Source organism: Rattus norvegicus, chromosome 19 (genome assembly GCF_036323735.1).
Source record: "Rattus norvegicus strain BN/NHsdMcwi chromosome 19, GRCr8, whole genome shotgun sequence".
NCBI classification, from domain to species: Eukaryota; Metazoa; Chordata; class Mammalia; order Rodentia; family Muridae; genus Rattus; species Rattus norvegicus.
In genome coordinates, this window is record NC_086037.1 from 56623491 (window position 1) to 56767669 (window position 144179).

Here is a 144179-nt window from a genome sequence, read left to right on the forward strand (position 1 = left end):
ATCCTAGTTTGGGAGCAGATTAGTCTGGCTGAAGGCGATCTTAGATCAGCCTAGGAAGCAGCCTGACTTAACATTGGATACCCCTGAAAGTAAAATCTACAGTGGCTTTTTTTTTTTAAAGGGTTTTTTTTTTTAATTTTCTAGAAGATTTATTCATTTATATACAAGTACACTGTAGCTGTCTTCAGACACACCAGAAGAGGGCATCAGATCCCACCACAGACGGCCGTGAGCCACCACGTGGCTGCCGGGACCTGAACTCAGGACCTCTGGAAGAGCGGTCAGTGCTCCCAACCAGTGAGCCATCCCTCCAGCCCTCTACAGTGGCTTTTAGGGAGGGTCCCACAATGGGCCCCCCTGCCCAAGGCTGGAAGACAGACAGGCCTTCGGGGACCTGAACCTTCCTTTCCTCCTTGTTAATCACCCCTAATTTCTTCAGCTGTTTCACACTTGGTACAATGCCCAAACATGCACCTGCAAGCACAAGGCACACGGGCTTCCGACTGCCACACCTTGCTGCTTTCACCTTCCCTCTCAGTACACTGAGGCTCGGAGCTCCACTGGCTACCAAAGGCATAAGGCCCCGCGGTCTGCTCTGCTTGCTGCCCAACACATTCAGCCTGTCACTGCTCCATGGGACCTCTTCCTGAGCAAGGCCAGACCCAGATAGTTAATGGCTGCCATGCCCTGAGTAGGAGAGTGCATTCTTACATCAAGTGGGAACTGGACTCTATGGCTTTGTCTACTGCTTCCTAAGGGAGCCCCATGAGAGGATCACAAGAGGACCACGAGAGGGCAAGAGCTTCAGCTAGCTAGCATATAGTACCTGGGGACAAAGCTGCTTCGGCGGCCGCTGCTGCTGCTTCCACCTCTTCCTCTTCCTCCTTTCTCCTTTCTTCCTCATCCTCTTCCTCCTTCCCATTCCCCTCCTCCTCCTCCCCTTCCTTTCCTCCTCCTCCCCCTCGTCTGGTTTATTTCATTTTTGGTGTGTGAGTATTTGTAAATCCGTGTATGCACAGCGTGTGCCTACCTGCTGCATTCAGAGGTCAGAAGACAGCATGGGATCCCCTGGAACTGGAATTATGGAAATTAGTCGCAGCCATGTGGGTGCTGGGAACCAAACCTGGGTCCCTTGCAAGAGCAGATCATGTTCTTAACCACTGAGACATCTCTCTGGTTCCAGGGACAAGCTTTTTTGTTTTCCAGATGTACAGTGGTTAGAGGGCCAAGTGATTGGAGAAGAGGCAAGGGTGGGTATCTGACTTCCTCAGAGGCTCAGGGGTGGCCTCAGATCCCCAGCTTTTCCCTCCTGCGGTCTTGGGGGCAACCTTAGTCCCTCAACTCCCTGATAGATTCTGAGAAGGAACTCAACAATGAGGGGAGATATTCGAGAAAGAGGGACATCAGGACAACCCAGAACTAGGTCCTAGTTCTAGGACTGATGAGGGGGGTCTTCTATGCCTTGAATAGGGTCACCCCTCTACCTCTTGATGTTCCCAGTGCTGTGTGCAAGGTATTGCTAGAAGAGGGCAGACAAGGCCACAGCAACCAGAGGGGTGCCTGGGCCGACAGCTGCCATCTCCTCAAAGGGCATTCTGTGTGTGTCTGGCACATGGCCCTACCCGTGCCCACCCGCCCGCGCCCAGCTGGCACCCGGGCTTCTGAGCTGAGAACAGCAGTTCAGCCTGGCGCCTGGGCTCCAGGCCACACGCGCCGGAGGTCCCGGAGCCCCGCCCCTCTAACCCAGGCTCCGCCTCCCTTCCTTTTCCTTTGGCTGGGAAATGTGCAAGCTTTTATCCTCTCTTCCCTTCTGTTTATTCTAGGTGTACAGGCTAGAAGTCTGTGAGCAGTAGGTAAAATACCCCTTCCACACTCTAGGTACAGAGAAATAGGGTCTCAGGGGACAGCGCATGTGGGGTCGGGCTTTGGAAGCCAGCTAGTCCTTGCCTCCAGCGTGGCGCATAGCAAACTCTGAGAAAAGGCTTCCTGGCAGATCATTTGCTTCTAGCAGAGATCAGGGATTTGGGTATAGGGTGTGAAGCAACTAGAGGAGGTTCCCTCGGGGATCTGACTATCCTGTATCCCTAGAGGCCATGGCTGTTCTTCCCTCACTAAACCTTGCAGACAAATTATTCCAGAATGACTCACCAAGTTCTTCACAGAATAGCCTGTGGGGATGTCCAGACCAGAAGCAGCTGGGCTGCCTGACTAAGGCGCCACACTAGAGAGGGTCCTTGAGGGCTGCCCAGGACCCTCAGTGGAGGGCACTCCCTCAGGACCACAGGGAGGAGGTAACATACCCAGCTGTCAGACACTTCTGTTCCCTGGGCCTTGCCACATCACTAGGGACTAAGGGCTCGGAGGTAGCTTCTTCCCTACTATCCTTAGTCAGGGACCACCGTGGTCCAGAGAAGCCCCTTGCCCAAGAGAATGCACTGAGTCTTTAACAGCCTTTCCCAGACACTGTGTGACAATTTTACCTTAGCATGGTACCTTTGTCACCTGTATTGCATATTATTATTAACCAGCATCCACACTTTGATCCGATCTTTGTCCCACTGTCCTTTTCTGTTCTAGAACCCTATCCAGGACCCCACTTGCCATGTAAGTCCTCCAGGATGAGACAGGTTTTTGTTTGTTTGTTTGACACTTCTTGTTTTGATGACCTTGACATTTTTGAGGTGTATTGGGTCAGGGAGTTTGTAGAATGCCCCCTCCCCCATTCTTACTCACTTGACATTTTTCTCATGGTTACTTTGGGGTCATAGTTTTGATGAGGAAGCCACAGAGGTAAAATGCCATTCTTTTTACATCATACTAGGGCACATACCGTCAGCGTGGCTCACTGCCGTTGATAATGGACTCTGGTCTCCTGACAGGCTGTGCTCTACCGCTGTGAAACTCCTCCTTCCCCACCAGTTTGCTCTTTGGAAGGAAGCCAGTGGACACTGGCCCCCATTGAGAAGTGTCTGTCCGGTTGTGCTGCTCCTCCTTTAGGAGCTCCCATCTAAATTACTTGGCATTTACTTTCCAGATGAGAGAATTTGCCTCTTCACTTACATATCTCAGTCACTTCTGTGGGCCCATGAATGGTGCTTGAACAAAGTCTCTTGTGTCCTGGACTGGCCCTGATGTTGCTAGGTAGCCAAGGATGACCTTGAACTCCTGATCTTCCTGCTGCTACCTCCCAAATGCTGGGATTACAGATTGCTGGGAGCTCGGGGTCTCTGGAAGAACAGCCAGTGCTCTTAACCACTACATCTTTGCTGCTCCTATTTTCTAAGTTTTCTTGGGTTCATTTGTTAGTTATGCTGGACTTTTTTTTTTTTTTGCACTAAACACTTTTTAAATTACGGCGAAAATATAAATAACCCCAAACCAGTCATATTTATCAGTGTTTTGTGGTTCTATTGAACTCATCCCAATAATTCAAGAAATTCCTCCCATCTCAAAATCCTTAGTCACATACACACACAAAATGCCTTTTCCCTTCTTAGGTAATAGATTCTAGAGGTTAGATTGAGGATGAATTTGAGGGTCATATTCATTGCACACAGAGAGGCTTAGGTTTTGCCCTGGCTGTTCTTGGAGACAAAGACCAGTCTTCACTCAGTATGTCACCCATGCAACTCTCAGAAAACCTGTCCCAGACACCGGTCATTCCCTCAGAGGCAGATGATTCACTCCTCAGCAGCCTGGGCGGCAGGCACAGTGCAGCCTTTTCTCCCTCACAGGGCGGCATGCCTGAACTCCACCCTGGTTTGGCCTTTCTGGGCTAGCATGGTACCAATTTCCCATCCCCACCTTTAGAAATCCCTTTGCTTAATTTAAGGATCATCTTTCTCTGCCCATGGAAATAGCTACAAAAGAAAGGACCAGAGATCCAAGTTCCCGAATGAACAGTCTTCTGACACCCAGATTCCAGGAATTATTACACTAAGAAATTCTCGCAAGTAGTCAAGAAGCCACAGGCTATGGACAATGAAACTTGAGCACCTGCATGTTCAGTAGTGGGTATCAGTTAAACAGGTCATGGCTGGTCACTGCTCTAGTTGGCACCGGGAACCTGGGAGAGAGGGGCCTAAAAATGAGGTGGAGTAAAGTCTCAAGCAATAGCCAACTTTATTGTGAGCATAGGACCATTCATACTCTGAGGGTCAAGAGAAGTCACCCACGAGAGGAAAGCGTAAAATCCAGAACAAGCCGTATGTGGCAAAAGCATGTTTTTCCATAGGGGGATATGAATAACGACAGTTGCAGTGAATTCCTAACCGCCATACGGGAAGCGCTGGAGAACACATTCCAAGAAAACCCCATGTTGTGAAGGAACAGAGATCACGGGACTCTTGTCTTGTTCACTTGGAATTTTCTCACAGGGTCTCAGAGAACTCCTCACGCAGCTTCACGGACTGTGCATTCCAACAACGAGAACACCAGACCTCGGGATCTGAGCATGGAACAGCCTGGCAGGGAAACACACAGTTTCTTTAACAGGAGAAAAAGCAAGTAAGCTCTCACACTTGCACAAAGTTGACATTCACATCATGCATTTGTGCTGGGAAAAGTGACCGAGGAGTAACAAGAAAGGACCACCTGTGGTTATGTCGAAGGCGGGCATGGGAAGTTGGTACCACACTACCTCAGAAAGGGAGTCTCTTCTGTCTTTTCTCAGTCTTCACTGACACGTTCACTCTATTTTCCAGACAAGGTTTCCTCTGTGTAGCCCTGGCTGTCCTGGAACTTGCTCTGTAGACCAGGCTGGCCTCGAACTCTGATATCCACTTGCTTCTGCCTCCAGAGTGCTGGGATCAAATGCACGTGCATGCAAACCACCATTGTCTGGCTTTTTGTTTATTCTATTGAAGTGGAAAATAGTTTGGGCAACTATAACTATTTTTAAAGTTTCTTAGATTAATTTTACTTTATGTCTATGAGTGTTTTGTCTGAATGTGTATGTGCACCACAGAATTCAGAGGAAGGTGTTCGATCCCCTGGAACTAGAGTTAGGGGTGATTGTGAACGTTATGTGGGTACTGGAAATCGAACCTGGTCCTCTACAAGAGCACCAAATGCTCTTAACTGTTGAGCCATTTCTCTTAAGAATAATTATTTTATTTTGCGACTTTATTTTTTAACTTTTACTTATGAGAGTGAGAATGCTTGGAGCTGATGTTGAGAGAAGTCTGATGTGGGTACTGGGAACTCAGGTTCTCTGGAAGAGCGGCAAATGCTCTTAACCACTGTGTCTGTCCCGCTCCTGTTTTCTAATCTCTCTTGAGTTCATTTACTATTTATGTTGGTTTTTTTTTCAGTAAGCACTTTTTAAATTATGGCATAATATAAATAATCCATTTTCATCAGTGCTAAACATACATTTCAGTGGCATTAAACACATTCATAAGCTCTGTGGGATCGATCCTGGAGAGGTGACTCAGTCAGTGTGTGTTGTGCAAGCATGAGGATCTGAGTTCAAATCCCCACACCTGCTCCAGGCAGTTCATAACACATGGGCACCCACACGTACATACCTGAAAATAATAATTAAAAATAAATCTTTTAAAATTTACACTTGAAAACATGATGCTAAGTGAAACAAGCAAAGCACAACAGAAGACAGTGTATGATGTCACCTAGTGTATGATGTCACCTACACAGTGTATGATGTCACCTAGATAGTGTATGATGTCACCTAGATAGTGTATGATGTCACCTACATGGTATATGATGTCACCTAGATAGTGTATGATGTCACCTAGATAGTGTATGATGTCACCTAGATAGTGTATGATGTCACCTAGATAGTGTATGATGTCACCTAGATAGTGTATGATGTCACCTAGTGTATGATGTCACCTACACGGTATATGTCACCTAGATAGTGTATGATGTCACCTAGTGTATGATGTCACCTACACAGTATATGATGTCACCTAGACAAACTGTATGTCACCTAGACAAACTGTATGATGTCACCTAGACAAACTGTATGATGTCACCTAGACAGTGTATGCTGTCACCTAAACAACGTATGATGTCACTTACACTGGGAGCCAAATAGACAAAGCCAAAGGGACAGAAAGTGCAGAGGTCATTGCCAGGAGCTAAAGAGATGGAGTAGCTCTTGCTTAATGAGCTCAGAGCTTCTGTTCAGGATGATGGAAATATCTGGAAATGGAGAGTGGTGGTGGTGGTGGTGGTGGTGGTGATGGTGTGTGTGTGTGTGTGTGTGTGTGTGTGTGTGTGTGTGTGTGTGTGTGTGATTCAAGTTGGAACACATATTCGACTCAAGTCCTCTGCAAGGGCAGTACATGCTCTTAACTGCTGAGCTACCTCCCCAGCCTCTCCAAGTGTAATGTGTATATTTTGCCTGCATGGATCTCTGTGCATATCATGTGTGCCTAGTGCCCATGCTTCAGACCCCACGGAACTGGTGGTGCAGATGACTGTGAGTCACTGTGTGGGTGCTGTGACTCAAACACAGGTCCACTGGAAGAGCAGCCAGTGCTCTTGACCACCGAGGCATCTCTCCAGCCCCACACCTGAGAAAGCAGAGGATTGGACCCCAAGTGTAACTTTTTTGTTTGTTTTTTGAGAAAGGGTTTCTCTGTGTAGCCCTGGCTGTCCTGGAACTCTCTTTATAGACTAGGCTGGCCTCCAACTCACAGAGATCTGCCTGCCTCTGCCACCCCAGTGCTGGGGTGAAAGGTGTGTGCCATCTCACCTGGCTTCCAAGTGTAACTTTCTAAGGACAATTTCTTTTTGCTCTTGTTTCCTTTCCCTCTTCCTTCCTTCCTTCCTTCTTTCTCTGTTTTGTTTTTGAGACAGGGTCAAGTCTTACTATATAACCCTGGCTGGCTTGGAATTTGGAATTTGATATGTATATCAGGCCGGCCTCTTACTCTCAGAGATCCAACTGCCCATCTGCTGGTGCAGGATGTCTGATCACACAGTGAACCCCGAGACTGTGTTATTACTGAAAAGCCTGTTTCTACTTGTGCTGTGGCTCACTCTTAGCACACACCGGTAATCCCTCTGCCTGAAATACTCACATACCTTTAGTACTCAACTTTAATTCCAAATAATGAAGGTAAAGCTAGTTTGTAGAAGGAAGCATCCCATCTGACAGTAATGTCTAATTGAGAGGCAGAGTTTTGAGGTTTGGTCGATTGCTATGTATTGTGAGGTAGCCAGGCCTGCAGTTAGAAGAGTTGATGGGGTGACCCCTGGTAATGGTCAAAGCCAGATAAAATAACCATAGTCTGAGTCTCATTTATTTGTAAGTTAGTCAGGCATAAGCTTAAATTGTTTCTACTGGGGGCTGGAGAGATGGCTCAGCAGTTAAGAGCACTGACTGCTCTTCCAGAGGTCCTGAGTGCAAATCCCAGCAACCACATGGTGGCTCACAACCATCTGTAATGAGATCTGATGCCCTCTTCTGGTGTGTCTGAAGACAGCTACAGTGTATATAATAAATAAATAAATGTCTTAAAAAATTGTTACTAATACATACAAAGTGACGAATCAGAGAAAGATTTCTTTGAAAGAAAGTCTCTCAGGAGAAGAGAGACTGAAGGGAAGCTACTTAACAGAGAGAGGGAAAGAAGGAGGCAGTTTTACCAGGGGAGTTTTATAGAGACAGGTTGAAGAGAGAAGCCAGAGAATGAGAAGGAGCCAGAAGGTAGTTTGAAGTCAAGCTGAAGTGGAAGTTTTTGGGTTTGTTAGGTGATACAGACTCACGTGGTGTTTTGCTGAGGTAAGACCCGTGGGAGGACATGTGACGTTTGGAGAGTATTGACAGTTACAGTGGGCTTCACAGCTTACTTTGCAATGCTTTGTTGGGCTTGTGTCTTCCTCTGCGCTGATCTTCACTTTGTTGAGAGAGGCAGCAGAGAACTTTTTCCATCGCCTCTCTGGTCCTGGTCACTGCCTCGGGACTCATGCCATTTTGCAGTGGAGGCCTGGCAGTTTCTGCTGGATTGTGCCACTGCTGCTGATTCGTGTTTGCTATCTGACACTACTGAACTGTACTGTTGGTATCCTGACAAATAGAGATTGAAATTGCCCCAAGAAACTACTTCTTTTTTTTTTTTAAGACTTATTTATTTTGTGCACGTGAGTACAGTGTAGCTGTCTTCAGACACACCAGAAGAGGATATTAGATCCTATTACATATGGTTGTGAGCCACCATGTGGTTGCTGGGAATTGAACTCAGAACTTTTGGAAGAGCAGTCAGTGCTCTTAACCACTGAGCCATCTCTCCAGCCCAAGAAACTACTTCTAAACAAGTCCGCATCCCCTTGTCCTGTTTAGGGGTGTCAAAGCATTTAAAAACCCTCATTAAAAATAGGTTTTAAAGGGTTGGGGAATTTAGCTCAGTGGTAGAGCGCTTGCCTAGCAAGCGCAAGGCCCTGGGTTTGGTCCCCAGCTCCAAAAAAAAAAAAAAAAAAATAGGTTTTAAAGAAAATCCAAGCCTACCTCAAGCAGAACAATTCAGGAGAGGCAGAGAGAGAGAGAGAGAGAGAGAGAGAGAGAGAGAGAGAGAGAGGGGGGGGGAAGCTAAATTAACCAGTTAGCAGGGAGAGGAGTTTTTTTTTTTTGGTTCTTTTTTTCGGAGCTGGGGATCGAACCCAGGGCCTTGCGCTTCCTAGGTAAGCGCTCTACCACTGAGCTAAATCCCCAGCCCTGGGAGAGGAGTTTTGAGCCAGAACAGCTGAGTTGAACCAGCCAGCCAGAGTTCAGAAAGGGTGAGCTTCTTCAGTAGCAAGTCTCAGAGGCTGAAAACATTCTAGACCTAGATTTGATTGTACAGAGGCTAGAAGCTTCCAGGACTAGACCTAGGCTAGCAGACAGAGGCAGTAAGCTTCGGAGACAACAATTACTACAGAATAAAAGTTACATTTATAATCAGTCTCTGCTTTAAAATAGTTTGTTTTTTTTGGCCTCAGATTTTCTATGTAGCTGAGGATGACCGTAAATTCCTAATACTCCCATTTTCTGAATGCTGGGATAACAGAAGTGTAACATCACAGTCAGATAATTTTGAGCAAGTTTTGAGAGAATTGAAATGACTGATTTCTAAAAGCTGCAGGCTGCCCTGGGAAGAACCCACCAATCTGCTGGGACCCAGTCTAAGGGTCTTCCCCTCAGGGCAGACACTGAGGAAGACTAGGAATGTAATGAGCAGTGAGCCACAGAACATGGATTCCACAAGCCAACCCTCCTCACTCCTAACCAGGCAAGGGAAGAAAGAAGCAGTTTCTCTGGGCAGACCCCCAGAGCACTGACCGCTGGCCTCCTACCCTTCTACAACAAACCCTGGGGGGCCACAGCCACCTCCAGGAATGTCTCCCACCTTCAGTGACCCTGACAGTGGAATTTCGTTCTTCACTGGAAATAATCCCCAGGGCATTGAAACTCTGAACTCAGAAATGGAGCCAATGAACTGAATTGTATACATTCTCTGAATAATTAAAGGGCCTAAAACAGCAGCTGCAGCATGGGGGTCACTGGTCCTCAAAGCCACAGTGTCATGTTCTCAGTGAGGGCAGATCACCAGGCACCTCCTTCAGAGGCTCTGTGATGTTGCCCAAGGCCAAGGGTCTTCCCCAGGAAGGGGATAGGGTGCTGGGAAAGTCTTGATCCTCCCAAGGAATGAGACTGCTTTGTGAAAACAGGAAGGAACTCAACGTAGGGAGGAAGGTCTGTATTTTGGCCAGAACCCATGGTGCTTGTCAGCCTTGACCTCCAGTATCAGGGCAGGATGGGGTGGGGCTGGCCTGGGTTTTGGTCTCTGTGTGAACTTCTGCCTGGTATCTTATTTTCAGAGGGTATTTTCTTCCCCTTCTGTCAGCTGAGTTTTTCATAAATCACCCAGGTCTCTCAGCAGTGCAGGGGGCTCCATCCCTGATGTACTCTGATAACACAGGACAGGATGGCCCAGGTCGGAATCAATGCAGCGTCTGCTTCACCAGGAACCATTAGGACACAGTGAGCATGGGCTGGCATGGCGACAGGAAACACTCTCAGAATCGTATTTGATTCAGGTTCTGTTTATACTGCCCTGTGGCGCCCTGTACTTTCCACTTCTTGTGCCCTGTGTTTAATGATGGCCTAATTGAGGGGAGACTAATGAGGACCAGAGGCATCCCTGGGTGACCTCTAGCAAGTTCTTCAAATAACCCTCAAGGTTTAACCAAGGGAACGACCTGTGGAAGATTCTAGAAAGCTGCACATTTCCCAGAGTGCTGGTTACGCAGGGCATCCTGCATCTCTGGAGTGGCAACTTTGTGAATGTGAGGGAGATAGATCCTCATGGAGGACACAGACATGCCCGGTGCTTTCCGCTTGGCCTGCTGGGAGTGGAGGAGGAGTGGCAGCGGTTTCCTGAGGAGGCAGCTTTGCAATAGGAGCTCCGAGAGTGTATGAGATCAGGGGTCTCCCTGGGCAGAAAGCCAGTCTAGGGAGTGGCTTTCCTCTCAGAGTCCAGTGGCCTGAGCCCTACCATGTGTGCGTAGAAAAGCTAAGCCTTATGGGAAAGCTAAGCCTTATGGGAAAGGCTGGGTCAAGTCTGGCTCTGCCTGCTCCAGGTGTGATCTGGGCAATGGTCACACAACTAAGCTGGTGAGGATCCCCCACCCTGGTCTTTTTCAAAGCCACAGACAGTAGCTGGTGCAGCAGAAGTTTCTGGAACTCAAAACTGGACAGTCTAGTCTGCTCCTGGGATGGTCTTTATCTTCCCAAATCATTGTAGAGCTTATCCAAGTCACTCAGACGATGTTCGCTCAGAGGCAGGCAGACAGGTTTTTTGCTTTTGCTTTTTTGTATTAGAGGGTTGACATACGCAGTGAGGGCCATGTATGCTGAGAAAGAGGAGTGGGGGTAGGGGGTGGAGTGGAGCCTTTCTCAGGACCAGGCATTCTATTTCAAAGCCTTGAAAATACATCCCTTCCCTGACAAAACACCACCCTGTAAAAGCCATCTAGAAATAACTAGGTAAGCAGAGAAAGAGCTAACACGATAGTTCCACACGGCATTATTCAAAATAAAACACGTTTCCTAAATGGCCAAGACCAGAAGGTCAATAAAATAAATTATGTATGTATTGCTTAAAAACTGAGTTTTGATCAGAGGTTTGAGGCCACTCTCGGCTCTGATACATAGTGAGACCTTGTCTTAAAAAACTGAGAGTTAGAGATCTAGCTCGAGGACAACGCTTGCTTGCTCAGCATACCTGAGAAGCTGGGATGGATGCCCACCTCCACAAAAAGAACAAGACTGCCGAGTGGGTATGGGAGCACAGGCCTTTAGTCCCAGCACTTGGAAGGCAGAGGCAGGTGGATCTCTTTGAGAGTTCAAGACCAGTCTGGTCTACATAGTGAGTTCTAAGACAGTCAGGGCTACACAGAGAAACCCTGTCTTGAAAAACCAAAAATAAAATAAAAAATAAAAAACACCAAGACTGTCAAAATGGCATATGGTGGTGTAGTCTGACAGAATCCCTCAGTGGCCCCCACACAAACACTGAGTACCTGTGACCACTGGGCATTTTCTGTCTCTGGCTTCAAAAGTGGTTTTGAGGAACTGCAAACTTTCATTTGTGTGTGTGTGTGTGTGTGTGTATGTGGTGTGTGGTATGTGTGTGATGTGTGTAGTGTGGTGTGATGTGTATGTGTGTGGTGTAATGTGTATGCGTGTGATGTGTATGTGTGTGGTGTGATGTGTATGTGTGTTGTGTGTGTTTTGTGTATGTGTATGTGGTGTGTGGTATGTGTGTGGTGTGATGTGTATGTGTGTGGTGTGATGTGTATGTGTGTGGTGTGTATGTGGTCTGTGGTGTGTGAGTTGGCAACTGAACCCAGAGCCTTCCTTACAAATAAAAGCCAGGCCAGCGCTGTGCTATTGAGATATACTATACTACCAATGATGCATTTTTTTAACCTCAGTTTTTTTAGAAGAATTATTTATGTATGTGAGTACACTGTAGCTGTCTTCATGCACACCAGAAGAGGGCATCAGATCCCATTACAGATGGTTGTGAGGCACCATGTGGTTGCTGGGAATTGAACTCAGGACCTCTGGAAGAGCAGTCAGTGCTCTTAACCACTGAGCCATCTCTCCAGCCCCGCCTCTCAGCAATTTAATTTTAATGTATTGTTTTAAAAACCATCACTGGAGATGGTTCTCTTCTACCAGATGGGTTCCAGGGATCTAACTCAGTTCTTCAGTCTTAAGAAGAGCTTTTACCTGCTGAGCCATCTCACCAGCCTATAATTTTAATGCATTAAATGTTTAATATCGTGCTTGCCGAGATGCATACACAGAGAGGTTAGAGGGCAACTTTCAGGCTCTTTCCAATGTAAGCTCTGTGAATTGAACTCAAGTTGTCAGGATTGGACAGCAAGCCCTTCACCTCCTGAGCCATCTCACTGGCCCTGATGTATTAAAGTCTAAATAGAGGGCAGGAGAGATGGCTCAAGAGGTTAAGAGCACTTGATGCTTTCCCAGAAGACCTGGGCTCAGTTCACAACACCCAAATGGCATCTCAAAACTATCTGTAACTCCAGTTCCAGGGTTTCTAACACCCTTATGGTGACATGACAGACAAAACAGCAATGCACATGAAGTAAAAATAAATAACTAAAAATATAAATAACCACCACGTGTGATTGGTGTGGCCTGTATTATGTCACATAAGGACAGCAGACCCCAATTGTATTAAAAGGAAAAAAATGTCCTAAAGTTTATAGACTTTTTGTTGCTGCAAGATAATGTGATTTATATTCTTTAATTTTTTTTTTCAGTTTTTCTTGGGCAGGGGACGGGTTGCTGGGGACTGAATCTAGATCCTCAAGAATGCTACTGACCAGAGCTACACCCCCAGGCCCTTGTCTTCAAAGTTTCAATGAACAGATTCCTCTTATAATCAGAATAGCACAGCAGTAGGACAGGCAGCAGGAGAAAAGGCAGGAAGCTCAGGCTGGCCCCGCACCAGCCAAGAGCATTAGAACCCACGCACTGCTCATGTGACAAGGGGGCTGGCATCTGGTGGTTGGGTCACTCTCCAAATGGCAGGGCAACCTAGCAGACTCACTACACACTCAGCTTAGCTGGTGCACACACACAGGTCAGGCCTGGGAAGCAGGCAAGAGATACAAGCAGCAAAACTAAAATTCCCCGCCAGTGCAGCTGATGACAAAATGCTTTGCCGCCGGATTGGCAACAGAAGGTTAAGACCAACCCCCGGAGCTGAGGACTGAACCCAGGGCCTTGAGCTTGCTAGGCAAGCGCTCTACCACTGAGCTAAATCCCCAACCCCATAGCAGCTTCTTTAAGTTCCTGAGAACTAAGGAGGCTTCAGCTTAGCTCTTTGCTGTGACTCCAAGGATTTAGGAAAGGACCAATTCTTCTTGTGGGTGAGTCTCAGTGGATGTAGGAGGGACCAGGGATGGCTGGTTCGACTCACTGTGGTTTTGCTAATGTGGCAGGAGTTTAAGATGGTGGACTATCAGGGGTTGGGGATTTAGCTCAGTGGTAGAGCGCTTGCCTAGCAAGCGCAAGGCCCTGGGTTCAGTCCCCAGCCCCTGAAAAAAAAAAAAAAGAAAAAAAAAAAAAGATGGTGGACTATCAAGATGGTGAGATGTAATTTTCTCAAATATATAGCTGAAGACTTTGAAATATTTTATACAGGTAGGAAGGGCGTAAGGCCACAGGTAGTGTTTCTCAAACACTGGTGTACCTAAAAATCCCCTGGTTGCACACACAATCATTTCCAAGATGGGTTGGATGGTAGTAATACACACATGGGGGAAGGAAGACTGAAGCCCAGTAACCCAGGGTTAGCACGAGTAGCCTACTTAGTATCCTGTCTCTTAAGCAAAAACCCAGAAACCCAAACCACAAAACCAATCTCTACCCAGAGACTCTTCAATGCACCCCTTCATTTCACAGACGCAGAAATGGGGTCAAAAGAGGCAGAGGGCTTGACAGTCGAGCTAAGTTTAAATCTAGGTGTGTTTGCATATCAGAGTCCCCCTGGATGTAAAGTTTAAGGGGTGAGTTATACAAAAGTGAGGTGTATGTGGGTTTTCTCCAAGCTAACCAATTCTCCCAACATCAACTGGATATCCATTGATCTGATTCCATTCTGACCCTAACTATCCAGTAAGGCCTTGGTCCCACAAGACTGTCCCCAATGCCAATCAGAAGTGTGATGTCCAGTCTATGCACTTTCTGCCCAGCTGACTGCAAATCTGGGGGCTCCCATGACCCCTTTCCCTATTGTTTGGTAATTTTCTAGAACTTATAAGCTCAGGAAACTTACAACAGAGTTTATTACATAGAATGCAAATAAAGAACCAAACAAAAAAGTAGGTAAGGGCTTGGTAAGGTCATCAGCACCAGAGTCTCTCCTGGAACACCTAGGAGTGCAACACTCTCAGCGTGTGGATGGGCACCAATCTCTAGCACCTTGTTTATGGTTTTTAATGTTGATCTCATTACTTTGTTAGGACTGCACTGATCACTAGTCACTGGTGACTGCCCTTGATCCAAGGGGAGGTACTTTCTCTTGTCTGGAGATAAAGAAGGGTTCAAAGTTCCAACTCTCCAATCACATGGGCCTTCCATTAGCATGCAGAAGGGGGCAAATTCCAAGGTTTTCAGGAACTCTTGTTACAGGAATGTAATAACCAAATACTGTTTTGTTTTGCTTGTTATGCCACTAGGGCCATTCTTTGCTGGCTGTGTGTGTTCATAAACACCTCTTGCTTTGAACAGACTAACTAAGCCCCTCCTGTGGCCAGTTGTTTGCAGCTGGCTCTGTCACACAGTAGACCATGTTGGTTTAAGAAGGACGAGAGTGGTGTATCTAGACTATGGGACATTCCCTTGCTTGAATCTCACATTCAGAAATCCCATGATGATGTTACATGGCAGGGCCATAAGAGACCTTTTAACTGCAGTAAGAGGGGTAGTCTGGGGGGCTGGGGATTTAGCTCAGTGGTAGAGCGCTTACCTAGGAAGCGCAAGGCCCTGGGTTCGGTCCCCAGCTCCGAAAAAAAAAAAAAAGAACCAAAAAAAAAAAAAAAAAAAAAGAGGGGTAGTCTGAGATGACACCTTCCGACACCCAGAATTTTAAAATGCCTTCAAATGAGGCATGGTGATATACACCTGTAATCCTGGTATTTGATGGGTGGATGCCAATGGATCCAGAGTCCAAAGTCAGAGAGTTCCAGGCCTGCTGGGAGTTATAGGAAATTGTACCTCAATAAACAAAGGCAGGAGCTGTAGCTAAGCCAGTAGAGTGCTAGCCTGGCATGCATGCAATCCTAGGTTTGATGAGTATGCCCCATATAAACTGGATATAGTGGCACATAACTATAATTCTAGCACATGGGAGGTGGAGATGAGGTATCAGAAGTTCAAAGTCACCCTCAGCTACATAGCAAGTTCAAGGCTGGCCTAGGCTACAGGAGACCCTGTCTTAAACAATACACAATAAACCCAAACACAAGTAGAAAAGAACAAAAAACATCTTCCATTGGTTGGTCAGTTTCACAGGGCAATTGTGTTCAGTGGGGAAGGGGGCACAGCTTCTTGCCCTCCTATATAGGACTGGGACAAAGGACAGCAACATTCCTGTCCCCTCAGTCAGTTAAGCTATTCCTCCTACTGAGAGAGGGCACCCACTCAAGCCTCAGGTCATACTGGTGGCCTAGGGGCCTGGGGACAGCTTGGGACACCCGGTAGGGTTTGAATATAGACCATTCCATACATAACTTCTGCTAGAAAAACTGGACAGACTGTGATTCATGCTGGCATCTGCAAATCTGAAATTCATTTTTCCAGGTCAGGGACCATTTATTTTGCATCTAACAAGCCAGGGCCTGCTACAGCATCTTTCTAACATATGGGCTGTTGATGACCTATCTCTGTACATCTGTCAGGGCTGTCAGCAAGGGGAGGCCAACTTGGCAGGATTCACACCACCGACTAGCACAAGTTCTAACACAGCTGTTCTGGGAAGGGGCTCTCGGCCTGGCCCGGTCTCCTCAGCACCCCCAGTCAGCCCTAAACTTTCTCTCTCTCTCTCTCTCTCTCTCTCTCTCTCTCTCTCTCTCTCTCTCTGTGTGTGTGTGTGTGTAAGCGCATGTGCACGCACACTCACGTGTACAATCATGCTGTGGAGAGGCTAAAGGTTGACATTTGACATCTTCCTCAGCTTCTTCCCACCTTATTTTTTGAGACAGCCTCACTGAACTTGCCAACTTAAGACTGCATAGCCACTGGGCTCCAGAGAGTGTTTGACCTTCACTGTCTGTCATGCTTGGAAGCCAGATATGAGCTGTCTTACCTGACTTTCATGTTAGTGCTGGGGTCCAAATTCAGGCCCTTATGGTTATCCACTGAGCTGTCTCCCCAAGCCCGCAGATCTGCTTTTTACATTTTTACAATTTAGTTTTATCTTATGTGTATGGGTGTCTTATCTGCATACTCTGCCTGTGCATCACATACATGGCTGGTGTCTGCAGAAGCCAGGAGTGGGCGTGGATCCTCTGGAACTAGTTATAGATGGTGGTTAGCCTCTATGTGGATGCTGGGAATTGGATCTGGGTCTTTCTGAACAGCAGCAAGTGCTGATAAGCCATCTCTCTAGCCCCTCAAATCTGCTTTTTAACGTGTGTGTGTGTGTGTGTGTGTGTGTGTGTGTGTGTGTGTGTTCTTGATAGGTCACTTTTCTTCTAGGTTTTAAAGACCTGGTTTCTCTTTATGGCCTCTGGCTGTCCTAGAACTTGCCATGTAGACCAGACTGGCCTCAAACTCAGAGAGTCACCTGCCTTTGCCTTCTTAGTGCTGAGATGAGCCACTACACCTAGCTACCCTTTTTTGTGTGGTGTTGTTGTTTCTTCAAGACAGGGTTTCTCTATGTAACCCTGGCTGTCCTGGAACTGTCAACCACACTGGCCCAGAACTCAGAGATCTGTGAGCCTCTTCCTGACTCCTGGGAATTAAAGGCATGCATTGCCATCGACTGACTCCTAGCGATCTTTATCAATTTAAAAACTTTTATAAATTGAGGTGAAATTCACAGGACAGAAAACTGTTTGATCCCAGGGACCAAAGTTCCTTGTCATGTAGCATCCTGACGACAATGAGCACGAATACATGTGTTCTCAACCGTCCTAACTGGGGTCTCCTCAGTCTTCTCTTATGCCGCCTTCCCTACAGTCCCTTCAGTCCCGGTACCTGAACTCTCTCCCCATGTCGCCATCTCCCATTTTAGCTTCCTGAGTGCTAAGATCACAGGCAAAAGCCACCACACCCAATTCTGTCCTTTTTCCTAAAAACAGGAGATGAGAGTCTCTGTGAAATACATCATTCCTGTATCAGGAGGAAGGAGCCATTCTTAACATCAGTATAGACTAAGTCTGGGCAAACCCTTAGCCTTCCATCACTCCCCACCCAGGCCCAGGCCCCTCTGCCTTGACACATGGTCGTAATTTAATCTTGTTCCAATTCAGTACTTAAGCACTCAACTCTGAGCACGTTCTTGGGTATTCCCATTTTAAGGCATTTTCTCATTTATTTGTGTTTGTGCATGATGCATGTGTCATACCTCATGTGTGGCTGTATCTCGTCAGAGGACAATTTGTGGAAGTCAGTTCTCTCCGTCTATCATGTGGATTCCTGGGGATCGAACTCTGGTCGTCAGGCTTGTTGGCAAATGCCTTTACACACTGGGGCATCTTGCCAGCTTTTTCACATTACTTGTGAGGACTTGCACATTCATGTAAATTCAACACCTGAAACCTCAACGTACTTCCCTTCCCCACCTTTAAATCTATTGTGCTTTAGTTTCATAGACCCTGAAGGTAGAGGAGAAAGTTCATGGATTCTGGGCTTTTATGACTGTCAATAATCCTGACTTCTTCTGCCAGTGCTGGTGCTTGTCTGGGATTAGAAACCAAGAGTCAAAGGCAGTTCAGCTCTAGGTTTAGGCATTGCTGAAGTGTTCTTCACAGCAGTGTTAGCTGATATCTCCTTAATCTTGGCCTTCTTAGGAGAGGCCAGGTGTAAACTACCGGAACTTAGTGCCTGGAGGGAGCATCTCGCCCAGTATGACAGCATAAGGTGGGCAGGGCACAGTTAATACTCATTCCTAGCAACCTTTTCAATCTGAGGACTCTAAGGCAAGCTGGAAGATGCTCTCCTTAGCTTCTCAGTCTTATTCTCCCGACTCCCTGGGGCCAAGCAGCATCCAGAAGTGAAGGAGCACTTCTACCCTTAGCATAGCAGAGCTTGGATGGGAGCAAACCTGGTGACCAGTTAGCCCAGGCAAAAGACTGAGGAATTCTCAGGTCTCGGATGCTGGCCTGGCTGGGGAGGCCCCAGGGCAGTGACTCGTACATTCTTGACTTTGTTGTGCCAGCTGCCAGTTCCCTTCACTCCAGACATTTCTATATTCAGGGCTTCCTTGGTCTCCTGACACTCTTCCTTTCCCAGTAGGAATTCCCCAGCACCCAACAACATGGCTGCAGGAGCCAAACAGTACCAAGAGGCTGTTCAGTGTGCTGTGAAGTCATACGACGCTCTGGTTGGTTCCCTGATGACTTCAGGCAAATTTCCTCCTGTGGAAAATGGGGCAGTGCTAAGAGATCATGTGCAAATATATGTGTGTGCATGTGTGTTGGAGCGGTGACTGAGAGATGATATAGTAAGGCAACATCAATGATTTGTTGATGACACTGGGTCCTTCTGGTCTGCTGGCTCGTCATATTCAAATCACTTCTGTCTGTCTAGATCTGTGTGCTGCAAACTATGTTATGTCTTACCAGCACACCTAAGCACTTCTAGCTGTCATGAGGAACTTGTACCAAGAGGCAGAAGACTCTATTTTCTGGAGTGTTCTAGAGCCTTCTACTGTGTCCTACCTTGCCAGACACCAGAGCAATCAAATACCCACATCCAGTTTGCCACCCAAACACGAGGCAGCAGTGTCCGGAGCCTGTCAGGTCGTTGTCCTCGTCCCGACTGTGCAGGAGCACCCTGGCTCCACTCTCTCCAAAGATGTCCTGGTCTTCCTGTGGTGCTGGCCAGGGCCTCAGTGCCGTTCTTCCTCCTTGGCTGTTTATACCACTCTCAAGGTTACTTCTTAATGTGTCCCTGTAAGGCTCAAGAGGCCTTATGCAGAATTCGTAATTAGAGCACTGAGTCCCTCAAGAAATAGGCACGCAGAGTACAGAGAGAGGCTTGTTTAACTCCTTGACCTCACACTGCTTTATGGCGCTCTGCCCCCAGCTCCCATTAGAGGGTAGCAGATACTTTGGAATTCTGACACACCATGGGGACATAGAGAAGACAAAGGACTAATGGGAACTTAGCGCCTAAGAGTCTGATCCACAGGAGTGCTCTTAGGCCTCCATAGTCAGTAAGGCCATGGACATTCCCTAACAATTCCTAATTCCTGAATAGAGGACACCACCTCCTATGGGAACCAAGTTCTGCCATTGTTTGACCAACTGTCAGAAAAGAGGGTGCTTTTGGCGGGGAGAGGGGTTGTGTGGTCTGAACCCAGGGTCCACTGAGGAAGGCCAGGTATTGTTAAGGTGGTTTAGTCCTTTGACAATGAGGCAGGGCAGCTAACAATGTGGCTGAGAGAGCAACTCCCACTAAGAACTCTGATGTGCTCACGTGCGAGTACCGACCACTGAGAAAAAGCTCAGTGACCCATGTCTGCCTCAGGTGTCCTCGTGGGTGCCCACTTATGTAGTTCTCTGCCTCCATTTTGCAGTCATCACACACAGCCCAGTGTGTGGCCAGGCAGGGCTGCAAAGACTCCTCAGGTTACACCTATGAGAAACAGCCACTTTTAGACAATAGCCACGCCTACTTTAGGCAGTCTGTCTTGCTGGTAGTTTCTCTGTCCCCCAACTCTGTCATTCCCATCAGAAGTGACAGAGTGTGCTCTGAAGCAGAGAGGACCTTCTTTCTCCTCAACAGGCCTGTACTCCTGTAGGCCTGAGAGACTGCTGACCCTCTTCTGGCTCGGCTTGAAGTGCTTCGAAATCTTCCTTATACAGAACACAATTCTGTGTCACTTGGACAACTTTAGAAAATATTTTATTATGAAAAGTTGAAATCCATATCGAAGCTGAGAATAACACGAGGATTGTGTACACCCCTCTTCCAGGCTCAGTAACTGCCAACACATGGCTTTCATCTTGACCTCCCTATTCTCCGGGACACCTTCAGAAAAAGACGGTCAGCTTTTGAGAGGGGCTGGGAAAACTGCATGCACACATCTGCAGCCTCCCCTGCAGCCAGACTGCCATGATGACCCAGGTCTGCTGTGAGTCTCACTGATGCCAACACACGTTGCTACATACACACACTTCATTTAGTGTATGTACCTAAGTCGGTCAAAGCAGTATCACCTGGGTCACAAGTGCCCACACCCAGGAGAAAGAGACAGCCTTTTCTACTCTTTTTTTTTTTTTTTGGGGGGGGGGGGGACGACTGAGGACCGAACCCAGGGCCTTGCGCTTGTTAGGCAAGTGCTCTACCACTGAGCTAAATCCCCAACCCCAGCCCCAGCCTTTTCTAGAGAGGTAATGAACACTTAATGCAGGCCATGGATGGAAAAAGACTATTGTGAGGGCTAGCAGGGCTGACACCCATAGACGAGTCTCACTGATCCACACTGACTTTGCTAAGAGGAAAACCCAAGTTACCGCTGTGTACATGGCCCTTTAGCCTAAGGATTGCAGAGTATCTGCATATATGGCCAGAGTTGGCTCATGCACTGATGATACTATGGCTGCTGAGATGGGATGCTGGGGTACACAGAACTGCAAGAGAAATACCAAGCCAGTGCAGTGGGTGACATGCCAGGCAGACTATAGGAGGGCCCCGTCTTACAGGTATGGAGGTCCTATCCTACTGGGGTGCTGGCTGGTTCTGGTTACATGACTTCATCATCTAAATCTCAGTAGAGGCCATCTGTCATGATGCCAGTTTGGTATACCCTGTGTCACCTGTACAGTCCTTTGCAGATGGATGTGAACAGACCACGAGTTCAAATGTAGCTTGTAAACTTCCTTTTTGGTTAATGAGATGCCAGCCATCTGGTGCCACCAACTCAGTTTTGGCTGTTACAAATACAATGGGGAAGCCCATTGTGACCCAGTGTTCTTTGGTCTTAGGCTGGCATCAGCTCACTGATGATTTGACCCTCTGAGAGACTGATGTGATTCACACCATCCACAGCCCAGAAAACAAAGCTATGGTAAGGCCACAGAGCTGTGTCTGAGCAGGAAACAGAATGCAGTCTTTGCAGCCCATTTTCTCTCCATTCCCATGCCCTTGGAACAGGGGATGGAATTTAGTGCTGTAATGGGTGGCTTGTCACTTAGTCTTCTCTTCAATGCTTCCTGGGCAGGAAGTTTGAGTTGGGAAGTCTCCTAAGGAGTATAAAGAACACGAGGTCTTTGGAAAGACCTACTCCCTACCCCATTACTCACTCTCCATCCTAGGCTGGTCTGGAACTATGTAGCCCAGGCTGCCCTCAGATTTGCAGAAGTTCTGGTCAGTTCCAAGCGCTGGGACTGTAGGTGTGTGCCAGCATTACTGGCCAGGATCTCTCTCGACAATACACAAAGCTGAAGAACCACTGAGGTGGAAATACACAGCCACTCAGTGTTCGCTTATCCAGTGTCCCCACCTCACACAAGAGGCTCTCACACAAGAGAAAAGCTGAATGAACTGAGAACAAATGCTCAGAGACTGTGCCCACCCCAGAAAACGCCCTTAGGGGTCTCTGGGAAAGGCTGATTTTAGAGACTTGTGAACGGACAGTCTGAGATGTGGCAGCTGGGCCTGGCTGGCCAGGGAAGGGGCACAGCAGCTTTCCTTTCACCAACCTCACAGAGGGCTTCTATTTGTTTATTTAAAAACAAATTTTAAAAAGTAAAATGAAACCAGGTGAGATTAAGATACATTAACCAAACTGCAACGTAGAAAAAGGGACTTGCTGGAAACATGACGGAGACCACTGGAGATTTCACAGACACAGAGAAGAGCTCACATTGTCAACAGAATTAAGCTGCTACGAATTCTCCCCAGAACATCAAGGTTTCATTTTGCTCAGCCTGAGATCTCGCTCAATTTCAAACTGCCTGTGGTCCACGCGCTCCAGAAAAGCTTTCCGTTCGATGTACCTGGGTGAAGACAAAATCAGTGTCAGCACAACCTGGCTGAAGAGGCCTGCGCAGCTCCAACCCCAGGGATAAGTCAGGTTTCGGCAAAGCAGCCCACTGGTGAGCCAGGCTGCTGTCTGGAGACTACTCTGGAATCTGACTCCATCCAAACCGCTTCCCGCTTGTCCACAGAAGGATGATTCTGTTCAGACACGAATGAAACTAAACTGGATGAGGATGGGTTTTTTGTTTGTTTTGAGGTGCCTCCCAGCACCTAGGAGGCAGAGGCAGGGGGATCTCTGGGAGTCTGAGACCAGCCTGGTCTACAGAGTGAGTTCAGGACCACCGAGGGCTGCTGTGGGAGTGGAAGCAACTGAGGTTTGCAGAGCTATTCTGTTTCCTCTGCTCTTTCCCTAGATATCGACTCAGTCTGGGGCCAGGCTGCTTCTGCGGCATAAAAAGAAGAGGTCCTTCCCTGAATTCCTCTAAGCAACAAGGTGGAACACCCCTGTACCCACGTCACACATACGGTTTGCTTGGAAGTGGGAGTTCTGGTTCTGCTCTGGCTCTCAGGCCAAGGTCAGAGATCTCTCCCGAGGCCTCCTTCAGTCTTCCCAGACAGGGTGGGAGGGAGGCCAGCCTACGCTAGCAGGCACGCTGGTCAGAAGGCTGCAGAGCCTGGCTGCTTAATGGGACACAGCTGCATTTTAATGTACCTTTTCTTGCTATAAAGTGTGCTACGATTTGCTTTCGGGGAGGAATTCTCTGCTGCTAATTAATCTACTGAGGGAGCAAAATTGTCATTAAAAATGGGAGACATAATTGAATCCCTGCACTAATTTTTCTTCGTTGCGCCATGGAAAATGCATCTGTCACTACAAGGTCATTACATTCCCGGTGAGGATGTGACCAGATCCAGGCCCGGGCTGCCTGCCCTTCAGTTTCCATCCCATGTGCTTGCCGGTGGAGCCTGTAGCTACTGATCCTCCACACAAGGACTGGTCAGAAGACACTTCTCAGGCCAGAGGAACTGGACTCCAATCTTGTCCCTCTTATCTGTGCAGTATAAACTTAGCAGTTCTTGGTTTCCTAGCAATATAAAAAAGGGGGTGGACAACAACGAAGACATATACGTATAGTGTTTGCCCCTCTCTCGCCTGTATTTTTATTTTTTTGGAGACAGGGTTGCATGTGCTTCAGGCTGCAAGCTTCTGCCTTTGCCTTCCTGTTGGTAGGAGTGTGTGTCTGAACCCTGTGCCTATCTTTTTTTTTTTCTTTTCTTTTTTTTCGGAGCTGGGGACCGAACCCAGGGCCTTGTGCTTGCTAGGCAAGTGCTCTACCGCTAAGCTAAATCCCCAACCCCACCCTGTGCCTATCTTATGTGATGCCAGGGTCTTTGTACATACTAGGCAAACACTATACCAAGTGAACCATATCCCCAGGTCCTGAAAAACTGTCTAAACAAAACAGCACAAAACACCCAAACCCAAAAAGCTGGAGACAGCTCAATCCTCCGTAGTCAGATGGGCTGCTATGAGGAGTGAGTGAAATAGTGTATTAACGATGCTTAGCATGGAACAGGAGTTCAAGGAAGTGGTAGCTGATACTGTCGCTGTGATTTTAGGCAGCCAGCTTCCATCAGGGTCCTGAGGACAGCAGATGGCCCAACTGGGATGTGTGCTGTCGGAAACTAGTAACTGCCATCTGGTCTGGATCAGAAATTAGGCTGTGGTGTTGAAACTGCCAATGAGGCCAGAATAGCTAGAACACACAATAATGCTGTGCCTGGGTTTGACACAAGTCTCTTGGGTCAGAGTTGTCATATTTAGTAAGTGAAAAGAAAGGAGACCCAGTTAAATCTGAAATTCAGATTCCCTGGCAGAGAGAACAGTGGCAGATACTGTATGATCCTTCAGATAGGCATAGAATGGGGACCTGGGTGAGGAAGTATGGATACACAAACAACGCAACGTGGCAGCCTGAGGCCCTCAAGCATGGCTGCTTAGGAAATTAACTGAGGGCCCCACCGACTGTAATCAGTTGTCCCTTACCCTGCCTGACCTGGATTGGATACATGGGAATCGGGAACTTGGTGGCAGGAGTGCCGACTGCCCCTTGAAGAGCCAGGAGAGAGGCCAACACAGGGAGAGATGGTGCTGGTAGGCATCGAGCGTGGGTGTTTCAGAGCTCTCAGGACGGAGAAGGAGAGATCCTAACATCGGGATGTTTACCAAATAGGATAAGGGCTTGTAGTGTCTTTGACGTCTATGGAGAGCAAAGTCCAGAATATATGTTAAAGGGGCAGCAGCAACAAGTTACAATCACAGATGCAACTCAGCTCTCCAAGGAAGTCCACTGAAGATCAAAACAGCCACTGGAGCTGCTAAGAGGATCTGGGACAGCGTGGTCTACATGCACGAGGTGACTGTAGACAAACCTTGCATTGGACATGGACTTGCTGAAGTACAGAAGCTGACCAGGTGCTGTGGAGGAGAGCAACTCTGATACTTACTATTGGTGTTTTTGGGTGAGGTAGGTAATCGCTGAACTTCTGTGGATGCAATGAAACTGAGAAGTGCTTTATAGAAGACAGCCACGAGAGCGGCTTTGGGTAGATGCTCTTTCTCATTAATGTAATCACATCCATTACCTTCGAGGCCTCAGACCAAGACTGGAAATGCTCCCAAGGAAAGGCTGCCTTGAAAGCCACCTGAGGGTTCACCTACTTCAACTGGGCCACGGGGTTTCCAGGAACTTTAATTGGGTCACAGTTCCAGAACAGATCCGCTGGCTGACAAGTGCAATGGGAATTATGGTTCTTGCTGTTTTTCTGGCCCGTGCCCAACCCTCAATCAGACTGACCCACAAGGAAACTTAGGGCTGAAAGGGTGTGTCATCGTCTTCTGCTACTATGCCTTTATGGCCCAGTTAAGTAGCAGATTTTTTATTTTATTTATTTAATAAATTTTAAGATTTACTTGTTTATAATACGAGTGCTCTGTTTGCAGGTGTGCCTGCATGACAGAAGAGGGCATCAGATCCCATTGGTTGTGAGCCACCATGTGGTTGCTGGGACTTGAACTAGGGACCTTTGCAAGAGCAGCCAGTATTCTTAACTGCTGAACCATCTCTCTAGCCCTTGTCTGTCTGTCTGTCTGTCTGTCTGTCTGCCCGCCCACCTGCCTGTTAAGAAAGACTTTCTTTGTATAACTCTGGCTGTCCAGGAACTCCCTATGTAGCCCAGGTTAACCCCAAACTCATTAAGATTAGCCTATCTCTGCCTCCCCAGTGCTTGGATTAAAGGTGTGGGCTACATTATTTGTTTATTATCATTAACAAAATATGCTAATAGCATCAAAACCCTAGGTGATATTCTAGTTTTCCCTTTCAGAGTCAGGTTATACACAATAGGCTCTGACATCTTTTTGATCTTCCTGGAGATTCAGGACACTGGGTAGGGAAGAGCAGAGAGCACTATCAGAGAAGAGGTTAGCACCTCTTGTCAGAGAACCGCACCTGGTCCGTGTCAGGGCTGGCACTCTGTTACTCATTCTGTGGTGCTGGCTCCCTGTGTATATCTGGTGCCACACAAAAGGCTCATATCGATCAACTTTAGCTCTTGGCAGGCAACAGAAGGGCTAAGACTCAGCACATCCTGGGGTAGCCAACAGGGCAGGATTTCTCCACTCTGGGAATGCAACTGAAAGATGCAAACTGTCAGGGCCAGGCTTGGCACCAAAGCCAACATATCTCATATCACCTCAAGGCTGTGATGGTCCTGGGAGACATCCTGATAGATTCTTCAGAGAATGAAAAGTATTTTAGCAGTCCCTCCTTCGCATCGTCCCAATCAACAAATACTTGGCTTCCAAATCAATGAGCTCTGTGACCTTCAGCTTACTGGACAGAGAGCAGCGGCCAGGACCGAGCTTGGTTTCTTGTCACTGTACATTTTATACACTGATTCCGTCCACTCAGGGCCTCTGCCTCAACATCACTATTTGGAAAGCTGTGTTGATGGCGCCCACCATCAGGCAGTCTGTGTGATTAGTTGACAGAGCTGGAGGAAGCCATGCTCAACACCTGAACAAAGTCGGCTAACAGCCTGAGTGTTTCTGGGACAGCACCTCACTCTGCTGACTGGAAATGCTGGACAGAAACCTATTCTCATCTGTCATGCTGGTCTTTCCTGATACTATCAGGCTGCTGAACAGAGCCAGGGGCATCCATTAGCTAGTGCACCGGGCACTTAGATACTGCAGTTGTGTGGTTCCTACTCTGGAGGCTTACTGCACACTAATAAAACCTAACAGTGGTGATGTGATGAGTGGTGGAGCTATTCCAGAGTGGCCCGAGCCGAGCCCTTAGCCTTCTCAGGGGAGGTACACTACAGAGGGAGGGGCTCTAAGGCTGGATTGCAGCAAGTAGCTGGAGAAACAGATAGAGATGGGCAGGAAAGGCCCTTTTCTTCTGAGTCACTGGCAGCAAATGGTGGGTAAGTCTTAGAACTAGTGTTTGCTTGGGGAGGAAGAAGAAAACAGCTGCCCAGGGCCCACACACAGGGGTGAGGGGCTGGGGAAAGTGAAAGGCCAGCCTGGGAGACCTAAGGAGATGCCTCCAAGCTCTCCTTCATATCACTGTGGAAACTATTCCTCAACAGCTGGCGAAGAATGAAATGAATGAAGCATCCAGCTTTCCAGTAAGGCCTGAGTCTGAGGATGGTCAGTTAATGGCAAGTGGGAGAAGAGAGTTCTAAGCAGAGGCCTGGGGGGAGGAGGAGGCATTTTGCCTATTTGCTCCATTCCCTAACACTCTGAGAGGCACAGGGGAAGGTCTCCACTGTTAGATGACTGAACGGGGGCCAGTCTTGTCCTCATTAGCTCTTTGTTGCTGTGAGGTACACTGACCACAACTAACAGAAAAACCGTAACAGCAGGTTTATGTGTTTGACAAGTACTAGTGCATTATGGAGTAAGCCAAGGAAGGAACCCAGGCAGGAGTGAAGGAGAGAGCTAGGATTAAAGGTATGGATTACGCTGGAGTAGGGGAGTGGGGGTGGTAGGTGTGCTGGTTTGAATAGGTCTGATCCCCACAGACTCAGATGTTTGAATGGTTGGCCACAGGGAGTGGCACTATTAAGGGGTGTGGACTTGTTGGAATAGGTGTGGTCTTGTTGGAGAAAGTGTGTCACTGTGGAGGTGGGCTGTGAGATTATATATGCTCAAACTAAGCCTACTGTGAGAGACAGTCTCCTTCTGCTACCTGTGGATCAAGATGTGGACCTCTCAGCTCCTCCAGCACCATGTCTGCCCGGATGCCTCCATGCTTCCTGTCATGATGAAAATGGACTAAACTTCTGGAACCGTAAGTCAGCCCCAATTAAATGCCTTCTTTTATAAGAGTTGCCGTGGTCATGGTGTCTCTTCATAACAATAAAATCCTAACAGAGATAGTAGGTTAGTGGTGTGGTGGCACAGGCCTTTTTTTTTTTTGGTTCTTTTTTTCGGAGCTGGGGACCGAACCCAGGGCCTTGCGCTTCCTAGGCAAGCGCTCTACCACTGAGCTAAATCCCCAGCCCCGGCACAGGCTTTTAATACTAGCACATAGGATGCAGAGAAAGGTGGATCTCTGAGTTCGAAGTCAGCCAGGTTTACAGATATAATTCAAGGACAGCCAGGGTCACATAGAAAAACCCTGTCTGGAAAACAATAATTCAAAAAAAGAGAAAAGGATGTGTTTCCTTAGCCTGGATCATGATTTACCTTATTTTTAATTGTGTGTGTGTGTGTGTGTGTGTGTGCGCGCGCGCGTGCGCGCGTGTGTGCGTACGCACACACTCATGGAAGTCAAAGGAAGGTATCAGATTCCCAGGAGCTAAGCTACAGTTGCAGGCTCTGGTCCTACTTATATGATCCCATTACAGATGGCTGTGAGCCATCACATGGTTGCTGGGAATTGAACTCAGGACCTCTGGAAGAGCAGTCGGTGTTCTTAACCACTGAGCCATCTCTCCAGCCCCACCCCCACCCTTTTTTTTTTTTTGTATTTCCATTAACCTCTGTTTGTTGCTATTGCTATTTTTGATTCTGACAGAAACTGATCTACTGGTTTTGCCTGCTTTGATCTCATTTAAGTAGAGTCACAGCCTGCCTCCCACACTGTGTGCTCTTCTGATTTATCTATGTCCACTCTCATTGCTAGACAGTAGTAGCCGCAGTGTAGACAGATGATATCTGACTTCACTCTAACACTGCTGACAGACCTTGGAGCCCTCAGTTTCTTGTCTTGGATGGTGTTCCTATTGTTCGTATGCATCTGCAGTTCTCCGGGAATAAAGTTAAAAGGAACTGAATCATGAACATTACTGTGATTATAGACATGACTAACTCTAAGAATCCTAGCTGGTTACAGTAAGTGGTGCCTTCCAGGTTAACTATCCACACCTCTCAGGCTCTCACACGAAGAGCCTGCCTTTTTAATAACTGGTTATGTTCGTCTTAAAATCTACTTTGTCTAACATGAATGTCAGTGTTATCCATTTTCTTTTGGTTACTACTTGCATAATTCATCTTTTTCTAACCTTTGTATTTTCAACATTCCTTCATTCTACATCAATGTTTTAAAACAAAGTTTCATCTGTCAACTTCTGACCTTTAATCGGAACATTCAGCTTATTCACGTTTAATAAAAATGTGAATAATCCGATAAATGTAGTCTTAAATCTACCATCCTGAATGTTGGTGTGATGGCTAAGCCAGTATTGCTACTGTTAAGGACCCAAATTCTGCTCCTACCCACACTGGGTGGCTCACGACTGCCTGTACTTCCAGTTCCAGAGGATCTGAAAAATGTGCACATACCCACAGGCACACATACACATAATTAAAAAGAAAACAAGCCTTGAAACAAAACCCCAAACCTATCCATCCTATTTTTCTTACTGTTCCCAGGTTAGCCTAGAACTCCCTAAGGATGGTCTTGAACTTCTGATCCTTCTGTTTCCACCTCCAAGTGTTGGCATTACAGGTACGCCCTACCGAGTCCAGTTTATATGGTGCTGGGATTGAACCCGGTGCTTCATGCCCAATAGGCAAGTGCTCGACCAAAAGAGCTACACCCACTACACCCATCTCAGCTTTCTCCGAAGTAGACAACTTTAATTGTTTTATTATTATGTTATGTGTTTTGCTTAAATGTATATTGAAAGAGGAAATTGATGGTTGTCACTGCCCTCCAGTTCCCCACCCTACTGGGTACAGGGAAGTCCCAGTTCAAAGAACAATGAAAGAGGAAACTGGCAGTAGTCATAGCCCTCCAGTCCTTCACACACACACACACACACACACACACACACACACACACACACACACACACCCACCCAGGTACAGGGATGTATGTCCCAGTTCAAAGAACAACCACAAGATGTACATTCCCAACCAAATCAACTGCACCTGCACTTGTAGCTGATCAATTAGCCCGAAAATCAATACCCAATTCTGTTGTTCCTTTTTTTAAATTTAGAAAGACCCCTTGGTGGTTTGGCCAATCCTACCCCTACAACTCTTTCCCAAATGCCTAAGGCCAAGGCACGGACATCCCCACTTGTGGTTTTTTTCTTTATAAACCCTGATACCCTGGAGCCTGAGCCTCACCACAGCCATTCTCCTGTCCTGTTGCTCTAGTGTTTGCATTGGATGCTGAGTCCTTGGTGGTCTTGGGGTCTAGCAGATTGGGCTTAACATTACCTGGGCACCACGTGTGCTGGGTGCCAGTGGAGGCCTGAAAAGCCATCAGATCCCGAGATTGGAGTTACAGATTGTTGAAAGCTGCCATGTGGGAGCTGAGAATTGAACCAGGTGTTCTGGAAGACCAGCCAGTGCTATTAACAACTTACTGAGCTGAGCCATCAGCTTTCCAGCCCGTGTGTAGGTCTTTTAAATATTTTTTTTTAATGTTCTCACTTTAAATCTTTTCTTTTCCACTGTATTTTATTAACACTCCCTCATCTCTAACAGCACCCCCTTACTTTTGTAAGACCTCGATTTGCTTGAACACAGTGAATGCTTTCAACCCACATGATCAATACTCAAGAGAGGCAATCCAGGGTAGTACACTCTGGCCCTTCTGCTATTTCAGATCCCTGTGTAAAATTGGATACCTTAAACAGTCTGACCTGGATCCAAGTGGTTAAGCAGCCTCATGATCTTGTTTTTAAAAAGTAAAACGTATTAGATAGCATCCAGGTTGATTTAAATAACATTAAGACATATTTAGAAATATATACTCCCAGGGCCAGTGAAATGGCTCAATGTGTAAAGATGCTTGCTGCCAAGCCTGGTGACCTAAGTTCAATCTCTGGGACCCACTATGTGAGGAATGGCCTGAAACCCGTCATGTGCCACCCTCTTCATAAATAAATGTAAAAGAACCAAACCAACCAAACAAACAACAAAAAAGGGAAACCAAATGCTCCCAGGTTGGCTCAATACAGTTACAGACTAGTAAGAGCTGGGTGTGATATGCTTGCCTATAATCTCACTCAGCACTCAGGAGGCTGAGGCAAGGGCTAGCTTGGGGCTGCACAGCAAAACTTTACCTCAAGAGAAAGAAATATAACCCCTAAATTAGCCCCTCCACTTGTTCTTATTATAACTCAGGATGTGCATTTATTTGTTTATTTATTTATTTACCTACCCGCCTGTTTGTTTTGATTTTTTTTTTTTTTTTTTTTTGAAACAGGGTCTCATCTGGCTAGTCTGGACCAGGCTGGCCTCAAACTCAGAGATCGATCTACTCCTGCCTCCCAAATGCTGAGATTAAAGGCTAATTTAGGCTAATGAACAACTTGAATGGCACGTACTTATTGTGTAGGCCTTCTTGTGGGTGTTTCTCAAAGTGCTCTGTGCACATCACATCCCTGTAAGTAGTACATACACTCTGCATTATCTCATAAGACCTGCATGTCTGGAGGGAAGGTGTAAGATTATCCCAATGTTCTGAGATAACTGCTACAGTGAGGGCAGGGTTGATGAGAGGCCGGACCATATAAAAGCCCAAGCACTACCTCAGGGGTGAGAAATGCTGACCTGTAGCCATGGGCCTTATGTTTCTTTATGTTCTTTTGCATTCCCTAAACACTTAATGAGCCCCATTTTTGTCTACTCACCCAAAACAAAACAAACAAATTCCCCATGCTCGAGAGCTGGATGTGGTGGCTCTTACCAGTGATCCTAGAACTTGGAGGACTGAGACAGGAGGATTACCTTGACTGTGAGGCTGGAGTAGGTTATAGAGTGAGATCCTTTCTCAACAACCCCACAGGGAAATCAAAAGAAAATAAACATTAACAAGGAAAAGATCACTTTTGACTTGTGGAATATCCTTGTGTTCCTGAGTGGTAGGAAATGGTACAGCAATGGCCTCTTACGGATCATACAGGCTACAGCGAACGGTGCCATGTTTAGGACTACAGGAACACAGTGGAACAAACTAGCACCAAACCCTTCATGATAATGTGACAGTGTCCTGGCACTTGAACTAGGCCAGATTAGCTGAAGGCCAAGTAATCCAGATTAGGACAAGCCAGTCACGGTGAGCCAGACCCTGTCTTGTGAATAAACCAAGCGACTTACGTTCACTGACGCTGTAACTCACTAACAAACAGTCCTGGGAACACTGCTGCTGACGGGTGGGATCGCCGCATCTTGGAACAGAGCTTCGCCAGGAACTGAAGCATGGAAGGCCCTATTTGCTTAAACAGACTGCTGCAGAGCCCTCAGGCTACAGAGGACCTCTTACCCCTCTTTCCCTCGGTTATGGATGGCCAGCTCTTCACCAATCCCTTCTTCCTCCTTGAAGCTCTCCCAGTCCAATTTGGATTTCTCAAGGGTGCTCATTTTCTGTTTCTTGGCTCCAATTTTCCCTAAAAGGCTGCTCATCCCACTTGTTCTTTTTATCCTATGGAAGAAAAATGAATATGAGAACTCTGATTTTTACATTAACAGTGTTTTTTTTTTTTTTTTTTTTTTTACAATTTTTGATGGACAGGAAGATACCAGATTGAAGCTTGTGTCTCAATAGAAACCATGCTTTACCTAGGATATTTTCTTTGCTGTGTGGCAACCATAGGTAGCTATTGTCCTAATATGCCTCCTACCTAACATACATGACTGCTCAGCTGTACAGCTGACAGGAAGCCCTCACCCTGGACCTCCTTGTGCTGTGTGGCAGGTCTCTGCTTGCAGGGAGGGCGGAGAATGGTGAGGTTCAGGCAAGGCCTTGCAATCACACACACGCACGCAGAGGCTCGAATTCCAGCTCTGCCCCAGTGACTCAGGGCTAGCTGTTCAAGGGCATGGCCTGGTTTCTCAATCTGTACTGAATGCTCACTCTTGGGCAGTGAGGAACTGTCCATGCAAAAGGCCAAAACAGCATCCGGCACAGGGTCAAGGGTGCAGTTAACTGTTGGCCACTGTGAATCACTGTCCTCGTTTGTGCTTTGAAGCCCCAGGGGACTCTTCCACAGACTAAGACAGTTCCCAGTACATATGAGCAAGGAGTCACAGCACTGGAAAAGGGCCTTTTAAAGGCAACTGCCTTTCAACTCCCGTAATCTGGGTCCGATTTTCCCAGGAGGTGGAGAACATCCCGAAAGCAGAGACTGTACAGCCTGTGCCCTGCTTGCTGGTGATGCTATCTATCACGGGCTCTGGGAGAACCCCAAATGCCAAATTCAAGTCTTGGCAGGTCAAATGCTTCCAGTCAATGCTACATGAATGAGATAAGAGAAGAGAGGCAGCTAGAGTTTGTAAGAAGATGACAGCAGGGGAAGAAAGCATAGAAAGAACATGGACTAAACAAACAAACACCCTATCTTTTATGGGTTGGGGGCAGGAATGTGCGGCCCAGAGGACAACTTTGTGGCCTTGTTTCTCTCCCTCTATCTGATAATCATTACCAGACTTACAGGCTTGTGTTGTTGGGTGCCAAGGGCCTTTGCCCACCAAGCCATCTTGCCAGCCTGCTTTTGGCTTTAGGAAAGTAAATGAGCTGTCTGCTGGAAGAAATCAGAGGTTCCTTTCTGCTTCACAGAGACAGGCGAGAGCTGAGACACTGAAGCAGTGCCTGCTAACAATGCCATGCTTACTCTTGTGGTACTTTCTCTGCCTCTGCCCATCTGACTTGAGTGTGGCCTGTTGTAGTTAATGCAAGTTACTGTGAGTATAGTTAGTAGTGGTCTTCCCAGGTTAGTGCCGAGGGCAGTGTCTCTGAGCTGACCTGGTATCATTCTAACTCATCATGAAGCCATGGGCCACCGGCTACCTGTGTCCTTGGCCAACAGGTCAGTGCCCACACCAGACATAAGACTTGGGAGTGGTATATTCTCACTCTAGTGACACTGGTCCAGAGGATGTTAGCATCCCTGTCTAGGTCACACCCCTTAATACAATGGACTCGCTAAGATCAATTCTGAATGGCTAGGCAGGCATCACTGTCCTTGTGATGAGCTGGATAAATAAGCGAAGTTCAGAGAGGTTAAGCAAAATACAACGAAGGTCAAAACAGCAGAAAATACAGACCAGGACAAAATAGGACCTCAGGACTGGAGTAATCTCCAAGGTGAGAAGCTGTTTGAGCGTTTTTTTGTGAGCAATTTTGTTGTGCTTAAGATAATTCTAGGGGCTGGGGATTTAGCTCAGTGGTAGAGCGCTTACCTAGGAAGCGCAAGGCCCTGGGTTCGGTCCCCAGCTCCGAAAAAAAGAAAAAAAAAAAAAAGATAATTCTAAATTAGACCAAACGCATTGCATGTACCTATGTAAGGGACCCTGGTCCTTTGTGTGCGATAGTATTGACCTTCTGTAACCAGGACAGAGTTCATTGCAACTAGGTGGTAAATGTCCCATTAAGGACATATGTGTTCCATGTTCTGCTTTGCTCTGTGCCCTGTGAAGCCCTGGGCCTCCTGTCTGCTTCTAAGAGACCTGGAAAGAACTGAAGAGGGGCCCTAATGAAGAGGCAGGCAGACCTGCTAGTGGGATTGTCAGAAGGCACCAGACCGTCAAGCAGCTCCACACTGCTGAGGACTAGGAACACAGAAAAGCCATAAGGCCTGATCGTTGGCGACGGTGAGAAAGAAATGAGCAAAAGGGGAAACAAATAGACAAACGGTGACCATTTAGTAAAGCCCCCAAAGGAGGAATCGCTGGGGCTGTTTAATGTTATTCAGACCCGAGATAACCAGACTCCATTTTAGGAGAAAGTAACCCGCCACAGTCCACAGTGGTGGACTCTTCACCAGTGGCTGTGCTTGACCTCACAGTAAGGGACACAAACCCCGTAGCTGCATGCACACTCCAATTTCTACGACTGCTCAGTTGGGAGAAGCGTCTACTTTCCCTGTTATTCGGAATTCACTGTGTGCGGCGGGATCCATGCCTTCCCTTTTTCTTTCTTTTTTTTTTTTTTTTTTGGTTCTTTTTTTCGGAGCTGGGGACCGAACCCAGGGCCTTGCGCTGCCTTCCCTTTTTCTATTGAGATGGTCTCACTGTGCAGCCTCGGCCAGTCTGGAGCTGACTGGAACCAAAGAGATCTACCTGCCTGTGCTAGGATTAAAGGCGTGAGCCACCACACCCTGCTGCTTTACTCAGTCTGTCTCACCCACAGGGAAGAAAAAAGCTTACTCACAGTGAAAGAGTGTTGGATTTTCAATTGACCAAGTCCCAGATTTGATAGCACAGTTACTCAAACAAAATTTCCCCCTCACAACAGAAAGACTGAATAGCATGCTTGAAATGACAGATTAGGAAAATTAATCCCAAACCTGAACCATCAAGCACGGGGCCGTGTTTGGGAACACCAGTGACATTTCCTCATACAGCAATATACAGAGTTGGGCTCAAGTCTACACCTCTCATATCAAAACTGGCAGAACCACTAACACGCAAGTCATCTGCAACAAGACTCCTGGCAGAGATTTACGTTTTCCTTAGTGTCTGTCGTCTGTTTACAAGGGAGGGGCACACACATGAACTACTGCCCAGGGCCATGCACAGGTCTGACACCTTGTACGAATGTGAGGCAACTCAGGCTGAGAATTCCCTGTTGCGGGCTTGGGGCTGCTGGTTTCCTAGATTTAGCTGAAGTCTGTAAGAATGAAAAGTACAATCCAGTCCCCGGCTGATTTCACCACCCACCCGTTAACCCACGTCCTCAAAGCCCAGCTTCAGGGCAGAGCACTCAAGGAAAGGACTGACCGAAGCCCGTCACACATCTCCAGACCCTCGCACCTCACCACTGAGTTGGAAAGCAGAAATTCAGGAGGAAGTCCTAAAGAACCTGGTGGGTTCAGGCCCCCCAGAGCCCTCCCTCCACATTACTGGGCTGACAGAACACAGGGAAAGAGTAGCCCCTGCCAGCGAACAGTGAGGACACCTTTTCACTAGCACAGCGCTCCTCACATAGCCTGTCCTGTGATAATCCAAGGGCATTTGCTGCTGTGGTTTGACTTCAGATGGGTTTTCTCCCTGAGAAAGGGTCTCACAATGCAGTCCAGGCTAGCTTCAGATTTTTAAAATATGTGATTATTTTGATGGCAAAAGTCCTGAACTTCTCTTCCAAAAACAATGCTCCGAGCTCCTTTCCATGTGCTAAGTGTAGAGGTCTGATCTGTCCTGCTGTGGACTCTCAATACAAAAGAGACCATGTTGTCAAGTGACACCAGTGTGACTGGCCTGCTGGGCTCTCACCACACCCCAGGAGACAGTTACTGCCCTCTCCTCTGTGCAGAGGAGTCCTCAGCTGATCTCTGAGACCAACCAACTCAGTGGGTTTGCGTCTACAGCGTGGTCTATTACTTGTGCTTACTAACTTGCCTAGTGTAGAGCTTTTGGAGGGAATCTCAGTTTGACCAAGTGTTAGGAGACTGGGCGCGCCCTTTTTGCTTCTTTCTTGGCACACACAGCGCTTGTCATACCTGGTTCACATATTTAATACAGAAGGATAATCCAGGGGATGGAATGCTCTGTGTTCAGCACTGAGTAGCCAAGGCAGAACCTGCCAGCCTGGGCTACACAGTGAGACTCTTTTCTAAAAAAAAAAAAAAAAGAAGAAGAAGAAGAAGAAGAAGAAGCAAAGACAAAAAGCCAATGGGTACGCTTTCCCAGCAAGAGTGTGAGCTGTAAGGAATGGTATATCACCTTCCTGCTGTCCCTACCTCTGAGCAAGCTTATGACAGAGCACGCCCTGATTCTTTAGAAATCAGGATTCCACTAAGCTAGTGTTTCTGTTTGCATGCAAATGCTTGAAATATATAAAATAGACGTCGATTTTAGCTTCAAAGCTGAGTTGCTGAATCTGCCTCTAACCAAACCCTAACTGATTTGACACATTCAAGTCAAGTAACCAGAGACTGGGAACTGTGGCCCACACCTATGATCCTAGCAGGGCTCAGATGGTTAAGGTCACCTTCTCCTACAGATACATTAGATGTGGGACAAGAGGGAGAAAAGGAGGCAAAACAGGAGGGAGGGAATCCCTAAGTACATGCTTCAACATGGACGATCCATGGAAACACTACATTAAAAGAAAGAAAAAGTCATGAGACTGCAGATGACATGATGCCATGTACATGAAATGTCCAGAGCAGGCAAATCCGTGCAGACTAGAAATACTACGAGGTTAAGAATTTCCACGACAGAGGGAAATGGAAGGAGCTGGAGAGCTGGAGTCAGTCAATGGCAGCTGCTATGGCTGGGATAGGAACTCTCCACACCCTGTTCCCCCAAGGCTCAAGTACTAAAAAGACTTGGATTCCAGACTGGTGCTGTTGGCAGGTAAGTGGATCACTAGCCTAGGAACGGATCAATCTGCTCAAAGCTGTAAGAGCTACCAGGAAACAGTGCCTGGTGAGAGGAAGAGGGTCACTGGAGGCGTACTCCTCCTTTACTTTTAAAACCTGATACAGACTTGCTATGTTACGTAGTCTGGACTCAAATTTATGTTCCTCCTGCTCAGCCTCTGTGTGCTGGAATTACAGACGTGTGCTACCACATCTAGCTTCAGGCATGTCTTCTCAGGGTGTATTTTTGTCCCTGGACCTTTCCTTTTCTCTCTACTTTCTGGCTACTGAGGTGAAGAGCTTGTCCCACCATGCCTTTCTGCCAGTGTGCTGGCTAAGATGTCAACCTGACGCAAGTCAGAGTCCTTTTGGAAGAGGGAACTTTCACTAGGAAATAACTGTCCCCACCAGACTGCTGTGTGGGCAAGCCTGTTGTATGGCTAGATTGATGGTTGATGTGGGAGGGCCCTGCTCATTGTGGGAAGTGCCATCCCTAGGCTGGTGATCCTGGATGGTATAAGAAAGCAGGAGCAAGCCAGTGAGTAGTACACCACGGCTTCTGCCCCAGTTCCCACCTCCAGGTCTCCAGGTCACTGCCTAACTTCCTCCCTTGACTCCCTTGGATGATAACTGAGTTATAGAAGTATATAGGAAATAAGCCCTTTCCCCCCAGCAATAGATAACTAAAAGTGTTGGTGTCACATATCTCAAAGCTGACCACTGACTGAACTTTTAAAACCACTATGGAAGGGCTGGAGAGATGGCTCAGTGGTTAAGAGTACTGACTGCTCTTCCAAAGGTCCTGAGTTCAAATCCCAGCAACCATATGGTGGCTCACAACCATCTGTAATGAGATCTGATGCCCTCTTCTGGTGTGTCTGAAGACAGCTACAGTGTACTGATATATAATAAATGAATAAATCTTTAAAAAAAAAACCACTATGGAAAATACATAACTTCAAAATTAAATAGATAAAGGGCCAGCAAGGTGGTTCAGAAGATAAGGAGTTTGCTATTTGATCCCTGAACCTAGACAGTGGAAAGAAGGAACAGATCTACCACCCCTGAGCACACACACAAAATACATAAATGTAAAACAATTTTTTAGCTAATAAACTTTTCCTTTCTGAGGCTATTTTTCTCAGGTATGCCACAGCAATGAAAGCTGACTAATAGCAGAAAAGGGGTGCAGGATTCCTTTCTGGGATAATGGAATTTCCCCTGGAGTGTTCCACGGGAGCTGTTGGAAGACACGGCTCACTTTCCAGATTCTGGTTCTAAAACTGTGCTTCCAGATGCAAAGTCAGCAACACTACTCTCAATGGGGACAGTCTCCCTCAGGAAAGCTATTCCAGATAATATAACCATTTCTCTACACGCTGAACTTATGTGCCTAATTAATTTCTCATCATTCGGGGAAAATAAAAGGAAATAAAAGCTATTTTTAAAGTAAAAATGTTACTCAGATTCCCAAAAGTACCTTAAAATTGAATTATGTGGTCAATCAGGCTTTCAGGCCAGACATGGTGGCACATGTCTTTGATTCCAGCACTTATAAGGTAGAGGCAGGCAGGTCTCCATGAGTTCAAGGCTAGCCTGGTCTACTAGTGAGTTCTGGTCCAGCTAAGACTACATAGCGAGATCCTGTTCAAGAAGTAAGCCAGCCAGCTCGTCAGACAGCCAGACGGCCAACCAAAGACACAAGCGGCTTCTGGCACCTGGTTTATAATGACACTAGTGAGGGAAATGGTCTTCAGTCTCTAGTCACACTTCCCTGACCGCGCTCGGAGATGCTAAGGAGGGCTGGGCTGGGCTTGGCTCGCTCTTAGAAGGAAGAAACAGGAACAGGGTTAGTCAGCGGTTTGTGGTGGTTGCCCTTCACCCCGACACCACCACTTGTTTTTATAGCAATATGAAGATAATTTAGAAAGGTCATGAGAAATAGTAGAAAACGTTCCAATTTGAAAGTGTCAAAGCGAGAGATACTGTGGTTATCTGAATAAGCCTCACTGAGACTCACCAGTTCACATTTACCACACATACCTTTGGAAGCACACTTTGCTCTAGGGGAGAGTATGGTGCTATTTTAAAGGAACAATCGTTATACCACAGCACCTCTCAATACTTGAGTTTGCACCTAAGACTCCTACAAACTCAACGCCTCATTTATACTGAAGAAACAATGCTGACAAAAGCTTTAACAGGGCAACCTCTGAATTTTCATCAGCGACAGTCCCTGGTCATACACATCCCAGCACAGCACATTTGGAGGAGTCTTAATCTCCTTTTAAACGTTCATCTCCAACAGTCTTCTGCCTCCTGGCCTTGGTGTCATTACTAATTTTTAAGAGTCTACTCTGGCTGTCTCATAGACTGTAGCTCACTGGGTTTATCTGTCTCTCGGGGACAGATTGAGGTTACACATTTTTGCTGAGCTTGCTACTGTGAGGCTGATCTGCTGCTGCACCCTCTCAGTGGTGTATGACCTGAGGTCAGAACAGTGAAGACACAGTGTGGGTCCCATGGTCAGGGATGACTATAGCTACACGGCCTCCCTCTGTTGAGAATTAATGTTCTCAGCAGCCCAGCTAGTCCTGGTTGCTTATTTCTTCTAGAACCTCATTTTGTAAGCCCAGCCATGTCTAAATACAGACGTGGTACAATGAACAGTGCAGGATCCTATTAGAAGGATTAGCGGACACAAGACCTCCAGGATGATGAGCTCCTGCAGGAGAAATTCTGAAACTCAGGAGAGCAACACTAAAGACATGGCAAAGGATTCTGAGGTTACTACAGAGTCCTGGTCTCAACAGTACAGCAGTAAGGACAGGGCCTCCCAGGCCAACACACGAGAAATGCACTTAGATGTGTAAACCATGAGGGGTCAATGATGAGAAGCTGGTGGGAAGGCAGAGTCTCTGACTCTCAGACATCTAGGACATCCGACTCCTAAGTTTCCCTTGTCCAGTTCCATTCCAGTGCAGTTAGTTTACTTATTCCCAGGGAAAGGTAATTCCACAGCCCTTCCAGCAGCTTCCTTCCGGGAGTCATCCCAAGGTGAGGTAGGGGAGCCTCATGGTAAACAGGGAAAGGCACGCCACTGCTTCCTGGCAGGAAGGAAGGAAGGGAGAGGTGAGGACGTTGAGAGGGAATATCCAGTTTAATGGAAGAGGATCATGCACAGAGAGGGGAGGATGTTTTGTCCCTGAGCTGCAAACAGCTGTTGCTTTCCTTTGTATTATCACATTAGGTTGAATGACTTATTGACCAACACAACAGACCATTTACACTTCTGAGATGGAATTTTAAACAAATTATTAAACACAGCTTCTAAGAAAAACCGTGCTGACATTTTGCTTTATGTACAGCCCTGAGAACTCAGTGGAGGAAGACGAAGCTCATTTTCCAGATACTGATTCCATATGGGCTGCCAACCACTCCAAACAACAAAGCTAAGGGGAGCCCAGGCAGACTCGGAATCTGCCATTTAAAAGGTAAGGATCTCTCTGAAGGAGAACAGTGCCTAGCTTTCTGCTCTGACCCTGCCAAGCCCATGAAGGTCAGGCACGTGCTGGTCTGAGGGACAGAGCTATATGCTCACACAATTATACTCCTGTTAGGACAATATGGCTGAAGACATCTTTCTGAACTAGCCAGGGTGAGAAGCAAAGCAGGAGACTTACGTGTCTCAATGATGGGCTGTTTGTCTATCTGCTGAGTGAAGACTTGGCATATTTCCTAAGCCCTGGTGTTCTGCTTTTTCCAGAACTTTCAGCATCCCTTCCTCCCCCAACCCTGTCTCCTTACAACAAACGAACCCTGCGGAGGCTGAGACACAGCCCACTGATGCGGCATTGGCCTAGCATTTCCTAGGATGCAGAGAGCCCGCCCGAGGTTTCAGTTGCAGTGTCAAGGAAACTAAGCATGCCAGCTCAGCACTCAGGAAGGGGATGCAGGAGGAGCAGAAATTCAAGGTCATTTTCAGCTACATTGAGTCTGAGCTCAGCATGGGACACATGAAACCCTGTCTCAAAACAAAGAGAATACCGAACAACCAACCACTGGTCAACATTTTAAAAGACAGGTTTAGTGGTGCATGCCCATAATTCAGGGTTTGGGGTACTGAGGCAAGAGAGGAGTAGGAGTTCAACTTCAAATCCATCTATAAAGGCAGCTTGAGGCAGCATGAACTACATGTGATCCTCAGTAAAAACAAGGAAAAACCCAGATGTCAACTTAAGATAAATTTAGAATTCACAGGCATCTCCAAGGTTGAGGTCATGTTTAAACGTCAGGACATGTGGTAGTCTCCATCAGTGCAGAAACAATTCCCTCAGTCCCATACCATAGGCACCCCAGTTAAACCGGCTGGTCTGCCCCTTATCAGGACCAGGAGGCACACTAAGCACACGGTACTAAATGGACTTACACGACCTGGCTCACATACACTTTGCAGACATTTCACCAAGCCTTTGCTAAACTTTTTTGTTTTTTTGGAGCTGGGGACCGAACCCAGGGCCTTGCGCTTGCTAGGCAAGCGCTCTACCACTGAGCTAAATCCCCAACCCCTTTGCTAAACTTTTGACTGCCACTAAATATTATGTGAAATTCCAAGTGAGGAGATGGGGCTCTCCTACAGCAGCATTCAGTCTGGGGAGGAATGTGAGATACGGTTTGTGTTTGTGAGACAGCGTTGCTCTGTGTCGCCCCGACCACCCTGGCACTCCCTCTGTAGACCAGGTTACTCTTAAACTCACGGAAATCAGTTGGTTCTACCTCCGGAGTGCTGGGACTTAAGGTGTGAACTACTACCACGGAGAGATGTCCTTTTATTAGATGAGGAAGCCCCTAGCCCTCCTCCTATGGGGCCCAACTCCGAAACTCCTTTTTGGTCAGCATCTCCAACATGGCCGCTTACTCAGCTGCCAGAACAGTCAGTGTCTCTAGTCTCAGAGAAGCCACATCCTGCTAAAACCTCACTGGAAAATGCAATGTTTACCTCGACCTATCCTTCTACCTCTCAGGGCAGTTCCGTCTCTCCTCAGAATGTTCCACAACAGTTTTTGCCTTGTCATGCCACCCCTGCTAATCCAGAATCTAAGGGATCCCTGAGAAGCAAAGATCTATTATGCAAGTGATTCCTGGAAGGTAGCTGGAATCCCGCTTCACTCTGCTAAGAAAATGCAAAGGATTTTTAACAAAGAAATAATCTCATGTTGCTTGGGATCAGCGGGAGAAAATTCTTTCTCCCCTTCACTCCCCTTTCCCTCTCTGTTGAACTCAGAAGTGGTTTTCATAGATGGTACCCATAGCCAGGCTATCTGTAAACCACAATATTGCTTCTTTAACAGGTGGGAGATTTTTACTCATTGCCATCAGTGACCCCCCCAGCCCCAAATTCCCATCTTTAAGGCAAGAGAAAATGGTTAAACACAGCCTCTGACTGATCATTAGATGTTAAAGCAGCTTTCTCATATACAAATTAGAAGGTTCTCCAATGCACAAATCCTACGCTAAATGATGCTGCCTCCCATTTGCATCCAGGCCCCTCAGTGCACCTGCTTTTGTGTTCATGGTCAAAACATCTCCAAAGGGGATGACAATCGCAGGCTGTCACTGGCTGACAGGCCATGAAACAAAGCTAGCAGACCCACCAGACAACTAAGCCAACTAAGAGGCTGCTGTAAGATTCGAGTGTGACTGACCCTGCAGTAGCAGCACATGCCTTGTGGATCTCCAACATGGCCGCTTACTCAGGTCAGCCTGGTTGACAGAGAAAATTCTAGGATGGCCAAGGCCACACAGAGAAACCCTGTCTTGAAAACAAACAAACAAACAAACAAACAACAAACAAACAGATGAGAAAGAAAAAGAGAAGAGTTTGCTGTTTGTCCCCATGAACTGGCCACATGCTCTGGGGAACGTGGTGCCAAACTCCCTTGATGAGTGTGGCTCTCATGGTTTCTCAGTACAAAGCTTCCGCACACCTTAAAGGAGTGTATGGCTGCTCCTCTTTCCTGGGGGACCAGTGGCTTTGTGCTATCTGCCCCCCTGTCACCCTGAGGCTGGGCTAGTAATTCTGCCATGAATGTTCTCACAGTCCAGACAGGAAGGAGACTGAGCATGACCACTGACTGTCACAGCTCAACGTGGGCCCTCAAGAAAACCAGAACCCAACCCAAGCTTAGCCGCAACCACTCAACAAAGTTCTCCTGGGAATGAAAATGACGGACATCATCCAAGTATACGCTACTATCCTTATGCTCTGAAACAATTCATATTCTCAGAGAATACAGAGTCCACCCACATAAGGCATATAATTCAATGTGGGTTTTTTTTTTTGTTTTTTTTTTTTTTTGAAGGGGGTGACGTGGGGGAAGGTTCAAGATGTGGTGTCCCTGGCTGTTCTTGAACTCAGAGATCTGCCTGTCCCTGTCTTCAAAGTACTGCGATTAAAGGAGTGTACCACCATGGTCAGCACAATGGTTTTCAATATATTACCATAATCTAATTTTAGAATACTTTGCCATTACCACAAAAATTCTCATAGTGAGTATGGGTAGGATAGCACAATGCCTGAGAAGTATTTGTGTAGCAAAGTTCTAGGTGTTACCAATACTACCTTGGATCTTTGAAAAACACTGGTTACTAAGGTTTTGCAACCAATGAAGAGAATTATTTACCCTACCCTGTAATTACTAAACATTTATTTGTAATCTGGACAAGTTAAGTTCTCTGAATCTCAAGTAATCAATTAGTAAAATGAGAGTAATGATAACCACATTGAAGGATGATAATTAATAACTAAGCCAGAAATACGACACTGATAAACTCTTATCTATGGAATGCCTTCAGTGAGCCAAACCCCCTGGTGGCCACTGGAGACAGAGTTCTTCTCCTTTAACTCAGTCACAGGAGACAAATATGCAAACAGGCAGTTCCTTTCTTTAAAAACTGCACACGGGAAGTGCAGCTGAGCAGGACCGGGATTGAAGAGGTGAGGAAAGAAGAGAGGAAAGCAGTGTCTCATTAGAAGGGCAGAAGAAATGTGACAGAAGCAGTGGAACAGAGGTCAAAGGTCAGAGCATCTGCACAGTGGAGAATGCCACAGTGCTCGGCACACTACAGAAAATACGGTTTTCCAGATGTCTCCATGTGTCCCAAACAAGTGCACTCTAAAATCCATACACATACAAATTTAAAACTTTTAAATATTTATTTTTATGTATGTGTATTTGTCCACATTTTGAGTAGGTTTTGAGGGCTCTAAAAGGAGTTTTGGATCCCACGGAATTGGGGTTAAGGTAGTTGTGAACCTGGTATGAACGCTAGGTACCAAACTTTGGCCCTGGAAGAGCAGAAAGCACAGTTGAGTGATGAGGGTCCCTGTGGTCCCCAGGTTTAAACTGTTACTGCTAGGGACAGTAGTGGACTTGGGGTCTAAGAGCTGCCTGTTCTGCTGTTGGGAAGGTAAGTCATGTCTGGCAGCAAGGTACATTTCACCCACCACACCCCCAGAAAAAACCTTGAATTTCAAACCAAGAAAAGTCTATCTATTGCGTCAAAACTCCCCAATTCCCAGAACAGCTTTCTATGTAGCCTTGATCTGATTGGTAATTTCAGTTTCTCTGAAGATCTTTGGGAGCTTCTAAGAGTCACCTTTTGGACATTTTTCCTAACATTCACTTACTGGATGTGTTACTTCTAAGGCACTGGTACTATAATGCTCTCATGACACACAAGTGTTCTGACTTCAGTCTGGACTATTTTCTCTAACTTAGTCTTACACACCCAACTGCCCACTGCAGTCTCCAAGGGGATACACGAGATATGCTCTACCTGAAACCCTCCACATCTTAGCTAACCCATCTTGTTGCCTTGACCTCTACTTCAGGAAACAGCCCACATGGGCCAAGTCTCTAGCCACTTCTTCAACCTAGGCTCCTCTCTCTCATATCCTTTTGGTCAGCTTCTTCGCCTCCCGAAGTCTCTGCTGGAGAGAACACTGGCCGGCCAGTTAACACTCAGCTGTCACACTCACGCTCCTGCTCCACCACCCCTCCTCATCTTCTGTATTCCCCACACACTACCTCTTTCCTGCAGTGCCTACGATTCACGTATACTTATGCAGTACATACTTGCTTACGCAGTATGTATTTACTGCATACTTTCTTTGTATCTCCCTCTAGAAATGGAAATTCCACGAGAGCTGAACCAACTTCTCTTTGCCCAGCCCACTGCCGAGGATCAAAGCTATACTGTTAGGCTCCAGAGACAAACACTACACGAATGTGCTAGTCCCCAGTGAGCTTTGTTCAGATGTGACCTAAATACTTGGCACACTTCCTGGTCCTGCTATACACTCCATAAATATTTGTTAAAAGAATGTATGAATCTTGGGAAATATCAATTTTGTATATCATGCATAAACTCTCCTAAGTGAAATGCATTTAAGAAAACTGCACGGGTTAGGGTCTTCGTGACTGCCCTTCCCTAGCCACTCCCAGTGCAGCTGTGGGCTTTGAATATGCAGAGGAAAACTGTTTACTGTCACATATGACAGACATTCTTACACAGTTGTCAGCAGCTTGGAACTTACTGTAGCTGGCCTGTACCTTCCTGAGGTCTGCAGAATGTTGTATTACTTGTCATAAACTCTAATCCTAGATACTTAGTCACAATCCCATATATGACAAGAACCACAGAGGAAGAGTAGAAAGGAAGGCTGATGAATCTTCTTCCTTCTTCTAGGACAGAATTTACAGAAAGTGAAAGAAATTTTATGTGAAAATGGAACTCTGTAAAAACAATCATAAAACCAACTGAAGACTTCCTATTGTGCAGGCTTTCTTCACTTTGATGACACAGCTGAGCTACTTTTTCTGGTGTGTGTTTTTGGAGGGGCAGTAGGGCTTGTGTATGCGTTTTGGGGGTTAGTGTTGTATGTGGGCATATGTACAAGGATGTGTTGCTAGCAACAGGACACTAGGTAAGCATTCTGTCCCCAACACTGTATACTCCGGTCTTTGGGAAGCAGGGCTATTTTCAAAGTTATATCTAACTTGATGAACATAATAAAGTTCTATCTAACTTGGTGAACATAATAAAGTTCTATCTAACTTGATGAACATGAACATCATCGGAGCAGTTAGCTAACTCAACACTCACACAACTGCAGATTCGCTACAGGCAAAAGATAGCTGCAGGCAATGGAGCCCTCCCTCCAGCTATGCCCAGCCACACCAAAGTGAGACTCATGCAGACACTAGCTTCCTATTTCCTGGGGACTTGAGCTGTGTGCACAGCAGAACATGAAAGGCAGTGAGTGACACTAGCTAGAAGAGGTGCAAAAGGAAACTGGTGTTTCTCACTGGTGGGGTTCCTAGTGCCCACTACGGGCCTCAGAGACAAAAAGAAGACTAGAAAACTTCCTAAGATCCAGGTACGATGGCTCAGATCTGTGATTTAGTCCTTGGCAGATCGATCATGGAGAATTACCATGACCTAAAGGCTAGGCAAGCTACACAGAAAAACCCTGTCTCAAAAACAAACAAGAGGACCATAGAAACTTTCAGAGGAGGAGGGGTGAAGTGAGGTCAGACACAAAGACCCCCAAACTCTAAATAGTTCTGCACTCTCAAGAGCAGTCCTGGACACTGGAAGCCTAACGGCTGGCAGAGCAGTCCTCCCGCCATCCTGAAGGCACTTCTCACCTGCAGGGATGGATGAGCAGTGAAGTGAAGGCAGACCAGTCATTCCACACACTTAACCTCTCCCAAGTCTGTTCCTCAGGAAGGCACTAAAAGATGAGGCCTATCACAACCCAGAAAATAAACCTAAAAGGAGGGAGTTACAGGCAGGGGAATAGGAAAGGTCCACAAAAGGGTAAAAGGCAGCCCTAGAAAAAGCTGCACAGAAGACTGACAGACCAAAGAGCAAAGAACTGAGGAGGAAAGACTTGAGACGGGACTAGGAAGGACTGGAGAAAGATGGGTAGATTATAGAACGCAGGCTAGGATTATGGCTTGATCAGAATAGGTGCCTAGCATTTGTGAGGACTTGACTTTGTTACTCCATCATAAAAAAAAAAAATCCAACTTAGGAGAATATAAGACAATAAGTATATAATATAGTAGATTCTTCAGGCAGATTTTAAGCTTTGATGGAGCATGGAAGAAACTGAAACACAGACAATCAACCAAATAATAAAACATACATTATTTGTGAAAAACATAGAGTCCACACCCTTTAGGTACTGAGCAACACACACACAATGACTGCTATGAAGAAAAGGTGCTGAGGGTGAAAGCTGGTGCAAGAATTCCTAACCTCCTTGCCTCACATGGGAGGGCAGGCAGCTGCTTAGGTTTTCTACCTTGAAAACAGAATCCAGGGCCTTCTGCATGCTAAACATGAGTTCTACCCAATGAGCTACGTCCAGCCAAGTTGGAGCTTCTTAAAAACTAGAGGAAAATAACAGAATGTGTAAAACTTCTAACAAGCAGAACTACAGAAGCATATTATTTTAAAATATGGTAGAAAACACACACACACACACGCACACACACCACACGCGCGCGCGCGCGCGCACACACACACGTACACACTCACTCACACTCTCACTGGGATATGATAGAGTTCATGGCACAGACTTTCAATTCTAGCACCCAAAATGCAGAGACAGGTAACAGTTCTCTCTAAGGCTAGCCCAGACTATTCATAGAGTTCCAGGCTAGCCAGGACTACATAGTAAGACCCTAACCTATATTAAACAACAACAAAAAACTTAAAAAAAAAAATTTGATAGCAAATTTTGATTAACCTTAAAGCCTCCTTTTGGGGGAAAAGTTGCAGTGTGACTCAATTGTGTAGCATATGCCAGGCCTATGTGAATTCAATTTAACATCCACCTAAAGCGGAAAATCCAGGGAGTCTGCCCCATGTGTCTTCCTCATCTTCCCACCGTGAGGCTGTCCTTTCCTCCTCTCCTGCTGCAGTCCTCTGCACCCTGCTTGCTCTTACTGAACACCATGCTTACGGATCTGCAAGTCCCTCCATGGCATCAAAGGTCCCAGATGGGGCTGTTTTCCCGGCATCTGTGTGTGTCACCTCTCAATTAGTCCATGTGCTCATTCACAATGCCCAGCACTCCTTCCTCCGTGCCAGCAGCCATGCTGAAGCCAGGGACACAGTGTACCCAGGTTCCTGTTCTTGGGAGCTCTGGCTCCTAACACTGCATGATAAATAGAATACCAAGAACTTCTGCTGCCTGCTTCTCCCTCCAACGCTGCTAAATATTGTTTAGTGTTCCTTAGAATTCTGTCTAAGAACCACCCCACAAGATGGCTGTGTGGGTGAAGGCTGCCAAGCCTGATCACCTGTGTTTCATTCCTAGACTCCACGTAGTAGGAGAAAACTGACCCCACAAGTTGTCCTTTTACCTTCATATGTGTGCATACAAATAGAAACACTGTCAAAAGGGACCCCACTAGGAACCTAAAGCATCCTTTAGGAGGAAGGCAACAGCCTCTACACATTACTAGGAATACACTGGGGGTGAGGACCAGCATTTGAGCATACTTTTGCTTTCTTTGCTGAAGCACAAGTAGTTACCCAAACATTAAAGCCTAGACAGAAGCTGATTTGGCCGTAACTGGGTGTGGTTACTAAAAAGAGGCAGGTTTAGAAAACAATGAATGTATAGACTTAAGATTCAGGAGTGGGGCTGGAGAGATGGCTCAGTGGTTAAGAGCACTGACTGCTCTTCCAGAGGTCCTGAGTTCAATTCCCAGCAACCACATGGTGACTCACAACCATCTGGAATGGGATCCGATGCCCTCTTCTGGTGTGTCTGAAGATAGCTACAGTGTACTCATATAAATAAAATAAGATTCAGGAGTGGCCAGAATGGATAGCTCATCTTCTGTATCTGGCTTTGAATCCCCTCTTTAGGCAAAATTCACTTAACTTATTGCTCTTTCTCCATTAAAACTCTCATTGAGTACAGTGCTGGAATGAAGACCGGTGAGAAGCTAGAATATTCTTTTAGTACCTGACAGAAAAGGTTTCTCAGAATCCCACTTCTTAGTAGATGACTGGATGCTGGATAACTGATAACCAGAGCACGAAGAGTTAATTGTCTGTGACAATGACCCTCCCTCTACAACTAATCAGCTCTTCTCCAAGTACACTGCATCCAAGTAGCACACTTTTGCTCTTATTTTGAAGGCTCTAGGCGGGCTATCTAATCTCCAGGAAAAAAAATGAAACAAATTCCAGCTCTTAAAACACAAAGCTGGTCTTGTTGACCAGGGCTACTTCTGTGGGCGATGCTGTAGCACCACTCTGCAGCTGTGAGGGTTGCTCCAGGAGACAGGAGCTTGGGAAAAAAACAAAACAAAACAAAGCAAACTCACCACTGATGTGATGGTTCACTCCTGTAGTGCCAGCATTTAGGAGGCTGAGGCAGGATGATGATCAATCCAAAGCCAGCCTTAGCTCCATAGTGAAACTCCACCTCAGAAATGTCAAAGGTGGGGCTGGGGATTTAGCTCAGTGGTAGAGCGCTTACCTAGGAAGCGCAAGGCCCTGGGTTCGGTCCCCAGCTCCGAAAAAAAAGAACCAAAAAAAAAAAAAAAAAAAAAAAGAGCACTGGCTGTGGGGCTGGGGATTTAGCTCAGTGGTAGAGTGCTTACCCAGGAAGTGCAAGGCCCTGGGTTCGGTCCCCAGCTCCGAAAAAAAGAACCAAAAAAAAAAAAAAAAGAAATGTCAAAGGAGCAGTACTGTGTAGTCTTTGTGCCTGTCTTGTTCCAATGGAGGCCAAGCGGACTGTACCTTAGAGTCAGGCACTCATGGCATGGCAGAAGGGCGATGGATCTTGAATCTTTTCCCACACTCTATTCCTCCCACCCCCATACTGAGATGTATTATGCATAGTAAAACACTGGCCCTCAGTCTACCAGAGAACACTTCCATTCTGGAAAGTTCTCTGATACTTTCCTATGTCCAGTAATCACTGTTCTGACTCCTCTCATACGTGCCACCTCATCTTGAACTACAAAGAGATAGGGCAGTGTGGTATCTACCCTTGTGCGATTGCTGTCCTTACCAGCACAGTGCTCCTCAGACTCGGGTTTGACGTGTACTAGTGAACAGTCCTCGGTATCACCTCTGCTAATCCATCCTCCCATCCCGGGACACCTGGGCTGTTTGCACTTTTACACTATTAGGGATAAAACAGTGTAAATAAAACAAAATGGTTGCATGAAGTCTCTAAACTCCACACATTCTCACTTCTTTTGAATAAAAACAGAAGCAGACTTGCTAGTGTGCAGTGGGTGCACATTAAACCAACGACAATGCCCAGTAGTTCTCCAAACTCTCCTAAGCACTTCCGGTAAGTTCTGTGTCCATGCCAACATTCAGTGTTCCTCATCTCATCAAGTAACATGGAGGGTGACTCTCACTTCCTTGAAATCTCTTTATGAGGAACATAGTTTTGTGTACTTAGTTATCTATCTTCTTTTATAAAGTCTATCAATTTTTATTTAAAACACTGGGTTGTCTTATGCAGTCAAATTATATATACAGATATGTATGCATATACCAAAATACCTCCAGTAAACATTTCCTATCTTTCCCTGCCTACTTATTTTCTTAATAATATTTCTTGATTAGCAAGAGAGGTACCCACATGGCTACTGGGTCAACACGAGAGAGAGAGAGAGAGAGAGATCAATGCCTCAGATTTAAAGATCAAATAGGGGCTGGTGAGATGGCTCACTTGCTATGCAAAGTAGCACCCTGAATTTGATCCCTAGAACCCACACAAAGTTGGACAGAGAGAACTGATTCTACCATCCCTGACCTCCGTGCATGCTGTGGCATGTATGCTCACACATATGTATGTACATACCAATAATTTAAAAAAAAGAAAAGGAATATTTCAACTTGCTTATATTTAGAAGTCTGAATCATAGATGGTGTCTATCTGTATGTACATACTCAGCACTGGGGAAAGGTTGGGAGATCCAGGTTAGCCTGCACTGCAGTGAAGACAGTCTCAATGCCCCACCCCACAAAAGGAAAACTGCCTCTAAGGAAAGTTACAACATTATACTCATCCCACTGCCTAAGCACAAGCTAATTCTAAAAAGTTAAATCTTTGACGGCTGCCTCTTTCAGATACATGCTGTGTTTGCTCCAGGAATAAAAAAACCCACAGGAGGGGTTGGGGATTTAGCACAGTGGTAGAGCGCTTGCCTGGCAAGCACAAGGCCCTGGGTTCGGTCCCCAGCTCCGAAAAAAAGAAAAAAAAAAAAAAAACCCACAGGAGATGGCTACAAGGGACATGCCTCTGTCAAACAGGAATCAAGAAGGGAAGCCCTGAAAGGCTATTGAGATTGCTACAAACCACAGTGGTGGGGCTTTAAAACCAAAAGAAGACAAGAAAGGAAGCACTTCAAAGCCTTTGCTCCACACTGATTATAACCTCGAACACTGTTCTTCTCACACACAAGCTGACTATGCTTAAGGAAGGAAGTTGTGGTGGTTAGAGAAAGGTGTGACCATGACAAGGCTTCTGGGCTGCACTTCTAACTCCTCTGCTATGTGGACTGCCCCAGCCCTGGAGAAAGCACTTGGGCACATGTTTCCCTTCAGTGGCCGACACTGAAGCTTTATTGAAGTCAGGAGACACTGAGAGCTTTACTAATTATTAAGGCTTTTCAAGAACCTATGTAGAACAGAAGTACTGGGTTATCAGTTCCCTCATGGTCCTCTAGAAAAGCCCAGAACTGGGCTCCCCGCAGTGTGTGTAGCACCTGCCAGCCCTTTATAGCACTGTATCCATCCAAGACCCTCCTCCCCTCTTAAATCCCAACAAACTCCTTTAAAACAACAAGATGAATACAAGGGCCAGAAGAGTATGACGCTGAGAACAGAACTGTCACAGTGACCTCAACTGTACAGAGAATCTTGCAGTTCCACTGGCTTTTCTAACAACCTGAGGCACAAGCCAGAGACAGTCTACAAGGTTGACTGCGGTAAGCAGAAGCCGAAGCAAAGGCACAATAAATCTCCTGCCTTTTTCTACTACTTATGCTCACCGTGGGCTAGAGAGGCGGCCCAGAGGTTGAGTCCTTGCTGCTCAATCATGAGAACCAGAGTTCAATTCCTAACAAACATCTGTAACTCCAGGTCCAAAGGATCTAATGACCCCTTCTGGCCTTGGCAGGCACCCAGTGTCTTCACACACATACAGATGTGCGTGCACGCGCGCAAACACACACACACACACATACACACACACACACACACACACACACACACAATAAATCGAGAGAGAGAGAGAGAGAGAAACATATGGAGACATATTTTAAAATGAGCGAGAAGATAACAGTCAAATATTACCTACCTGTTCCTCATAGACCCTTTCACCCAAGCTTTAAAAAGGTTAAATTTTTTTATTCCATTTACTTATCTAACTTATTGTGTGAAGTGTGTGCATACACTTGCACACACCATAGTGTTTTATGTGGAACCCAGAGGACAACTTTCAGGAGGACACTCTCATCTGCCATATGGTCCTAAGCCTCCCTGGCGATCATTTACAGTCCACTTCCCACCAATACACAAAGGACATCCTCCCTCCTTTGAAGGTGAATGACACTCGATGGCACAGAAGGACCATAATTTATCCTGGTTACTACAGATGAGGAGAAGAGGATGGTGTGGGAGAGCCGAGTCACTGATGTTTCAATGTACAGGCGGCCTATAAGAAACACAGGCCTTGAAAAAGCAGGTTCTGAACTTATGGTTTCTGCAAACCTGGTGAAAAAAGACATCTTCTTATGACCTGAATCTGAGGGTTTGGGGATGGAGAGAGGGTTCAGTGATAAGAGCACCAGCTGCCCTACCAGGGGGCCTGGGTTCGAGTCCACGCACCCATCTGGTAGCTCAGCACTGTCAGTAACTCTCGTTCCAGAGGATCGGACGCCCACTTCTGGGCCCCACAGGCACTGCATGCATGTGGTGATTGGACATGATACAAAGTCCCCATACACATAAAGCAAAACAAAATCTGTAGAATGTATGTTTTGTTTTATTTTATTATTGTTTTTTTTTTTTTTTTTTTTTTTTTTTTTTTTTTTTGTGTAGCCCTAGCTGTCCTGGAACTCACTCTAGACCAGGCTGGCCTCAAACTCACAGAGATCCACTTGCCTCTGCCTCCCAAGTGCTGGGATTAAAGGCATCTGCCACCATACCCGGCTTTACTTTTTATTTTATTTTACTTTGCAAAGATGTCAAAATTACGTTAGAGGGAAAAAAAACAATCTTCAACAAATAATAAGAGGAACCTAGGCATCTACACATAGTAGAACTCAGTTCTTATCTCTCACCCTGTACAAAAAGCAATTCCACAGAGACCAAAGACCTTTCTGTAGGATCTGAAACTGTTAAGAGGAAAATTAGAAAAAGGATTTTCTGAGTAGGATTTCAGCCACTCAGGAAAGAATGCCAATAACTGACAAGACCCATGAAATTTAAACATTTCTCCACTGCAAGGGGCACGATCAAATGAAGAGGAGATGGTCTACGGAATGGGAAGAAACATATACATATGGCTAGCTATACATCAGACAGAGTAGTAATACAACTCAAAAAACTAAATAGCAAGGAATCAAAAGATCCAATCAGTTAAACAGGATAATGGAATGAACAGTTCTCAGAAGATGATTTGAGTGGCAAAAAACCATGAAACAAGCAAGCACTATTAAGTCATCTCCCTGGCCCACCGTTTACCACCTTAAACTGTATGATTCCGTGGCTTGTTAGTGTAGTCTCAGTGTTCCATTAACTCTTACCAACACTTAATTCAGAATGTATTCTCTCCCCAAAAGAAAGCCCCCAATCCCTCCCACGTCCTTCCTGGATCCCTCCTCCAGCTAGAATTTCCTGCACTCCGAGGATAATCTTCCACTCCTGATGCCACCCTTCCAAGTGTCGGGATGGTAAGCGACCACACCACACCTGGCTCTTCCCATGCTGGGAACATTTCTTCTTGTGTAATTCTTGCTCCTCTCTACTTTCCCACTCTCCCACAGCTCACACTGCCTGGATACTGGGACTTAGGAAATGGTACTCCTCCTCCTCCTCATTCTATTTCTTTTTTGTCATTCTTACCACTTCTTTATGTATTATTATTTTTTATACAAGGTCCCATGTATTCCAGGTTGACTTGAACCTGATCCTTTTACCTCCACATCCTCAGAGCTGAGATTACAGCCATGTGACATCCTGCTGGCCTATTTAGTGCTTGTGATGGAAGCCAGGACTGTGTACACACTAGGCAAATATTCTAGAAAGTGAAGCAAATCTACAACCCCAAACATCTGGGTTTTTCTTTTTGTGTTGATTTTATTTATGTGTGTGTACATGACACACTGACACACACACACACACACACACACACACACACACACACACACACACACACACACACACACGTCAGAGAACAACCTGTGGAAGCTGGCTTCTCTCTACCACGTGGGTTATGGGACCTGAACTCAGGTTATCGGACTTGGAGGCAACTCTTCTTGGGTTTCTAAATAAATGTAACACCAGCCTTACAAGTACCACAATCAGTTTATCAGAATTTAAATGATTTTTCTGTTGTTTCTCTAGATCTGCAGGACTAGGAAATGACCCTAGAGGAGAGACAGCGTTGACAGCTCCCGTGGCCTCTTTTAAATCACAGGACACCAACAACAATCAATCATAAGAGAAAAAAAATGATCTGGGAGAAGAAATAATTTCTGGTTCCTCTAATACAGCCTGATTTAAAGGAGACTTCTGTTGTACAGCAGGCTACGGATGAGATCTGCTTCCTTTAATGAGATACTTATTTAATAATGCTTTCTTTTCCTCATCTACCACACTGAAATAGTTACATAAAACCCAAGCCACTTAAATTGCTCTACTGGAAAGTTTTTTGTTTGAATTATAGGAGGGGGAAATACTTTATTGCTCTCTGCTTTTTTTTTTTTTTTTTTTCAGAGCTGGGAACCGAACCCAGGGCCTTTCGTTTGCTAGGCAAGCGCTCTACCACTGAGCTAAATCCCCAACCCCGGAGGAAATACTTTAAAGCATCAGTCCTCACAGATCAGTGCACTTCTTAACCCTCACTGAGAAGCTTCTAGCTACAGTGGGTGGTGACTGGCCAAAGGGCAGAGAACAGGAGACTGACTATAATGTTCGTCCATCCCTCAGTGGAACAGAGCCCACTCTCCCCTCCCCAACGGCCCAGTGACCATCGAGGAAGAGGGGGAGAAAGAGTCTGAGTCAGAGGCAGTAGATGAGTAGATGATCATCAAGAACAGGTCTCTTCTATACCCAGTGGGCAGCAGCACGCTAAGGTCCTGTGTAAGCTCAGACCAGACCAAACCCCAGCATGGGGGGGGGGGGGGGGGGCTGGCCTGGGCACAGAATCGCGCACGCTGGCATGTGTTAGATGCTGGGAGAGAAGGGATCTTCTCCAGCGGATGACCACACAGCCAAGAGTATTTGGGCAGCACAAATTAGTTTTGTTGTTTTTTGTTTCTGAAGTGGGATGGATCTGAAAGGACGGGTAGATCTGGGAGAGGGATGAATATAATAAAAACTCACTGTATGAAACTCTTAAAGAATATGGGATAAAAGCACCATATAAGTAGAGGGCGGTTTGGACTGGGGCAAAGGCTGAGTGGTAGGTGCCGGCCTTGCTATTCTCAAACATGTAGGTCTGATCACTATACACATACCACACAGTAAAAAGAACAGTTTTACTATGGTCCTGCAGTAAGAGAAGAAAATGGAATAAAAAATTTCTCTGCAAATGGAGTCAAAATTCAAATAAAAACTCCAAGTCATAGAAGCCCCTCTGCAGACTCTACTTCTCTGCCTCGGCTTCTTTTCTCGCTTCTGGTTCTCATTTGCTCAGTAAGAGTTAACTGTGAGTTAGAGGAATGTTGTTTCAGCTTTACAGAATGCTTCTAAGGACAGGGTCAGTGCAAGGACCAGATTCTTCATGAACTCGTTAACAGGACGGCTCACTGTGGCCTCAGGGTTCATCAGCAGCAGGAAAAGCTCCACTGGTAATGGCTAGTTGTTTCCTGTACATCTCAGAACGCACAGCAGAGCCATGGTCTCTATTGTGAGTCTGCTTCCTGACTGGGAAGGAAAGAAAATACTTTCATGATGACTATTCTTTTCTTAGGCTGGTGTTACATTTGGCCAAAAGACATCATGAGCAAGGACAGGGCTTCTGCCCCAGGCACTGTCTAATGCCCCCCTTTCCATTTAACTGTGCTCTGATGATGCTTGCTTACTTCACTGGTTTTTAATGATTTTTGTGTCCATACTGACAGTTATCATTAGGACAGTTTTGCAGTAATTGCCTCCTTTTGACCTGTAGAGCCTGGCATCGGCTACTCTTCTCGCTTGCCATCCTTGACCTCCCGTTCCTACTCCCAAGTGAGATTCAAAGCTTTCCTGTGACATTCAGAAAGCTTTGTTGTACAATGTCGAACCTCAGCACCTAATCTGAGAAAACCATTCAAGATTACCATGCTGTCAAGATTACCATGCTGTCAAGATTACCATGCTGTCAAGAGAAAGCCAGGCGGTTCTCTCTGAAGCAAGAGACTGGTGGATTGACAGAGGGATCCAAAACACAACTCTTAGACAAGCCTCTCAGTGATGGACATGAGACAGAGTGTACTCAGCATGGTGCTGACACAACCACAGGCAGGAAGGTTTCTCTCAACTTTATATCCATAGCAGTTGGGCAGGAAATGGGGACAGGGTGGTTGTGGGAAAACTGACCCACAATACCCATACTTTTCATAGCTTTGAACTCAGCACCTCTGAAGAAGGCAGAGCTCTGTTCCTCTTCCTGCTTTCATTTACTCTCACTGCTAAGATCCTCTTTGCATGCTGGGTTCATGTTTTTCTCCAATAAAAAGGCACCATGCATGGATCCATGCCAACAGCTCTGGTTGGAAGAATCAACTGTTCCAATCTCGTATCTCTGTTTGGTTCTTGACCTTGCTGAGGTCCATTTCCCTACGAAAAAGTCAGCTCCCACAGTCTGTTTCACACCTAAAGCCCCAAGGCTTTTACCCGATAGACATTTTAGCTTAGAGCTTTAAGATGTCTGTCATTGGTCTGCACAGAAGGAAACACCACCCCTGCCACACCCCAAGCATAACAGTACAGTAATAGGAGAGGAAGATCAGGTTCCTACTGTGGATGACTTGAGGTGGAGCAACATGGATTACAAGGACTGAGGTTCAATAACCTTAAAACAATGGCTCCGGTGTGGACCTTTGGCCTTCATGATAATCGCCTGTGAGGACCTGGCCTAGTCAAAGTGTGCTGCATATTCAGGGTTTGCTATTACAGGCCTGAGATCAATGCTGAAGGTCAGGAGACTACGTCCTGGCTCTGACAGGAAAGAAACAGGTGAACAGAGACAGAAAGGCAAACTGCTTAGCCTCAGGCTCGGTCAACTTGACAAACCTCTCAGGGAACCATCCACTGCACGTCATACAGACTGAAAGAGAGGATGCGGAAAGCCACAACTACACAATCTACAATAGTCAGATTTTGACTTTCCAAAGTAGCTCTAAAAACTTCACCAAAAAAGAGTCAACACTCCTGCAAGAGAGTCTATGCCACCCACTCCCACTCTGGAAGCAAACCTTTACTCCTCTCTGCTCCACTGCTTAAAAAGGCGCTGTGAGTTCTGTCAGTCAGCGGCCTCCCTACCCTGAGAGATGACTTGGTTTGTCTTGGGAAAGTGCATACGGCCTCCTCTCCTTTCATCTGACAGTGGTCAGAACCAAGTACTGACTTGAGTTACGGTCTCACTGCATAGCTCAGGATGACTTCACTCTTACAGAAATTCCCTGCCTCAGCCTCCCAAATGCTGTGCTCACAGACATGGACCACTACACAAAGCATTATATCTTTATTACAAATAGAAAACTGAATAATAAAAAAAGGAAGCTAGTGAACAGAGACCCTGTTACAACTGGTGAAGACCCAGAAGATCTGGCAACTTACTACAAGACAAAACTCATGGACCCTAGAAGAGTGGACGGCTTTCGAATGAGGTAGACGAGCGAGGAGTGGCAGGAATGGACATCCTGTCGTGCTCTCATCTCACTGGAGGTACCGCATTTCTCACAGTACGTATGCTGGAGATGCGACTTTCCTACACAGGCCTTATCAGGGTGTTCCGAGGTTGTTGAAAGTTTATCTGCTTACTGGTTGTAATGACCATTAATGGTAATAATTACAAACTACTTTTCGGCACCTTTGTGCACCTCTGTGGTTGTTTTAATTTCTCACAGGAATAGTGAGTGGAATTATGGGGAACATGGTATCTGTGCTGGCTAGTTTAACGTTAATTTGACACAGGCTAGAGTCATCTGAGAGAAGAGAGCCCCAATTAAGAAAAGGCCTCCATAGACTGGTCCACAGGCAAGCCGCTGGAGGATTTTCTTAAGGAGTGACTGTTAGAGGAGGACTTAGTCCATTGCGTGTGGTGCCACTTCTAGGCAGGCAGTTCTTGGTTCTAAAAGAAAGCAGGCTGAGCAAGCCATGAGGAGCAAGACTCAAAGCAACTCCGGCCTTCAAGTTCAAACCCTGCATGAGTCCCTGTCGTGACTTCCCTCAGTGATGGAAAGTTGCCTGGAATCGTAAGCTGAAATAAACCCTTTCCTCTCCAAATTACATTGGTCACAGTGTTTCATCACATCAATAGTGACCCTAACTGTATAGTAACTATTTTTTTGAGAAACTGTCAACTTCCTTCCTAAAAGGCTGCAAAGCACATCATATACAATAAGGGTCTCAGTATCTCCACTCTAAGGCTAACTCTTATTATGCTCAGCGTTTTGTTATTGTTGTTCTGGTTTTTTGTTTTGTTTTATTTTGTTTTTGAGAAACAGCCTCTCTGCAGTGCACACTGACCTGAAACACAATCCTCCTGCCTCAGGCTACGGAACATTGGGATAACAAGTGATGAACCCAACCACCACTACTGGCTCATCTTTAAAAAAAATTATTTACTTTTTATTTTATTTTACATGGGTGCTTTGCCACATACACATCTATGCACCACAAAAGTACCTGGTGCCTGGTGGGGCCAGAAAAAGGTACAGATGTTGAGAATTGCTATACGGGTTCTGGGAATCCAACCCAGGTCCTCTGGAAGAGGACCTTTTAACCTGTAAGCCCCCCAATTATTATATGAGCTATCCTGGTGGGAGTGACGTGGAATATCATTGTGGTTTGATCTGCATTTCCCTAATTAATTATATATAGCAAGCTCTTTAAGTAAATATTATCTTAACTGGCCAGATTTTAAGTACCAGATAACCTTGAATCCCACTGAAATTCTTGCCAGAAACCACAAGAACACACAGTGTAAGTCTGTTCACTGCAGGACTTTATGCTGTCACAGAGATGAGAAATGGATCCAAGTTTAACAAGGAAAGTTACCCAAATACCACAACTACCTTGGTTGCCAAACAACCGGTAAGAAAACTTGTAAGTGGATGATCACTGACTCCAGGGTATGTGAATGGAAACCAAATGGGGGGAGCTCTCTGGTACAAGAAGTTTCATCTGTGGAAGCAAATATAGCCGTGCTTATGTAGAAACAAAGCCATCTTTCTCTATAGCCAATGAGCCTAATTTGTATCCAATAGTGAATTACAAAGATAAAGAAGGGAAAAGCCCTTCCACAGTCACCAGCACATCTCTAGTAAAATACACTTCAAGGACAAACAGAACCAAAAATAATAGATAGCCAACACTGACTTATCATACAGGCAATGATGGTGACGCTGTCTGTCACTCTGAGGGTGAGTGTCCTGAGATAACGTAGATGTGTATCTAGATCTTGCACCCCTCCTGCTGTTCTTCCTGGGTTAAGGAGGAAGAAGACTCCTTCTTCCAAACTTGGTTTAGAAAAGCCAGACTGGGGGGCGGGGGGGGGGGATGAGAAAAATAGTTCAGCGGTTAGGAGCACTGACTACTCTTCCAGAGGTCCTGAGTTCAAATCCCAGCAATCACATGGTGGCTCACAACCATCTGTAATGGGATCCGATGCCCTCTTCTGGTGTGTCTGAAGACAGCTACAGTGTACTCATATAAATAAAAATAAATTAAAAAAAAAAAAAAAAAAAGGTGCCAGACTGCCTTCACAGTCACAAAATAAAAAACAAAGCCAGGGGTGGTATTTTTTCAGTCAATTGAAAAGCCCTAGAAGTAAAACCAACTAGGAAACAGCTTCTTATCCCTATTGTCTCGAGATTTTCCTACTAAAAGGAGCCGGGGTGTTCAGTGACTCTCTAGAGAAAGAGGATTTATCAGAATGGCTCACAGGCAGTGGTCTACCCGGCTCAGCAATGGCTGCCCACCAATGGAAGGTCAAAGAGAACAGTAGCTGCTTGGTCCACAAAGCTGGAAGTCTCCACTGGTCTTCAGTCTATCACAGAATCCCAAAGACATAGGCTCTAAGGTCAGGAAAGGAACAGACTTGCCAGTGACAGCAAGCAGGCAGACAGAGCTAGTGTCCTTCTTCCATGTCCTTCAGATAAGCTGCCAGCAGCCCGTGGGGCCCACATTAAAGGTGGATCTTTCCACCTCAAAAGGTCTACATTAAAAGTGGGTCTTCTACCCTCAAATGATTTAATTAAGGGGGAAAAATCCCTCACAGGTGTACTCAGCCACCTGAGTCTTAGCTAATTTTAGATATAGTCAAGCTGACAACCACCACAAGCAGAAAATGCACAAAATGGGTCTTGATTACTTGGCCACGCCAGAAAAAATGGCAGCTGTCAAAGGGCATGTGAACTTATATGAAGTAATGATAGACAAAGATGAAAAATGTGCAAATCGGTAAAGATGGGAACTACAATAAACTGAAATAACACCAAGTATTCATTACATTCACAGTTTCAAAAAATGACAATCAGAATCTGAAAAATAATGTAATGGCTTCATGATACAAATACTTAACCAGTCACTATTGAAAAATGTTAATAACTGAGTCAGTCTGCAAACACGTAAATAAATAAAAACATTTACTTTTCATATATGAACTAAAGAGAAATTTTGTTAGTCTTTGATTATTACTTACAATACTTATAAAGACATCAATTTCTCCTCCTCCCTCAGCATTTTCCAATCATGACCAGATTTAGAACCATCAGCAGCTACTAATATCACAAAACACTTTTTTTTTTCCCTTTTCTTTTTTTCCGGAGCTGGGGACCACAAAACACTTTTAAAATTGAAACAAAAATTTAAATTTTGTGGGTTTCCTAGTACCAAAATTTTATTCAACATTTTTAATACCGAGCATGATACAGTCTTGGTAATAAAAAAGTAATTCAGCGAGGGGTGGTAGCACTTTTGTTCCTGGCACTGGGGGAGCAGAGATAGAGCTGTGTAAGCTGGTCTACACAGTGAGTTCTAGGCTAGCCAAGGCTACACAGTGAGACTCAGTCCCCAAAACAAGTAACAAACATTTATATATGTATATATGCTCAGATATATATATGAGATTTAATCAAGTCTCTAGATCCAATTCCCAATCTGTAAGAAACACAAAGGTCAGAGAAACATTAAATGTCACCATGAAGTCAGGTGGGTGCACATGCCTGTAACACTAGCACTTGGAGGTTGAAGACTGGAGGTCCAGATATTCAAGGCCAGCCTGGGCTACCCAAGATTCTGTCGGGAAAAAAAAAAAGCCTTTCTCTGAGAATGTATCCAACAAAATCTAGGATATGGGAGATGCCATGGGATAAGCACAATCTAGTTTCTTCAACATATACAGTCCAGGTGTAAATAAATAAATATTCACTAAGGCTCAAAGGCACGGAGACTACCAACACTACCTTTAATGGGCAGAATTGGATCCAAGTAACTGCAGAGCCAGTGAACACCAGACAACAACGGGCTCTCTGACCATGATGGGATGCCTGCAGCAGAACAAAGTCCCCTGGTCCAGGCTGGTCTCACACCTGCTCTCTAGCTGAGGATGACCTGAATGACCTCCTGACCCGACTCTATTTGCCAAGTGCTAGAATTATAGGATGTGGCATAAAACTAACTTAATTTTTACATACTGAAGCTGAGTAAAAATAAATAAATAAGTGAATAAGAAAGGCCTGTGAAATAATGATTTTAAAAGTCGTTAGGAGGGTTTTGGCTTCTTTCCCGAGAGCTTTGTATCATTTACTGAACTCTCTGCTCTGTGCCTTTCAGAGAACAGAAAAGACTATCTGTAACTGAAATAGAACGCTTATCCGCTCTGCTTCCAGTATTATTATGTTTAAAAGGATTTCTGCAGAAATTATCATAAGGAATCTTAATGATACCACCCATGTCTCCCCTGAAACAGGTGCAGTCCCCTCATACCAACATCACAACAGGAAATAAGCTGGACTGCTGGGGCGAACACAGTATTTCCCGCTGAGGGAGTATTTTAGGATTTACAACCTTTATGTATTTTCTAGTTCTCAAAATGAATGACATCCACACAGGGGAAAGCCCTTCACTTAGAAAATGGACAAAAGCATCCTCACTCCAGGAATGCCCAATACCCCCCACGCTGATGGTTGTTCTTCTTCCAACATGGCAGCCATGATCAGTTATAGGGTACCAGGATACTTATCCGTCACCCTTGTCTCTCTGCCTTTGCCTCCTGCTCCCACCTCCTTGGAAAAATGTCACGATACAGTGGGAAGAAGAACCCCAGTTGTAAAGTCAGATAATCTGTCTCTTAAGACACTGAGCAAACTAATACAACTGTATGAACTTGTTTTTTTAGATGTGTAGAAGTGGATAAAACGGTTCCCTAGTCTTAGAGATGATGCAGATTAGAAAGTCATGATAGGGTTATGGGGACTGGAAAGACAGCCAGGGCTGAAGACTGTTTGCTGCTCTTGGAGAAGACTCAATCCAGTTCCCAGCACCCATGTACAGTGGCTCACAATTGCTTGTAGCTCAACCTTCAGAGGATCCAATACCCTCTTCTGGACTAATGGGGTACATACATCACGTGTATATACAGCCTCTCCCACCCCCCCCACACCTCATTAAAAAATAAAAATATTTTTAAAAAAAGCTAGGAGTTCACTAAGTAACTGTTACTTCTGTTCTCTTTGTGTCTGTCCTACTAAAAGAACAGAGAGCCAAGCTCTATAGCCATCACTACCTGAGGGGCGGCAAAGTGTCTCTGAGGAAAGGAAGAATTGGTACCATTTCATTTTAAAAGAGTGACTGGCAGATAAAACTATACTCATTCACAGTTGGAAACTTCACAGACACAGTCTCATTTCTCAAAAATGAACTAAGTCTGTCACTTCAAGGAGAATGGCTAACAGCTCTGGTTGCCAATGTCAAATTGTGAGCTTTAGCATTTTGAAAAACTTATACATACGACCATGGGTTGGACAACCTCCCAGTGCTTTCTGTTTCTCAGGAAATTGGCAGTATAATAATCAATGTTATTTACTGAAGCTACTGAGTGATGTCAGCCAACATTAGAAGAGCAGCATAGTCCAGCAACTAGGTATCTTCCAAATGAATGATGTCGTGCTACAGGTCATGCTGGTGAGAAGCTCCTCAGGCTGCGATGAAACTGTATCAAGCGCACAGACAGGGCTCAGACTGTACTCATAACTAAAGCTGAGGACACCAGCACTCTCCACACTGTAGCACAACAGCACAGGACAGCCAACATTAGCCAACCTGCTAAACCGCTCCTTTCTCAACTACCTGTCTGCAGAAAGCAATCTGTCAGGGCAGACCACATGCTCACACAGATGTGAGGCTAGCTATGCTGTATTAAGCCAGACATTAAAGGGATGTACAACAATGCTATTTTTTCTAATTAAAAAAAACATATTAACATGCAACAGGCTTATCCTTATTGTTATTAAAAAATGAATTGCAAGTTGAGCACAGACACACATCCTTATAATCCCAGCACTTGAAAGGTAGAGGCAGGAAGATTGTTGTAAAGCCAAGTGCTACCTGGTTTACAAGTGCACAGGGCTGCACAGTGAGATCTTGTCACACAAAAATGAACAAACAGAAAAGGATATCAAATATTTTTATTTTCTCTCAACTCTAATTTTACTTACAATAAATAACAAATTAAAACTCAGCCAAGGGCTGGAGAGATGGTTCAGTGGTCAAGAGAGCATTCAGCTTTGCCAGATGACCTGACTTTAGTTCCTATTACCAAGACAGCTCACTCCTCCACGCACACCGCACACACCCAGAAACATATACATAATTAAAAATAATAAAAACAAAATGTATAAACCTGCTCAATAATTCTGAAGAGTGGAAAGAGCCTGAAGATCAGAACGCGGATTTAGAGCGTTGTGCACATTAGCTTCTCACACATTAGCAGGGGAAGCCAGAGGTTCTATTAACAGGGAATAATTCACACCCACGGCTCTAAAATAGCAAAGCTCTGTGGAAGCAACTATGCTGTTGATTAAGTGTTAGATTCTAGTCAGTGCATTAGCACCAACCCCTGCAAAAAGACCCAGGGGAGGAGAGGGAGGGCGAGGCACGGCCATTTTGAAAACCATTCAACCAGTCTTCCCTGAAATAACAGCGTAGTTATGACCTGTAAGCTGTCATCACTATACCAAGACTAACCACTTCTGCTCACCTTCTGCCAGATTCTCTCTCCTACAAGGGTTAACAGCCAGCAAATCTAGACATTCAGGACCATTAAATATTATGCTTTGTTTACTGTGTTACCTCAAATCCCCTGACTGAGCTACTTTTCAAGGAAATAGTTGTCCCCAGTGTATGACTACAGTCCTAACTACTTAGAAGGCTGAAGCAGAAAGATTACTTGAGCCTTTGAACTGAAGATCAGTTCAGGCAATACAGCGAGACTATCTCAAAAAACTCCCCAAACACAAAAGACCACCACAGCAAGTTTGAGGCTAATCTGGGCTACACTGAGACCCTGTCTCAAAAACAGCGATCAAAAACCATCCAGAGTATTAAAAACTTATTTTGTGATTAACCTGCCTCGCCCTTCTACTACACCCCTCCCACCCCTACCTGACTTTGGTGTGCTGGGGATTGAACTCAGGGTTTTGTGAGTTAGGCAAGTAAGTACTCCATCAGCATGACTCATCTTTAGCCCACACTGTGTCTGTATGCACACAATGTTCTAGATGGTGATAGACCCATCATGGCCACTGACTCAAAACTGTCACCAAATGTAAGGCTGTAGGTCACATCTTATTTCCACCGGTTATTGGCCTGGGAGGAGGGGCAAGTGGAAAAGAAGGGTCTCACCCAACACAGTAATGTCTCAGAGCAGAAGGGAGAAATAGCATTTTGCTATCCCTTCCCCTTATGGGTTCCTGAGGGCCAAAGAGTCAAGTTGTATGCCAAGTTTACACACCTGCATATGTGTATGCCTTTTCTAGGAAGCAGGTCCATCATCTTTGTCAAATATCAAAGGCTTCATTTAAGATATAAAAAAGGTTAAGATTTACCTGAAATGTAAATAAATATTAAAGTGTAGTGAGAGTAAATAAGAAGTCATCTAAGAAGTCAGATCAGAAATGACTTCTGGGGCCGGGGGTGCACACCTTTAATCCTAGCACTCAGGATCTCTGAGGCAGGTGGATCTCTGAGTTTGAGGCTAACCTGGTTGTAGGAGAGCAAGTTGTAGGATAGCCAGGGCTACACAGAGAAACCCCTTGGAAAAGAGAGAGAGAGAGAGAGAGAGAGAGAGAGAGAGAGAGAGGGGCACAGACACAGACACAGACACAGACACAGACACAGACAGAGGGGAGAGGGAAGAAGGAGGGAGGAAAAAAGAAAGAGATGCCTTCTGAAATTCGAACCTTCCTGGCTGACTGTAGTGCTCTTTCTGAACACTGCAGACCAGCCGGGCGCTTTCATGTCTAGCTTTCCCCACACCATACGCACAGTCCCAGGACTGCCTTGTAGTAAGCAGTCTGCAGTAACTCCTCCTCACTAGATGATGTAATTAGTGATGAGGAAATGCAAACCAAACCTCTAGGAACAGCACTGCACACTTGAATGGCTGACAACTTTCCAACCTTCTTACAGTAAGCACTGGAGTGACAGCTCTGCCTTCTCTGAAAACTACATATACCATCTCCTTACTTTAACAGTCACCATATCTAGACAAGCCAGAGTATAGTTACAATTCTTTCAAACTTCTAGCTGTAACTCAATGGGTCATGAATCAACTAAGAGGCTGTCTTAGTTAGGGTCCTATTGCTGTGAAGAAGAAACAATGACCAAGACAAGTCCTATAAAGGGGAACATTTCACTGGGGCTGGCTTACAGTTTCAGAGGTTCAGTCCAGTATCATGGTGGGCAGCATGGCAGCCAGGAGGAGGCTCTCTTTCACAGTGGAGGCAGCATCAACATAGACGGCCTCAAAACCCACCTCAGCTTCCCACACTTCCCACAAGAAGGTAATAGCACCGCTCCTTATGGCCAAGCACGTTCAGACCGCCGCAGACTCAGAGCCAGTGTTAGCTTTTTGTCATGGTATGGAAAGAGAGAACACTTGACCCAAACCTTCATCTTCCTAATAAAGTTGTTTTGGGGCTCCAGAAACCCTGTGTCTCAGTAAGGAAGGAGGGAGGTAAGTGGACAATGAACAAACAACTCCCCTGAGGGCTACAGAAGGCAACCACATGAAGAAGGCTGCCTGAAAATGTGCTGTACCGCTTACCCACTCACTTAGGTATGTTCTGTACGCAAGAAATGTAATAGAAAGAAAGAAAGCAAAGCTCTACTACCAGAAGTACCTTCACCTGGGTGTGGGGTGTGATGGTTTGTATATGTTTGACCAGGGAGTGGCACTACTGGGATGTGTGGCCTTCTTGGAATAGGTGTGTCACTGTGGGCATGGGCTTAAAACCTTCACCCTAGCTTCCTGGAGTCTCCCACCTGCAGCCTTCCAATGAAGATGTAGAACCCTCAGCTCCTCTCGAGCCATGCCTGCCTAGACGCTGCCATGCTCCTGCCTTGATGATTATGGACTGAACCTCTGAACCTCTAAGCCAGCCCAAATATATGTTGTCCTTTGTAAGACTTGCCTTGGTCCTGGTGTCTGCTCATAGCAGTGATCCCCAACTCAGACAGGGAGTGCACACCTTTGATCCCAACACTCAGGAGGCAGAGGCGGGCATGGCTCTGAGCTGAAGGCTACTTAGTGAACAGCCATAACAGCCAGGACTACAAAAACAGACCCTGGGGGTTGGGGATTTAGCTCAGTGATAGAGCGCTTGCCTAGCAAATGCAAGGCCCTGGGTTCGGTCCCCAGCTCCGAAAAAAAAAGAAAAAGAAAAACAGACCCTGTCTAAAATAAAGAAAAGATAGATACTGCTGATACAGAAGGAAGCAAGCCAGAGCAAGCAGACTGGGTTCCCACTGCCTAGAGTTTACAGCCTCCTTCTGTCAACATGGCCCTATGTATGCATGCAGGTGACCCTGCCCAGTAAACTGTTAGAGCTAAAATGTTGGGTGTAAGCCACAACTCACATCTCTATAAGCAGCCACCAATATTAATGGTAGAATGATCCTTCTTTAAATATCACAGAACTTGCTTCTTTCAGACAAGAACTAAAAATCTCATTTAAAAACCAAATGTTAGGGGGTTGAGGATTTAGCTCAGTGGTAGAGTGCTTGCCTAGCAAGCGCGAGGCCCTGGGTTCGGTCCCCAGCCCCCCTCCCAAAAAAACCCAAAAAACAAAAAACTAAATGTTAGGTCAGATATTATAATAATTTAGAAAGGATAACCTTTCCTACTCCTTTGTTGAGACAAGGAATCTCTACATATCCCTGGCTGTCCTGGAACTCACAGAGATCTGTTAGCCTCTATATCTTGAGTGCTGGGATCAAAGGTACGGACCACTGAGTCTGGCTAGGGATAATCTTTTAAAAGGCTCCAATGATGAAACACACTTTGTTTCAACAGAGCTCTCAGGCCCCTACAGAACCACTCTGAGCACATGGGCGTGCTCTCTCTGTTGTCTGCTTTCTCTGAATCTCTTGATGCTGTTTCTTTTTCAGTTCCTGTTTTCTTATATTCATTTTCAGCACTTTTGTTAATTCTTTGTCTTCCTCTTCTATCCCACATTGTGTAGCCATGGCATGGGCTGAAGCATGGTTTAAGAAAACCAACAAAAAAGTCTCTCTTGACCTCAATTTCCATCCATACAAGAAGACAAAAAAGTTCAAGAATTTAATGAAGTTACTGGATCCTGAGGTGCTTCTGTTTAGATCAAACATATTCAATTTCTTATCTCATGTGAACTTTAGTGGTTGTCAGTAGTCAGACGGACAATCCTGGGTGGGGAATGCTGGCCCCTTTCTACTTCTATCCTATAGGCTTCAAGGCAAAGGAAGCTTTGGGAATGGGTGTGGTATTTCCTGTGTGTAATCCAGCACTAGGGAGGCTGAGGCAGGAGGACTACCAACGTAGGTTATAGCTCAGACTATACAGCAAGACTCAGTCTCAAAAACAAACAACCCAGTAAAAACAAAGAATCCAAAAGAGAGAAAGAAAGAACACTTCATACTGAATAGCAAGTCTCCACGCAGGCCAAGGCTCAACGCACTCTGTGGCACATTGCTTTGGACAGAGACAGGAACAGGATACAGCTTCAGAAGTGTTGATAGCAGTAATGTGTTAACATACCTTAAAGCTGAACTTTGACCAACATAGTTTCAATTCGGAAAAGTCAGCGTCCTGTCCTTGAGGCACAGCTAGCATCTAATACTGAGCTACATAACCTACCTCAGAGGACAGTTTTTGAAGCCAGGCTGATAGCAGCGCATGCCTTTAATCCTAGCACTCAAGAGCAGAGGCGGGGGCCTCTGAGTTTGAGGCCAGCCTGGTCTACAGAGTGAGTTCGAGGATACCCAGGGTTATACTAAAAACTCTTGTCTTGGAAAACAAAACAAAACAAAACAAAAAACAAGAAAACAAACAAAAAGAGTTTTAGAGACAGAATCTCATGGAATTTAGCCTAAGCTGGCCTAAAATTTATGATCCTCTTGCCTCGCACTACTGAATGTTATGAATACAAGTGTACAACATCCCAACCACCACCTAGCTGACTTGTTTTTAAAATTATGAAATAATACTATTTTGATATTAATATATATTAGGAAGTAAGTCAACAAGTTAACAAGTAAAGATATGGTTGGGCCAGGTATAGCACTGCATGCCTCCCCTAATCTTCCGGGGTGTTAAGGCAGGTAATCTTGAGTGTGAGCTCAGTCTGGGCTCAGTGTTGTGAAACTGTACTCTAAAATAAAAAGGAAGAAAAATGGGTAGAGCTGAGAAGTAGCATGCTTGCCCAGTGTAAGTAAGGTCTGGATTCAATCCCAGGATGGGGAAAGGCACTTTTAGAGCAGGTATGACTTTGCTTAAGAAAATATGCTCACTATAGTTCAAGAAAATATGCAGCACATACACACACACACACACACACGCCAGACTTCGCCCATAACACAAGCCGTAAGCCTGTGGGCTGACTACTGTACCTTCCACGAGACTACCTGCTGCTCTTCATTTTGTCCCTCACAAGCAAGCCTGGATCGCTGCTACGTTGGATGTGGTTCTGATGCTTCGAGCAGGAGTCTGGGTGTGAACAATGAATGTCCTGCTCCTCAATTGGTTCTTGATCGATAAATAAAGATGCTAGCACCAATGGCTGGGCAGAAGAGGGGGGATTTTCAGGTTCCTACAGGCAGGCTAGAAGAATAGAAGATGCCGGAGGAAAAAGGATTTGCCATGCTTTGGAGGCAGAGAGAGCCACCAGACATGAGAGATCTCGGGTGGAGTGGCCTGGGGTAGTAGACAGGAAATTAGAAAGGCATCTAAGCTGAGGGCAGATTCAGAGGTGCTGAGCTGGGAGTGAAGGTAAGGGCAGCAGGCTTAGATGTGTCCAGCCATTGAGCTAAAAAACGTATAAAAATAAATGCATGTGTTTTTTTCCCCAGAGCTGAGGACCGAACCCAGGGCCTTGCCCTTGCTAGGCAAGCACTCTACCACTGAGCTAAATCCCCAACCCGACCTTTATACTTTTTTGAGTGTATTTTTGTTGTTGTTGTTGTTGTTGTTTGTTTTTAAGCAAGGTCTTATTGCATCCTAGACTGCCCTCAAACTCAGGTCAATTCTCCACTGAGTGGCCTCCAGAGTGCTGAGATTGTGGGCCTGAGTCACTAGGCACAAATCCCATTTACTTCTGACAGCAAAATCTCTATCCTGCAGGGCTGTTTTATATATAACTGCTAAGTCTCCCTTTAAACAAAGAGACTGCATGAAAGCAGAGGCCAGGGCAGGAGGCTTCTCGTGGAACTCAAGCTGCAGCACAAGGTCCAGCTGAGAGTCTACTACTGTGGCAGCTGTAGGTCTTGAGCAATGGACAGCCTTACAGTTTATGAGCCTAACTGTTGAGTCTGGCCACTCACTTTCTGCAATGCAGTGGCATGTCCGCTCAAATACTCAAGAATCACAAGAAGACAGAGCATTAGGCCACCTATACTCAGGTATACAGTGCTTGGCATAATGTTCTGCATTAGAGCCCTGACAAAGCTAAAGTCTGAGGAAGGAAGGAAGGAAAGAAGGGAGGGAGGGAGGGAGGGAAGGGGGGAGGGAGGGAAGGAGTGCTCATCTAGGAAAAACACTTAAACACACCCCACCCCCCAACAAAGTGACCACACAATCTTTACAACAGAGGAAAGACTTCACAGCTGAAGTCTGACCTGAGAAGCCACTTTCCACGGTTAACCCTGAATGCTCATCTGGGACCTACACACAAACAAGAAGGCTGGAAGCACTGTGACCCATACGAAGGGCTGGAGCCCAGCTTGATGATGCGGTGTTGTAATTTCAGCATTTGTCAGGCTGGGGCAGGAGGACTTGCTCACATTTGAGGCTAGCCTGAACTACAGCGTGAGTTATAGGTCGCCTCAGGCTAAAGAGCGAGATGCTGTCTCACAAACAAAACCACGCCCACAAGCATCAATCTATTAATTAAAGCATCTTTTTGGCCAGAAGATAAAGGTTTTATTTAATAATTAAACTTAAAATGGCTATTAATACACAAAGCAAAATATACTCAAAAAGTATCTGAGAGTCTGCCTTTTACTCTCTGCTGCCTCTGAACCAGCGAAGGACCCTTTGCCTCCAAGAACTATCACCAAACCTACAGTTCTCAGTGTCGCAGGACCTACAGAGGCCTCACATGTTTCCAGGGAGCTGAAAAGGTTAAAATCACTTTTGTGACAACAATGAGACAGTATTTCCCTTTTTCTCATATAAGCTACGTTGGCATTTTCCACAGACCATGTATTATAACTCTGACATCTAGTGGAAACACTAGGTAGCTGTTAACGAGCCATCCTCTATGCAAACAGATACTAAGGAGATTTTAAAAAATATAAAAATGTCACATTTCATACTAGAGCCATTTTTGCTTTACAAAATACACACAAAATTATGCTAGCCACATCAACAGTTTGCCATTCTATTACAAAATCATCTCACTGTGTGTGGAGGGTGTGAGTGCAAGCGCCTGTGTTTACAGGTCAGAGGACAATGCCAGGTCCTTCAGCCTTGTTTGGAGGCAGATCTCTTCACTGCTGAATAAATCAGGCTAGCTGGATGCCAGCTTCTGGGGATTTTCTTGTCTTTGTCTCCCAGTCACAGAGGAGCTGGGATTATAAAAGCATGCTACTGTACCAGGCCTTTCTTTCTACGAACCCCCAACTCCAGTCCTTATACTTGCAAAACAAATGCTTTCCTTGCCAAGCCCCTAAGCACTTACCATATGTATGCTACGCCAGGAGGCCTCATACACCCCTGTAATCACAGCACTTCAGGGTAGAGGCAGGAAGATCAGCAGCTCTAGGCCAACTTGAACTATTACAAGAGACCTTGTGTCAAAAAACAAAGGTGAGCATAGTGGAGCAGTATTCTAATGCCAGCACGTGGGAGGCAGACACAGGTGGATCTCTGGGAGTTTAAGGACTGCCTGGTCTATGTGGTGAGACTGCCTCAAACAAAAACAAGCCATCAAAGATAGGCTGGCCGATGGTTCAGTGGGTCTACAGCCCATGCCACATGAGCCTAGCAACCCGGGCATGATCCCCATGTGAAGGTGGAAGGGGACAGTGACTCCTCAGTTGTTCTCAGTTCCATAGGTGCATGTGCACACACTGTACATGCACTTATAAAGACAGGACTTAGAACGGCCAGTGGGTTTTGGTTTTCTGTTGTTTAAATCAGACCACAGGCTTAATTCCCTGACCTGGAACAGACATAGTTCTGGCTTGGAGGTGAAGCAGTGAGAGTTTGCTGGGTGCCCCTCTCTGCAGCAACTGCTCTCAGCTGTCCATGTCCACTGCTTGCTCTAGAAGCCCCTTCAGACCTGGGTTTACTCAGCTACATTTGCCGAGAGAAAAAGCAAGCACATTTCCTAGGCCACATTCATACAAAATACCCCGTTTGACACCTAAGCAATCTCATTTCATTCATTCTTTGATTATATACTTACGTGTGTGTGTGTGTGTGTGTGTGTGTGTGTGTGTGTGTGTGTGTGTGTGTGTGTGTGTGTGTATGCATGCGCTCAAGCTATGGTGCAAATGTGAAAGTCAGATGACAACCTGCAGGACTCTGGTTTCCCTTCCACTGTGCAGACCCTGGGCAGAGAGCTTGGGTTGTCAGGTCAACAGCGTTACCTGCTGTGCCTTCGTGCCTGCCCCACCTCGTCTATTCTCGCTTATCCTTACATTTCACACTCTGTGGATCCTTCACTGAAGAAAGTGGCTGGGTGATTTCTTTAATATACAGTTGAATTAAAAATAATTCACACAGTTATATATTCTTTACTAAATGCCTATAGCAAGACGCCTTAGTTAGGGTTTTATTGCTTTAAAGAAACACCATGATTGGGGGCTGGAGAGATGGCTCAGCGGTTAAGAGCGCCCGACTGCTCTTCCAGAGGTCATGAGTTCAATTCCCAGCAACCACATGGTGGCTCACAACCATCTGTAAGGAGATCTGATGCCCTCTTCTGGTGTATCTGAAGACAGCTACAGTGTACTTATATATAATAAATAAATAAATAAATAAATAAATAAATAAATAAATAATTAAAAAAAAAAAAAGAAACACCATGATCACAGCAACTCTTATAAAGGAAAATATTTAATTGGGACTGGATTACAGTTTCAAAGACTTAGTCCATTATCATGATGTTGGGAAACATGGCTGCAAGCAGGCATACATGTTGTTAAGAGGAGCTGAGTTCTACATCTTGATCCATCAGCTGCAGAAGGAGACTATGAGCCACACTGGGCGTGGCTTGAGCATAGGAGGGCGTCCTCAAAGCCCACCTCCACAGTGACACACTTCCTCCAACAAGGCCACACCTATCCTACAAGACCACACTTCCTAATAGTGCCATTCCCTGTGGGTCAAGCATTCAAACACATGAGTCTATGGGGCTATACTTATTAAAACCATCACAGGAGGTCTAGAATAGAAATGTAAAACAGAAATATAATTTAAAACTCTATAGTAGCCATTCTAAAGTTTTAATTATATACATCTAAAATATTATATCAACAATATCATTATAAAAATTGAGACTTTCTTATTCTCATTATTAATTCTTCAAACTTCAGTGTGTATTATACTTCCAGCAGCTCTTTTAGACTGACCTCTTCCCAACACTCCACAGCCACACATGGCTTAGAGACCACTACATCAGACAGCAGAGGCCTAAAACAAGGAAGCCCACAGCTCTCCTTAACAAGCTCCGAGGGACTTGACCCCCTTTTCTTGCCTCTGGGATAGCAGCCACCACATGGTGCACATACATACACGGAGAAAAACACTCACACACATAAAATAACACTAACATTTAATAATGTCTTTAAAATCAAAAATTTTAAAAATGAGTAAGACTAGAAGACAGATTTTACACATATGCACACATGCCAGACAGTCATGTGAAAAGACATTATCAGTATAAAATTTCAAGGCAATGCAAGCTAAAATGACAGGAAATACCATTGCACACTGAAATAAAAGACAAACCACACCAAATGTAGACAGGATATGGGCCAGTCAGAGCTCTCATGGACCAATGGCAAAATCAAATGGGATGACCACCCTAGAGAACAGTTTTCTGTTTGTTGTAATATTTAACACTTTTATCCTGACTTGCCATGCCCATTCCTAAGTATTTATCCAAAGGAAGTATAAATGTTTGGCTATGAAAGACTAGGAGACCGAGTATGGTGATGCACGCCTGGAACCCCAGGTAGAGGCAGGAAGATTAGTAGCTTAAGAGCAAGTCAAGGCCTGCCCTGCCAAGGCTACACAACACAACCTCCCATCACATCGCCACACTCCCCACCCCCATCCCAAAAATGATTTAAAAATAACCATGAGCTGGTGAGATGGCTCAATGGGTAAAGGCACTTTCCAGTAAGCCTGATGACCTGAGGGCCATCCCTGGAACCCACAACGTAGAAAAACAGAAACAAACCCCTAAAGTTCCCTTCTGGCTTCCACGAGTGTGTATACACACACTTATACACACACAGGAGAATTTAAAACATTATAAACAAAACCAAAAAACCTGTAAGCCAGCCCAGCAGTAGGCTGGATGGACACAGTCTGCTACATCTATACAATGGAGATGAACAGGAATGAACTACTAATACACACACCAAGGAAAATCTCAGAAACAGCAAGTCAAAGAAGCCAGGAACAAACAGCAAAATACCATACAATCTGTTCACATAAAATTCTGAAATAGGTGCAGAGGTGTGGGACAGAGTATGAAGAAACTTTCTGGAGAGATGGCATAAAACATCCTAGTTGGGGTTTGAAGCATACAATTGTCAAAACCCACTGAGCTGCACAGTGAGGGTCCCTGTGGTAACTAACCTACGTCCTGTCTTGAAAGCTACATGCTACAAGGCCAAAAGAGTAACAATCAACAGAGGCTGCTAAATCCACGACTAAGCTTCCATGCAGATGAGGAGTGTGGAGTGTGGAGAATTCGCACTCAAATGCTTTCCTTCTTTCTTTCATCGTACAGTGCCGTGGGCCCACCCAATCACCTCAATTTTACTACCTAGTTATTTATAAATGATATTAACGCACACTAACCACAACTAAGACCACATGCTTGTCTCTTAAATCTTATTTTCATGTGCCCTAGGCATGAAATAGCTTTGGCCACCAAGCCAGGCATCAAGCTAGGATGAACAAAGGCCTTGCCATCTGCTCTGCCCTGACTGACATAGGAACACCACCACCATGGTGTCTCTCTGCGAAATCTTATTTTCAATGTCCAAATTAAAAAAAGAAAGAAAGAAAAGAAAAAGAAAAAGGAAGGAAGAAAGAGGGAAGGAAGGGGAATGAAGTATGAGAGAGAAGCTATGAGAAGATACAGAAAACACTCACAGGGTTAGGGAAGAATCTAGTCAGTTGAATCTCAAGAGAACAGGACATGAAGCTATCTGGCATGCTTGAACCGAAAAGGAAAACAGAAGTGAAAAGTTTCCCTGGGCATAGTGACTGACACACACCTTTAATTCCAAGAGGCAGAGGCAGGTGAGTCTCTGTGAGTTAGGGACCAGCCTGAGCTACACAGCAAGCTTCAGGTCAGCCAGCGCTGCTTAGTGAAACTTATCTCAAAAAAGAAGACAAATAAAAAGAAGTGATGCCTCCACTTTTTCCTTTACACCAAGCTTCCCAGAAACATTCCCCAAAGCTACAACAGGTATTTATATTCCAGTGCCTTAGCAAAACACAGCATCAGACCCGACGGCACGGGGTTTTAGCTTACGCCCCTACAGCTACATCACCCAACGACTTTATCCACCAAGGCCTAAACACTGGGTAACGGGCACTATAGATCAAAAGCCCTTTAGCACACTTTAATCTGGAACCTGTGCTACGGGGAGAGAGCAACTTAAGGGCTTTCCTGTTGTCCACAAGGCAGCCCAAGTTAAGACAGGAAAGGCTGACAGAATGAATGCCATGTGTTTCCTGGCTAGAAAACAAGGCTACCAGGCACACGGCAGGGCTTCTGAGTATCCCAATAAGGATGTGCGTTCTGAAATGTTATCGTGGAAACAACACTTCCACACAGACAAGTTGACAAGAAAGAAGGGAAATAGCAGAAACTGCAAAATAGGCCTGTGGGGTGGGTAAAGAACTCCATACATATCTACACTTGAACTATGTGATTAAGCGGAGGTGCCATTCCAATCACATTTCTGGCATTGCAAACTGTTTCAGACTTAGCTACTTGCCGGACACAAGCTATGGAACCACAGCAACCTGCTGTCATGACCAACACTAGAATAGACATTCATAAAGGATAGCAAGTCTCCAGAGACAAACGTTTACTTGTTGCTTTCTTTGTAACGATGACGCTGAGGATCATGTATGTATGTAATGGGGGCGGGGGGAGAGAGAGGGGAAGGGAGAGGGGGAGGGAGGGGAGTAGGAGAGGGAGAGAAATTGCTTGGATCACTTCAAATTTCACCAAATGCAATCACAACTCTCAACTAGTTGTTCAGTATGCTGGCTAGCATTTATGTCAACTTGACACAAGCCAGAGACATCTGAGAGGAAGGAATGTCAATTGAAAAAATGCCTAAAATCAGGCTGTAGGTGAGACTGAAGGGCATTTTCGATTAATGATTGGTGGGAGAGGACCCACGCCATTGTGGGTGGTGCTATCTTGGGCAGTGGCTCTGGGTATATAAGAGAGCAGGCTGAGCAAGTAAGCAGCACCCCTCCGTGACCTATGGTCAGTTCCTGCCTCCAGGTTCCTGCCAGGAGCTCCTTTGGACTGCTTTCATGAAAGACAGTGGCATGGAAGTGTAGGCAAAATAAGCCTTTCCTCCCCGGGTGCTTTTGGTCAGGACATTACTCATCACACTAACAGAAACCTAAGACTCAGAAACATGAAAAGCCAACCGGCCGTCTGTGAAGGACGGCTAAGATAAACTAAACATCTGCCACACTGTGACCTAGAAACAGTAGACAGACTATCACTATTTTAAAGACTCACAAAAGAAAGGGAACCTCTACATTTCAAAGAGGAAGTGAAAAACCACAGTAGTGCACATGATCTGACAGAATGATTGAGGGCGGGGAGTGGGTTTTAATAACTTCCGGGCCTGGGTTTTGTAAACCAAATCAAAACAGAACTTGTCTGGTATTAGAGAGGCGAAACCTAAGGCCTGACGTCCAGAAGACGGACTGAGGAGTATGCTCATGTGATGCTGCAGGGAGCACAGGAGAGCGCTCACCTCTGCTCAGGGTCACGAGTGAGCAATGAACTGGGGATTCAAGACTAGAATCTTAACTTTAGCATGTACTCGCTGATCAGTGCATTTTAGCCAAAAAGTTCAGTGTACCTAGGATACAACCCACAGACTGTAAGAAGTTTAATGAGGAGGAAAGCCCAAGTGAGAATCCTTCAATCCCACTTAGAAGAGGGAACAATATAATCATAGGAGGCAGGAGGGAGGAACCTGGGTAGAAGAGGTAAGGGAGAGGAGAAAAGGGGACAGGATCCGGTATTTGGGGAGGGGGATAGGAAAGAAGAGCAGAGGGCCAGGAGGTAATATGCAGCTTCTGGGGTAAGCGGAGGGGACCATCTAGAAAACCCCAATGACCTGGTATGTGAGAGACTCCCAGGACTCAATGAGGGTAAACTTAGCCAAAATGCCCAACAATGGAGCGAGGGAACCTGAAGAGAACACCTCCAGTTGACAAGGCCCCAAGTACAGGGACAGAGTTACCAATCCATCATCAAAATTTCTGACCCAGAACTGTTCCTGTCTAAAAGAAATGCAGGGACAAAGCTGGAGAGCAGAGACTGAAGAAAAGGCCGTCCAGTGACTGGGCCAACTGGGATCCATCTCATTGTGGGGGAGGAGGGCAACAAAGCCTGACACTATTCCCGATGCTACGCTGTGCTTGCAGACAAGAGCCTAGCATGGCTGTCCTCTGAGAGGCCCTACAGATGTAGATACTTACAGCCAACCATTGGATGGAGGTTGAGGACACCTATGATTGAGTTAGAAGGATGTAAAGTGCTGAAGAGGATGGCAACCCTATGGGAGAAACAACAGTACAAACAAACCCAGACCCCTGGGCGCTCCCAGAGACTAACCCATCAACCAAAGGGTACACTCAGCCTGGTCCGAGGCCCCCAACACTTATGTAGCAGATGACTGCCTTGTTTGGCCTCAGTTGGAGAGGATGCATCTAATCATGTAGAGACTTCAAGCCCCGGGGAAGGGGGATGCTTGAGGGTGGGGGTGGGGGTACCTTCTCGGAGGCAAAGGGCAGGAGGAATGGGATGAAGAAAGGAAGGGGACTGGGAAGGGGACTGGGAAGGGGAATGTAAATAAATGATTTTTTTAAAAAGCCCAAAATTAAAAGAACTTGTTGGATTGGGTACAGGGTAGGGGCAGAGAAGAACTCTGAAGTCTGGGCACTCGTGAGCAAGAGAGCAGAGTTACATCCCCATCCCCCAACACAGAGAACTGGTGGAACTGCAGGACTGGAGAGAGGCTTTTGGCAAAGCTACTTCTAACATCAGGGCTCACCAAGAGACGGGAGTGAGGGACCTGCCCAACAATTACTATAGTAAAAGAGATTTCCCTCAAACTTCTGACTATGAGGTACACTCCTTTTTCTTCCTCCACACTTCTCAAACATCTGGAGTGAAGGAAGGGCTCTCAGTTGAAAATGGAAGGCATGACAAGGCACAGGCTTCCCATCCTTCCTCAAGTTAGCTGGTAGCTGTCAGGTACGGCTAAGAAGCATATTGTGCTTAACATCTTAAACATTCAGGCTTCCTCGGTCAGACATATGCTCGCATAGACTCTGTCATCTCCCCTTTCGCTTCTTTAGGTTTTTCTAGATCACCTGTTTTCAAAGTTTTAAATTCTTTCACCTTACATAAACGATAGCTTTGTTGAACAGTAGGGTTTTGGCAAGAGCCCCGGACCATGTAACTGGACACAGCAGATGCAGGTCAGCCTGGTCTTCATCCTCAACCAGAATGACCAGAACACCACTGCTCAGTCTCTCCTGTGAGGAAAATCCCAACTGAAATCAAAAATGTAATATGATGTGAGTCTTACTATATACTCATAACCATCACAAATAGTGCTAAGACTCTCTTAGCAGAACTTTGGTCAGAACAGATGCACTGACTGTCATGCTCCAGGTGAACGGCATGCTTCAGTGACACTAGAACAGATGAGAATGGTAACTTCCACACAAAAGCGCCTGAGAAACAGCATAGAGCGTTTTTAAAGCTTCAATATTAAAAATGCAGTCCCTGAAGTGGCCACAATGTCTCTCTTTAACTTTTTTATATTTATTCTTTTTTGGGGGGAGGGAGTGAACCTGGAGACCATCATGAGTATCACATCCGGTGTGTGGAGGCCACAGGACAACTCACGGAGGTCAGTTTTCTCATGAGATTTGACAACAGCTGTGCCATATGTTAGCACGCCTACTTGTAATTAACAAAAAAATCTCCACAAATAAAACTTAGTATTACAAAAATGAGAGAGGGAAAATCATTTTCCAAACAAAGCAGAGTTGAGAACAAACCAAACTGTAACTTGATATATCTAGAAATACTAAACAAAGGAAACAGAACAAAGAAATCTCTTATCAAAGACTAATCTAATTAGATAAACAAAAATATATAGCACCTTGCAGGCTTAGGACTGCTTTGTGCGCCTGAGTGCTTGCTTTCTCAGGACTAACTCTGCCCTCTAGTGCATACTCACTGCTCACTGCTGTAAGTGACCAGGAGACTCCACCCCAGATCATGACAATGCTCTTACTGAAGGTCTTCCCCTCCTTCTTCACAAACCCATCCCCACCATTAAGCTGAGTAAATTCTGCAAGTGCAGTCACTTCACATGCCCATTCTACCCACGCAGAAAGGCTCAAAAGTACTTCAGTATTTTTCACACCAGGAGAAGTGTAGCACAATTAAGACCATAATCCAACAGAAACGGTCTATGATACAGACACACCTCTCCAGCTCTCCAATTGTACTTCTTGAAGACTTCACACACAGATCTTTTGTTGTTGGGTTATTTTGTTAAGACGGGGTTTGCTAACATCCCTGGCTTGCCTAGAATCTGTTATGTGGATCAAGCTGGCATCAAACCTGCAACAGTCAATCTTCTTACCTCTGGCTTCTAGGACTTCAGTCACCACAGCCAGTTAGAGAGTTTTTTGTTTTTATTTTGTTTTTTGTTTTTTTGTTTTTTTGTTTTTTTCGGAGCTGGGGACTGAACCCAGGGCCTTGCGGTTGCTAGGCAAGCGCTCTACCACTGAGCCAAATCCCCAACCCCTTTATTTTGTTTTTTAAAGAACAGTTTAAAAGCACCTAAGGAGGCCGGAGATGGCTCAGTGGTTAAAAGCATTGGCTGCTCTTGCAGGGGACACGGGTTCAGTTCCTAGAACCTACATACAGTGTGGCTCATAACCATCTCCTTAACTCTACCCCCTAAGGAATCTAACATCTTCTGGCCTCTGTGGGCATCAGGCGCATGAGACACAGAAACACATACAGGCAAAACTCCCATATGCATAGATTAAAATTTTTTGAAAAATTAAAAAGAGCTTGTTCTAGCTACTGTCTAATCCACAAATTCTTGTAGGGATATACTCTAGAGGAATGAAAACACCCAATAACACAAAAGTTTGTACATAAATATCCACAAAACATTTGCAATAAACAAACGTTAAAAACCACCCTAAGGGGCTTGGAGAGATGGCTCAGCGGTTAAGAGCACCCGACTACTCTTCCAGAGGTCCCGAGTTCAATTCCCAGCAACCACATGGTGGCTCACAACCATCTGTAAGAGATCCGATGCCCTCTTCTGGTGTATCTGAAGACAGCTACAGTGTACTTATATATAATAAATGAATAAATCTTAAAAAAAAAAAAAAAACAAAACCACCCTAACCACCCTAAGTCCGTTAATTAGCACCTACATAAACAAAATGGAGTATAACCTTACAATTACATTAGTCTACAAAGGGCATAGAAAAGAGTAAATTATAGACAGATGCTGCCACATGAACCCTGGAGATATTATGTTAAGTCAGAGGGGTCAGAACGAGGACTGGGGAACCACTGGGAACCACAGTGGTTAAGAGGACTCACTGACTTGTTTTTCGAAACAAGGGTTTTCTCTGTGTCGCCCTGGCTGTCCCAGAACTCGCTCTGCAGACCAGGCTGGCCTCGAACTCACAGAGACCTACCTGCTTTTGCCTCCTGAATGCTGGGATTACAGTGGTACACCACCACCACCACCCAGCTTGACTTGCTGCTCTTACAGAAGACCCAGGTTCTGTTCTGAGTACCCATAGGACAACTCATCACTACCTATAACTCCAGTTCCCACAGATGCACGCACACATCCAGACACACATGCTGGCAAACTCACATACATACATACATACATACATACATACATACATACATACATACATATATATCACGTGAATACATCTTTTAAAAAGGAAAAATATTGGGATTCCACTCATGAAATGCCTAAATAAACAAACCTGGACCCAGAAAGTCCATGAGTAGACTGAGGGTGAAGACAGAGAGTAGCTGGTAACAGGTCTAGTGTTGTAGCTGCCCATTACTGTGAATATATCCCATGAGTATGCGAGAAACTAATAAATGGTAAAATTCAAACTGATAAATTACATAGTGTCACATTTAGACTCATGGAAGCTGTTTGTTGTTTTGAGGCCAGGTTTGGTGATGCACACATGTAACCCCAGCACTCAAAGGTTGAGGCAAGAGGATCACAGGCTTGAAGTCAGCCTACTCATATCGTAAGACTCTGCAATTTAAACAAACAAACAAACAAACATTCCAATTATATATTTCTTTTTTAAAAAAGTTTTATTTATTTCATGTATATGAATACACAGTAGCTATCCAGACACACCAGAAGAGGGCATCAGATTCCATTATAGATGGTTGTGAGCCACCATGTGGTTGCTGGGAATTGTACTCAGGACCTTTGAAAGAGCAGTCAGCGCCCTTAACCACTGAGCCATCTAGCCCCCAATTACACATTTCTAAACAAACAAACAATGCATTGTTTGTTTTCTTACAAAAAATTACTTTCCTATCTCTCATATAACCAGAGGTCTGTTTGCTAAAATATCTATTTTTCCTCTATTATTAATAACTACCAATAAACTTTTATCCATGACATCCTAGACAGTTCTATTAGGACCCTGCTGGAAGTCTTACTTCTTGAACTGAACCACTCAAAGGACTCAGCTCTGGAGTGTGTGCAGGCTTTTAATATACATTCGACTGTAAACACATCATAGGAGAAAAATATGAACACAACCAAACAGCAAAGGAAAAGAAGCCAACTGAGACAGTCAGATTCTATAACCAGTTCCTCCAGTACTGTGGCTATGTCTGATTTCTAACACTCTGAGAGAAATGCTCACTACTCTATCAAAACTCAATGATTGTGCTCACTTAAAAACTAAAAATGAGCCAAGTTCATAATTACCAACTTCTCAGGACTCTGGGAAAAATCACATTAGCTGTTTAGATAGAAAACTATCCACAAATGTGAGGTTCCTGGGACAGTCAGAGACACGACAACTGACAGACCACTGGACCAGGCATTATTTACTGTTGGTTTTCAGGGGAAAACATCTCATGCAGTCCAGAAGGAGCACAGACTCACCATGCAGTCAAAGCTGGCCTTGAGCTCCCAGATCCTACTACTTCGCCTCTAGGTACCAGGATGACAGTCTATTGCCCAGATCATCAATTTGAGACATAATTTTCATATGGCTCTAGCACAAATCTTTTCTGTCTTTGGGACAATTATGCCTAACCTGATACCACCAGGAGGTTGTCTGAGGTTCAACAACAAAGCCTTTTTTCCTATGTCCAAAAGGCAAGACAAAAGCACATGGGAGAAACAACTCAGTGCTTACAGCCAGGACTGAGTTCTGATGAGACTAGGGGTAATCAAGTCAGACTGGACGAAGAGAGCAGTGTGGGGTCGAAACCCAGCCAGCTTCCAGCTGTTAGAAGCTCGATACAAGAATTCAGTGTGCAGAGGAAAAGGGAGATCAAGAGGCTTGGATGATGAAGCCATGGGATTTAGACACACTTGGTAAGCACTGTGTTTTCCACTACGAAATGTAACAGCCTGATACTGTCCTCTAATTAAAAGAGGGTTTGCTCCATTCCTGACACACTAATTCTGGCTTTTTATAGCCTAAGTGCATGCTATTTTAAACATGTGGAGGAAATGCATTTTCAGATCCAAACACTGGCTCTCTGTATCTGTCCTTATTTGTTACTGAAGGATGTGGGACAGGATGTTTTACTCTGCTACACTGGTTTTCCTGTATTGCTTAAATCTGTTTAGAGAAAACGAAAACACATATTTCTATAAACTAAAGCAATTCCCAAAGTGTGGGGGGGGGGGGCAGGAAAACATTTTACTGTATTACTTTTCTTTTATATATTGGATGACTCCTGTAAACTCTCCCCTTGAAAGGACCTCCCATACATATGGAATCTGTTGCAGATTCTAATGTTTTCAATGATAAAACGAATCTACTTTCAAACCCCAAAGCAGATGATTTCTTTTGGCATTCCAAGCATTTTTCTGAGACACGGGTTTAAAAAACAAGCAGATACACCTTGAAGGGCCATTTGAGATTTTCTTTTTTTCGGAGCTGGGGACCAAACCCAGGGCCTTGCGCTTGCTAGGCAAGCGCTCTACCACTGAGCTAAATCCCCACCCCCCTATTTGAGATTTTAAATGTCCCACATTCATGCACTTTCACTCAGATACTTAGATATTCTCTATTCTGGTAATATTCCGTTAGAGCTTTCACAGAAGTTGATTAGCAGAGATTTCATTTGACCTTTTGTCACGGAGTCAGTAGGTCATTCATCTACTGGAAAGTAGCTTACTAGAATGGCTGTCAATAATAGCACCGTTTCCAGCTGCCCTTACCCCAGGAGCTCTTCTGTGCACAGCCTGAGGACAACTCCCCCCTTACTGTAGTCAGACTCTTCTCAGACCTTTTCTCAGGAGTCTCCATGTTGACCCTTGTCTATGCCAGGGCTGTACAGCTCAGGTTTGGGAGGAATCCCTCCTAGTCCATTTAAAGAGACTGTCCTATGCTGAATCGGCCCAGATGCACTTAGAAAGAGTCTTCAGGACAATCAATACCCTGATAAGTAACAGAAAAGGCAGTTGGCAGTATCTGAGAGGCCTCTTCCTTTCACCTACTTCCTGGGTCTCCCTGGAGTCACTTCTCACATAAATAAACCTTTGTCTTGGATTCTGCTACTGAGTGAGTGTATCCTCACAACACGCACCACTTTAACACCACTATTCAAAATCAGGCTAGAGAGATGAAAATTTGCCTACAAAGTTTAATAGGAAAAGCTGGTGGATTTTTAATGGGAGAAAAAAATGTAAAATAAAACTTTCCTGTTTGTCAGACAAGATGACACATACCTTTAATCCCAACACTCAGGAGAAAGAGGTAGATTTTGGTAAATTTGATACCAGCCTGCTTTACACAGTTAGCTCCGGGCAAAGTCATGCCTATATAGTACAGTTCTGTCTTAAAAACAAGAAAAACAAACAAACACCAACTTTCCTGTTCACACCAAAGGTGTCTATGTTTAATGAGGTGACAGTCCCCATCTAAAAGGTCACAGAAGTCAGCTTAGGAGCAAAAGAAGTAAACAATCAAAGTTTCTTTTTTAAAAAAAAATAATTTTTGACTGTTTTCTTTGAGACAGGGAGTTTACTCTGATGCCTAGGCTAGCTCGGAACTCCTTGGCTCACGTGATCTACCTATCTCAGTCTCAAGTAGTTGGACTACAGATGTAGATTCCTGTCCTACCTGACCCTCTGATGTTCCTTTGCCATCAGGGGTCTGGAACTAAGAACTCTATTCAAAATTTATTAAACATTCTGATGAACTGCTAATATTGTCATACAAAAATAATAATTTTAGGTATGCAATTTACACGTTCATCTTGGTGGTTAACTTCTTTCAGGTTGGGATTATTAAATAAGCAATTCATGCTAATTTTTCTAGCAAACGCCATCTGGGTAGACTTCTGTCAAGGCAGAGTTTCATTCCTTATGTCATAAAGGAGTGGAGACAGCTGCAGTTAGAAACAGCTCCTCACACAGAGAAGAGTTTCCCAGTGTGCCAACTACACCTGGAATTGAGACAAATACTCACCCTGACCCAGCAGGGGGTGGTGTTGCCGCTGAAGTGACAAGAGCCTGTGGTTTTTCTTTCTCTGTTTGCTTGAGGAAAGACTTGGCTTCCTTAGATGTAGCATCTACTTCCTTAGTCACCCTATTTCAAGGAAAGAGAAAACAAACTTACAAGTGGGATAGGAAGCAAAAATTAAGGAGCTAGAGAGATAGCTTAGCAGTTAAGAGCACTGATTGTTCTTCTAGAGGACCCAGGTTCAATTCCCAGGGCCCACATGGCTGCTCACCACTGTCTGTAACGCCAGCTCCAGAGGATCCACCCTTACACATACATACATGCAAGCAACACCAATGTACATAAAATTAAAAAGGAATAAAATGTTTAAAAAGAAGCAAAAATTATAGCAAAGGAAATAAATGAAAACCAAGAACATGCCACTGAATTTTCAATAAATTCTGGCCACTGAGTCTTATGAATAAGTTCACTCTAACAGTTCTATAAATAGGCATTTCCCAGACTGACACTAACAAACAAAACAACAGTATAGTTCAACAGTCACCTTCAAGTCTCCCATTCTATCTGCCAGTGTGAAGACTCCAGCTTCCACCGAGGCTCAGCTCACTTGTTACTAACAGATCTATAGAGACCCTGCCTGCACTCTCCCTCACTTACCAGATCAGCACCAACTCAGAGGGCCAATGAACAGTGAGATGGGGATGGGACACAGAGACAAAAGCACTGCCGTCATTGCAAGAAGAAAAGCAAACAAATGGGAATATCCCACAGAAGGCTCCTACCCGCTCTATTCCTAAAACCCCAAAACAAAATGCAATTTCTTCAAACTCGGCAAATTAGAGCTACCTAGGGAGTGACAGAATGCAACACAATCAGATAAAAAGTTCTAAAGGATGAAATAAAGACACTAAGGCGCCTCATATTTCAGGTAAAGAGCGGAGAAACATGCAACCCCTGTTTTGACATGCCAGAACAACACAAACATTTAAGGAATTTTGCTTAAATTCCAATCTACCAGTGGGCAGATCCAAAACTACATCAGTGTATTATAAATATTCAACCAAAGATTAGCCAAAAATGATAAAATAAACTCATCTATGAGGATGTACTAGTCTCTACCACCTTCTAGGATAATTTTTCTAATGAAGAGTCACTCTCTGCTGTATTTAACACTGAATTAACATTGTGTAAGCAGCACAAAGCTAAGCGAGGAGCTACGATGACACAGGACAAATTCCAGCTAAGGCAGAGACACACGGCACCACTCCGAGGCTTACACACTGCTGCTGCCTGCAGCTGATACTGGCAGGTCTACACCACTGTCACCCTGACAGGAAGCTCATTACGTCTGTCCCTAAGGATTAAAACTGAAATCTAAGCAGCTACTCGGCTTATTCAACGATCCAGAGTCTACACAGCAATGCTAGTCAAAATTCTGTCAACAGATGGTATTTTCCAAACTGGTCGTCACACATTTCCTGTCCATATGCTCCTCCCGAACCTTAAGCAAACCCCTGCAAAGTGAATGGGGTTTTAAGACTGTGTCACCTAGGGGCTGGGGATTTAGCTCAGTGGTAGAGCGCTTACCTAGGAAGCGCAAGCCCCTGGGTTCGGTCCCCAGCTCCGGAAAAAAAAGAACCAAAAAAAAAAAAAAAAAAAAAAAAAGACTGTGTCACCTAAGGGAGTCCTGCGCAAGGCCTTCTGTGTGCTCTGGGAATGTATCTTCAGAACTCTACCCACTCTACAGCACACATCACACGGAAAGACAGACAGACGGCTGGGCAATCATCCCTAGTGTGAAGGTATCTGAGTCCTTGTAAGAGCATCAGGAGAGGAAGTAAGTGGTCTTGAAAGTGGTCCCAACACTGGTTCAAGGGAACAAGCGAGGCTGAGCAACTGCCTGTGGGAACCCAGCGGCCTCGGCAACTCTGAGAAACTGCAACGGGACAGCCAGCTGCTTCATGCAAACTTTAGGGTCATCTGTTATATTGCCAAATCAATACCCAAATTAAACCTACATCAAAATCTTGGGCTTAAGGCAGAACTCAAAATACTATACTGAAAATAGAACCTTTGGGTTTCCTTGTCTTGTACAGATCTACAGAAGACTGGTGAGATTAATGAAGAACCAGCACATACTTTACTGTCCACATCCTGTCAAAGTCCCACAACAGTGACAGATAAATGTGACCAACTCCACAACAGCAGTAAGCGGAGGGACAGAGAAAGACGTCCATCTAACTTTCAGAAAGTAACACACCAGCTGGGCATGGTGGTACACGCCTGCGACATCTCCACATAGGACAGTGAGCAAGAGTGCAGGAGTTCAAGGCCAGTCTCAGCTAAATGAGATTCTGACTCAAAAAGGAGCAGCCAGTCTGAAGTACTAGCTGGCTTTGGTTTCCTCTGATCTCGGGAGCTTGTTGCCATGTGGAATGGATGACAACAAGAAAGCTGATTTGTTTTACAGAACCCTAGAAAGGCTAATTAAATTTAATGATCAAAGGTGGAAGAGAGGCGCAGTCACAACCAGCTCAAAGTCTGCATTAGGAACAAAGCCTCTCTTACATCAAAACACAGGCTCTATCCCACCACTGCTGATCCAGAGGGATCCAATACATTTAAAGAAAACAAAAGCCACAGAAGGACAGGCATGAAGAATAAAGCCCCATCCTGAAATTAAAGAATTAATGCAAAGCCGTCCTTAAAAGCTGTATTTGCCAAGGGCTGAGGGACAAGGCAAAGAGCTAACCAACCCATAACGTTTGTAGTACTGCTAAGAAATAGTTTACTGTTACGCTACTGAGGCACACAGCTGCTGCCCAACTATAGTGCAGTCTAGTCTGAATTCAAATAATACACACTTCAGAAAAAGGGAAAAATACAACAAAAAGAGTCTAGAATTGACGGGTGAGTTTCAGCAAAGAGCCACACAATACTTGACTGACACGGCACTTTAAAGGATCAAATCACAGCTGACTTCAAGAATGCTAGGAAACGAAGAACGAGTGGTCCAAGCAGCAAAGAGAAGAAAGCAGCAATCATGACCTTATGTTGGGCTTTGTTGTTCTTGTCTTGTAGCAGGCCTGACAAGACCCCAGTACACACTTTGGTAAACATGTTCTGGAAAGCATGCAACAGATGCAACAGGACACGTAAAGAAACATGATGTGACTTCTGCCATTAAAAACTCACAGTCCAGTCACACAGCCAACCACAAAAGCAATGACAAGACAAGAAACAAGTCACAGTGGAGGGTGGGGAAATCTAACCCATGGGAATATCCTTCTTAACCTCCCTGCCAATGTCTACAGCCCCCACTGGAAACACTATGTAGCCTGAGGTACTTCTGAAGGAACCTAATCCCTGACACAAAGTAACAGCAGACTGCTCTCTGCTGGTAGCATCCCTAGAGCAACTCCACTTCCTGCCATTTTGTCTCTTGCAGTAAGCTCCAAGCTGGCCCTCTCCTGTGCTCACGGCCCCAGGTGCCAGAGAGTAAGCTCCCTTTTAGGAAGCAGTGAAGGATTTAGTATCATAGTACTTTTAAGTAAGGGAATGGTTAGCTTATAATCATCTCATGCATGAGGGACTCCGGATAGGAAAGGGTCTATTAGCAACAATAATTAATTCACCTGCTTTTCAACAGAAATTCCATTTTAACTTCATTTTCACTCACTCAACTTCCTGGAAGGTCTTTACTTGGATGGAACTTTTCCATGACTGGAATTTTCCAAAAGGTGAATCATTTTGGAAAGTCTGAGCTCACAGGGTCAGCTGGCTCTGCCATAGGAAAGGGTAAGAACGGCAATCACCTCCCTTTCCCAAGGCTTCAAGAAAGTACACAGTGCTCACCGAAGAAAGACAAACAGAACAGCCAAATCCTAAATTCTGCCATTACGACCAAGTTAGAGAAACTAAAAAGACTAATCTCATGCCAACACTACTTCATGCTTTCACTGAGACATTTCTCCCACTAGCTCTTTCACATTTCTTAAAGATGCAGGGATGCTCTTGAGACAAAGACAAAAAAGGAAACAATGATGTCAAGAAATTAAAAGATATCTCAAAGACAAACACCAAGTTGTGCCTTGGAAGTCAAAGTTCAAATCTCCTAAGATCATTCAAGAAAGCTCCTTACAGTATCTTAAATATGTGCTCTTTAAAAAAGTCTTGCCAGGGCTGGAGAGATGGCTCAGCGGTTAAGAGCACCCGACTGCTCTTCCAGAGGTCATGAGTTCAATTCCCAGCAACCACATGGTGGCTCACAACCATCTGTAAAGAGATCTGATGCCCTCTTCTGGTGTATCTGAAGACAGCTACAGTGTACTTATATATAATAAATAAATAAATCTTTAAAAAAAAGTCTTGCCAATAGCCTGGCAGTGGTGGCACACACCTTTAATTCTGGTGCTTGGGAGACAGAGGCAGATGAATTTGAGTTTGAGGCCAGCCTGAGAAATCCTGTCTCAAAAAAAAAAAAAAAAAAGTTTTTTTTAAGATTTGTTTATTTATTTTATGTATATGAGCACACTGTCACTGTCTTTAGACATTCCAGAAGAGGGTTTCAGATCCCATTACAGATGGTTGTAAGCCACCGTGTGGTTGCTGGGAATTGAACTCAGGACCTCTAGAAGAGCAGTCAGTGCTCTTAACGGCTGAGCCATCTCTCCAGCTTTCTTTTGTATTCTTTTGGGAGAAGGAGTTTGAGAAGACACTCACTCGTTCTGTTATATATAAATCCCAATAATATATAATTGTTTTTAAATTAACGTGTCTTACTGAGAACTATAAATAAATCCATGTGCTGAGTGTGTCCTGTTTTATTTGACAGACGATGCTGCCCTCTTCTGACAAACTGTACACATGCAGGATCCCTGAGTACTCTTCATTATTTACAAACGTGGACAGTGAGAGGGCAAGCCTTTGATCCCAGCACTCAGGAGGCAGAGGCAGGTGGACCTCTGAGTTTGAAGCCAGCCTGGTCTACCAAGTGATTCCAGGACAGCCAGGGCTACAAACAAACCCTGTCTCAAAAAACAATCAAAAAATACCAGAGTAGTATCACATGAGTGTAATATGTACACTTGGGAAGCAACAGGCAAGAGAGTCAGTTCAATGTCAGCCTGGGCTACATTAGATTCTGGCTCAAAAAAGAAAAAAAAAAATCAGGGACATATTAAATGATAGTATTTATAAACAAATTTATGAAGTTCATAATTTTATCAGAAGCTCGCTGACTTCTCAGAGCAACAGTAATTAGCTAATTTGGTCTTTATGAAGCCTGTCCTGCAGATGCTCTACCTTACATGTGGGAAGTGTCCCAGCCCACACAGGCTTTGCGACGGTCTCAACATGTTGTCCTATATGGAACTTGATCTACAGACGTGGCCAGCTCTCAACTCTGCCTTGAAATGCCTTGTTTTTTAACTTGTATTTTCTGAGGTATGTTAATTCACTCTCTATATTTTTATTGTTTGAGAATTTAATCAGGCACTTAATACGCTTTGACTAAGTTCCTCCCTATTCCCTCTCTTCTGATCTCTCCCTCACCACCATTGTACCATATCCATTTCCTACTTCTTTGTGTGTATTTATCTTTTTTTTTTTTCTTTTCTTAAAACCCACTGATCCCATTCAGTGCTGCTAACATAAGCCTGGGTGTAGGGAACCTAGAACATGGATAGTCTCTCAGGGGCCACATTCGTAAAGAAGACTGATCCTCCCTCTCTGAGCAGCCATCAATGACCAACAGCTTCTTAGCTAATTCAACTCTGTCACCCACTTCCTATGCTGGGATTTTGACTGGATGATTTTTTTTAAAGGCATTTGATTATAGCTTTTTAAAAAATATTTATTTATTTTATTATATATAATCACACTGTAGCTGTCTTCAAACACACCAGAAGAGGGCATCAGATTTTGTTATAGATGGTTGTGAGCCACCATGTGGTTGCTGGGAATTGAACTCAGGACCTCTGGAAGAGCAGTCAGCGCTGAAGTCACCTCTCCAGCCCCCAACAGGTCGTGTGCACACTGTCAGAGCTGCTCCAACTTCTCATGTGCAAATGCCCTGCTGTGTCCAAAAAAAGTTTAGCTTCTTTCCTTTTTCTTTCTTGTTTTTGTTTTTATGTTTATCTAGACAGGGTTTTTGTTTGTTTTGTTTATTTTGTTTTTTGCATAGTCCTAGCTGTCCTGAAACTCACTCTGTATACCATGCTATCTATGGATCTCACATAGAGAGATCTGCTGCCTCTGCCTCGAAAATGCTAGGATTGAAGGCACGCATCACCACCCGCATCACCACCCGCATCACCACCTCCGGGGTGGATCTGTAAACACTGGTGGTTTACTGTCAATGTTCTACAATTGATTTTTGGAGGCAAAATCCATTAGTAATTGACATCATCAATAACTATGTGCTAGATCTCAAAGTGACTAACTGCCAAGAGTGCCTTACAACGGGAGCTCTGACAGATGCTGCCCATGTCCTTTAACTCAACACTAACACTGAGTTACTGAGGGACATCTAGTACTGTCATCACAGTAGTGTTTAATGCAGTGGTTCTCAACCTGTGGGTCACAACCCCAGCAGGGAGGGGAATCAAATAACCCTTTCACAAAGCTCACACATCAGATATCCTGCTATCAGATATTTATGTTACAGTCTATAACGGTAGCAACATTGGTTATGAAGAAGCAGCAAAATAATTTTAAGGTTAGGGTCATACCAACATGAGGAACTATATTCCTAATGTTACAGCATCAGGAAGGCTGAGAACTACAAGTCTAAGGTGATTAACTGGAAACTAAACATATAAGGCAAGCAGTAATCTAAACTGTGTATTCTCCAATATAAATGGTTTGGACCCTTAAAACACCAAATGCACTCACTACTCAATCTTGAACTGGGTCCTGACTGTGTAAGAACAACTAGAAAGAATATCAACGGAATAACTGGGGCCTAAAAGGCTGTAACCGAATCATACACAGATCTACTCAGAATATGGGCTTCAAAACTACTTGTTACTGGGAAAAAAGTGAAAAAAAATCTTAAAAAAAAAAGGGGGGGGGGGGGACTGGGGATTTAGCTCAGTGGTAGAGCGCTTGCCTAGCAAGCGCAAGGCCCTGGGTTCGGTCCTCAGCTCCAGAAAAAAAAAAAGCCACCTGTTACTGACCTAAGAGAAGAGGTACAGTAACTTCAATGAGCATAGGGACATCGGTTGAACACATTACATTATTCATACTTAGCCATTATAACCACTGCATTAAAAAGAGTATGGCTGGAGAGATGGCTCAGCTGTTAAAAGCACTGACTGCTCTTAGAGGTCCTGAGTTCAATTCCCAGCAACCACATGGTGGCTCACAACCATCTGTAATAAAATCTGATGCCCTCTTCTGGTGGGTCTCCTGTCTGAAGACAGGAGCCACTTTAACTTGATCATGCGCCTGCTGCAGGTCCTGGTTCCCCAGGTGGAGAAGATTTGCATTGACAAGGGTCTGACGGATGAGTCTGAGATCCTGAGGTTCCTGCAGCATGGCACCCTAGTGGGGCTTTTGCCTGTGCCCCACCCCATCCTTATCCGCAAGTACCAGGCGAACTCAGGGACTGCCATGTGGTTCCGTACCTACATGTGGGGTGTCATCTATTTGAGGAATGTGGACCCGCCCATCTGGTATGACACGGACGTGAAGCTCTTTGAGATCCAGCGGGTGTGAGGATGAAGACCTGAGGAATAGGGCCAGGAGAGCTGGTTCTAGTCCCCAGTGCTCCCCAAACCCATTGTTCTGAGCTTAAAGGTCCATTATCAGGGTGTGGGGCAAGCAGAGTGGTTGGTCCTGGATGGCGGGTCCCAGGTGCCCAATGTGGCTGGAGACAACAGGGTGTCAAAAAGAAAAAGTGCCCCTCTGCCCTCCAGGCTGTTCTAGGAGCCCCTTGTCTCTGGAGACACCCCGCCCACTCTGGCTCCTCCTCCTTCAAGACCTGCCCTTGTGCTGCCTGTCCCCAGAAGCTGCCAGGTCATTGTGCCCTAGTAGGTTTTCTCAAAAAGGAGCCATGTGCTGCCCCATGGGGGTACCTGGTCACAGTAAAGGGAGTCCTGGCCACCTAGTTCCAGGCCTTCTTGCCAGCGCCCTTGGGGAAAGAGTGGCCGGGCTGCTGGCCAAGGAGGCTGGAGGCTGGGGGCTGGCCATTTATGAAGACTGCGGCGTGTGCATTAGGAGCCTGAAGTAGGGTATCGAGGGTGCTCTGTCCCTGGGTCTGGGAATTTTGCCTGGCTGGTGGAGCCTGAAGGATGCCAGTGTCCCTGCCTTCCCTGCTGCCTGGGTGGTGGGAGTTACACACTCTACGAGCCCCAGCTCTGGCCTCCGGGTCTCCCCTGCCTCCCCTGTGTCGGTACAATCTTTGCTCTGCACAATCGGCCACTTTACACAATAAAACATCCCTCCCTGTGCTGTTGTAAAAAAAAAAAAAAAAAAAAAGTGTATTCATATGTAATAAATAAATCTTAAAAAAAAAAAAAAGAGATCCTGACCAATACAGATGTGGATGCTTGAAGCCAACCACCGGACTGATCACAGGGACCTCAATGGAGAAGTTAGGGGAAGGACTGAAGGAGCTGAAATGGACTTATCTGGCATCAATGGGAGGAGAGGCCCTTGGTCCTGGGAAGGACTGATGTCCCAGTGTAGAGGAATGCTAGGGCGGTGAGGCCACAGTGGGTGGGTGGGTGGGGGGAGCATCCTCATCCAAGCAGGATGGCATAGGGGATTTGCAGAGGGGAAACTGGGAAAGGGGATAACATTTGAAATGTAAATAAATAAAACATCCAATTAAAAACCAGAGATCAGTCCAGTTAGGATAAAACTGTCAAGATGAGTCATTTGCAACAGGATCTGCCAAGAAGGCTTAGTAGATAAAGGTTGCCAAGCTGGGCAAACTGAGTTGACTCCTCAAGGACCCCGTGGTGGAGAGAGAAGCAACTTTACAAGCTGTCCTCTGGTCTTCATCCGCATGCTGTGACAGGAGTGCCCACACCCTCACAGAAGGACAACAGAAGACCGAACACAGGTGAACCCGTGAAGAGTGTTGGCATGAGGGTGCTCACTGTAAAACCGTCCTAAGGATACTTCACGAAAGAAAAGGTTTTTTGAGAAAAATTTTCAAATGAGTGACTTTGGCACTGGAGAGATGACTCGGAAGTTAAGGGCTCTGGCTGCTCATCCAGAGGTCCTGGGTTCTGTTCCCAGAACCTGCATAGTGGCTCAGAACCCTCTGTAACTACAGTTCCAGGGGATCTAACACCCTTTTCTGACACCTTCAGGCACTAGGTATGTACATGGCACACAGACATACACCAGGCAAAAGACTCACATACATAAAATCATTAAAAATAAGTTTTGCTGTACGCAGAAGCTTATGCACTTAGGAGGCTGAGGAGATGGAATATCACAACTTCATCCACTCTGGGATACACAGTAAATTCCAGAATAGTCTGGGCTACAGTGAGACCCAGTCTAAACATTTTAAAAGTTAAGCTCCGGGCTAGAGAGATGGCTCAGCCGTTAAGAGCCCCAACTGCTCTTCTGGAGGTCCTGAGTTCAAATCCCAGGAACCACATGGTGGCTCACAACCATCTGTAATGAGATCTGATGCCCTCTTCTGTATGTCTGAGGACAGCTACAGTGTACTTATATATAATAAATGAATAAATCTTTTAAAAAAAAGAAAAAAGTTGAGCTCCATACTACTTATAAAGCTATAAATACAAATCCTCAATTTTTCAAAATGTATTTTCACTGGACAAAAACAGGCAACACTGTGTATTAGTGGGTTATATTCTATGGATCAACCAATATAGGCAGAAAACATATAGTGGGAAATACATCTGTACAGAACACGCACACATTATCATCCTTCTCACTAGTCCCTACATACTGTGCCACTTCCATGGGTCGACATTACCAAGTATTACAAATCGGATATTTAATGCACAAAAGAAGTTATGTATAGATTATATACTGACACCATATATATGGGATGTAGGAATCTGAGGACTCCAGCATCATCAAGGGGTTCTACAATCTACACCCCACACAGAGGGAAGGATGCAAATCCAGGCAAACAGGCATTGCTTTTGAAAGCAATAAAGACAAAAGAAACTATTATCAGACCACATTCAAGTCTAATCTGTTACTGACATAGAAAATAAAAAATTATTATTACAAAATTATTGCTCGAATTCTGACCTCATTGTTCTAAATTATAAACTACAGCTTTTACATTATAATTTTAAATAAATGAGAGACTGAAAATTCTAGGCATGTGGGTCTTACTTAAAACAGCCACATAACTCCCCCAAAAAACTAATCAAACAAAATGCCAACAAGCTGGTCTTAGTGGCACACGACTTTAATCCCAGCACTCAGGAGGCAGAGGCAGGTGGATCTCTGTGAATCTGAGGCCAGCCTGGTCTACACAGTGAGTTCTGGGATAGCCAGGGCTACATAGTGAGATTCTGCCTCTAAACAAAGCATCCAGGAGGCTGAACTACTCAAAAGCCTCTAAAATAAACTGCTTTTATAAACTAAGATAAACTCATAAGCCAGCTCAAACAATACTAAGGGGACAAATAATACTGAGGCTAAACTTCCTAGGACTTCAACTGTTGCCTGACTTAAGCGATCTCACCAGAGATGCTACCTCACAGCGATGGAAGGAAATAAAGGATTTACCCAAAGCACACACAGAGCATGGCAATGAGCAAACAGAAATACAAATTCCCAAATGCTCTAAGGACAGACATGAAGCAGAACTTACAGCACCGCCTTGTAAAAGCGCTAGTTTCCAACCGCAGAAATCCTCTTACCTTACTTCTTCGCCAGCAAAGTCAAACACCTTGGTAATCTTCACCTTTTCTGATTCTTTAGGTTTCTCTAGTTCATCTGCTTTCACCAATGGTTTACTTGAACTAGTCTCTTCAGTCTCCTCTGCTACCTAAAACAAGTAAGAAATGGAATCAGGCCTGCAGAGCACACACCTTTAAGCCCAGCACCCAGGAGGCAGAGATTCAAGGACTTGATCTCTGAGTTTGAAGCCAGCATGGTCTACATAGAGCTCCAGGCTGGCCAGGGCTACACAGTGAAACCCTACCTGGAAAAAAGTTAGATAGATAGACAGACAGACAGACATCACTTTGACCAAAGTGTAAGACTAAAAGAACTGTCTGAACATGCTGCTTAGGGCTGCTCTCTCATGTTTCATCTCCAATCAGTTAAACACTATTGGAGGGCCTGGAGATGACGTATAGTTAAGAGCACTGACTGCTCTTCCAGAGGACACGGGTTACATTTCCAGGACCCATAAGGCAGCTCACATCCACCTATAACTCCAGTTCTGAAATCTCTGATGCCCTCTTCTGGCCATCATAGGTATTACATGCATGTGGTGCATAGACATACAAGTAAAAAACATACATATATAAAAAATAATATAACGCAGATATACACTGGAGAGGCTGGATAGACAGATGGCTCAGCAGTTAAGAGTTTTTGTTGAGAACCTGAGCTTACTTTTTAGCATCTCCATCTGGCAATTCATAACTGCCCGTAACTTGAGCTCCAGGGTAAGCTAATGCCTTTGGCCAAAGCGGACACCTGTACTAATAAGCACACACCCACACATAAGACAAGCAAATACTCATAATTAAAAATAACGAGTGCATTTTTTAAATTTTTACTCATTTTTATTTATTTTTACTCATTTAATTTATGTGTGTGCGTAGGTGTACAGGTGCCTTTAGAAGCCAGAGAAGGCATCATATCCCCTGGAGCTAGAGTTGCAGGCTTTTGTGAACTACCTGACTTAGGTGCTAAGAACTGAACTCAGAACTTCTGGAAGAGCAGTCACTGAGCCATCTCTCTAGCCCAACAAATAACTTTTTTAAAAGATTTTAAAAGTCTGCTGGAAATTGACCTGATTAAAACAGTTCATTTTTTTCTACTGTTAAGAATAAAATGCTTTCGGGGTTGGAGACATTAAGAGGTTAAGAGCACTGACTGCTCTTCCAGAGGTCCTGCGTTCACATCCCAGTAACCACATGGTGGCTCACAACCATCTGTAATGGGATCTGATGCCCTCTTCTGGTGTGTCTGAAGACAGCTACAGTGTACTTATATATAATAAATAAATAAACCTTAAAAAAAAGAAATGTTTTGTTTTTCCCTTAGAGAAGTCACTATCAAAAGACATCTAGTTTGCTTTTTGATTTGAGATGCCAATCTCAAGTCAGTTTGCAAATTAACACTAGGAAGCTCCTGGGAACTGAGGGTGTTTCTGGGGAGGCGTTCATCCCATCAATCTCTAAGCTTACCTTAACTTGTGAACTTGAGGCTGCTTTTGACTTTGTTCCTACATCATTAAGGAAGCTGGCCCACAATTCATCTTCCTTCTTCTTCCTCGAAGTCTCTGACCCAAGGCCTCCTTCTTGCTCCTCTTCATCTTCTTCCCTACTGCTGCCTCCAGAGTCTTCCTCGCCGTCTTCCTCTTCGTCTAATAAGAGGCCACTTTGTTTTCTCTTCCTACTCGCCAATAGCCACCCAGAAAAAGGAAGACAAGACAGAATGCACAGTCACTCACTTCCTTTCCTCAATCCACGGATCACCTTACACACTTCAAAGTTTAAATCTGGAATCACTAGTAACGCAGTAAGAGAAATGGAGAAGGCAAACTGAGATTGAATTTTTTAGAAATATTTATTCGGGGGTTGGGGATTTAGCTCAGCGGTAGAGCACTTGCCTAGCAAGTGCAAGGCCCTGGGTTCGGTCCCCAGCTCCGGAAAAAAAAAAAGAAAAAAAAAAAAAAAAAAAGAAATATTTATTCGTCAGAGAGTCAGAGATGGCTCAGTGGTTAAGATGGCTCTGCTCTTCCAGAGGTCCTTAGTGCAATTCTCAGTCACAGCCATCTGTAATGAGATCTGATGCCCTCTTCTGGTGTGTCTGAAGACAGCTACAGTGTACTCACATACATTAAATAAATAAATCTTTTAAAAAAACTATTAAAAAAAGCTGACTATTTAAAAAAATTACTCATTTATTTATGTACATACGTGTGTTCCTGAGTGCGTGTATGTGAACTATATACACATTTACTTGTGGAGGTCAAAAGAGGATGTCAAATCCCCTGGAACTAAAATCACTGGCACTTGTACGGCAGCATGGAGATGCTTAGAACTGAACCCAGGTCCTCTGCTAGAGCAGTGACTGTGCTTAAGTACTGAGCCATCTCTGTAGCCCTAACTAATTTTTTTTAAGTATGTTTATTCAGCAACAATGGTACAATTTAGAATTACACCATATAGTCAAAAAACAAAACAAAACAAAAAAAACCAAACCCACAAGTTTCTCAGTGTTTTCAAATTCTTGGTATATTACTCTTTGAGACTCAGGAACAATAAATCAATACCCTAGCCATTCTCAGAGGTTTAAATATTATATTTTAAACATATTTCTATCTTAACAGTCTATAATTTGAAGAGCTGAAATTCTTATTTAAATAATAAAACACATTGAGTCTAGTAGTACTTACAAAGTTTAACTATATCTTTCAGGAATATTTAAGGAAAAGTTAAAATTCAGGTCTCCCAGTAGATAACAGCCCCTCATGGACTCCTATATTGACAGTCTCTGTTAAGAAATTACTTTGCGGGCTGGAGAGATGGCTCAGCAGTTATGAGCAGTGTCTGCTCTTCCAGATGTCCTGAGTTCAAATCCCAGCAACCACATGGTGGCTCACAACATCTGTAATGGGATCTGATGCACTCTTCTGGTGTGTCTGAAGACAGCTACAGTGTACTCAAACATAAAATAAATAAATCTTAAAAAAAAAATCTTTGTACCAGTAATGTAATGGCATCTTCTAACAATGTTTTCTGTAGCCTTTTGCTATAGCAAAGACTATACAGTCTAATTGTTCCTCCATAAGGGGATGATTAAGTCAAGTCAGGCCTATTCATAAAGTGTAACACTATAGTCCCTGAAAGAACAGGGTGTATCCAATGGACTGCCATGCTGCCTTTAAAGCAATGGCTAAGTGAGAATCTCCACGTGAGGCCTCCCTGGAATCGCACTTACTCAGAAGACAGACAAGAGGCTTAGGAGTAGCCCAGCCTGAGCAACATAGTGAAACCTGTCCAAGAGTGAGCGTGAGCATGACATACTGTGCCACCATTTTTATTTTTAAACAGAGAGAGCAGGAAATATGTACCCACACTGAGTATGACAGCTGCTAAGGTAACAGCTTTCCAGGGTAAGACCAGAGGGGGTATCCTATAGCAACAAGACTGCTTTAACCACATGCACATTTTACTTAGTGATTTTGTTTTTAAACTAAGACCTAAAACTTTTTGAAAATGGCTAAAAAAGACATGGGCAAAAGTTCCCCATGTTTCTAGGGGCTGGGGATTTAGCTCAGTGGTAGAGCGCTTACCTAGGAAGCGCAAGGCCCTGGGTTCGGTCCCCAGCTCCGAAAAAAAGAACCAAAAAAAAAAAAAAAAAAAAAATGGCTGAAGGCCAAGATTTTAATTTTAGAATATCAACAAAAATTTCCCTCATACAGGAAGGGGTTTAAAAACCCTAGCAATAAAGCTAGGAGCAATGGTTCATGCCTAAAACCCCTACAATTCTGGAGGCTGAAGCTGGAGGCTAGCCTAGGCTACATAGACCAGCTCGTGCTACAGTGCAGGTACATACACAATGCTAAGGAAGAAAGGAAGGAGGGAGGGAGAGAGAGAAGGAGAAACAAAGGGAGGGAGGGAGTGAGGGAGGGAGGGAAGAAGGGAGAGATGAAGCAAAGGAAGGAAAGATGGGCAGGCTGGGTGGTGATGGCATAGGCCTTCAATCCTAGCACTCAGAAGGAAGACACAGGTAGATGGATCTCTGTGAGTTCCAGGACAACCAGGGCTACACAGAGAAATCCTGTCTCAAAAAACAGCAACAAAACAAACAAAAGGCAGACAGACATCTATCATGAGAGCACTCAGTCATAAGACGTCTCTTCTTGTGAGGTCACCTGGCTGGAATGCTCTGAGCCTTCCTTCTTTTCCCTTTGGTTTTCTCAGCCTGCTCTTCACCATCCACTTCATCCTCCTTCACTAATTCATTGACATCATCTTCACTGTACTCGCCACCTGAAACCACAGAACAGGTTGGTCAGACGATCGAAATGAAAATGTTTCATAAAATATTAAGAATGAAGTCTGGGAGGGGTTGGGGATTTAGCTCAGTGGTAGAGCGCTTGCCTAGCAAGAGTAAGGCCCTGGGTTCGGTCCCCAGCTCCAAAAAAAAAAAAAAAAAAAAAAAAGAATGTAATATTGGTTTATGCCTCCTATCATTGACAGAATAGAGTCTAATAATAAACAATACAGTCGGGCTGGAGAGATGGCTCAGTGGTTGAGAGCACCCGACTACTCTTCCAGAGGTCCTGAGTTCAATTCCCAGCAACCACATGGTGGCTCACAACCATCTGTAAAGAGATCCGATGCCCTCTTCTGGTGTATCTGAAGACAGCTACAGTGTACTTATATATAATAAATGAATAAGTCTTTTAAAAAAAAAAAAAAGAGCATAGACTGCACTGCTCTTTCAGAGGTTCCAAGTTCAATACCCAGGACCTGTCCAGGTTACCAACACCTATAACTTCAGATCCACAGAAATCCAACTCCTCTGGCCCATGTAGGTACCTACACTCCTGTGAACACACTCAAACTCTGACAGAGAAACACACAGAAACAGAAACACACAGAAACACACACACACACACACACACACACACACAAATTCTAAAAAAGACAGTAAAAATTTCAGTTATATCAAGCTGTCAGCTGATAACAAATCAGAAAGGTGACAATGTGAATCATATTCATTTTTCAAACTTATTATTTGTTGACAAAAGTCAACATTGCTGGCCTTTGGGCACATTACAAAGCTCTAGATGGAGGCTGGAGAGATGGCTCAGCAGTTAAGAGCACTGACTGCGGGGTTGGGGATTTAGCTCAGTGGTAGAGAGCTTGCCTAGGAAGCGCAAGGCCCTGGGTTTGGTCCCCAGCTCCGAAAAAAAGAACCAAAAAAAAAAAAAAAAAAAGCACTGACTGCTCTTCCAGAGATCCTGAGTTCAATTTCCAGCAACCACGTGGTGGCTCACAACCATCTGAAATGGGATCCGATGCCCTCTTTTGGTGTGTCTGAAGAGAGTGACAGTGTACTCACATACATAAAGTAAATAAATCTTAAAAACAAAACAAAACAACAACAAAAACCCAAAGCTCTAGATACAGTAGCACACACATGATACTTCTTAAAAAGACTTTTTAAGACTCAAGTGCTTATGTGTGTGGGCAGGGTTATGGGCATATGTGGGGGCAGATACTTGTGACATACAGAGCTGGAAGTACAAGTGATTGAAGCGATCCCATGTGGATGTTGGGAACCAAACTTGGATCCACCACAAGAGTACCTCACTTTCCTAAACTCTGAGCCATCTCTCCAAACTTAAGAGTAGACTTCGTCAGTTTTGACAGGCATATATTTGACTCATCTTGGAAGCTGTCTTAACTAGGGTTTCTATTGCTGTGATAAAACACCATGACCAAAAGCACCTTGAAGAGGAAAGAACTCATTTCATCTTACAACTTATAGTCCACCATGAAGGAAGTCAGGGCAGGAACCTGAGTTCAAGAACCAATGCAGAGGCCATGGAAAAATGCTTTTTCCTGTCCTGCTTCCACGGCTTGCTCAGGTTGCTTCCTTATAGCACCCAGGAGCGCCAGTGCAGGAGGAGCACCACCCACACCAAGCACCAATCATCAATGTGTGCGGCTTGCCAACAGACCCACCTGCTGGGGGCATTTTCTAATTGAGGTTCTCACTTCCCAAATGACTCTGGCTGGTGTAAAACTGACATAAAACCAGCCAGCAAGGAAGCATTCACAACAAAGTTATGAACAAAGTGGTTCACAGAGAACAAATGAAGAGATGAGAACCATGAGGCAGAAAAAAAAGCCCTGTAACAATAAAATCCACGTTTCTAGCTACACATTTTCTTTCTGTTTGCCTTCTTTCCAAGAGTCTTTCTGTTTGGGTTTGGACTGTTTGGACAGCCATGTACCCCAGGCTGGCCTCAAACTCACAATGCAGCTAAGACTGGCCTCGAACTTCTGATCTTACCGCCTCTCTCTCCCAAATGCTGACTACAGAAGTGCATTATCACACCTGGGAGCCAAGTAACACTGCTCACAGCTTCTTCACAACAGAATCTTCTCAATATGTCATCAATGGGCCTTATTAAACTAAAAACTAGATTTAAGAGTTTTGTTCCGGGGTTGGGGATTTAGCTCAGTGGTAGAGCGCTTGCCTAGGAAGCGCAAGGCCCTGGGTTCGGTCCTCAGCTCCAAAAAAAAAAAAAAAAAAAAAAAAAAAAAAAAAAAAGAGTTTTGTTCCACGATGTGATTGATGCAGGCAAGGATCCTCAGGTTCTCTCTCCCACTTCTACTGTACACGGTTTAGCTCTCTCCCTCAGCTCCTCCTTCTACAACAGAACGGTGTTCAGAGGAGCATGGCCCATAAACATTCTTTGTGCCTCTCCTCTGCAGTCATCTATTACCAATGTTCTTTCTTCGCCCCTTTGTCACCTTGTTGCTGAGGTACCCATTGCTATGGCTGTGAATGACACAAAGCTGTCAGTTCGAAGGCTCACAGGGTGTATATGAAGCAGGAGGGAGAGCGTGAAAGGAGGCTGGGGCACAGCACATGCTGCTTGGCCTTCTCCAGCTCACCTCCCAGAGTACAGAGGTCTTTGCAAGTTACCTGTGAGGAACACTATGGAGAGATGCCTAAGTAATGCCTGCTCAGGTAGCTCAGCTACCTCTTCTGTCCGTCCATCCGTCCGTCCGTCCGTCTGTCTGTCCCCCCCTCTCCCCCACTTTTTCACCAGGGTCTCACTAAGCACCATTAGCTAGTCTGGGATTGACTACGTAAACCAAGCTAGCCTCAAATTCATCTCTGAGCCTGTCTGTCTGCCTGCTTCTACCTCCCAAGTGTTGGGATCACAGGTATGTAGCACCACACCCTGCCCTCAGCTACTATCCAGACTGGTGGCCGTGAACTATTTGCTTATGCTTTCTGATCCTCAGCCTTTTCATCTGTAAAATGGACAGTACAAAAGCACATACTCTGAAGCACTGTGTGAGTTAGTAGTAAGTTGTCACTGAACTGTTTCAAAGATGTGTGCACACAAAGGGCATTTGAGAATGGGAACCAGCTAACCTCTTACCAATGGTAAATCACTAAGGTCCTCTGAACTTCCTTACAACTGAGAGCAGGGAGCAGAGAAGAATGTTCCTTCTCATCATTCCTGCTCAACATCATCATAGAAGTATCAAGTACAGCATGTCATGCAAAAGAAACATGGAGTACCACAAAAAAATTCAGCTTTGATATCATTGTCTACCTCGAGAATCCTGTGGCATCTACAAAACCCTCCAGAGCTGAAGTTATGGGTTTAACAGGTTTGAAGAATGCAATACTTTAGCATGTTAAAGTATTGTGTTCTCATGTTCTAGCAACCAATAAGCAACTGGAAATAAAAGACCTACATAGACATGAAACCGTCTGTTGTCACAGACTGGTAGAGAAGATTGTTAAGTTACCAATTCTCTCCAAACTGACCTACAGATTCAGTGCAATGCCCCACAAAACCCATGCAAGCATTTCTGGAGTGACTAATCCACACGAGCCATAAGAGAACCTATTTGGGTGTAGGCAAAGTGCTGGGAGAAGGGGACAGTAACTGCGACAGTGCAGAAGGTCTAACATCTCTGGAATAACTAAGATTCCAGAGAAACAAAACAGAAAACAAATTCTTGAGAGAAGCAGGCTCACTGACTGCAAAGTCACGCCACAGTATCCAATGATGACAATGAGGTCGATCTCTAACATCAGGAAAATGGGAGCAAAGGGAATATTCCTTCTGAGACAAACAGATCCACTGGGGAATCAAACCCAAGATACTGCTCATGCCAAACAAGTCCTCTACCTCTGAGCTGCATCTCCAGCCCACAAGACAGACTTGCTGGCAACACCAGCATCAAGCAAGTGAAGCAGCACTATCAGTCACAATTCTTACAGAAAATTGCTTCCAACCTAAAATTCTATTATCAACCAACCATCAAACAGGCCTGAGGTAACTTTCAGACATCCCAGGTCTCAGAATAATGTTTCTGCCACGCATCCTTCCTCAGATGCCATTACACAGTCTCTTCTCATTTTGGTGGGACACAGCAAAACACAAGAGCAGCACAGTGAACACAAGGAAATCTGAGGCGGACACAGTAGCGCACACCTAGAATCATTGCATAGGTGGAGAGAGGAGGATCAGGAATTCAAAGTTAGACCAGTTACATGTGGACTGCAAGGCCAGCCTGGTATATATAACACCCTTTGATAGAAAAAGACAGAGGGAGAGACAGAGACAGGCCAGCAGACAAAGAGGACAGAAAAACAGACCCAGAAGGACAGAGAGAGAACATGAGAATACAGAAAAGAAATAAAGGTGACCCAAAAGAGTAGTAATGATGCTGAAAGACCCAAGGATTAAGATTCCAAAAGGCAGAGAAAAATCACACCAAAAAGAAAACAAGGCCAAGGCAGAGATCAACTTCCAAGAAATGGAATAAAAACCCAAGGAATCTAAGGATGCTAGGAGACGATTTGGGCAATTGTGAAGATCTAGAGTCAAATTAATGGTAAGGGCATAGGCAGCTAAATTAAAACAGGGAACAGCAAGATGGCACAGAGGATATAAGCATTGCCACCAAGCCTGACAGCCCGAGCTCTATCTCTGGAAGCCCCATGGTAGAAGGAGAGAACCAATCCCTCCATGTTGTCCTCTAACTCCTACATGCACATTCTGGCATATACTCGGACAGACAGACAGACAGACAGACAGACAGGAGAACCAATCTCTCCATGTTGTCCTCTAACTCCTACATGCACATTCTGGCATATACTTGGACACAAAGAGACAGACAGACAGACAGACAGACAGACACAGACAGACAGACAGACAGGAGAACCAATTCCTCCATGTTATCCTCTAACTCCTACATGCACATTCTGGCATATACTTGGACACACAGACAGACAGACACACAGACAGACAGGCAGACAGACAGACAGACAGACAGAATCCCTCCCCCGTCCCTCTCTCTCCTGTTCTCGCTCTCTCTCTACTTGTAAAACAGTCATTAACACCAGAGAAAGGTAGCCCAGTAAAGCAATCACAGCATATCATACGGCTCAGCTATGAACAACAGGGTGGCCTTCAATCAGCAAAAAGATAAACACGGCCTACTTATCTAATCAAAACAGGTACAAGGGCAGGTGGGAGACTTGGAGAGGGCCTAAAGGTTGAAGAATGACTGGTGGAAACAGGAGAATGAGCCCTGGGTGCTCAATGAGACTCACTGTATGAATAAAGTCAAAGGAAACTAGCCAGGCAGACTACGAAAGGAGAAAGAGGTTTCTTCAACAGACGAGATACCTAACATGACATTCAACAAGCACACATGCAGGCAAAACACTCATGGACATAAAATACAATTTAAAGAGATTTTAAATTTTATTAAATTTTTTTAAAAATTGGCAGAATGGGGTTGGGGATTTAGCTCAGTGGTAGAGCGCTTGCATAGCAAGGCAAGGCCCTGGGTTGGTCCCCAGCTCCGAAAAAAAGAAAATAAAATTGGCAGAAAGATATTAAAAAGATGGTTTATCAGTTAAGAGCCCTTGCTACGGGTTGGGGATTTAGCTCAGTGGTAGAGCGCTTGCCTAGAAAGCGCAAGGCCCTGGGTTCGGTCCCCAGCCCTGAAAAAAAGAAAAAAGAAAAAAAAAAAAAAAGAGCCCTTGCTACTCTTACAGAAAGGACTGGAGTTCCACTGCCAGCACCCATGACAAATACCTGTACCTGTTAAATCCAGAGGATCGGACAGTCTCTTCTAGCTTCCTCAGGAACACACACACACACACACACACACACACACACACACACACCACACACACACACCACACACACCACACACACCACACACACCACACACACACACACACACACACACACACACACACACACACACACACACACACAGACATAGACATGAAATTTAAAAAGTAAGTCTTAGGGCTGGAGAGATGGCTCAGCGGTTAAGAGCACTCGACTACTCTTCCAGAGGTCCTGAGTTCAATTCCCAGCAACCACGTGGTGGCTCACAACCATCTATAATGGGATCTGATGCCCTCTTCTGGTGTATCTGAAGACAGCTACAGTGTACTTATATATAATAAATGAATAAATCTTAAAAAAACAAAAAAAAGTAAGTCTTAAAGTTCTTCCTGCACACCCCACACCCTGTGGTACTCATGTGCATGCCTCCCTGTAGGGCCTCTGGAACCAGAGGCCAACATAGAGTATCACTCCTAAGAAAACTGTCTACCTCTTTTGAGACAGGTCTCTCATGGGGCTGGAGCTCACAATTTAGGTGAGAACAGCGTGCAGAAGGGCACCCTCCAGTCTGTCTCTTCCCAGCACCGTCAGTATCATCAAAGTGTTGAGCATTTACGGTAGGCATTTTTATAGAACATGATCCTGTAAATTGAATTCAGGCCTTCATGCTCGAAAGGCAAACATTTTACCAACTGAAGCATCTCTCTAGACTCACTTCCTCTCCCAGGACAGGGTCTGGAATTCACAATGCTGAGCAGACTATTTTCAAACTTACAGCAATCCTCCTGCCTCAGAACCCATCAAGTTTCTGGGTTATAGGCTTATACTACCATACATAGCACAACATAACTTTTTGATTGGACAGATAAATAAGAATGACTGGGTGTGTGTGTGTGTGTGTGTGTGTGTGTGTGTGTGTGTGTGTCTCTAAAGGAAGATGTGGGCATCTTGTTCTAGGGTCTCAGTCTTCCTAATGTTGAGACCCTTTTAATAAAGATCCTCATGTTGTGGTGATCCCCAACCATAAAATTATTTTTGTTGGGGTTGGGGATTTAGCTCAGTGGTTAGAGCGCTGGCCTAGGAAGCCCAAGGCCCTGGGTTCGGTCCCCAGCTCCAAAAAAAGAACCAAAAAAAAAAAAAAAAATTATTTCTGTTGCTTCTTTATAACTTAATTTTGATACTGTTATGAATTGTAATATAAAAATCTGTATCTTCTGATGGTCTTAGGCCACCCAGGTGAGATAACTTTTTATACCTTATTTTTTGAGACAGTATTTCTCACTGAACAGAAACTCACCAAGCCAGTGAGATCCCAGGATTGTGTCAACACTCAAAATGCCACTGTTAGAGGCATCCACAAGACATGTCCAGCTTTTACGTGGGTGCTGGGCATTTGAACACAGGATCTTATGCTGTAGAGCTGGCTTTCTCATCCACAACCTCTGGAGCTGCTTTTCACCTAAGCTACTACATTGGAATAAATAACTTTAGGAAAATAGTTAAGCCAGGGCCAGGTACAAGGTGAGGAGGGGGTATGCTTTGGTATTAAGATATATTGAACTGGAGGGCTGGCTCAGTGGTTAAGAACACGGGCAGGGGCTTGGGGATTTAGCTCAGTGGTAGAGCGCTTGCCTAGCAAGCGCAAGGCCCTGGGTTCGGTCCCCAGCTCCGAAAAAAAGAAAAGAAAAAAAAAAAAAAAAAGAACACGGGCAGCTTTTTCAAAGGGCCACTTTCAATTCCTAGCCCCCATACACCAGTCCACAATCGTCTATAATTCAACTTCCAGGGGATCCAATGCCCTCTTCTAGGCTCTGAGGACACTGGGTATACATGTAATATACAGGTATATGTGCATGTAGGCAAAACACCTATATACATAAAATAAATAAAATGAATAAAAATTTTTTTTTTTTCTTTTCTTTTTTTCGGAGCTGGGGACCGAACCCAGGGCCTTGCGCTTGCTAGGCAAGTGCTCTACCACTGAGCTAAATCCCCAACCCCAATGAATAAAAATTTTAAAGGAGATCTGTCTGGACCTCGCATAAGCTGGATTCTTAGTGTGCTCCTCTACGCCACCCCAAGAAAAGAAGATAGCTAAGCCATTAACAGTGTGTGTTTCCCTTCCAAAGGCTCTGTCTGACTTTGGTTCCAGAGTTGGGCGGCTCACAACTGAGTGTACCTCCATCACCTGGGGATCCAATACCCACTTTCGTCCTCTCTGGCCACCTGAACACACTACTATATACACACAAATAAAAATAATAAGGAGTTGGCCAGGTGGCTCAGCTCCACAACCACCTGTAACTCCAGTCCCAGAAGCCCTAGGCACGCACAGGATGCATACATTCAGGAAAAACACTGATATACATGACATGAAATGAATCTTTAAAAATAAAACTTTTTTTAAGAGTTCTTAAAAGAGGGCAATGGGTAGCTACTGCAAAGAGACAAAATACATTATCACATGAACTTTCTAACAAGCCGATCCCTTTTGAACCCAGAGGTGGGCAATTCAGTCTCGGACCTGGAGGAAGCTGGCAATTCCCTTAAAACAACCTCCAATGTCCGGGTCGGCTTCTAGAACGCTTCAGGGCGATAGACCGTACGCTCAGCCCGCCAGCTTCGCGCTTCTCTTCCCGCGCTCCAAGGGGGCGGCGGCCCAGGAGAACAGCTGTGCAGAACCGACACACACGTGTTCCAGGCCGGCTAGGGGCCAGGGTCCTGAGGACCGGAACTCCAGAGCCCACGCGCCGCGGGGGCCCCGCGACCACAAGGCCCACGCCCTGGGGACCAGGAAAGTCTCGAGTGAGACGTGAAGCGTGAGAACCACCCTCTTTTCGCCTCAGGCCGAATCGCTCACCCGATGGCACGTAGTCCTCATCCTCGTCCGATGTGGAGAAATCTTCAGAGTCGAATTCTTCCATGCTGCTGTCACTTGGGGCCTGCTACCAACACGACTGCGGCCACTGCCCCAAAATAGCGAAGCTCTAGGGCGAGACCATAGAGGTACAGGACCAGCAGCTAGGGCCGCCCTAGAGGGGAGCGCACATGCGTAGACGGTGTCACGTGATAAAAGACGACACTTCCGGCTGTTGCGGTTGGTCGTTCTACACTCTCCGGGCCCTTGTGGGATTCCGGCCCCTCCCAGAAGCGATGCATGCTGGGGCTTGTAGTTTTAGATGCTACCGTGCATCCTTGATGGAGAATGGCTTATCTATGGAAAGTTCTTTCCCTTTAAACTTGTCTATTTTCAAATTTGCTTACTCACTATTTTTTTTTGTAAGTCTAAAACCAGTGATTAAAATGTTACTCCCGGACATGCGCAGCGAGTAAAAACTGAGAGTCGAAGAGTTGCTAAACTTCCCAGCAACTTTTAAGCAAGGCTGAGGTTCCGCCTTCTTGATTCAAATTTCTCTTTAGAGTCGAGTCTTTAAATGCAGTTTAGTGCCTTTCCCCCTGCAGTTTTGTTTTTTTTCTGGGTGATTTTACTGTCTAAAACGGCTTCCAAGATAACTACCAAAACTCTTGTCTGATATTCTAAGCGTAAGAAGGCTGCTACGTGCCTACCTGAGAAAAAATGCTTGTTAAGTAAGCTACCTTTAGGCCTGAGTTACAAGTACTGTTGGCAGTAAGTTCAACGTTAATGAATCAACAACAATCCGGTAATCACCTAAGAGAGAAAAGGAAATCCGCTTATCTGTGAGGGAAGCCACTGCACAAAGGGCTAAATTGACCCTATAATGCATGATGAAACAACGGGAAAGATGAATGGAAAAGCAGTTAAATCTGTGAGTTCGTGAGGATTGGAGAGATGGCCAAAAGACGGGGGTTGGGGATTTAGCTCAGTGGTAGAGCGCTTGCCTAGCAAGCGAAAGGCCCTGGGTTCGGTCCCCAGCTCTGAAAAAAAAAAAAAAGAAAAGGGAGAGATGGCCAAAAGAAAACAGTACTTGTTGCTTTTGCAGCAAAACTAGTTTCGGTTTCTAGCATTCCCAACATGGTGGCTCGCTACTGCCTTCGATACACACGTGCAGGCACTTACACATAAAATAAAAATAAACAAAATTTTGAAAAGTTTGTGGATTCATGAGGTGGCCTGTCAAAACCGTAAGGTGAAACTGAAAGCCAATTTTTATGCCTCAAACACTACCTTTCTCAACCAGCACCTTGATCAAGGTGTAATTAATTACAGCTTTCAAGATATACGATACAAGAAAGTTACATTAAATCCTTGAGAAGGATTTGTTTGTTTCTTGTTTTCTCGATACAAGGTTTCTTTGCCTAGCCCTGGCTGTCCTAGAACCCTCTCTGTAGACCAGGTTGGCCTCAAACTCACAGGAGATCGGCCTGTCTCTGCCTCCTGAGTGCCGGGATTAAAGATGTGCTATACTATACCCGGCCCATTTAGGAGGGCTTGTTTTTTTTTTTTTGTTTTTTTTTTCCGGAGCTGGGGACCGAACCCAGGGCCTTGCGCTTGCTAGGCAAGTGCTCTACCACTGAGCTAAATCCCCAACCCCTAGGAGGGTTTTTTAAGGCCAACAAGAAAACCATGATGAACTACTGCAAGTCACTCACTAAAAGCAAAGTCGCTGGTTACATTAGCACAGGATGGGAAGCTATCAAGTCAGCTCTATCAATACCTATTAGAAAAATTAATGTTTGGCCAGAATGTAGAAGTTTTTGACGTTAAATAGTAAAAAAATAAGTATTTAAAAAAACTGTGATAAAAATATAATGTACTGAGAATAACTGAAGTTTTGGAGCACATAAAGGAGGAAGATGTGGAGGGGACCTTAGGGAAATCAGTAGGACCAACCAATGCTCTGGATGAGTGGATGAGATGGGGATGGCAATGGGAATCAGCCTAAGAACTCATAGCCACCAAAACACCAGCATGGAATACTGTCTAAAGGGGAGTGGAGAGGGTGACATAAAAGAATGTGACCTGGTACTTGATTGTGGCCTCAAATTTAAGCTCGTCACCTCCTCTGCATTTGGCCCTTACAATGAGATGCTTAACACAATGAGGCAGAAAGCCCAGGAGAGTGGCACACAATTTTAAGTCCAGCACTCAGATGGCCGAGGTGGATCTCTGTGAGTTCGAGGCCAGCCTGATCTCCATAAAGTGTTCCAGGTCAGTCAACACTACATAGTGGTACTCTTTTATTATTATTATAATTATCATCATTATTATCATCATTATGATGATGATGATGATGATGATGATGATGATGATGATGAGACAAGGTCTCTCTGTGTAGCCCTGGCTCTCCTGGAACTCACTATTAGAACTCAAAGATCTGCCTGCCTCTGCCTCCTGAATGCTGGGATTAAAGACAGGTTTGTTCCTCACCTCCCAGTTGTGATACTTGATTTGTAAAAAAGAATGAAGAGAGAGGGGGAGAGAGAGATAGAGAGAGAGAGAGAGAGAGAGAGAGAGAGAGAGAGAGAGAAGAAGAGAAGAGAAGAGAAGAGAAGAGAAGAGAAGAGAAGAGAAGGAATGAGGCAGGAAACAAAGCAGAAACAATGATGCAAAATTTTCAGGCCGGACTGGGAGGGAGGGGAAACTGAGGGGAAACTGCTTACCTCATCAAGTCATCACACCATCAAACTGTGAGAACCAAATATCTGAGGTGGAACTGCCAGATGTTGATGGGTTCTGCTCCTCCTCTCCTGCAGAATAAGCTCCACCTATCTTTCCTTGGTTTTCAGGAAGCAAGCCAAAGTTGAACAGGTTAGCCACCGTGGGTTAGCATCCTGCAGTACCACCAGTGAGCTTTTCTTTAAAAAAAATAAAAATAAAAAATAAAAACTTGGGGATTGGGGAGGGAGAAAAAAATAAATAAATAAAAACTTTTGGTTCTTGTTTTACTCCTTTTTTTTTAAAGATTTATTTATTTTTTCTGTATATGAGTACACTGTAGCTGTCTTCAGAAAGAGGGCATAGGATCCCATTACAGGTAGTTGGCTGTGAGGTACCATGTACTTGGTGGGACTTGAACTCAGGACCTTCGGAAGAGCTGTCAGTGCTCTTATCCACTGAGCCGTCTCTCCAGCCCTATATAAAGTTTTAAGTGCTTCCTCTTTTGATCGTTTTGGAGTTCATTTGCACACACAACTGTGTTCACTGTGAGAACTGCACAGTGTGTCGTGGTTTACATACTGTTTCTCATACCTCATGACTATGAAAACAGTACAGTTTCAGTATAGAAAAGTGAATTCCATTAAATGTTGGGAGTGAAGTGCATTCACTAGGAAGCACCCTATATTTATAATACAAGGCGTCTGAACAAAACGACCTCACACATACTTGTGTGTTGATCCCCTGACAAGTGACCAGGGACTCAGAGACCTGACCCTAGGGCATTCAGTATTTGCTAATTCAGCATTAGACAACCCTTTATACCATAGCTACTGTGTTCAAGACTGCACATGGACACATTAATCTTTCCTTCAGGTGAATCCATAAAACTGTATATAAACTACCATTTTTTCAGATTTAAATATCACCATGGGGCTGGAGAGATGGCTCAGCTGTTAAGAGCCCCGACTGCTCTTCCAGAGGTCCTGAGTTCAATTCCCAGCAACCACATGGTGGCTTACAACCATCTGTAAAGAGATCCAATACCCTCTTCTGGTGTGTCTGAAGACAGCTACAGTGTACTTACAATATAATAAATGAATAAATCTTTTAAAAAAAATAAATATCACCATGATCCACTATGGGCAACGATGACCAGAGACAAACCTGGGCAAGACATTGAAGATTATTGGCTACTTGTGTGAAGGAGCATGTGTTTTCCAGCTCCGTGTTGCCCCTTAGGATGATGCTCTTCACTACAGAGTCTGGGTCACCCACTTCTAGAACTATTTAAAGGCATGGCTGTGATTAAAGTGTAACCTGATACCTGCAAACTTTTTAAAGAAAATAGGTTTATAGGGAGACGCAATCTACATATTGAAAATTTTCTCACTGAAAATATATAGCTCAAGTTTGTGTAGCCTTTCCCCATCAGTGTTAGAATGCTTTCACCACACCCAAGAAAGACCCTTTTCCCATTAATAGTCATACCCCTTTGCACCCAATCACTAGTATGTATGGATTTGCCCGTTCTGGACATTTTATGTCAACAGAATCACACATTGTGGTTGCTTTTTCTTTTTTTTTTTTAAGATTTATTTTATGTATATGAGTACACTGCAGCTGTCTCCACACACCAGAAGAGGTCATCAGATCCCATTACAGATGGTTGTGAGTCACCATGTGGTTGCTAGGAATTGAACTCAGCACCTCTGGAAGAGCAGTCAGTGCTCTTAACCACTGAGCCATCTCTCCAGCCCTGTGGTTGCCTTTTTATACCTAGCATGCCATTTACCAATGTGGAACTGCGCCCTCATATAAAATATTTTACCTTCTGGGGACATTTCCAGGCTGCTATCCAAGGGGATTCCCTTGTTTATCTACAGCCTTGCCAACACTCTATGCTGTCTTTAGAGACTGTGAAATGGCAGCTCGAAATGCTCCTGATTTGTTTTTCCTTGATGACAGAAGATATTAAATATCATGTCCCTATTGGTCATTGTACATGGTCTTTTAAAAAAAAAGCCTTTTCTTTTTATTTTTTTTTAGATTTATTTATTTATTATATGTATATATAAGTACACTGCAACTGTCTTCAGACACACCATAAGAGGGCATCAGATCCCATTACAGATGATTGTGAGCCACCATGTGGTTGCTGGGAATTGAACTCAGGACCTCTGGGAAAGCAGTCAGCACTCTTAACCACTGAGCCATCTCTCTAGCCCCCCGCCCCCAACCCCTTTGAATCCTGCTTTGGACAGGGTCTCTCAGACTTGCACGCAGAGTTAGCCACCTTACCCGGAAACCCCCTCCATCTCCTGAGCACTGGGTAGGGTTACACAGAGGGAGCTCCACACCTGCCCAGCATCTGCATGGGTGCTGGAGACCTGAATTTGGGTCCCTGTGCTTACAATCACAGAAGTTGGTATTGGATGTTTTCAATCAGGTGTTGGTGCTTTTCAATCAGGTGTTGTAGTACATGCCTTTAACCCCAGCACAGCAGACAGATCTCTGTGAGTCCACAGCCTGGTTTGCAGTAGTGAGTTCCAAGCCAGTCTGGTTTACATAATGAGACCTTCTTTCTCTTAAACACACACGAAGTCTCCTCAGAGTCTTTGCCTATTTTACACTGGTTTTTCTGACAGCGTAAGTACTTTCTGTATTCTGTGTGTCTGTCCCCTGTACCTCTGCCTAGAGAATAGTTCCTCCAATCTTCTGAGGCCTTTCTGCACTTTTTAAGGTTGTATTTATTTATGTATCTGAGTACACTGTAGCTGTCTTCAGACACTCCAGAAGAGGGCATCGAATCCCATTACAGATGGTTGTGAGCCACCATGTGGTTGCTTGGAATTGAACTCAGGACCTCTGGAAGAGCAGTCAGTGCTCTTAACCACTGAGCCATCTCTCCAGCCCCCCTTTGCACTTCTTGGTAATTCCTTTTGAACAGAAATTTTTTGATCATGTCTAGTCTATTACTGTGTTCTAGTTAAGAAAACCGTTGAAGGGCTGGAGAGATGGCTCAGCGGTTAAGAGCACCGACTGCTCTTCCGGAGGTCCTGAGTTCAATTCCCAGCAACCACATGGTGGCTCACAACCATCTGTAAAAAGATCCAATGCCCTCTTCTGGTGTACCTGAAGACAGCTACAGTGTACTTATATATGATAAATGAATAAATCTAAAAAAAAAAAAAAAGAAAAAGAAAACCGTTGAAGCATAATTCTACCTTGTATCCTTTTAGGATCAGAATTTTCGTACTTACGTTCAGGCCTATGATTCCTTAAAACAGACATTTCTCTTTAAACACTTTTTGTTTCGTTTTGTTTTGAGATATGGTTTCTCTGTCTTGCTGTCCTAGAACTATGACCAAGCTAGCCTGGAACTCACAGAGATCTAACTTCCTCAGCCTTCAGACATTAAAGATGTCTGGCAGGGGTTGGGGATTTAGCTCAGCGGTAGAGCGCTTGCTTAGCGAGCGCAAGGCCCTGGGTTCGGTCCCCAGCTCCAAAAAAAAAGAAAAAAAAAAAAAAAAAAGATGTCTGGCCACCACCAGGTTTAAAACTTATTGGATGTGTGTGCGCCACCTTGCCTGCACTTGCATCATGAACATGTGGGCTCTGTTCTCTCCTTCTGCCTGGCAGGCCCCCGGGGAATGAACTCAGGTCATCAGGCTTGGTGGCAGTTTATCCACTGAACCATTTTGCTGATCCTAAAAGCAGACTCTTCTGATCTGAAAGTAATCGAATATTAGCAGAATCTAAACCTAGTCTTTTGAATTTCATTATTCTTGGTCTTCCTTTCCTTGGACATTACAAACCCCACCCCGCCCCCACTCCCGTGACCAATAGGGTGTAGCCCATCCCAGAGGAATCTCCAAAGAAGAAATGAAGTTTGCCAGAAATCCTCCCCGACTTCTTCTAACACTGCATGAGAGTAAAATCCCCAGCCAGTACGAGAACGACTGCACAGTGTCAAGTAATAAATAACATCTTTTTTTTTTCTCCAAAGGAAGGGCCCCTGCAGAGCAGATTGGCCTAATTTGTAACAATACTCCTGCCACAGGCTCAGAGTGCTGAGATCACTGACCTGAGTCACAACGTCTCACTATTTACTGGGGAAGGGAGGTGTATATATCATCATGTTCACGTATACACATACGTGTGGGTGTGCAGGTATGTGTGTTTGTGTGTGCTTGTGAAGACTAGAAGTTGGTATTGGATGTTTTCCTTGTTTTTTTTTTTCCCGGAGCTGAGGACCGAATCCAGGGCCTTGCGCTTGCTAGGCAAGCGCTCTACCACTGAGCTAAATCCCCAACCCCTTCGAATCCTATTTTGGACAGGGTCTCTCAGATTTGCACACAGTTAGCTACCTTATCCTGAAACCCCCTCCATCTCCTGAGCACTGGGTAGGGTTACACAGAGGGAGCTCCCCACCTGCCCAGCATCTGCATGGGTGCTGGAGACCTGAATTTGGGTCCCTGTGCTTACACAGCAAGTGTTTTACCAACTAAGCCACCTCCCCGACTGACTTTCAGATGCTTTTGTAAAGTGGTGCTTGGCAGGTCCTCTAAGGCTCTAAAACATGCACTGGTCCACCTAGGAGCATTCTACATTCAACTGCGTAGCTCATGGCCAGTAGTAGGAGTCCAAGGCTCTGGGTTTGATCTCTAGCAACAAAAATAAAAAAGATTAAAAAAGGGTCAGCACTTAAAAATGGATGGGTTTCGGGGTTGGGGATTTGGCTGAGTGGTAGAGCGCTTGCCTAGCAAGCGCAAAGCCCTGGGTTTGGTCCCCAGCTCCGGAAAAAAAAAAAAATGGATGGGTTTCAAACAGTCTAGAGTCTCAGCGTCTCTTTAAAAATACAACTAGAGGCTGGAGAGATGGCTCAGCGGTTAAGAGCACTGACTGCTCTTCCAGAGGTAATGAGTTCAATTCCCAGCAACCACATGGTGGCTCACAACCATCTGTGAAGAGATCTGATGCCCTCTTCTGGTGTATCTGAAGACAGCTACAGTGTACTTATATATAATAAATGAATAAATCTTAAAAAAAAAATACAACTAAATATGGCAGCATCAGGTCATCATCCAGTAGGACAAAAAATAGGCTAGAGCCAGGCGACATGTCCCTCTACTCATGGGCAATGTAGTTAGATCGGTGTTAAGTCTCCAGCTCTTGTAAGGTGCTTGGTTCACTGTGGTCTTGGCAATAATTTAAGGGATCATCCTGCCAGACTCAGCACCTTTAGCTCTTCCTCTCCCAGTCTCCACTTTCAAGTGTGGGTTGTGACTGTTAGGGAAACCTGTGACCTGTTAAGTCTCAGGTCCACACAAGCATGGGGACTTCTGGCTGAACCCTGATGGCCCACACGTGATGCTCAGTGTCCTTCCAGGATGGCAGACATGTCTCTTGATCTGACCAGTAAGTCACACAAGTGCACACGTATGTAAAAAATTACCAAGCTGTACATCAACATTCATGCACTTACTGTACACAGATGTACTGCTTAGAAACATTACATCTGGGGGCTGGAGAGATGGCTCAGCAGTTAAGAGCACTGACTGCTCTTCCAGAGGTACTGAGTTCAATTCCCAGCAACCACATGGTGGCTCACAATCATCTGTAATGGGATCCAATACCTTGTTCTGGTGTGTCTGAAGACAGCTATAGTGTACTCATATAAATAAAATGAATAAATCTTTAAAAAAAAAAAAAACGGGGTTGGGGATTTAGCTCAGTGGTAGAGTGTTTGCCTAGGAAGCGCAAGGCCCTGGGTTCGGTCCCCAGCTCCGGAAAAAAACAAAACAAAACAAAACAAAACAAAAAAAAAAAACCATTACATCTGAGTGTGGTGGTAACTTTAATCTCAGCAGAGGCAGGCAGATCTCTGAGTCTGAGACTAGCCTGGTCTGTACAGTGAGTTCAAGGACAGCCAGACAAAACAGTGAGACCCTGTCTCAAAAATAATTTTTTTTTTACAAGACAAAAGAATGGAAAAGTTACCCCAAACTGTGTGATCAAACTTGCTGAAAACAAGGGGGTATATTGGTCACTGAGGACATTAAATTATAGGAATCTGTGGAGTTCTTCCAGTAGATCATTGAAATTGCAAATTACTTGTATATTACTCAGACATCTTAGTGTAGGATCATATAAAAGCTTTTTTTCCACATGTGTTTGTAGGGAGCCATATTGGATTTGGGCCTGGCCATTTTGTGACTGTATAGCTCAAAGTGGCTACGTGACTCTTGGCCACACATACTCCTCTAAGAGCCTCTCCCATGAATTTACGGCACAGGAAGATAACATTCACCGGATGCTTCAGCCTAAGCAAAAATCAGTTCTCTCCTGAGTCAACACCCGGTGTCTCCACCACCTGACCTCTTTGCCTCCAGCTATCACTGCCTATACCCTCATCTCCCCCTCCTTCATGTTTCACAAAGGTCACTCCCCCTACCTGAAAGCCTTAAAAGCTGTAACGTTAATCCCAATAAATGAGACCTTGACAACAGAACTTTTGCTTGGTCTCCTTCTTCTCTTCACCCATTTTGGCCCACAGGTAGATAGCCTCTTCGGGATCCTGAATAACTGGGTCCCCGCTGGCGGGGACATGTGTTGTGTACATGTATATTCTAGTGTGTGTGTCGGCATACATGCATGTTGGGGCAGAAGTTAGCATTACTTGTCTTCCTCATGTTATATTTAGTGAGGTGAGGGGGTCTCTCAGAAAACCTTCAGGGATCCCTGAGTTCTAGAATTACAGGCAGGTCCTCCCCATGCCTGCTTAGCTTTTACTGTGGGTGCTGGGGATCTGAGCTCTGGTCCTCATGCTGGCCCACTGAGCCATCTCTCCAGGCCCCATACAGAGCTTCTTGATATGAACAAATGACCTCATCAGTAGTTAATGAGTGATGTTAACCTTAAGCACACTCTCACCACATTTTCTGAAAGATAATTTAGTTATAAATTATTATAAAAGTGAACGTAAGAGGAATACAGTTAAACATGTAGAATTTTACTACAAAAGCTTGCAATAGAAACACAATTCCAGGGCTTGGCACGATGGCTCAGTGGTTAAAAATGGCTGTCTTCTAACCTCTATTACAGGCCATGACAATCACATGCCCATGCTCCCACCAGTAAATAAATTAAAAGTGGGGGTGGGGGGAAAAGGAATCCAGGCACAGTAGCAAGTGCCTTTAATGCTAGTACTTGAGAGGTTAGGGCCAGCAGATCACAGTTCCAAAACAGCCTTAAACAAGTTTTAGGCCAGCCATGGCTGCATAGTAGGTCTTGTCCATACAAATAAATAATTAGAGAAAAACAAATTGAAGAAGAGGAAGAGGAGGAGGCAGAAGAGGAAGAGGAGGAGGTGGTGGTGGTGGTGGTGGTGGTAGTGGTAGTAGGTGGGAGAAAGGAAAGAAAAAAGAGAAAACAAACAACTCCAGAGCCAACTGTGGTGGTGTGCCTGTAATCCCAGTGCTTCGGAAGCAGAGGTGGGAAGACTGCCACAAATTCAAGGCCAGCCTGGGCTTCATGAAGAGTTGGAGGCTAGCCAGGTACACATAGCAAGACACTGCCTGAAATGAAATCTAAAAAAACAAAAAAATTGCGATCCCAACTCAAAGAATCCAAAGTAATTCTTTATTGATAATAAACATTTATACTAGCATTAGAAATATCAGTAGAAAAATAATATTTAAATAAATCTCTAACGTACAAAGATTTGATCATTTTGACTATAGCGGTTGAGTGCAATAATCTAATATAAAAATTTAAACCGATTTTGGTCATAACCAGCCTTACACAGTTACACAAGAAAGAAATACAAGTTCACAAAACCTTCTGCTCCTGGACCGTGAATGGTACCGGGCTTCACATTCCAGGAAAGAGTTCCTTAAGGAAGGTTGGCATGTTCCGCACTGTCACAATAACTTAAGGGAAACAAAAGACATTGGAATCAAAAGCCAACATACGATTTAAAAACCTAAAGGACACAGGAAGGACGCCATTACTTGCATGAACTGCTGCTCGAGACTCCCAGCCTCTCCTAAGTGGTATCTGGGTGCAGAGGAAGTTTACTAAGGCATCAAGAGATCAGCTTTTTGGTTGGGGTTGCTTTCTTTAGATTTCTTTTTTTTTTTTTTCTTTTTCCAGAGCTGGGGACCGAACCCAGGGCCTTGCGCTTCCTAGGCAAGCGCTCTACCACTGAGCGAAATCCCCAACCCCGGGGACTTATCTCAGGAATTAAGAGAGGATGAGAGGGGGAAACACGCAGGAATCAGGGACAAGAACGTCCTTTCAGGGAGGAATCCCTCAAGGTGACGTGTTTAACAGAAACCGTGGCAAATAACTGGAGTTTGAGACAAGGGGAGGAAGAGAAACAGAGATCCGGGTGGAACGCACTCTTTAGCATTGAAATGAAAACACATCAAGCCACAGAGCTCAGTCTATAGAATCCATGTACATTCATCCACAAAAGAATGCTGCACACAGCCCACTTGGTGGTGCACGCGTACTTGGGAGGCAGAGGCAAGTGGATCTGTGTGAGTTCGAGGTCAGCCAGCCTGGTCCACAAAATGGGTCTAGGACAGCCAAGGCTATTACACAGAGAAACCCTGTCTGCAAAAACCAGGCAAAAAAAAAAAGGATGCTTCACACACATTGGGATAGATGTAATCTGGAGATACATTTCAAGTGTTTGTTTTTAAAGCTGATGAAGTGTATGGAAACAATAACACCTTAACTTTTATGTCTTGGTTGTAAATACAAATAACCTAACATTCTAATCATGGATGAATATGTTTACAAGTTATTTTTTAGGGGGAACAGCCAACCACCTACTCACCTATATGCTTAATTATAAAATTACATCCCCAAGGCTGCTTGGTAATACAGGGCAGTGTATTACCACTAGTGACGCCACCAGCTCCCACAAGGCCGGGTACCATATTCCAGTTTCTCCAGCTGAAGGGATGTTTTCCAGATTCAAAGTCCCTCAGACTGAAAATGGAAATCTTTTGTTGGAAGAAAGATTTGCACTTTTCGCTGGGGAATATGAAGAGCACTCATTGCATTTTAGTTGCCCACCAATCTGATGAGTCACTGTAGTTTTGAAGTGGTGGCCAAAAGAAAGAGCCAATTATTTTGGGAGCCATCCCTGCAACTTCCCCTGATGCCATTATGGGGCAAATTGATCCGCCTGGCTATTTTATCAAATTTTAAAATCATGTGTACATGGGGACTGGAAGTATGTGTACAAGTGCTCACAGAGGTCCTCTTGGCTACTTAAAAAGAAATTCTAGTCACATTTATTTATTTTCCTGTGTATGCAAACAGCATGTGGACAGCAGAGACAAAGGCAGGAGTTGGCTCTCTCCTTCCACCCCGTGGATCCTGAGAACTGTTCGTGCTGAACGATCCTGCCAGCCCCTCCTGGCTACTAGTTAACCAGAAGCTGAGAGCGTATTGCTTTAAGATAAATTTATTTCCTCATAGGTTTTGAGCCTTAATCTCACAATGAAAATTTTCTTTAAAAAATGTCAGTTAATGACCAGAAGCTACTTTGAAAGCAGGTAACAACAGGGCTGTTGTATTTTTTTGTAGTTTATATAAAACCATTGAAAAGATGAAAGGTGCTTTAAGTTCTGCACCAACTTTCCCTTCTGAAGGTCACAGTTTGGAGGCCCTTTTAAGGAAAAACCAAGTTAGGCAATAGAGTTTAAAAATTAAAATAGCTAAAATCGAGTTTAAAAAACTACTACTACTACTACTGCTCTTTAAGGATACAAATTCTCTTGAAGAAAAATAAGATAGTGTCTGAAGAGGAAGGTTTAGGCACTTTCTGGGAGTGGATACTCAAACACTGCAAGAGTGGGCCAAGGAGCCACTGCTAGGTAAACACAGTGAGGGGAAAGCCAATACCCGTTAACTCCTTCAGCAACACTGCAGGAGCACAGACTCAGCAAATCAACAGAAACCACCACGACAGACTCTAACAGAATCCTGCAAGTATCTTCCCATCTGTGCCTGAAGGTTCGAAGTGCACCCTAACGGACCCGGCTGTGAAGTTCAAGTCAAACCACTTAAGAAAGTCTGAGTGTTTTTAGGGACGGTAAGTAAAATGGGTAGTGCTAAAGATGACAAAGTATCATGAACATTCTTTGGGAAAAAGAACCTCAATTAGGCATGACAGTGATGCCTACTGTCCCAGCTACTCAGGAGGCTGAGGCAGGAGGACGCCTTGAACCCAGGAGTTTGGACCAGCCTGGGCCACAAAGCGAGACGTCAGGTGTTAAAAAACAAAACAAAACAAAACAACGACGATAAAAACCCAAACCTCAATTAGCTAGCTTATTTTGATCAAATGAAAAATTCACATCTCTTGAAATATATTAAATAATCAGAGGTCAAGACAGTTACCCATGACAAGTCACATTCTCAGTGGTCACCTACTTTGGAGAGCGGAACCAAAGCTGTTGCTTTGAACTCTACTTCAGCTCTCTGCCCATTACATTCCACCAGTTTGTTCTGAACCAACCCAAACCAATGTGGCTTTACGGCCAGGACCGCTAAGCCTTCCGCACAGTGCGGCCTGCCCCCCTGAAATCCAGCAGCATTCTCCACCGTTGCCGGGAAACGATGATACATCTTTGCAAAGGAAGGTTGGCGACTCCCAGGCATCGCTGGCTTAGGTGATGGCGTGTGCCTGTACATCTCCTTAAGGTGCCACAAAAGAAGGAAAGCCAAGGAACTTGTTTTGGCTGAGAATGGTGGGTGTCCACAGGGGTCTTCAATTTCTGGAGCTTCGACTAGAAGAAAGGGCTGTGGTGGTCTTCACACTCTCAAGCCTCCTCGTGGCTTCCATTTGAGGGATGAAGAGACCGTGACACTGTCCATTCCTTTTGAGGAGTCTAAAACTCAGGGATGACATCACAGTCAAAAAGCATATGCTATAGAGTAGCTAAAACCCGTAAGAAAGAGACTACCACGACACAGAAGGTCTGCCCGGTGCCCAGGGTGAGGGCTTCAAAGGGGATCATCTCCTTCCCTGCTGCTCGGTAGACCCCAGCAATTGCTGCACCTGGTTCAATTCAAGCGTGTTGAAAGAGAAAAAAATGTAATTAGTGAACAAAACCTGAGACTAACGACATCACAAAACCAAGATTTAAAATTTCCCTGTCCAGAGATACACTTTTTAAAAAAGTTTATTTATTATATTTATATGAGTAACACTGTAGCTGTCAGACACACCAGAAGAGGGCACCAGATCTCATTACAGATGGTTGTGAGCCACCATATGGTTGCTGGGATTTGAACTCAGAACCTCTGGAAGAAAAGTCAGTGCTCTTAACTGCTGAGCCATCTCTCCAGCCCCCAGAGATAGACTTTTTATTATTTAATTATGAACAAAATGTTTTGTGCTCTGTCCTTTCTGATGACCATGCTAACTTTCTTTAAGCGGTTTGCCAAGTCAGCATTTAGATTTGGACTCTCTTAGCTTGAGCAGAAACACTGGTGCCAACCCAGACACCCCATCTCATCTTCTACACCCAGACCTATGTTGACCCAGCTATCCACCTGAGAGTCACAGACACTCAGGAGACAGCGTCAAGGCAACCCAATTATCTACAGGTAGACAGAGGGTGTGGCTCAGTGACAAAGCACGTACTTCCGGTATACAAGGCTGTGGGTTCCATTCTCACCTCAAAGTAAAGGAAGGCTACACAGTCTTAAACTGTGACATGAGATACTATTACTGTGCTTTGAACAAACAAGCAAACAGCAATAGATATTTGACTTTGCCTCCAGCGGCCATCAATGTCACCAAGGTGTCAGAACACAAGTCTCATGGGGCCTCCATAACTAAGCTTTCTTAGAGAAAAGAAAGAAGCCTGAGGAACCTGACCTGGGCCCTCCCGTGAGATATGAATGAGGAGAAAAGAAAGGAAAATCCAAGAGAGCAGGAAAAGGAAATACTACTGGAGAGCCTTGGAACTGAAATGAGCTCATGCTCAGCTACTGTGTGCCAACGATGGCACCAGGTCCTCCGCATGCAGACCTCACAGCCCTCAGCGTTCAAGGGCGGGGTCTCAGGGGCCAGAATGGCCACGCAGACACTGCAGCATTCAGTGACACAGCACACAGAGAGATGACATACAGCATAGGAAGGAAGGAAGGGAGGGAGGGAGGGAGGGAGGGAGGGAGGGAGGGAGGGAGGGAGGGAGGGAGGGAGGGAGGAAAAGGAAGAAACAAAGCCAGCCAAAGAAATCAAACACGTTTCTATTCAAAGTTCAGGGTTTAAATTTATAGTAAAAATAAATAAGGCAACAAATTAGGAGTTTACATTCCTATGTTTTACAAATATATTTATGATTATATATTATATTTTTATAATATAAATGTGTTATATATATAAATATAAATATATATAAATATAAAAAAATATATATTTTTTTAAATAGCTGAGGCTAGAGAGGTGGCTTAGTGGTTAAGAGCCCCGACTGCTCTTCCAGTGGACCTGAGTTCAAGTCCCAGCAACCACAAGGCGCTCACAACTGTCTGCAACTCTGATACCTGACACCCTCACACAGACATACAGGCAGGAAAAACACCAATGAACATAAACCACACCAAAATACAACCTGAGACTGCTCACGCACATAATGGTTTTCATTTGCATTTTCATTTTATTTTGCTCCTATTTCTAGAAAATAAATACACATGCTTCTGTGTATAAACTGTAAAATGATTTATCATTTTTCATTCCTCTAGCTGTGTCAGGAACATGAAACAAGACAAAGCAGGTTTAAAAATAGTTTGTAATTTCCATGTTATTCCAGTCTCCAGTCAGGAAGTCTGGGAATTTAAAAACACCAATCCGACACTTTACTTCCTTTGTGTGGTGCTGGGGTCAAACCCAGGCCTCAGACATGCTATGTCAGCTTTGCCACTTTACACGCCTCAATTATCTTCCCAGACAGATTCATTCTCCATCCCTAAAGGAGCCACACCCGAAAGAGTAGAAGCAATCAGTGAACCGCTCTGCAAAGCCCGGGTCAAGGGAAACTGGGTCAGGGGGTGCCGAGCCTTCCAAAGGGAACTGCTTGTGCTCTGCTAGGGGCCCATCTCAAAAGGTTTCAAATCTGACTTGGAAGGCCAAAGAGATTGGCCAGCTAAAAGGACTCGAGAGTTAAAAAAACAAAATAAGATCCAATAAAGGAATACATTAAAAAATAAGATCCACACTTGAAAGCTAATAAAACTCATTGTGTGGGTGCTGGAAAGATGGTTCAGTGGTTAAGAGCACTGACTGCTCTTCCCGAGGTCCTGAGTTCAATTCCCAGCAACCACATGGTGGCTCACAACCATCTGTAATGGGATCTGATGCCCTCTTCTGGTGTGTCTGAAGCCAGCTACAGTGTACTCATATATAATAAATAAATTATTCTTAAAGAAATAAATTATTCTTAAATAAATTATTCTTAAAGAAAAAGAAAAAACTCATTTTGCGTGTATGTTCATGAACATATACACACACACAGACATAGACCCAGACACATACACACACACAGACATAGACACAGACACATACACACACACAGACACACACACACACACACACACACACACACACACACTCTCTCTCTCTCTTTCCCACTCTCAATGCTAGAAACCAAACCCAGGGCTTTATGCTTGATATGCAAGCATTCTACCGTGGAGCTAAATTCCCAGCCCCTCCCACCCCCCCACATCCCAATTTCTAAAATGAGTCCTAAAGCTAGGTGACTACCCACATCACAAGTTTTTGACTGGTATTTTAATGTCTAACATACTTGTCAAGATTCCAGCAGTAATTGGTCCCACGATGCCCATCAACAGGATGCTTACAGACATGAACCTACCATATTTGTGATGTCTGAGGGTGAAGAGGGCCAGCAGTCCAGCAGGGACATGGAAGAACACAGAAGACATCAGTGCCCACAGGAACACACCGTACCACATCTCTGGGAGGGAAGAGAAAGGCAAAGCTGGAGTCACCAGCCTTCCCAGTGAGGCACCGCCACGGGGCCCAGTCCCAGCCCCTGTACCCATTTTTCCCATTTTTGTCAGCATGAAGTTCTCTAGTGGGTTTTGCTGTTGGCATTTTTGTTTTGTTTTTTGGGTAGAAAAAACTTTTTTTTTAATTACATTTATTCATTTTACTGCATGTGTGTTTTGCCTGTATGTATGTATGTATGTATGTATGTATGTATGTATGTATGTATGTATGTATATTCACGTTTGATACCCACAGAGGTCAGAAGAGGACATTGGATCTTCTAGACCTGGAGTTATAGATGGTTGTGAGCCACCAGTTGGGTGCTGGGGGCTGAACCTAGGTCCTCTGCAAGAGCAGCAAGTGCTCTTAACCTATGAGCCTCCTCTCCAGCACCTTGTTTTTGTTATTGTGAGCCACGGTCTCATCATGTGGCCCACAATAGCCTCACGCCCAGTATGTATGTGAGGCTGGCCTTGAACTCTGATCTTGCTGCCTTCCTTGTGTTTCTAGGCATCTGCCACCATGCTAAATCCTGTTGAGTTTTTAAAGAGTTCAAAAACTTCTACTCACAGGCTAAATATCGCAGGACTTATTTAAACTCATTTATAGGACGTGTAGACACAGTAACAAGACAGTTCCAGGAGAGGCCCTCACCTTAACCCGACTGCTAGTTAGCACCCAGATCTGACTTGCAGAACTGAGGAAACAACCGTTTCAATGGTCTAGCCTGTGGAATTTTGTTACACCAGCCTGGCTATAACAAACACCCACTCACTCATGCCCCTGAAGTATAACACCTACCCAAGGAGAGCCACCAGGATCCTACTGGCACCATTCTGATTTGTAGAGAACAGCACACAGGGACAAACCAACCCACCTATCGCCCCAACCCCCAAATCTCGCCTACCCACCACCACCCGAGCCCTATGTGTTGGCTATTTCTGTGCCCACATATAGTACTATTTACGACACTCTGAGAGGGGAAGGCTTTGTTACATTAAATGAGTAGTTTATAAAAATGCTCTCAGGATAATTATAGACTTTAAAAGCTATCACAAACTTAGATCTACAAAACACTTTTAAAAAAAGTGATTTCTTTTTAATCTACTGCACCTTAATTTGCCAACTGTTTAATAGCTATTTATTGATCGATGTAGAGTTCTTTTCATTTCCCTGGCTCAACACACGGCCAAAAATGTTTCTCTGTCTTTCAGCATGTCCTTGTTCACTGCTTCAAACCAAGCGCAGTATCGGCTGGGTCGTCCTCGGCAGCTGTATTGTTGGTTTCCTGCTGTTGTAACACAACCTTTTGGCTCAAGGTTCTGTGAACTGGGAAGTCCAAGACTGACAGGGCCCATCTGTGAGGCCTTCTTTTTTACTTTTTCCTCTCCCCCTCTCTGTCTGTCTCTCTCTGTCTCTGTCTCTCTCTCTCTTTCTCTCTCCCTGCGTGTGTCTCTCTCTGGTGTGTGTGTGTGTGTGTGTGTGTGTGTGTGTGTGTGTGTGTGTGTGTGATCACAAGTGTACTGGGTGCCTCTTCGATTGTTCTCTTCCTCATATTTGGAGGCAGAGCCTCTCACTTGAATGCAAACCTCACCAATTCAGCCAGTCTAGCTAGCCAGCTTGTTCTGAGGATTCCTTCTTCACCTCCCAGATGCCAGGACTACAAGTTGGCCACCATGCTCACACAGTATTGGAGAGTCAAACTCTGGTCCTGGTGGTATCAAAGCCCTGGGTTCAATCTTGAGCGGAGAAACATACATGTACATACACACAGAGCTTTCACACGAAGGAAGAGCAGTCACGTGGAGAGCTGTGTCCTCCAGATGATACTGAATTAACAAAAGGGCTTGAGGGCTGGAGAGATGGCTCAGCGGTTAGGAGCGCTGGCTGCTCTTCCAGAGGTCCTAAGTTTAATTCCCAGCAACCACATGGTGGCTCACAACCATCTGTAATGGGATCTGATGCCCTCTTCTGGTGTGTCTGAAGACAGCTACAGTGTACTCATACACATAAAATAAATAAATCTTAAGAAAGAAACAAAAAAATAAAAGGGCTTGCTGATGACCAGCTCTCTGCCTTTAACCCCCAAACTGGGTTGTCCTACTCCCAAGAACAACTCCAGTCTAAAAGAATAGGAATGGGAGTGCCGGGCAAGCCAGCAGTCATCCTTTCAACTGGTTCTTCTCCAACCTTCTGCCCCAGGTCAAAGAGCTGGGTAAACCTATTCCTGGTGAACCTTTGTAAAGCTGGCATTATACGCAGACCACATCTGTCCCACTGAGGACTAGAGTCTTGTCCACTCCTGTGGCTCCTTGCTGGAACTAGGCTGCCTGGATGCTCCTGGCCCATCAGTTTACATCAGTCAATGGTATACCCCTTGCTTGCCAACTGTCTCCAATCTGCCAGGAGATCCATGTTACCTCGGCTCTAACAATGACTTACTCTCAGGGCAACCAACTGTGGCCTGGCATCTCTTTCCTGATTCTACTTGTCTTGGTCATTGTTCTGTTGCTGTGAAGAGACACCATGACCAAGGCAACTCTTCTAAGAGAAAGCATTTAACTGAAGCTTGTTACTGATTTCTGGCCATTAGCACCCTAGTAGGAAGCAGACAGGCAAGGTACCAGAGCTAAGAGCTTAGAAACTGATCCACAGGTACCAAGGGTGGGTGGGGTGGAGGAGAGACTGGGCTTGATGTGGGCTTTTGAATCCTCAAAGCCCACCCCCATACCCCCAATGACATACCTCTTTCAATAAGGCCATATCTCCTTATCTTTCCTATTACAACTCCACCAACCAGGGACTAATCATTCAAACGTATGAGCCCATGAGGGTGGGGGTATTTTTTTCAAACAATAGCCAAGGCTGGCTTTGACTTCAGGCCTAAGCCCAGAATGGTTGGCCTCAAATTTACAACCATCCTACCTCAGCCACTCAAGGGCTGTGTCTACAGGTGTGTGCCATCCATCATACCTGATCACTTTATGGAAAACAGCAACTCTGTCCCTTGACACATTCCAGCCACTTACTCTGCCCTCTCTCCAGTCTCTTACACCAGATATTGCATCCTTCCTTTGCTCCACACCTCTATGGAAAGAGTGATCCATATGGAAGGGCTTTTGTTTTGTCTATCAAGGCCCTTTTAACAGAGACCCGCCCTGGGCTGGAGGGCATCAGATCTCATTACAGATGGTTGTAAGCCACCATGTGGTTGCTGGGAATTGAACTCAGGACCTCTGGAAGAGCAGTCAGTGCTCTTAACCTCTGAGCCATCTCTCCAGCCCTGGATCTACTCTTGACTCCAGCAACAGCATGATCAAAATATTATTGGGTTTGCTTAATTTGACATTAGTTTAGTGAAATGCTATGTTCAGAGGATGACAAATGACAACTAGAAGCCACCACGGTGGCCAGGCCTAGAGTCTCAGCAGTAGCAGCAGGAAGGCTCGGGTTCTCTGGCTACCTTGGCTACCCAATGAGACCTTGTCTCACACAAACAAACACAAAGAGACGGCAAGAGAGATCTGAGCAGGTTAGAATGAGAATTTGGCAGAATCCTAGATGTCTAAATTGCAAAAGCGGATTTAAAAAAAAAAATCAATTCAAAGCTTTTTAGTGCAGAGAAACGACAGAATATTGTAGGGCAACGATCTGCCGTGAGTTGGCATAAAGTACAAGTAACCTTTTCCGTAGCACCAAATTAGAAAGGGAATCAGGCTCAGGACCCTGAACGAGATTCCTAGTAAGAGGGCCTGAGTGTCTCAAACCAGCGTGAAAACTTCAAGTACCCATTGTAAGCAGAATTCCAAATAAAGATGAGACACTGCAGGGAAGGGATGTGCTTACTGCACTCTGGTCAACTTGAGGTCACAGGTTATCTGTTCAGCATTAGCCTTGAGATTAGAACGTTGTGATCCAATCCATGTTTATACCTCCAGTCAGAAATGACAGTGGCCAGAAGGAAGACCTGATGAAGGACTGAGTCCTGGTAAATGGTACCCCTAGGTCTCACAGCCATAGCAGGAGTAAAACCCAAATACATAATGTAGATTAGCACCTTTGGGAGAGAGTCTGGAGAGATGGCTTAGCAGTTGCTGATTTTCCAGGAGACCCGAGTTCAGTTCCCAGCGAGCGAGGTCAGTATCGAAATGAAAAGCAAAAAGCTGAAGTAAACAAGAAGGGCTGTTCTAGGGTAAATGAGACCAAAGAGTCAGGACAACCGAATTCAATATGTGGTTCTATTATTGTGTCGCTCTGGCTGGCCCGGAACACACTATGTGGACCAGGCTGGCTTCCAAGTCACATCTGATTGTTTCTGACTCCGGAGTGCAGCAGGCGTTAGGCTTGTGGGCCTCCACATCCCGTAACATCTGACTCTTGATGAGCAGCTGGACTTAAGGAAGGCTTCTGACTGGCTCTCTTTTCTCAGCTCACAGGCTATCTGCTTTTTTCCTTTCTTAGTAAAACAACTCTTTCTCTCTCCAAATGAAAACAGAAACAAAATGAAAAACCACAAAGGAGAAATGGCTCGGAGATAAGTTACTGCTGCTCTTCCAGAGGACCCAAGTTTGATTCCCAGCAACCAGGGCAGACAGCTCGGCCACCTGTAACTCCCCGCCTCTGGCCTCGGTGGGCCCTTGAACTCAGATACATACACCCAAACACATGCACACATTTAACATAAATATTTTTAAAGAAAAAAGCTATTTGGTTAACTGAAGAAAAATTTAAGGGGTTGGGAATTTAGCTCAGTGGTAGAGCGCTTGCCTAGCAAGCACAAGGCCCTGGGTTCGGTCCCCAGCTCTGAAAAATAGAAAAGAAAAAAAAAAAAAAGAAAAATGTAAATCAGGCCTGTTTAAGTAACATCGCTTTATAAGAAGTGGTGTGATTTGGGGGTCCTGTGACAGGACACACCCCTGGTTCAGAAGTTTTGAGCTTAAGAATCATAAAGAGTCTCGACTTCTGCAGTCCAGGAAGTTAAAATGGGATGTGTACACACAGGGACATGGATGTGACAAAGACAGCAAGAACCGGAATAGTCCTGCTTGCAAAATGTGATTTCCATCAACACAAGTCCATACAACCGTGGCCCCATAGTCTAAGGTAGCTTGCCATCTAGGCTTGCCTAACTCCACCTATGATGGCCTCACAACTGCCTAATAAGCCTCAGCTTTTAAGCAGGTTATGTGACTTTGTACCACCCAACCTAAGCATACGGACACTTGCTATTCTGTGTTTCACGTTCTCAGGTTTGGAAATTTCCCAAATCGTTGGGAGAGATATAAGAAAATGAGCGAGAACAGACTGTATCCTAGGAAAGTATGAACCCTTCGTCTTTTGGAGAGGGTCTCCAGAATGGGATGTGTGTGCATTTATTTGTAATCACTGTCAGATTTGTTTATTTATATATTTATTTACTTGTAATCACTGCCAGGTGTAACACTAATATTTCTGAAAACAATCTGAACTTCCAGACTCTCCTTGTGGGCAGGATCACAAGCTAACACCTAACACCTTCAGGTGCCACAAAACACAAGGATAATCACCTTGTCAGCTACTACACAGGCAGGTCCCAGGTGTCCACCGAGAGGCGCCTGGCAGTCGCTGCCCAGTAGATGAGACTCACGGGTTAGTCTAGCTTAAGATTGCAGTCAGCAATCCCACCGTCCTCTTTTACAATGACACCGGGCCAGCTTCTCTTTACTGCAGTGTCCTAAGGCCCTCCCAGCACCCCCCAGCCTCTTGTCGTCTTGCCTTAAAAAATCCAAAGCAAATAATCATGCCCTCCCCTGAAGGCCTTGATTAATGAGCCCAGGGGATTATTCTCCTCCCCACACCTTTCGGAATTGTAGCAGTTCTACGGTGTAACTGTAACTTTAAAAGCCCTCCTGGCAGAAAGAAAGCAGCGAAGCCGTGTAGGAGCTAAGAGCAATTCAGAAGTTGTGTCTTAAGTTCTTCAAGGTGCGGGTGGAGGAACCTGCAACAGGTTTGAGCAAGTGAGTTCGCCACTGACAAGCTGGTGGGAAGATGGGTGTAGGACAGAGTCAGAGGACAGGATCAGCACTCAAGTTCTCAGAGGAAATATCGGAGCAGTCTCTTAGGATGGGGCAGCTGTCGCCCCAAGCGCGATTGCGGGGCTGCCTCGGCCTCGCCCTAGGAGGCAGGCGACAGGTGCGCAGTGCGCAGGCGCGGGGCGGGGCGTACCTGGGAAGGAGCAGAGCGAAGTAGAGTTGGGGCACAGGGTCCCGTTGCCCACCCGCGGCACGAGCTTCAGGCTGAGGATCTGCTGCAGGAGCCCGGCTGAGCCGCCGCCACCACCGCTCCCCTCGCGCTCCATTCCGCCGCCATCCACCGCCCAGAGCGCCGCGGAGCACCGCACCTCCACAGCCACAGCGTCACCTTTGGCCGGCCCTCTCCTTCCGCCCACTCCAACGGCACTGCTAGAGTAATCGTTTCTCCTTCCAATCACAGGGCGCCGCAGATGGAGGGGGCGGGGCAACGGTTGTTCCCGCCCCCTGGCGCTGCGTTCGATTAGAGAAACCCCCGGCATGCTGCGCCCCTAGTGGCAAGTTTCTCCTGCTCCTCCATCTGGGTGTGTTGGGCTTTGCTCTTCGTTTTGGTGCCACCCTCAAGTAGGACAAGTCCGTCGAGATTGCTTAGCCGGTAGAGGCGCTTAACTCCCTCCAAACATGAAGGATTTGTCTTCCATCCCTAGGACTCACATGGTGAAAAGTGAAACCCAACACCCATGGGTTGTCTCTTTTTACCTTCACACCGTGTACTGTTCACATACACATACACTCACATAAATTTTAAAAAATAGTATAAAAAGATAAAGCACCCAAATAAATAAATATTTATTTACTTATAGGACCAATATCCTATTCAAATTTCTCTGTAGGGCTGAATATGCACGGACAGAAAACCAGCTAGCTGCACAATACCCTAGATTCCAACCCCGGTGGCTTAGAATGTCAAAGACAGGTTCACTGGGAAGCAGTTGTGTACACTTTTAATCCCAGCACTTGAGGAGGCAGAGGCAAGGCAGATTTCTGAGTTCAAGGCCTGCCTGGTCTACAAAGTGAGTTCCAGGACAGCCAGAACTACACAGAGAAACTCTGTCAAAAACAAAACCAAAGCAGATACAAAACAAAACAAAAGGGTTCGATTTCCAAATAACCGATAAGCAAAAATTAGACTTTAAAAAAAAAGTGGACCAGAAATTTGGTAACTCACTGAAGTTGAAACTTTTAGGAGCTGAAACGAAAAGAACTTCTGGGGCCAGCAAAATGACTTAGCAAGTAAAGGTACCTGCTGCCAAGTCTGGTGACCTGAGGTCCGTCTCAGGGACCCACATGTTAAAAGGGAACACCCGCAATTTGCCCTTTGACCTTCACACTCCATGGCACAGGTTCCCACACGCTTATTGCCATGCCCATCCCTGATTGCAAACATGACTACATCGGGAACCAACAGAAACTCCAATGGCTGGCTAAACCTTCGAGGGATTTAAAATAGGAATACCCATAATCTGGATCTTTGAAGTGGAAGATCCACCTTTGATCTGAGCCACCCCATCTACTGGTTTGAATATGCTTGGCCCACGGGAAGTGGCACTTATTAGGAGGTGTGGCCTTGTTGGACTAGGTGTGGCCTAAGTGTATCATTGGGTAAGCAGGCATTGAGGACTCCTAAGCTCCAGAGACAGTCTCTCCTGCTGCCTTTGGATCAATACTCTCAGCTCCATCTGCAGCATGCAAGCTGCCATGCTTTCTGTCATGATGGTAATGGACTGAACCTCTGAAACTGTGAGCCAGCCCCAACGAAATGTTTGCCTTTACAAGAGCAGTAAAACAGCAGTAAAACCCTAACTAAGACACTAGCATTGGAGCCTATTTTGGGATTCCCAGTGTATACTGAAGACCAGAAGAGTCATCCAGCCTCATGGACCGAACAACTCCTGGATTCTTGGACCTTTCATTGGTAGACAGTCGTTGTTGGATTAGCTGGACTACAACCTGTAAGCTACTCTAATAAATATATATATATATATATATATATATACACATATATGTATTCAATAAATAATTTAACACATTCATTAATAAATATAAATATTTAAGTCCTCTGGATTAGAGAACCCAGGCTAATACACATATATAATAAATAAATAATTTAAAAACCTTTTTTAAAAAAGATTTATTTGATGTATATGAGTGCTCTATCTGCATGTACACATGCATGCCAGAAGAGGGCATCAGATCCCATTACAGAAAGTTTTGAGCCACCATGTGGTTGCTGGGATTTGAACTCAGGACCTTTGGGAGAGCAGCTTAATCACTGAGCCATAACTCAAAACCAATTTTAAAACCTTTTGAGGTAGCTGGTTTTTTTTTTTAAAGTAGATTTAGACATCTTGCCGGCATTTTAGATTTTGTAGGACTTTTGCTTTTACATGATAGTGAACAATGCCAACAGCCTTTTCCCATAAATGTGCTATGTCCAAGGAACGCCCAGATGTTGTTCATCTCCCTCCCCAAAAAAGAGAAGTAAAATCAAAACGTTGGGTTGGGGATATAGTTCTGTGACAGATGCCTTGCCTTATATGACTGCAGCTCCGGGTTTGAACCCCAGAACTACACAAAGGTCCCTAAAAGCCTTCTGGGGAGACCCTGTAGATAGCCTATAAAGAAATGAAAATTTGGTAATTTGACAGCAAAGTGGAAGGGCCTAGAAGGCAATGCATTGATATTTTGTAGGGAAAAATGTATTTTGAACCTTCAAGTGTTTGCCTTTCCTAGTTATTCAATCCTCTCATTTCTCTTTTGGAATAAACTCCTACAGTTTCTATTACCTTTTTGGCTGGTTTGTTTTGTGACAAACTCTTGCTACATTGGCTGGGTGACTTGCAACTTTCTGTGCAAACTATGTCTGGCTTCTGTTACCATTTAAAAAAAAAAAGAAAGGAAGAAAGAAAGAAAGAAAGAAAGAAAGAAAGAAAGAGTAGAAGGAAAGGAATTCCTGCTTGCAGGACACATGTAAAACTGGAATGATGCAGAAACTAGTATGGCCCCTACACAAGAATAGCACTCAAATCCATGAAGCCTTCCATATTTTTATAAGCATGAAGAAAAATCTAAAGGAACAGAAATTGGTCTGAAAGTGTAAGAGAGCCAGGTATGACCGCTCCTACCCATAATCTCAGATCTGAGAAGAGATGGGAAGATTACGGGTGAGTGCAAAGCCTGCCTGAGCTGTCTCAAGCCAGAGAGGGGGCCAGAGAGGCAGCTTAGTGATCAAGTGTGCTTCAGGCTCCTCCAGAGGACCTGCCAGGAAGCTCACAATAGCCTGTAAGGACCCAGAGGACCCGACGCCCTCTCCTGGCCTCTGAGAGTAACTGTAAACATGTGTCTCTCACCCACCCCCACAAACAAATCAATATATTTTTCAAATGCAGCATCGACTATGAATCAAATTAAGAAACAAGAACTTAGTGTAGATAAGAAATAGATCAATAAAATCACTTTAAAAGTTACACTGTGGGGCTAGAGAGATGGCTCAGCAGTTAAGAGCACTGACTGCTCTTCCAGAGGTCCTGAGTTCAATTCCCAGCAACCACGTGGTGGCTCACAACCATCTGTAATGAGATCTGATGCCCTCTTCTGGTGTGTCTGAGACAGTGACAGTGAACTCACATACATAAAATAAATGAATCTTTGAAAAATATTAGGTAACACGCACATTAAAACAAAACACCCTGGGGGTTGGGGATTTAGCTCAGTGGTAGACCGCTTGACTAGCAAGTGCAAGGCCCTAGGTTCGGTCCCCAGCTCCAAAAGAAAGAAAGAAAGAAAAAAAAAACCCAAAAAACAAACAAAAAAAAAAAAAACAACACCCTGTCTGGTAGAACCAAAACCAAAGCCAAAACAAAATGAACAACAAAAAACTCGTTTCCTCATGATATGGTAAAATTCTATACTGGTTCAGTCCCTGTGCAGTGAAAGTCTCACTTTAAATTATGTGCAAAACACACAGCATTGCTCTTTCAAGGACTTTCGTGAGATAGCTCATTAGAATTTTTTTTCCAAGACAGGGTTTCTCTGTGCAGCCCCGGCTGTCCTGGAACTCACTCCGTAGACCAAGCTGGCCTCAAACTCACAGAGATCCACTTGCCTCTGCCTCCTAACTGCTGAGATTAAAGGTGTGAGCCACCAATGACTAGCTATGAAATGACCTTCAATATGATTACTAAAATTTTAAATGACTGGAAAAGCATGGAACAAAAAGAGAAAGAAAGAGAGTGTATGGGAGCTAGTTGTGTGTGACAGAGAGGTGAAGAGTTCTAGGCCAACCTGGGCTCCATAGTGAGTTACAGGCTATCTTGGTCTACAGAGTGTCACTATCTCAAAAAATAGATGAGCTGGTGAGATGGTTCAGTGGATAAAGACATTAGCCACACAAGCCTATTCATATATACGTGCACACATACATGTATGCATATGCACAGGGCTACACACACATGTGCATGTTCACACACACACACACACACACACACACACACATGCACTCACATGCCCGTACACGCACCTGCACAGGTGCACACACTTTTGCTTGCACACGGTAAACATGGCTTTCTTACGTGTATGAATGTTTTGCCTATCTGTGTGTGCCACATGTGTACCTGGTGCCCATGGAAGCCAGAAAAGGATATCAGATCCCCTGGAACTGGGTTACAGACAGCTATGAGCCACCATGTGGCTGCTGGGTATCAAACCCAGGTCCTCTGGAAAAGCAGTCTGTGCTTAACCACTGAGTCATCTCTCCGTTCCACAGATAAAGTTGAGAGAGAGGGAGAGGGAGAGAGGGAAGGAGGGAGAGAGAGAGAGAGAGAGAGAGCCAACCATGAGGAGGAAGTAGTACCTAAAGCTAAATCAAATAGCTTATAAGGGGGTAAGGCCACTCATCTGATTTGGGCATAGAGGGCATAAAGAGTCACTCGCAGGATATGCTGAACAAACAGGCAGAAGGATCAGGAGTGGGATGTCAGCCTGTGCTATACATCTTGTGGGGCTTGCTGGCACATGCCTTTCATCCCGGCACTTGGGAGACCAAATAAGGTAGATAGACCTCTGTGAGTTCAAAGTCAATTTGATCTACATGCTGAGTTCCAAGATAGCCAGCGATATACAATGAGGCTCTGTATTAAAAAAAAAAAAAAAATCTTAGGGCCTGGAGGTGGTGGTGCACGCCTTTAATTTTAGCATTCAGGAGGCAAAGGCCGGTGGACCTTTGAGTTGGAGGCCAGCCTGGTCTAAAGAGCTAGTGCCGGGACAGCAAGGGCCAAACAGAGAAACCCTGTCTCTCTGAAACAAACAAATGGTCCTGTTAATGATCAGTTGGGTAGATGTGTGGACCAGGAAAATTCCAGTTTAAGCTAACACTAAAGAACAGATCAGCCAGTAGAGGGCAGTGTGACAAAGGCCTGGGAAGGGCGGGATAACCCTGCCTCTCGCTTGATTCTGGCCAGGAAGATGACTCTTTATCATTATGACAGCTGGTGGGAAACGCTACCCACCCCTGACCAGGATAAAGACTTCAGAGAAAAACACCAAATCCCAGAAGCCATAGGGAAGGAATTCACACGTAACCTCCAGTAATTAGGTGACTCTTAATGGAATCTGAATGTGGTGGTTTGACTCCATATGCACACGTGCACAGCCCAGTGAGGTACTTTGGGTTTTGTTTTCTTTTGGTTTGGTTGGTTGGTTTTCAGGGGTTTTTTTGTTTTTGGGGTTTTTTTTTTTGTTTTTGTTTTTTGGTTTTTTTGGGGGGGGGGCGGGGACAGGAGTATAGCCTTGGCTGTCCTGGAACTCACTCTGCAGACCAGGTTGGCCTCAAACTCAGAGACCACCTGCCTCTGCCTTCCGAGCACTGGGATTAAAGGAGTGCACGACCACAGCCCAGCAGCCAGTCACGTTTTATACATTAGAATCTGCAGCTGGTGTATATCAATTACATCTCAATAGAGCTGTGAGAATTGCTGCTTTGGGTCTTGGTTATTTGTTTTTAATTTACTCTGCGTGTGAGTGTGTGTGTGTGTGAGAGAGAGAGAGAGGGAGAGAGAGAGAGAGAGAGAGAGAGAGAGAGAGAGAGAGAGAGAGAGAGAGAGAACACGCACATGTGTGCGTTGGAAGTCAGAAAGTTGGTTATTTTCTTCCACAACCTGGGTGCTGAAAGCTAAACTCAGTTCACCAAACCTGACAGCAAGTGGTTTCAGTATGCAGCCATCTGACTTGCATTTCGCCCCCCAAAGATCTGTTTATTTCTTACTTTATCTGTGTGTGTTCTGTCTGCATGAATGTGCACTGTGTGTGTGGAATCCCTACGGAACCTAGAAGAGGACGCAGGTCCCCTGGAAACTAGAGTGACAGATGGTGGTGAGCTGCCGTGCCGGTGCTGGGAATTGAACTCAAGTCCTCTGCAAGTGCAGCCAGTGCCCTCTGCAGTCCCCTACTGCGTAAATTAAAGCCTTTCGCTAACCAAACTCCTAGATCAGTGATTCTCACACCCTTCCTATGACTGTAACCCTTTCATCCAGTTCCTCATGTTCCATTGACCCCCAGCCATAAAATTATTTTGTGGCTACTTCATAACTAACTGTGCTCTTGCTCCTGTTACAAATCTTAATGTAAATATATGTGCTTCCCGATGGTCTTAGGCAACCCCCAAAGGGGTGGAGACCATAGGTTGAGAATCACTATCCTAGACACGTGCTACAGGATCAGTACAATAGTAGTAGCCTGACTCCAGGTGTAGCAAGGCGGCTCTGGGAACAGAGTGCCACTCGTTGATTTAGGTACATCAGTAACTGTCACCTGTTCACAAGTTGGTCTGCAATAAAGTGTGATCTGAACAAAAGGATTTTCCACACCCGGGTGGCACACATACATGCGTGTAGGCTACTCACACGTACCCATGAAATAAAATAAAAACACGTTTCTTATGCAAACATTAAATTTGAGCTGAAGTCGATTAAGAAATAGCAAATACCACCAGGTGCGGCGGCCCGGGCCTTTAATCCCAGAACTTGAGGGGCGAAAGCTGTGAATCTGATCTTCACAGGAGGCCCTGGATATCCAGAGCGACATGGTTAAGATCTTGAGTAAACACTGAAAAGAACTAGTGAGGGGCCCTTGGGCCGGAGAAATGACTCAGAGGGCAAAGGTGCTTGTTGTGCCAACCTGACAACCTACATCCAATCCTGGGATCCCCAAAAACTTGTCTTCCCAACACCCCATACCCAATAAATAAATAAATAAATAAATAAATAAATAAATATCAGTAAATGTAATCATAGAAAAAATAGTAAATGCTGAAAAACCTTTCGTTACACAAACCCTTTTCTGCCTATAGACAAGGTCAGACTGGCCCGGAGCTCACTAGGTCTTGAAATTGAGAGCAATGAGATCCTAGGCATGAACCATGATGGGACCATGGAGACCTGCAAACAAACGCTATGCGGTTCATTTCCTGTCACAGATTTCTATCGTGTTCCTTATTAATGGTAGTGTATATGTGCGGGTGTCTACAGGGAGCATGTGGAGGCCAGAAGACAACCTTCCAGGGCTGGTTCTCCCCTTCCACTGTGGGGTCCAGAGAAGGAACTTAAGTCATCAGGCTTTCATGTGGCAAGTCCTTTTAACCCAGTGAGCCTACAGATTTGTTCTTCCGTGGCGCGGTGGGGAGGGAGTACTGGGGAGAGAGCCTAGACCGTTGTGTAGACTGCAAGTGTTGTACCGTGACGCCACACCCTGGCCCTCACTGTTCCGTTTAAACACGCTAGCTCCTGTTGGAAGACAATGTTTGAGTTGTTCTTTTCTGCCTATGTGATTTTTCAAGGCAATCATTAATGAAACTTTTTCTTTGTGTTAGTCTGCCTTTTTGTTTATTTGCTAGCCGAGTCTCGATACATAGTCCAGGCTAGATTTAACTAATTTATTTATTTGTTTTATGTATGTGAGTACACGGTCACTGTCTTCAGACACACCAGAGGAGGGCACTGGATCCCATTACAGAAGGTTGTGAGCCACTATGTGGTTGCTGGGAATTGAACTCAAGACCTCTGGAAGAGCATTAAGCACTCTTAACAGCTGAGCCATCTCTCCAGCCCCTCCTATTCCCCCCTCCCAGGTTAGATTTAAACTCACTACGCAGTCCAGGTTGACATCAAACTTGAAACCTCAGCCTCCCAAGTGCCGAGATTGCAGGCATGTGTTACCACACTCAGCTTGATCTTTTTACTCCAAAGCCCCCACTGAAAACCTGTGATACCTTCTCTACAGGTCTAGCCTAGGAACTGGTGTGCTGGCCCTTACAATATACTATACAGCCAAAGTAAGTCAAAGCCATAGCCCAATTCAATGAGGGGAGATGGGCAGGCAGTGGAGAGACGGGGAGAGGGAGAAAGGAAGGCACATCTTAGTAGCAGGAGCTACAGTCACGTGGCAGAGTGTGAATGGAGTCATTGATAACTGTTCACTGGTTATGTTGTCCTGAACCAGCACACAGGGCAGTGCCAATCAGTCAGGGGTGGGCAGTGTTCCGTGATGACTACTTTGGCAGAGTGACAGGATAATCACTTCTGGGTCCCCAGACTTGTCTTTGTTGTCCCCAGTCAACCAGGCCACCTTCAACCTTTGTCCTGAACCCTATCTGGGTTGATTTTGATGTTTACTTGAAACCTACCAGGTCAGGAGACTCACCCTGAGCCTTGCTCTGATTGCCCAATGGACAAAGATCCAGGATTCACCCCAAGGCTTGCTATGGTGCTCTACACGCAGAAAGGTAAGCCGCTGTCAATCGGCTGCCCCAGCACCTCCAGAATCAGAGAAAAATGAATGAATTGTAGCAGAGCATATAAAATAGAATATGCTATTCATCATGCCATCAGTAGAATGTGTGACTTGAGCCATAGTAAAGGAAACACATGGGTTGTCACTGTCAGGTGAGGTGCTCAGCCCTATACCAGAGACCTCCTGGATCCCAGTAAAGACCAGAATCTTCTCGTTCTTAGCTCTGGTGTCCTAAGCAGCTGCTTCACCTCACTATGCCTGTGCACACCGTAGTAACGGGGATGGTCTATTCCCAGGCTGACTCACTTGACAGTGATCTCCTTGGGAGAAGGGGTGCAGCTGATTACTTTGATCTGCAATGACCAGCGCAAAGCAGGAAGGCAGACTGGGGAAGAACGTGCAGGCAGGAAAGGGATAAGGCAGAGGGACTGCCACAGCCCACCATCCTGCTATTTTGACTTTTGAGATAGCTGCAGACAAGTGCTTGGGTGACCCCCTAACTTCAAGGGACCGTGTCATAGTCAAGGTCACATGATACTGCCCTCCAAGCCTGGTAAGGTCCTTTGCATTGGTCTACCCCGATCTCTAGTATGGTTCATTTGCTGGGACCATTTGTGTTAAAGACAACGCTGCGAATTGAGCTACCTAAGCCAAGCCTTTCTGATGTGGACCCCCAAATCCATATGGTACAGTCCTGCGCTGGGCGTCATGTCATGCACCTCTAACCCCGCTCAGGAAGCGGAGGTAGAAGGATTGAGAGTTTGAGGCCACCTCAGACAACATAGTGAGCCGTCAGAGAAGAAAGGAGAGCTAGCAGGCGAGTCTCCAAGGCGGTGACATTAGGAGGCAGACTGTAGAGCAATGACTAGGTAGACTAACAGGTTGAAGCCCCCACAATGGTAAGGGTCCCCTTACAAAGCAAGCCTAAGGTTGGCTATGGTGGTGCAGGCTTCTAATAGCAGCACTGGGAAGCCTATCAGTGGTGGTGTACACCTTTATCCCAACACTCTGGAGGCAGAGGCAGGTGGATCCCTGAGTTTGATGCCAGCCTGGTCTATAGAGTGAGTTCCGGGACTGCCAGGGGTACACATAGGAACTGTGTACTCAAAAAGGGCTAATAATGCTGCTGCTGCCGCCGCCGCCGCCGATGATGATGATGATGATGATGGTGGTGGTGGTGGTGATGATGATGATGATGGTGGTGGTGATAATGGTGATGATGATGGTGGTGGTGATAATGGTGATGATGATGGTGGTGATGATGATGGTGGTGGTGATGATGATGATAATAATACCAGCACTTAGGAGGCATGGTTAGGAAGATGACCATAGCTTGGTCATAGCTTGGAAGAGGCCAGCCTGTTATACTTAGCTGCATAGTAAATTCCAGGCCACTTTAGGGCTTTATTCTAACAAGCCCCAGTTTCAAAATAAATAGGCCTCAAAGAGCTGCCCTATCCCTTCCTACAGCTGAGCACAGAACTACAAGTGCTGTCTTTGTAAGTGATAGTCTTTTTTTATTTTTTTTAAATATTTATTTATTATGTAGAAGTACACTGTAGCTGTCTTCAGACGGGCCAGAAGAGGGCATCAGATTCCATTAGAGATGGTTGTTAGCCACCATGTGGTTGCTGGGATTTGAACTCAGGACCTCTGGAAGAGCAGTCGGTGCTCTTAACCACTGAGCCATCTCTCCAGCCCCCGATAGTCTTTTTTTAAGGAGGTATCTGATTGTGTCTTTTATTTTATCTTCTAGATTTATATTACTTTTAATTATATGTATACGCACAAGAGTGTGGGTGCCCAGGAAGGCCAGATCCCCTGTTGCTGGAGTTACAGGCGGCCACCTAACATGGCTGCTGAAATTGAACCCTGGTCTTTTGGAGGAGCAGCGGTTGCTTTTAACCACTGAGTCATCTCTCCAGACTGCTTTCCTATTATTTATAAGTTACGCAGTCTGTGCGGATGGAGCTTCATGCTCAACTTGACCCGGTTGAGCTTTACCTCGGGGATTAGTAAAGCACACCTCTGGGTGTGTCTGTACACCCCTAGGTACGTCCGTGAGGGCTTTATCTGAGACCATTAGACCATGAAGGCTCTGACTTAATGAATGAAAAGCTTCAATGACTCCCAGTAAGATGGAGTTACTGGAAAGTCGTTAAAAAAGGAATCTGACTGGAAGAAGCCCACAAACTAATGACATGGGGCTGTGTCTTGGTCTGGCCCACTGATACCCCCCTTTCCGTTTCCTGGTCATCATGGGGTAAATTGCTCTGCTCCACCATGACCTTCTGTCACAATGAAACGACATTTCAGAAACTCTGAGCCATCTCTCCAGCCCTGGTTCCTTCCCTTTTAACTTGCTCTCTCTGAGCAGCTGTGAGAAAAGGGACACAGGCACAGTCTGAGGCATTTTGTTACACTTGCCTAAGTAGATGAAGGCCACTCTCTGAGCTGCCCGCTAACAGAATTAGGGTTTAGTCATCTTTAATCCTAGTACCTGGGAAGCAAAGGCAGGCGGATCTCTGAGTCTGAAGCCAACTTGGTGAGACCCAGGACAGCCAAGTGTATAAAGAGAGAACCCACCTCAAAAATAGACAGATCCTGGGTTCGGTCCCCAGCTCCGAAAAAAAGAACCAAAAAAAAAAAAAAAAATAGACAGATCCATGGATAATAGATTAATTGATTGGTTGATAGATAAGATTAGGGCTTTAAATGTGTTTATATTGTCAACAGGGGCAGAAACAGATTTTTAAGTGACCTGACCTGTAGCTTGGAAGATGAGAGGGGTGAGATGAGGTACATCTCAGTTGGCAGCATGTCTGAAACCCTAGTACCACATAAACCAGATGTGGAGGCATAGAGCTTTTCATCGTAGCACTCAGGAGGGAGAGGCAAAGGTTTCTCCATCTCGCCTCAGCTGAAGCCATCTTTGGTTTCTGCCTCCTGTCCTGCAAAGTCCCATGGGAAAGCACCCAACCCTGTTCTAGAAACCCATGGTTGAAATGTCCCAGGTAACTTCTTGTTCTTGGTTCTCGTTTCACTGTTTGCTTGCCTCCCCCTGCAACTGCCAACCAGGATGTAGTTTTTCTGTGTTCCTTGTCTTTAAAAGCTCCTTGTAATATGCATTCTGGGCTGCTCTGTGAGAAGTGGCTCTCTCCAGGCAGTCACTGGCCAG

General features: G+C 45.0%; 2 protein-coding genes, 1 long non-coding RNA gene and 1 pseudogene across 5 annotated transcripts; 2 read left to right on the forward strand and 2 right to left on the reverse strand.

The window, feature by feature from the left end:
- Nucleotides 1-4105: 4105 nt before the first annotated feature.
- Nucleotides 4106-109609, reverse strand: Cfdp1 (craniofacial development protein 1). 2 transcript variants are annotated; one of them, XM_039097633.2, is made up of 7 exons: nt 109391-109609; nt 100549-100666; nt 97853-98060; nt 96350-96477; nt 85488-85607; nt 31993-32151; nt 4106-4463 (listed from the first exon to the last, which is right to left on the reverse strand). In XM_039097633.2, the coding sequence occupies exons 1-7, from the start codon at nt 109452-109454 to the stop codon at nt 4403-4405; spliced, it is 858 nt and encodes a 285-aa protein (XP_038953561.1). In that variant the 5' UTR covers nt 109455-109609; the 3' UTR covers nt 4106-4402.
- On the forward strand, nt 26906-63402 carry LOC134483372 (uncharacterized). Its single transcript, XR_010060238.1, has 3 exons — nt 26906-27558; nt 40399-40524; nt 54716-63402. It is a non-coding gene; the product is annotated as an uncharacterized LOC134483372 (long non-coding RNA).
- Nucleotides 109610-119730: 10121 nt separating the features above from the next.
- Nucleotides 119731-132595, reverse strand: Tmem170a (transmembrane protein 170A). 2 transcript variants are annotated; one of them, XM_039097934.2, is made up of 3 exons: nt 132354-132595; nt 126013-126114; nt 119731-123191 (listed from the first exon to the last, which is right to left on the reverse strand). In XM_039097934.2, the coding sequence occupies exons 1-3, from the start codon at nt 132484-132486 to the stop codon at nt 123061-123063; spliced, it is 366 nt and encodes a 121-aa protein (XP_038953862.1). In that variant the 5' UTR covers nt 132487-132595; the 3' UTR covers nt 119731-123060. The 2 variants fall into 2 exon arrangements, with proteins under 2 accessions (XP_038953862.1, NP_001128080.1); NM_001134608.1 differs by having other exon boundaries at nt 121579-123191; nt 125944-126114; nt 132354-132528.
- Nucleotides 132596-135168: 2573 nt separating this feature from the next.
- LOC120098668 (U6 spliceosomal RNA) lies at nt 135169-135267 on the forward strand (annotated as a pseudogene).
- Nucleotides 135268-144179: the final 8912 nt, after the last annotated feature.

Coding starts and splice junctions, on each gene's coding strand:
- Tmem170a (NM_001134608.1), bottom strand. CDS start 132,486: ATGGAGCGCGAGGGGAGCGGTGGTGGCGGCGGCTCAGCCGGGCTCCTG. Junction 126,115..132,353: donor TTCGCTCTGCTCCTTCCCAG/GTACGCCCCGCC, acceptor CTTCCCTCCCAG/AGATGTGGTACGGTGTGTTC. Junction 123,192..125,943: donor TACTGCTGGAATCTTGACAA/GTATGTTAGACA, acceptor GAATTGAACCAG/GTGCAGCAATTGCTGGGGTC.
- Cfdp1 (XM_039097633.2), bottom strand. CDS start 109,454: ATGGAAGAATTCGACTCTGAAGATTTCTCCACATCGGACGAGGATGAG. Junction 98,061..100,548: donor GCTCAGAGCATTCCAGCCAG/GTGACCTCACAA, acceptor ATTGGCGAGTAG/GAAGAGAAAACAAAGTGGCC. Junction 96,478..97,852: donor CCTCAAGTTCACAAGTTAAG/GTAAGCTTAGAG, acceptor TACTTGTTTTAG/GTAGCAGAGGAGACTGAAGA.